Source organism: Colias philodice, chromosome 8, assembly GCF_061535455.1.
Source record: "Colias philodice isolate Cphi_HAF_F1 chromosome 8, ilColPhil1 Martin Lab GWU primary, whole genome shotgun sequence".
In the NCBI taxonomy this organism is placed as follows: domain Eukaryota; kingdom Metazoa; phylum Arthropoda; class Insecta; order Lepidoptera; family Pieridae; genus Colias; species Colias philodice.
The window spans coordinates 6,918,941-7,063,119 of NC_143093.1; the positions used below are offsets into that span (position 1 = coordinate 6,918,941).

General features: G+C 32.4%; 2 protein-coding genes across 2 annotated transcripts; one reads left to right on the top strand and one right to left on the bottom strand.

Annotated features, from left to right (window-relative positions):
- The first annotated feature begins 42,797 nt into the window (after positions 1-42,797).
- LOC149486614 (uncharacterized) lies at positions 42,798-89,617 on the top strand. The gene is made up of 6 exons (XM_089698316.1): positions 42,798-43,075; positions 78,913-79,079; positions 80,519-80,702; positions 81,765-81,904; positions 85,321-85,540; positions 87,873-89,617. The coding sequence occupies exons 1-6, from the start codon at positions 43,045-43,047 to the stop codon at positions 87,953-87,955; spliced, it is 825 nt and encodes a 274-aa protein (XP_089554442.1). The 5' UTR covers positions 42,798-43,044; the 3' UTR covers positions 87,956-89,617.
- Positions 89,618-122,635: 33,018 nt separating this feature from the next.
- Positions 122,636-125,162, bottom strand: LOC149486615 (protein NYNRIN-like). The gene is made up of 3 exons (XM_089697915.1): positions 124,882-125,162; positions 124,086-124,787; positions 122,636-122,735 (listed from the first exon to the last, which is right to left on the bottom strand). The coding sequence occupies exons 1-3, from the start codon at positions 125,160-125,162 to the stop codon at positions 122,636-122,638; spliced, it is 1,083 nt and encodes a 360-aa protein (XP_089554041.1).
- Positions 125,163-144,179: the final 19,017 nt, after the last annotated feature.

Genomic DNA, 144,179 nt, shown 5'->3' on the forward strand with positions numbered 1-144,179 from the left:
TTAAGCAAGGCTAATTATTTTCCATAATAGTGGAAATGGTGCTCCAAGGCTAAGAAAATAGAGGTAAACAGGTTAACACTCAGTTAGTTCCGAAAACTTTTATAGCCGAACGGGTACAGGAATATTCACGGGAAATATCTCAGGAAGATATTTTGCGAGGAACTTTGTGAAATTGTTCGCGAGTTGTTTAATGCAATATAATTTTACAAGTTGCTGGCACTCTGACAGTCGTTCGTCACCGCTGCGCGCTGTTTACTTTGGAAATGTCGGGCGCGACTAATTCCCTTGTTACAATTATTATTAGCGAAGTAAAGGGCAAATTAGCTTAGTATTATATAAATTATTTTATAACTCGTCGTGTTGACTGAATACCTACTTTAGTTGTTAAAGAATTTATTAAGCTGCTATTATTAGATCTAATATTAGGTGAATTATTAATTCCTTGAATTTATTGCTATAAATTTTAATATTATGGTAATCTATTACATTTATTCGTGCGTTTTTAGTTAGGTATTATAGATAATGCGTATTTGAATATACGCATATTATTATAGGAGTATAATCCATACTAATATTATAAATGCGAAAGTAACTCTGTCTGTCTGTCTGTCTGTTACTCAATCACGCCTGAACTACTGAACCAATTTGCATGAAATTTGGTATAGATATATTTTGATACCCGAGAAAGGACATAGGATAGGTTTTATCCCGGAAATCCTACGGGAACGGGATTTTCTCTGAAAACGCGGGCGAAGCCGCGGGCGGAAAGCTAGTACCTAATATAAGAAGGTCAGTGGAATAATTATATGAAGAGAAGAATGAAACAATTATTATCACAAGTTATGGACGAAGTTAACAGAACATCGTAGAGTTTTCAATGTCAATTTCACATTAAACAGCTTCAAATGAAGCACAAACGTTTATTCATACTGTTTTTCACCACAATTGTACAGATTTATTATTCTTGCACAATACAAGATTTAATGCCACCCCCTATAAAGAAAGTGTAGGCGTAAGAGTGAAATTTTTGACAAATTGCTGTCGTGGCTTCCCACGAATGAATATGAAGAAAACCACGCGTTCGCACAAATTACGGCTCCGTGACAAATGCTTGTGATGAGCCGGAATTTATTTGATGGTTGAACAAAACATGCGGTCTGTTAGACTTTTTATATGAGGTATAGACGTGTATGAATATTATTACCTAAAGATACACACAGTATACGTTAAAATGTATGTTGAAGTCGCTTCCAAGAAGATAATCTTAAAGTAAAATAAAAAATTTGCACTTGATGGAAGAATGATTGAAATGGTAGAGCAAGGGAAGGAGCAGAAGGGCCATGTAATGTTAAATTGTCACCACTGTACATAAATTGGTGCAGTGGTGTTGATGCAAATACTTTGTAGGGAACAACACAATTATTCAGAAAGATTAATTATTCTATTATTATTCTTATGGTGACTAATGACTTGTTTACAAAATTTCAAAGAGTATTTCTAGGAGAAGTTACAAAGAAACGTTTATATCTAGATGATGCGGGTGGTATTTATTAATAAAGTGAATGTAGAATTTGTAAGTTATATCATACAATTAGTGATAACTATCCAATTTCACGTTGTTAGTACTAAATCCTGGGTTACGCTTTAAGGAATTTGAAGCAAGATAGGTTTATTACATATGGTAAGGTAAGCTAGGGTTGAGTAGGTATCTCACTAATGAAGCACAGCCTTAAGCGGCTTATAGACTATGGTCAGTACATAATTGCTAATTATCATTAGGTGCTGCGCCAGCGTAGTGGATTTATATACCAATTGACATAATAATTTAATGGCTAATATGGGGTATGAACGAACCCTTCGAAAACAGATTAGTCATTTAATTATTAAAAATAAATGGATTTGAAAAATATGAATGTTTTTAAATAGGCGGTTCCCCACAGAGCGAGCACCTCTACGGCCGAGCCTCATCTACATAGACCAAACAGCTTCATGCAGCCTATTTTATACTTTGACGAATCGTGTGTGTTACAGGATAAATATTATTTGAGATAATTAAACATTTTAATTATTAAATTTCTTAAGGATTCTAATTACCCTTAATTATTTTTAGTGTAGACTTAAGAAATGAGCTTCAAAATATGTAGTTCTGCAATGCATGAAATATAGATAAAGCTTTTGAGATAATCATTCGCTATTATTACCTACTAAAAAATCGACTAAAATGACTATGCACATGGATATTTAATCAGATACACACATACGGAAATATATTACCAGAAACACATCTTCAACATTAACATAACTATTAAATACCTATACCGATACACATTTTAATCAGTTCCTCACGCTACAATAAAGCTTCGAAAGTTTAATAGACCTAAATTTTACTTTAGAATTCGGCTAAGGATTAAATTAATAATAATATCTGCCTTCAAATCGAGTGGTTTAATTAGCGAATTGAACGTTAGTTCTAACACCAATCCAGATGATCCCTTGATGAAAACTTTTAGCTTAATCTCCTTGTTTTCTCTCTGCCAAACTAAAATGTTTTGAGGTATCAGACCGTTAACTGAGCGTATTTTGCTCGAAAATTAATGCTTTTTAAGTAAGATTATTAATTATTCTGGTTTATAAATCATTATTTCACTACCGTCGTCACCTTTGTTAATGATTTCAACTTCCAGTTGTAATCCCCATTTCATTATTTTGCATATTTTAAACGTAATACGAATTTGAAACCAAAGGCGTATTCTCGCTTTAAATAGGAATTCATAACGCAATATTATTATATCCCATGTATTAACTACAATCTACATATTTTGATGTATTTCTATACTTCTATATCTATAAAATCTATAAATATTATAAAGAGGAAAGGTTTCGTAATTATGTATGTATGTATGGTTTTCACTCATAAACTACTAGACCGATTTCAAAAATTCTTTCACCATTAGAAAGCTGCAACTTCACTGAGCAACATAGGCTATATTGCATTTTCAAAAAAAAAATTAGAGATCCTTACCAAAAATGCAAGGTGAAAAAAATTCCTTAATAAAAATTCTGTCATCGCGTGCGCTGCGGAATCTATTCCTTGAAGTACGAGGATGGTTCTTATGAAAAAAAACCTAAACATGTAGGTACTACGGGCGAAGCCGTTGCGGACCGCTTGTATACAATAATATTGAAATAAAGTTATTATTTATAACACAACAACAGCTAAAAAGACTTAAATAAGTCTAATATTATGAAATGCCTATTAGCATAATTTATATCACACACCAAACAAGCATAGTCGGATTCTACGTTTACTACTTACATACACAGTAATATTCAGATAGCTAGCGGTAAATATCAGTTTATTCTGGCATAATATAGAAATCCCCCGCAAATTCTCAATTTACTTTGTCGTCTAATAAAAAAGCGATTTACTGTATTATCATCTAAAAAGGAGCAGACGCGTTACATATCCCCAGAAGCAGATAAATATTTTATGTCATAATTCACCGGGGTTATAAAAAGGGCGTGTACACACGCGATCGTCTCTAGATGATTTTCCCCGCGAAGGATCAGAACAGAAAAATAAACAGCGCACTGTTTCTGATCCGGCCTTTTATCTGTGAAACAAGGAAAATACGCAGGCTTATTGTTAACCTGACGCGTGTCATGGAGGCACAATGTAAATAATCTTCGAACGACTTTGATGTTATGGGATTTAATCAACTGAGAATCTTATGAATATTTTAAGGTAATACGACCGATTAAACACACTGCTTTTTTGATAATGTTGATATTAATTTAGTAGGAGCTACTAAGGAGTGATTTCTACTACTAAGGAAAGGTTTCTTCGAAAAGGAAATTGTTAGAAAACAGACAAGATTTATGTGCCCATTATGTAAAGAGGTAAGTAAGAATTTATAAACCTTTTTAATGAAGCCGATAAATGAGAATAAAATAAAATTCTAAACACTAGGAAGTAAACGGTCTGACGAACATTTCAATGATTAAATATTCAAGAGAGAAAAGACGTCCATGAGACCGGAATATCGATACGCCTATCACTGCTCCTTTTGTTCAATAAATCTTATTTTACTTTTCTAAAAAGGTAAGTGGTAAGTGCTTTAAGGTTCTTTCATTACGTTCATTAAGTGAAGTGACGTTCCCGAAATTTATGGATTGGAAAAGTTTGAATACAATTTTTGGTTTGGTTTCGTAGTGAATTAGGGTAAGGAAGATTTATCTGCTTCTGTGAAAGACGCTTTCGTATTTACATAATAGTATTTTTGTCTTATTAACAATTTAGTTTGTATACTAATTCTTCGTCATCTAGTCATATTCAATAAACAGTAATATAAGTTGACATTAATCCGATGAAATCTCAAATTAACAAATGTGTGAGATTGTAGGTACAAGAGTACCAAAGAGCAATAAATTTCTGTGATAATATTTAATAAATTAAATTTTTATATTTTTTTATATTCGACCTCTATAATGGTAGAGTTATATGACATTAAAAATAACTAAATCCTCTTTTCACAATTCTGTAAGTTCCAAAACAATGGTTAAATTTTTATTACATGTAAATGCAAGTCATTCAATTGCAGGCCCCAGGTGGGATCCAAACAATGATTTTCTACGTTCGTATTGTAGTGGAACAAAACATTTTTGGATCTGAAGCGACGTGTAATCGAATCTCTCTCTGTAGCCACTGACCGCTGGTCCTTTGTCACTCGCCCACAAAATGTCTCTCTTAACCACACCTTGTATTTACATTGTCGATTTTGTAATCTGAATCAATTTATTCATTTTAGAAGTACGTACATGTTTCTGACTTTACTTAGTATTTCAAACAAGTAAATATAGGTAATGAAAAACAACACAACTATAAAATAATAAAAAAGAGCGTGTGTGCCGAGTACACGTGTCAGAAGTGATTTTTTTTTGGCAAGATTAAAGATACCAAAATTGTCGCTTTACTCCATGACGTGACGGTACTGCCATGACGTGAACTTGAAAATTTACTCTCAAAGTTTCTAAATAAATTTCGCTTCATAAAATATCTTATGAATCCATATTTGTTTATTTTATAATGAAGGTATACAAATAAAGGCTAAGAATTAAATCACATACTTCTACATTACCTCCGAAACCATGAGACAAAATATATCGTCAATAAATATGAAACCTGTACACAACCAAATTGTGGAACTTGGTAACAACACTCGTCAATACCAATTAAATCTGTACAGGAATAGTGAATACAATGCATTGTAACAATCAAAAATATTTTGCATAAGCACTGGAATTGTTTATTTTTCGTCGATATAAACAAGGCGAGTTATTTGATGAAAGCACAGAGTATTTTGGGCATTGACATCGCACGATCAGCGCTATTTACCGGTACAAAAGAAAATCGAGTCGATTGGTGCAGTGTCCAGGCTAGATGCAGCTCTGTGTCTACGCCTGGAGCACGGCACGTCAATCACAAGGTGAAATCTCAAAATCCCGTATTCACGAGTTTGCTATTCCAACAGCTTTTTGCCTATTCGTAAGCGAGGTACGAGGACTTCTGTTACCTTGTTGAATGTTTGTTAAATGTGTTATTATTGCGACGTAATGATAGATACGTTTTTAATAAAAATAAAATAAAACATTTTCTTGTTTCGTGAAAATTTTTATTTCTTGTGATTAAGTTTTTGAGTTACGAATATAAAATTTGTCTTTACGAAATATTTTGATTAATATTACGAACTGACATGAAAATAAGTTTCTCTAAAAACTGCGTCCCATTTACGTCGTACGTGTGAATATAATACGATGGGAAAACAGATTCTGAAATACCTTTACCCGTATTTCACAACATTTTTGATCGGTTCGCTTATATCTAAGCTCAATATACAACAAACTCGTTTCCATAAATTTAATAGCAAGATAACATCGACCTGTATAGCTTGTGATATAAAATATATGTAACGCGTTTGTAATTTATTGTCTAAACGTAGCGAAATAATTCACAGTCTGCGGCATGGCCTGCCATACTATGGAACACATTTGCTCTCCCGATGTCAAAAACACGAGTGCTAACGACCGCAAACTATTTCAGTTGAAACTTGTTATGAGTACATTTAGAGAAAGTTTCATTCGTTTATTATGCTTTTGTTGTTATATTTTCATTATAACGTTCCGCTACATAACAGAAAACTACGGGAATATTAACTGTCTTATACTGCAGCTTTTATTGAGTGTAAGCGAGATACTTTATGTTCCATCTCGAACCGCGTTGCTTATTTTATGACTTATTAACTTTTCTTTATTAAAACAAATTATACGGACAATAAACTGAATTGAAGGTTTTCCTGTTTAATATATAATATCTAAGTATCCGTTGTATATTTTATTGACGCTATATTTTACAAATTCTACAGGGTTGAGATAGCTCTTTCAACAATTTTGTTAGTACTATGATGGCTAATAATTTGGTAACGAGAAAAAGCATTTGACAAAGAACCCTTTTACATTATTCCTAATAAAATTTCACGTCTCCTCTCGCTAAAGGGAAAAAGGAAACAACATATTCGAAAACTATCAGAGAAATAAACAGCAACATTTCTGTGGCCACTTTCAATACATTATCGGAAAAATACGATCATAAAACAAAAGAACAGTAAAGCAGTATCTAATGGGCGAATGGGACTAATCCTATTGAGGCTATTCGAGATATGGCGGCGACGAATAATGGATTGAACGATCTTATCCAAGGGTGAAACTGCGAAACTTCAATATTATTGCTACGGATTTAACATAAGACAAATATATTTCGATATAAACTTGCGGCTTAAATTGGAATGTCATTGAATTTTATGGATAGAGGTTATATAAATTGTGGGTTGGTAAATTGAAAATAAGGATGAAATATTTGAGTATTGGATTAACTTTTATGAAAAAAATAAAAAAGCACTATATTTCAGAATGTGGCAAAAAGTCACTTTATTTTGTAATTATTACTAAAAAAATAATACCGATAGATCTTGACTTAAATTAATGCATGGCACATTGATAAAAATCCCAGTGTTTCATTGGTTTATGGATGATGCCTTTGGGAATTGAGAGTTTAAATATAAATTCAACGTTATCAATATTAACAATAATAACACTGCACAATTCCATCTATATTTTCTGAAATTTCTCTATAAAATAAGGCTATTGTTCTATTTCTGATTTGTTATTAAATGTTCAATTTAATAAAACAGGCGCAGTTTCGCTACAAACTCGTTTGCTTTCTCACCATCATAATATTTCACAACATTAAATGCGAGGAGGTACCACAGAAATATCAAATGTTCAAAACTTTCGGTCACATGAAAGTTTCACAAATTGTATGTAATTTGCGCTTGCTTGGAGTGGAATCTACTAATGGCCGGACGGAATTCATCTATATAATTACAATCTCGTAAAATACAGCGTTTGTTAATGACATAAACAAAATAATGGTACTTAACAGCGATTAAGGGCAGTATTAGTGCTGTTCCGTCTTATATTAGGGTTCCGTCTATATATGTATCACATAAGGACATAGTAATTATAATAATGTTTTGACTTTTTGCCAAGCAGCGTCTTTTTGTTTTGCCAATATTATGGTTTTGTTTTGTCATAAAATTATTGATAAAAAAGTTTGTATGGTCTCTTTGACTGATATTATGTCCTGAAGAAATACGGATGTAACTAATAATTTGATTATGATAAGAAAATTGCACAATGTTTTCATAAAAAGTTTCGAACCCACAAAGAATAGATATTCAACAAAGCTAATAACAATTTCGTATAAAAGATAATAATGTTTACCAAATTTAATAGTTAGACCAACAACGATAAACTGAATAGTGATCAAACGATTTAACAATATTGGAAGCGTTGTCATAGTTCAAACAGGCGGCCAATGTCAATAGGAAATGTTTGATTTAGTGAGTGAGAGTACGCAAAATTCTGCCAATATTTATGATGACCATTGTGGCTTAGTAAATCACTATAATGCCACTTTGCTGCGTCACGATAGTGAGCTAATCAGATTATGAACTTGACTGAATTATATTGGAAACTTCTTTAAATATTTAACAGTATAAATTTGTATTTAGTGTGCATTTATTTCAGGTACGGTATTATAATTTTAGACTAAAGCAAGTTTCCTTTTCTTGGTGCTGTATTTTGATTACTATTAAGGGTGGAAATTGAGACGATACAGAACGTACCATACTACCTGCATTCGATTCAGAAGTTTCAATTCAATTTCAGTTAATCTGTCTTCTCATATGACCAAACGAATTTTGCTGCCTACTCACCAACTTATGCAACGTACATCATAGAATGGTTTGTCTATGTGGTCGAACTCTACAAGTCAGTCAATATTATAATATTCTGAATGTTATTACGAGATATTTTATACGTTTATAGTATGCTAAAATTACCAGAAATTTTTGTCGTATTTTGAAACAAATTGAAATGTAATTCAATCTCGATTATTAGCGGTGTGCGATAAGTACTATAAATCGTTGAAACCTAAATCTGTATAATACTAGCTAGTGGTAAATAAGCTCACAATATATCTCGCAATATGATAGCAGTAATCAATCTGAAGTTGTTTTGCAACCGCCATTCATAAGGAGTAAAATGCTTGAAGTTTAATTACAAAGCTTAGACGTAGCTCGCTGCATAATCATCTTGTTATCGTATAAAGTTTTTAAATTGTGTTTTACTTGCATCTAGTTACACATGATAATAGAATAGCTCTTTGCTTAAACGTTAACAAGAGTAAGTTGAAATTAATTATTTATGGAAATACATCTAGTTGGAAATACGTCTACCTACCTATTATTGTGTTTATACTGTTGCATTACTACTTTCCGAACCATTGGTAAATGGTAACTAAAACTACGTCAGAATGATTGAAAAGTGCTTTTAGAAGAAGACCGTGATATTACACACTCGCTTTTAAAAACAGCATTTTATTTATAAAACCGTGTCGATTTCAGACGGAATACGTGAATTCCAACGAATAATAATATTAAATCTGGTTATACGAGTATTTAAACATTTAGGATGAACCATTATTTGATGTGTATAAATTAAATTCTGTTGCACAAAATATTATAACGTAGCCTTTTTATTTCCGAATGTATTTTACAATAATTTTTAACAGTAAAATAAGAATTTTGTGACGAAATTAAAGTAAACAAAATGTAGTCAGAGGTGAACAGGTACTGAAAATGTAAAAATAAGCAAACAATTTTTACATTTACTTAGGGTAAAAGTGGGATAGATGCCGCACTAGGATAGATGCCCCATTTTCAAAAAACCTCACTTCCCAGAGTCCTGACTACGAATTAATGATTTAAATAGGAGCTCCTATCACCCCGTACCTCGTGTACGCATGAGCTGTTGTTTGGTGAAGACGTGTTTCGCTAGTGCGTGTTATAATATCGGCGGCGAACTTCACGAACACGTTAAAATTTAAAAAGGTTGATATTAATTGCCTTTGCATAACTTTATAAGTATTAATAAATTTCACTATATTTCTTATTATGTCTATACACTGGTTCATTAAGTACAAATCTAAGTGAAAATAGTGGCTCTTTTGTTTTTATTTAATAAAAAAACTACTGGGGCAGCTATCCTTATCAAAAAGGATAGTTGCCCCTTTTTTTTCGAGGGATAGATGCCCTTAGGGGCCTCTAAGGGCATCTATCCCTCAATACATATGTACATGTTAGTATCGATAATCACAGGTACTGTTTATATTTTTACCTGATTGCGTCAGAGGTTTTCTCTATGTTAACCGATTTTACTCGTTTAATTTGCTTTTTTTTTTGTTATGTTTACTTACTTATTAATGATCTGCCCTTATACTGATTGTAGGAGAACCACGCCACGAAAATACAAAAGAAAAGAAGGAGTGCGAGCGCAAGTATATTCTTGGACAACAGAACAACTATGTGAACTTGACATTTGCTGGTTTATCATATTAATTTTATTAGATTTCGCGTTTATAGAGTATGTCAGGCATCTATCCCACTCTGCAGGCATCTATCCTCCTTAGTATTTTCATGGTGGGGCAACTATCCAACTAGGTAGGCATCTATCCTCAAAAAAGGTGTTCTACAAAAATATTTATTACACATTATCTATAAACGATAGGATTAAATATATATATAGTAATTCAAAACAGATAATTAACCTAGCTATATTCATACAAAGTGTTCGTATAAGATTCATGTTTTTTAAATTATGAGGCTATTTCAAAAAGTGGGGCATCTATCCCACTTTTACCCTAAAATGAATTAAGTATTTTTTTTACAAAAACATAACGTTCATGGAATTCATTTATTTCACTGGGTACTATCAGCTTATTTTTTCAACAAAACGATATAAACCTAAAACATAGGAAGTAATTCACCTCTTTAACTAAATCCCTGCAAACGGGAATCAGCGTAAACCTCACTAACACATTTAACGAGCATATCAATGACGGGGCATCGTGACAAAAATTTAAAGAGCTCATTAGTCCTAAAACAACATTAACTTGCGGATTATTCAAACAGGGCGAGTGAAATCAGTGCGGAGTTCCATCATATCAAACATTCGTAAAGTTCAGACGTGGGTCCCGACTACGCCTCTGATAAGGAAAAAGGGGACATTAAATAGATTCTGAACGTGAACCTTAATCACTTCTCTTACATTTAAGTGTAAAAAGTATTGGTTCCCTTTGTGACAACTTTTTTGTATTACCCGTCGACGCTTTGCAAATTGATATCATTTCCTTTAAGGAAACTTTTATTATTTCCATGGAAAATTTTACTAGACTTTATAGGGAAATTGTGTCTATGCTATTTACGTAACATCGAAAGAACAACTTTGTGTACTTTTAAATTATCTTCGTTGCATATTTTGTAACATGAGTTACAAAAAATGCCAAGCATTGTTTCTGAAAGTAGGTAGAGTTCTGAGTTTTAAGCTAAGTTTTAATCCAACCTTCAATATACATTTCAAAATAAACCTCTAGAGACATGTCTGACGTCTCTTCTAACCGAAAGTTTTAGAATTTAGATACTTGTAGTCCTTTTTGAATAATTCATTAGTATTAAGACATAATCCATTATATTATCTTATATTTTAAATTGGTGAAATAAGATAGATGTTTAGATAATGTTTCTCTTGTATTTGTTCATTGTTATGAGCCAATATTCTTAGAATTGACTTCATTGTAACGTTAAATTTGTAGCAAAAGGTCTAGGAAAATTGGCATAGGACAATAACATCTTCTCAATATTATACAATCGAATTAAAGATATTGTTAATAAATCTGGTGCGTCTCAGAGAAAATGTAGTGAGTAAATTAGATAAAACGCCAACCAACTTTAAATTAGTTTTGTGGAACTTTCGTAAGCATACGTCTAACGTACGAAAACAGTTTTATTCCTTTTTCGTCTCATAAAGAATTCTGTTAAAGGATCACGCGCCTCTATTTGCTCAAGTAAGAATAAAAGGTAATTTTCACTATTTTCTAGCGAGTTTATTTAAAAGTAATAAGCCCATGTGTTAAAAGCTGTCTCTACTTTTTATATTCTGATGCTTTTATTGCAATTTACGTATTATGAAGTGGTTATAATAATAGATATAATTATTTAATATTTTAATTTATCAATGAAATTTACCTATAAAAAGACTACTGACGTATGCAATATGCATGTGAAACACAACTTAAAATCTTTTAGCAGTTGGGAAAAAGCTAACAAGTTTGCGTAAGCGAGTAAGGAACTAGTAACTTTGAAATTTAATACTTTAAAATGTTGGCGTTTTTTCAAATATTTCATTCATATTAATGTTCAAAGAAGAAAAGTTGTTAAATGTAAACTTGGTCCGTGTTAATGAAGTTTCGAAAGAATTTTTCTCTCCATTACTTCATTTACTATGCGAATATTTAGAATTTTTGCTTCAAACCCAATAAAATGCTAATTTAAAAACATTGAAATGTTATTAAAATTCAACACAAAGATTAAAAAGTGTATTGTTTTACATACAACTTACTTTATAAATTTACTAGCTTTCCGCCCGCGACTTCACCCGCTTTGTCTTAAACCTAATAAATTATATACCTTCTTTTTGTCACCAATCACTCTATCTATTAAAAAAACCGCATCAAAATCCGTTTTTTAGTTTTAAAGATAAAAGCATACAAAGGGACATAGGGACCACATGAGTAGAAAGACGGAAAGCGACTTTGCCTTATACTATGTAGTGATATTCACATTTCATTATAATGTCGGAAAAATATGATTTTCGGGATGATAAAATATTTGATGTTATTATATGTTATATCCAACAGCGCCAATAAACATGTAAACGAAGTTATTCATAGGTTTTCCGGGATAATATTATTCGCTGTATTACATAATATTATGGAAAAAAATTACCTTTAATGTTTTAATTTTTAAGCCAATTATAATATTAGACCTAGGTGTATTTTTTTACGTAAAATTAGATTCTATATTATAATAATTAAGTAAGTACCTAATTACAACTAAAAATTAGTCTGATGTTACTTTGAATAATAAACCAGAATGCAATGCCATTCATAAAGTAAAATTCTTATAATTGCATTATTATGCATCAATATACTCTCAAACCATTAAACACACGGATTGGGATTATTTATATTTTAATACACTTTAAATATCCGATAGGTGTTTAATTTATTTATCAAAATGCTTATTTACCAGAAAAGCGTATTCAAAATAAATTGCGGTGCTCATTTGCAATTATGAAATCTCATAACGTTTTATCGTAAAATTGTATGGCTGAAGTGGAATTTAATTAAATAATACTCTTAACAGTATTACAATACGAATCAATTCAATGATTGACATTGAATTATACTCTCTCAATGATCGGGAAATCGGGAACGAATTGCCTCTCAGTTCCCGGTGTGATGGAATGGATGCGCAATATTTTTATAAGCCTACGACGAGGAATTGGATGTGAATCGAATCGATATCGATGTTTTCGGTGAAGTGAAAGATGCTTCACACGAAAATGTTTTTTGGAAATTGTCTCTTCTGATCTGTTTAATTAACTTTATCTATATGCGATCACTACCAAAATTATATAAAAAAAAACAAATTCTTTATCATACTTATTAGTTTTTTTAAAGAATGACTCACGTGACCTTACGTTACATTATTACACTGAAAAAACTAAAAAAAAGTAAACATTCGATACGATATATATATATACGATAGTACGCTTGGCAATTCGAAAGTCAGGCGTAAATTAATTAATATAAAATTCAAAAGACACGGATGTGGAGCAATTATTAAGTTCCAGATAAAAGCTTTATGTTTCTGGGTGATAAGAGGATTTTGATTCCAGCTTTCATTTTTGCGATGTATTCGCATCTGCTCACAGAGGCGTATAAGCGTATGCGTTACGTACTCGGATTACGATGTCAATGTAAACAAGATCAGTAGAAATATTTTTCATGCGAGCAACTCAAATGGCAGCCGCTCCATCATTCCGTCCCATCTTCGTTTTTCATGCTAACGTTTATTTCATTTCATTGTTTTGTTATTGAACGCGAGAGTTCGTGTTTGTATTGTATGGAATTTTTGACGACTTCGCGAGGGAAGAGCCTTTGTAATGAGGCCCCGATTTATAATGGAAACAAGGGGAAGGGTCAATTTTAATAATCGTATTATTTTTTATGCATGGTTTTGTTTTAACTTGAGAAATGAAAAACCGTCTTTTAAGGCTCTTAACTCTTAACTTTGGATATTTTTTCAATGCCAACTGTCTTTATTCTAGAAACTGATAGATGACATAATAAAAATACTGAAAACATGACTTTTAATTTTATGGAACTGTAATAAAAATTACGAATCATCGCAAAATGTTTAATTAATAATGTAACAAAAGCCTTGTTTGTAAATTATTTACAAACACCGTGACCAGTAAACTCGATAAAAGAAAGCGAGGCCTTATTAATTACCTTTCCAATTATAAAGTTAATTTCGCTTGCGGTGATGAGCTTCTAATTGGAACTTAATTGATTACAGTACTTAATTAACATGTCGTCTCCATCTTCGCCTTTGTTTTAATTATGGAATCGTATGGACCAATTATGTTTTTGCGGGCGCGTTCGATCGATAGTGATTCCGTGTTTTCATTCGTAAGGGAGTAGGCACATCGGCAAATTAGATCAGCACCCGAGGCTTCCCCCGGGGCTCCAGCGGCGCCCACGTTCCATCAAGCTTATTACGCTTATTTTCCTTTTTATTGAGTGTGAACCGCGTCGCGTTCAACAATTTACCGACGTCCCTATGAATATTCGTTGCAGATACGGAAAAATTGGTAAACAGAAATAATAAGAGGCATGTTTGAGTAGGCAATTATTGAATATCTCCGATCAGAGCACGTTCGGTTTTTGGTGCGGAATAATGATTTTTAAACGTAATTTTACAGTACTCGCGGGAGTTACAGTAAGTGGATTTCTGTGTTATTTTTGTAGGGCAAGTTTTCTCGATTATATTTTGAGTGATTGGTTCTTTATTGACTTTACGACAAACATCGCTTTTCTATTGCTATTACTTTATTTTTCCACTATTAAAAAAGTCATTATTTTCATAGAATATTCTCAATTAAAACAACCTACAAATATTACATTTATAACAAGCTTGAAATTATAAAAGGACTAATAAACATATTTATGGCGGTCGTTTATTTATTGAAATTTTACTGCTACGAATACCCAAGTGCCGCAAATAAGTTAGTTTGTGTAATAATGTCTCATTTTTTACAAAAATAAGCTTATTTGATATCAAATTGCGGAGTTCTGAGCAACTTAGTGTCGAGGTAAGTCTCTAAAAAATCGCCACATTACCATTTATATTAGAAAATGTACTTAGTACGTTAGTAAGAGACGGGCCAGCTCGAATAAATTGTGCGACGTTCACGAGGGTATTTGTCACCCGCGGACCCTCGGCGTTGTGAAATTGTGCTCATATTGTAAGGGCTAATCCTCTATGAGAATTCATCAGGTTCAACCGTAGCTGTTATCGGGGACACCTTTGCGCCTCGCATCTATCACCATTATCTTTTTCTGTGAACTGTTCTACGCCTATGTGCTCTATTTGTTGGTAAGTTATTGGTTTGAATAACATTGAGTTTTGGTTCATTATAGCTGAAATTATAGGCTTTCAGAATGTTATTGTAATGAAGATTTGTAAAGGGTTAAAATTATTTAAATTGCTACTTTGTTATGCTACTAATTTTACAATAATTGGGTATAAATTAACTCTACATAATTATATGTATGAGATTAATTCTCTCAATAGAAAATAGTACGTTATGTCATTGAAAAGAAAAATTGAAAAAAAATCGTCATTAATAGTAAGTACCTATATCATATCATATACATTGAAATGATAAAGTATAAAACACACACATATTAATAAATAGTGGCCTTACATTCCATACGTATTATGTTGAATACATCCTCCGCCTGAATCCATACGCATCGGAAGCAGCGACGCATGAAAAAAGCAATTATGCGACTCCACAAATTACTTACTGTATAATCTCCAGTCCTAGCATATCTATCCAAAAGGCGAATTTATCAAAAGAACGGTTACTTGCGAGTTAATGAGCCGACATTGTGGTGATAATGCTCCTGCTACTTAATACCCAGTACGATGCTAGAGGAAAAAATATGTTGGGCTGGTATTTAAGGATTTTGTTGAAAAATCTTTTGAAATTACTGCAGTAACAGCTGAAGAGGTAGTTTTTACATTTATTCTCTCCATCTAGCTGAGAGCTCAGAGCTAATGGCGACATTGTTTGAGCGTATTTTTTACTTCATACCGGATTTGGGATTCAAATATTTTAAGTGAAAATTTTAAAATATTAACGGACACTAATGCTTTCAAGTTTTTTTATTACATCGGGATATTATATCATACCTTATAATAAAAGAATATTAATACTAATATTCATAATATATTCATAATATATTCACCACATACATATGAATGAATGAATGAAAAATACTTTATTGTACACCTTATAGAATACATTTTACAAACTTAAAAATATATATAGCAATGTACAGTAGGCGACCTTATCGCTGGCAGCGATCTCTACCAGGCAACCCAGAAAAGACGAGGAATATAGATGAGTCAATAACATGGTGGTGCAAAATAAATAAAAGTGCCAGAATAATATTTTATTATATATATACTATACTATACCTACATATATGCATCTTACATTATCATATACATACACAAATAATAATATTATATATATATACACATATTAGATAATATATAAGAATACATACTTAAATATATACAAGCATACACACATACATACATATTATATACATACATACATATTTTATAAGCACATATTACATATTTCGGTTTAAAGATAAACGTAAGTCATATAATTGTTTTGTCAGATATGGTAATAAGCAAACAAACTTGGCAGAAATATTGATAAACCTAACCTAATGTATGTAGGTAAATAGAGCTTTTTTATAAGAATATATCTACATTTTCAATTATATTACATTGGGTCGGTATTGTCTGAATACTTTTCAAACTAATATAAACAGAAGATAGGATAGGTCTCAATATAATTTCAGTTATCAGATCAATGAGTTCTTGTAAATTCTTAGAACCAGCATTAAGCATGGAGTATCAATACAGGTTCCTCACGACATAAAGATAAGTATTTTTACGCTTTTATTTTGGGCCGCGACAATCTTATCCAGCGGTGTTGAGACTTATAACATCAAAGAGCCACTGATAGTAAAGACCCGCCTATTAAACCTCATTTTATCCCTAGTAAAGTTCGCTTTGCCGCGATTACTGGATGCAGAGACACTGCTATCGTAAATGCCACCTGATAAGACTGCGGTCGTAAAAAAACCGCTAAATCGACGCCACTGGAGTTAAGGGAATTTTTATAAAACGCTAAACTCGGTCTCGGGTCTACTTCACTTAATTATTTTTCATAAAATACTTAAAGGTTTTGGACATTTCCGAAATGGTTTTTTAGTTTTTTTTTCACAGCGTATTACGGAGTATGGCTGTCCAGTAATTACTGTCGTAGTCCAAGTCGGCTCCTTACATGATGTAAATATTTATTTCAAGCTGCGCCGTTTGTTTTTTCAAGTATTTCTTATTTAAATATTCTTATTTAATGTTCTGACTTTTGTCAAGGACCATAATATTTTGTGTAATAGTTAAATTATTCTATATTTCATTATTTTGGAAACGTTTTTATTGCCGACGTATAAAAATAAACCAACAATTGTGTTAGCAAGCAATATACAATAAGTATCTATTAGATATCAATGTTTTGCGAAAATGGATTTGGGACACAGATGTAACTGAAGGATGCTCATCTTTTTCTCGTACTAATATAATATAAGATATCCTAGCTAGTATTATAAATGCAAAAGTAACACGGCCTGTATATCTGTTTGTTCGTCTGTTTCTTCTTCACGCTTGAATCACTGAACCGATTAGGATGAAATTTCGTAAAGTTTTACAGCTTTAGACCTGAGAAAGGAGACATTTTTCAGCCCGGAAATCCCACGGGAACGGGAACTATGCGAGTTTTCCTTTGACGCGGGCAAAGCTGCGGGTGAAAAGCTTGTATTTTTTAAACAAAACAACATTTAAATATTAAAGAATAGATTATTTTCCAAAGTGTGATAACCACGTATGTATCAGGGAATTTGTAATCGAATTTCGCTATTATATAAAACCGCTAAGAAGGAGGCAAAGGAATTGGATCTCATGAAATAAAAGTCTAAAGAAGTTTATGTAAGCCGTCGTCGTTACGTCTCATTGCTACTTCTATGGAAGATTTAAAGCTTTTTTCGTACAAATCTTCTTTAAATAGGTAGGTACCTGATAAAAAAAAACCCACATACATAGGTATGGAGTAAGACACGTTTTAATAACATGTTGATACAAATTAACTGAGTTATAATGAAAATAAAATTAAAACTGAAATGCGAGCGAGTAAAATTTTAATTAACTAAAAACTTTTATTAAAAATGTGTGTATTTTCGTAGATTTACGAGTAAAGATTATATCCTCATTTTATTTATTTTTACTAAGACGAAGGCGTATAAATATAGACGCCGTTATTAATCAACCTCCTTAGTTAATATTGTATAAGAAACTAAATAAACATTTCTATTTAAGTAACCTCTACCTATCATCATCAATTATAGCAAAATAAATTTCATTACTTCAGAAGGAGAGATTTTATCTAAAAGTCCCATTTCGTATTGTCAGTGTTATCTAAGTCCAATATAATCGAAGTGAATAGACATTTAAGATAAGAAAGAAAATTTTAGGTAGTCTCAATAAAAGTCCATTTGCGGGGCTGTAATCTTTGCCCAATACAATACGAAACATTATATAGCCAGTTAGACGATATTGTTTCGTGAAAACTCCAATACAATGGAATTCGTAAGACAATTGTAATAAATCAAAACTCTTCTGGAAGCTTTGGGAGCACTTGTTACATATTTTGTAAAGTTAACAACTGGAAGTGAAGTTAAATAAAGTAACGCCGTTGATTCGCGGTTTGATTTATTGATCATTGTTTTAACAATGAACGGGTTGTACTTAAATAATTAACAGACGCGAATTGCTATTACAGAAGTTTCAATACGCTTTTTTGTGAGGGATTTTAACGTTTTTTAATAGCACAATACAATATACAGTTTATAATTAAAACTATGGCGCAGTCTAAATATATTTTTTGTAGGTACCTATACGCCGTTGTCCTCGTACTTTACTGTACAGCTTAAAGGAAGGACAAACTGTCAAATATTCATTTATTAAATTAAGTGCATCGCATTATTATTGCATAAGCATAATTGTAAGTACACATTATCCTTACTCTGAATTAGTCTTTTCCTAGCCACTACACTGTGCCAAAATCAATACACAAAGTACTAAGAAACAGGCAATGAAAGCAAACAAAAGAAAGTTTGCAAAACGATTCACTTTACGACAATAGAGATATTGGCGTGCAACTCTTACGTTGTCAGGCTTCGCGTATTGTGCCGCCCCAAACTGTGAATGCTCAGTAAATAAATTGATATAAATACATCCTCGTAAACACTCCGGTGAGTCTGGAATACACTCTGTAGAAGTATTTCTGTGTTCTTTAGACGGCTCAAAGTATGTTCAGCGCATTTTGCTTCCCTTTTACTTGGAGATAAAAGTTTCCGGTGGGGTTATGGCTGAGGTATAGATAACTATTCGTGTCTGAACATGTGTGAATTAGTGCTCTGTTTAAGAATACTTTGAGCTCTTACTAAGGTTATAATATAATTTTGATAAGATTTATAATATCATGAGAATATCTGAACGTAAAATCACAAACCACTGCGTCATTTATTTGTCAGACGAAAAGTATTCTTTATTCGTCATATCGACGTTAAAATTATTCAAAGTAGCGAACGTTTAATATTGAATAAATCGTGGTGCAATCCACTTAAGTACCCATTATTTAAAATACGTCTCATTACATATTATTTAACGATAGTACAGAATATTTTTCTAGGAAATCAAATTATTCCTGAAATATTTACAGTAAAATTGTAAATATTAATTTAGTTCTTTGTATTTGATGTGGATTCGATTCTTTGTATTTATTTGTATTCCTAAAAATGTGTGTATTTATCACAAATGAAATACAAATAGACACTGATTGCATGATAAACACGTTTTGAATATATGTAAATAATATAATATACTAGTTGTGCCTCGCGGTTTCACCCGCATTGCTCCGCTCTTGTTGGCCTTAGTGTGATGATATACTATGCCTTCCTCGATAAATGGGCTATCTAACACCAAATTTTTCAAATCGGAACAGTAGTTCCTGAGATAAGCGCGTTCAAACAAACATACAAACTAACAAAGTTTGTATGTTTGTTTGAACGAGCTTTATAATATTAGTATAGATTTTAAAGCTCTATTTAAATACATAATTATAAACCCACCGTTGTGGGTAATAAATAAGTTTATATTAATTGTATGTTGTAAATGTTCCCGGGTCAAAGCGGGCTAAGTAAATTAGTATATGATTAACCAATAAATACAAGTTCAATTATCCAATTAAACTCTTTTCAGAGAAATTACTGTTAAAATATATTTGATGTTAAATATCGCCAATTTATATTGTAATCAGTGGAAAACGATACAGTCACTATTTAATTACACTAATAAACAATAGAATTATTATTTATTGAATTAATAAATTGAATATTTATATATTTTATTAATTCATCAAGCCAATGTTTATATTTAAAGCAAATTTAAATGACCACGACATGTTAAAAGACTGTCATATAATGAGTGAAAATGAACCGGCCTGGTATCTCGTCTGAGGACTAATTATAAATTATAATTAACTGACCTAACGAACTACGTACGTCTCGTGAAGTTTTTACTTATATTTTCTTGTAATTTTAATATTCGAGAACCTCTTTGGTTCATTCAACACATTCAACACATGAAGGATCGATAACGTTGGCCTAACTCTTCTTGAGTTGCAATGGCAAAGTTCGCTAAATATTAAAATGCTAAATAAATATTTTTAATTGGAAGGAAGAACTAAAACTAAAGTAGGCAGCGAAATTTATAAATTTATCGTACCTAATACATACATACTCCCTTAATATTTTCATCTGAAGCTTTACAAATTGGTATTGAAGAAAAAGCAGTACATAGTAAGAAACTCGATACGTTTTGTTGTTTTCCGCCAGCATCGTCAGCATAAATTTCAGTCCGAATAAACGTCAGCAGCAATACGTATATTCAAAATAATACCCCCAAAAGAATCAAAACATTTTCGTGTGTTCAAAACAAAGATCGTACGAGTGTCATGGCTACACAATGGTCAAGTGCCTTGTGACAAGGAAAGGGTCGACCCGCTCTGAGAAATATTATCCCAATTATATGAGAAGCTATCCTGCTAAGCTTTCATTGTGGCCTTTCAAAAATGCGCTTATTGAAAATCTTTTGGAAAGTTTAAATCACTGAAAACCTTGTATTTATTATTATGAATCTCATTCAACCTATGTATTTATTATTAATTGTAATCGTATTAATTAATAATCTACAAATCTGTGTGTGTGTGTGAAATTTGTATTTGTGTTATATGCAATAAAGATTAAAAAATAAATAAATAAATCTCCTATCTACACTTATAATATTATGTGTGTTTAATATGATATTATACTTTCCTTTTTTTACACGCTTTATATTAGCTTCACCTGTATGTTTGTATGTTTGTAACCGACTTCTTTGGGCGCGATTTTGACCCACTTTAAACGGCCAGATTTCGTTCAAACTTTGCAGATTTATTGAGGACCGATGACAATACACTAATTTGATAAAATTATTCCATTTTTTAGTTCGGTTTCTATAAAAAGCGTGTTTTTTAGTTTTTTTAAACTATTATTATTATTTTTATTGAGCTTAGAATACGTAATCTATGTAGCACGTTGCATGTGCACCTTTGTTAGTTTATTTAGAACATGAAACTTAATAATTAATGAACATTTGACATTGAGTTAAACATACTGATGACCTCATTGAATAAACACAAAGAACTAAAACTATTTACTATGTACAAAAAGGTGGAGTTTGCAAAATTTAAACGAAACCTCATTTCGTTTGTCATGTCACCGTATAATTGCTATCATATATTTAAAGTACACTTCAGGCGCTTAATTAAAATTTCATGCGTAATTATTCACAGTATGATAAACATCGCTGTAACAGAAGCCGCAATCCTTGAAAATAATCACTCAAGAATGAAGATTATGATACTCTGTTCTATATACTACACATGTATAAATTGTGTTCGAGAACCTACTTTGATTTATAATTTACGAGACGGCCCGAATTTATTTAAGGACTTTGTTAAAAAATACGATAAGAAATATAACGAAGAAGAATACTACGAAAGGTACAATAATTTCATGCAAACGTTGCGGAAAATAAATCAAATCAACTCTCAAGATTCGCAAAAGGTACAGCCAAATCGGTATGCCGACCTCTCCGATAACGAGAGACAAGACATAATCGAACACACAACTAAAATCGACGTGGATCTTCAATTGCAATTGAAAGACGCTAGAAAACTAACGGTTGATTCAATGTTTAAATATATAAGCTTGTAACTATATTAAAGACGTGAGTAATGAGTATGTTATTGTTTTCTCATTCAGAACTATCTTATAAGATAAGCGGTTGGAAAATAAACCGCTACTTAAACTTTATATATTAACTTACTCTAGGCATTAAAATTAAAACAGATCCATTCAATTCCGCCAAATTGTAGGGATTTCCGTTTCGATGCGAGTTTTCCCAAAGGGTTTAGCTAGTTTAGAACTTTATGTTTGTATTCAACAGACGAAGTTGTCATAAATATGAGGAGCCTTCGCTTGTCTAACTTGAACGAACTACATCAAACTGTTTTGTTGACGCTAAACTTGCTACACTCAATATCCTGCTAGTCATGAAATGAGCGATTATGAACTCTTCTCTAATAGTTTGCTTGTAAAACAAACTTATTGATTTTATATATAAAACAAAATTTTAAGCCACTACACAATCAGTGTTTAAAGTTCTAAGCGGATTTAGATTAAGGCTAGTAACATAGTTTATGGGTTATAATATTTTATTACTGGAATAAAACAACTCATTTTCGGTTATACAGCTTTATTTAAAATGTGAATTGTAACGATATGGCATTAAATACCGGCTATTGTATATAAAATAACTATGTCATAACGTTGGGGGGATTACGACGATGAAATAATACTGATAGATATATATAATTTTTTACTTCAGTATCTATTCATATCGTTATTAATATTGTATGTACCCTTTCGTGAAACATGATTGAGAAGCTTACTGCCAGTGTAACTTAACTAAGGCACCAGCAATTAGTAGTCCTGTACACCGTTCACAGTAAATATAACATAGATATAAAATATTTGAGTATTATAATTATTTTATGTAAGTATTTTATTGCTGTCAATTAACATTGAAGTCCTTTGCTTGTACCAGATCCAGGCACTCAACTGAACTCTTTGCTATCTAGAATCAGTTAAACCATTGAAATTCAATTAACATACAGCGATTTAAACTTCAGATACTGCGATAAAGAGTGCTTAAAATGGATTTAACAGTTGAAAGTAATTTTTCAATCGCCCCAAGCGCTTAGAAGTGTTTTTCTAGCAAGCAAGAAATCCAATAAGTTTCGTGATTAGTGTCTGTCCTACGCCGACACGTTCACTCCGTTTTCAACTTTCTGTGGCAATTACGCCACTTGATTTCTTGATTATTGACTTCTACGAATCGACGTTCGATTCTATATAGTATATAATACGATATCACTTTGATAGTTTGAATTTGTTCGTAGAATTTTGCGTTCCACAAATGTTTGCGTGATAGATATGAGCTATGGAATTGTAATAAAATGAAATGTATTAGGATAAATGTTTATTTTTGGAAATATTTGTAAAAGTTTAAATGTTGTAACATCTAGTGAGAATTAAATTTTGATGTTTAAATAAATATGAAATATTGATGTTTATATAATTTATTTATTTATATTTTAGGAGAATCTACAGCTGTATTCTTAAAAATAGTCACATAATTAAAAAGTTATAACGTAGCATAATTATTACGGGATACATCGACAATTGGATTTTAAAGAGACTGTTAAATAATTCTCATCGTAAGATTAATTTGCATTGACAGTTTCCGAAGGTCTTTTTCTAATGTAACATAGATTGATATTACCGGCTGCAAATGTCAGTGATGGATCCCAGAGGCAATCTGTAATACATACTATAGGTACTATGTGACGTGGCCATTAAAGATAGTTTACACCAATGCTATATTGTAACATAAATTTCAATTACCTATTAAACCATCCTTTGTTTACTTATAGATCTTATTAGATTTTGTTTACGTTTAACAGAAGTATTATAAATTAATTTTTAAAACAAATCGAATAAAAATGAGTCAAGGCAAAATAATTATGCTAGTGCACTTTATAATGCATACATTAAAATAGTTAGTAGTACCTACCTATATTTTTATTTAATTTCATCAATTTAGTATTTTGAAGTGTTTTCAAGATTCAAATAAAGTATATTTTTGAAATGTTTTCAAGATTCATCGACCTCCAATAATTTCCCTTTTCCATGATTTACCTATCTGCAAAGAAACGTCAACATTATTTCAACGGTGACGTTTATTTTTTGGTTAATAATATTGTTAACAAACCATTATCACCTTATATTTTTAAAGTACTTCCTTGAAAGCCATGTAGGCTTTAAAACGAATGTACGATAAAATACAATCGAAATAAAGCATACTTCACAAGAGTACCGAGTGAACTCCTAACTGGTGATATTTGGAAAGAAGAAAGGAAACTACGGCGATATTTCCAGATTAAATTCTAGTTTTAAATAGCAGTTAAAATATTATTTCCGTGTAGCTCGCACTCGACAACCGTTCAGTTACCGGTTACCGCCATCTTCATGGAACGTGACTTTCGGCGAGAAAGACAGAAGCGGTCTGTCGAAATTTTACTAGAATAAATTTTGCACGAGGAAAAATTGCAAATTTCTGCAGCGGTGTCGATGTGAGTTATTATAGCGTGAAGCGACGTAAAGATAAATTCGATAGTCGATAGGATTTTTCATTACCCGCTAGGGTTGTGATCGCCAATTTATTGGAACCCCTCTTGGGTACTTTTCGGAGGGAAACATTCTGTCGACTGTTCGCTCGCATGTTTATTACCATTGTTGTTCTGGTCAATTGAGGTCGTGTCCTTTCATTTGCAAAGGGTTTCTTTATAGGCTACGCGATGGGTATTGCTGCAGGAGCACGTAATGGAAATGCTCCGTAAAGATTAGCGAAATGAATAATTCATTTCTTCAGCAAAGATTGCATTAAAATGAGGAATGAATCACGAGCTAGCTACATTTGCGGAATAAAGTAGCATTCGCTAGGCGATGGAAAGTTTTTCGATCATTTTCCGCACGGTTTGCGCTTATATCATCGTATCTAAGATATATTTATACTTCACTTCGTATTTTTAATGAACAACAACATATTATGATAGCTATTTAAATATATTCTATCCTGTGACACGATTATTCTGTTTTAAACAAACCACATAATAACATGATACTACCTCAAAGTTATTTAGCATTTGTGACAAAATTAAAATGTCCATATAAATTACAGGTACTACAAATTATAGATGCGGCTTTGTGTGTTTATTGTTGTGAGTAACAAACAATTAATTATATACCAATTTAATTGAATTTTCAATTGCAGAATCATGCATAGGAACAACTAATATTGAGCGAATTAAATAATTCAGCAGAAACATTTTCCAATAATCACGCGTTGAACCATAAAGCGCTTTTAAAGTGCAATTTCGACTCAATTCATTTGCAACGTGTAAGTTCGGTGTTGTATGAATGAATGTGGCTATATTAAGAGCAGCTATATAAAGCGCTGTAAGAGAAATTCCTCCCAGACCACATTAGCGACGGTTTTCTGCGGAGTCGAATAAATGTGGCCAATTTGCGAGAGCGTTTATCACCTAAAGAAAAGTTTCAGTGTTTGAAACTGCGGCAATTCCGCACCGAAATTCATGGGTTAATCACGTAAGCCATATATCAGATAGATTTAGCGTTATATCACATCAGATACGCTTTAAATACATTTCGAGAAGACAATAACGTCGTTTCTAGATGGAAAATATGGCATTCATGTATCTTGTTATGTATATTATATGGATGTGATCACCGTAGCACGTAGCACGTGGCACCGTGAAATAATAAAAAACTTTAATCATGTTATAATTTATATTATACGGAATCTATGTGTTATCCCTGTAATTGAATTTTATAGTACATAATATTATACGTTACCGCAAATATTATCCCTTGACTACTCGTGTAGATACGAAACACACCAATTTATTTATAGAAAAGCTCATCTAGCACAGTAATGTTTTATGAATGAAATATAAAATAGGGTCAAATGTATTTTATGTGGTGAGGTGAAAGAAGAAGTAATATCAGTAAATTTCGATCTAGTTTAATAAAATGTTGACGTGTTTTCGATATTATATAGAAAGCTCACACGATCATCGGTCGGTAGATTATGATTTTCCTTATAGACCCTGATAATAGAATCGTAGGATGTAGTAACATTTTATCGAGTTAGGTTCGGACGTCCATTGCGTTTCGACCGCATTTATAATGTATAAACATCCGTTTTATTTCTTTTTATGTTGAGGTTTTACTTGGGTTTTACCTATGTTTTACCGTATAATTTACGTTTCTGACGCTTCCTTTTGATTTGTTGCTATTTTTTCTATATCTATAGAAAGCTTGGAGTCTTCCAAGGTTTCCAGGTTTAAACTTAGACAAGGAAATTGGACAAAACTGCGTCGTATATAACAAGCCTTATTATACCCTACCGACGCTGACACTGCTCATCCAATGAGCTAGCGAATTTATAATATTTCTCGTTCAAAATCAATTTACTTAGTGTTTGTAAGACGCTCGTGCCTTTGCTGAGAAAAAGTCACGTATTATGGGCTGAACACATTGTTCGCTCCCGTAAATGCAAGTGATCAAAGATTACATAATATGTTTATAATAATATTATGGTAAGTGAATTCCTTTTTAACGATGTAGTTGTTAAAAGACAGATAAGTTTTATTAAAATTGCATAACATACTCCAAATAATTGAAATCCGTCAACCAGCCATAATGTATTGCAATCGAAGAAGATAATATGTAGGAATCTATTTATTAATTTTTACCAATTTAAATTCTTGTGTTGAGCAATCTTGAGCTTTCTGTTATGTTTAAATTGTACTAAGATCTTTGTAATAGGTAATATATTTAAAAGATTACCAGCCACAGATAAAAGGGAATGCAGACAATTATATTCAACCATAAAATGTATGATGCATGCGATTTTGCCACGGATATTAAATCTAATGATTCATGTCGTATTATTGTGTGACACCAATATGTGTTGTTGAATCGTTAGCACCGCGAGTCATGGCTGCCGATATTTTCGCAATAAATCATTCCACAGATTTGATGAGACCCCTTTGATAACGGAAAACTCATATCACATCCATAATTCATGGATTTGAAATTATTGAGTCATCTCAAGGCTGCATGGAACAAAATTTTACGGATTATCGTCATCGTCAGGGGCATGCAAAAAAATTGCGTACCTTTTATTAAAAACTTCTAATTTTTATGTTTATTTTACGAGGATGTGCACATTCATTTTAAAATTCGATTGAATCATCGATTTGTAAGGAATGAATTTTGTTTGTCAAAAAAAATCAGCAAGAGACGCGATATTCTTTTAAAAGTTATTTTGTAATACAAATTATTAATATTTTAAATCATTGAATATTTAACTTATGTTTACATAATGATGTTTATTTTATTTCTTAACGGCACTAATTCCACCGATATATTTTTTTTCAATTTTCGACTGAATAAAATATTTCCATGAAAATGAAATCTTATAGAATTTCTAGAAGTTACCTATAATCACCCTGATATCTACCTTTTATGTGAGGACATGACTTTTCTATTTGTATTCATAACCATAATATTTAACTTTACGAAAAAACGTAGCGAAGCGTAGCTGCGGTACCTATGCTACGTGTTTTAACATAGGTACTTAACTGAACTTACAATTTTCCAATATTATTTTATTAAACACATTTTATAAACCTAAATTAGCGTGAACGATTATTTTCTGTCTAAAAACGAAAACACTACTCTTGTAAAAATGAATGCCATATTACAATGATAATTCATTATTCCCAGTACGTTATTAAGTTTAACATTAATGCTTGCAAGTTCAATGAATGTGGGTTTAATTACTGGTATTTTGCGAACGCACAGAACTAACATATTACATTTAAACAGATTGTAATTTGCTGTTTATGAGGGTAATGAAACTATGATTATGACAATTCGAAACGCATGATATATTGTCATGTTATTACTAGCTACGATACTTTTTTGTACAAAGTGGTAAGTATTTGCATAATTTATTATTATAACGCTTATTTTTACAATAAACTAACAACAAAATAATATTTTACGTCATATTAATAATATGAATGAATTAATATGAGAATTTGAAGTTTTTCCGTATCTAATTCAATGTATTAATATGCTCACAAATTATCAACAACTATAACTATGACTCACACAACTTTATATTTTTTTCAAGCAACGAATAAAAGTGTTAAATATCCCAAACGCCCGCATAGTCATAAATTAAGGACCTCTTCGTAACATTCGATGGAAGGAGGCTACGCCTCTAAAGCAAGGCTCGATCCCAACGGTTGTAATTTCATGTCTGGAAACTTCCTTTTCTTATTTTGTAATGTAAATTTTCCTCGTTCGACCAAGAATTTTGTCGAAATCTCTCCTTTTGTCCCGATTCAATGTTGGATAACAGCAGATTTAATATAGATGCTCGGAAAGCCCTCGACACTTATACAGTGGGAATAGAGTTTGGCCATTTCGGAGATATGATTAGGTTGCCTTTGTGAAAACAACATCGCATTACTGCATCGTCAAAATATGCAAATACTTTTGTCAGGATAAAGGAGGAAAGGGCCAGGAATTGGGTACCTACTCAATTTAGACAAGGCATTTTACTAAGTTGTATTAAATTACTATGGAATATCGTAATAAACAGATTCTTTACATAATTATACAATAAGCTTTTCGCAGATGGTCACGCAATAAACTGGCCTATTTTTCCTTTTAAATTGACCTTTCTACCCAGTATCAAAATAAATCTATCCCGTATCTCAATTGCTCTATATAATAGGAGATATGTATGCTTCAAATGGAAACAAATCAATTTTGCATACCGCTTACTATGTACTGTGTAGTGCTGATTGGATGATCTAAACAAACATTGTAGCCCGGTGCCTTTCATTACTCTAGTTTACATTTGCATGTTTTAGCTTTGGGCACTATTATTTGCTAGGTTTAAATGTTTGCTTATACTGTAATTATTTGGTAATTATTATTAATACTTAAATAATTATTAAATTACTTTATGAAATTTTAAATCATACTAGAAATATTATTACATATTAAAGGTTTTAATTTTAAATGAATATGCTTTGAATATAATATTTAGCTACGTAGAATGATCTATGATCAATGTAACAAGAGAAACTTACACGTATTAAAAATCATGTAGGTACTGTTAATAGCTGAGCTTTACTCTGGGATTTTTTTTTATCAATAATTGAGCGAGTCTCTATTAGTAAAATTGGTTTCCATTTTAAATACATATGATATTTGTCTAGTTAAACACCCACATTGAAAACCAAATACATACATAAACTTATAGACATGTTCTGATTAAATAGATCACAAAGTAAATAGATAGTTAATATACTTACATTAGAATAAATACCTTCATAAGATAAGGCTTGAAATATTAATATCAGAAAGTTAGCATAATGGTAATAAAAATGGTAAAAAACTCATTCACAAGGCATGATTTCAAATAGCACGACGTTTATACATCTCAAACGCTACAAAACGTTACCACGCCACATTTCTAGGGCATGTTTTCTTGGAAATAGTAACAAGCAGGACGCCTCGCAATGTCTTTTCCCATTTTCTTCCGCGGCAGGATTTAAAGTGAATGTGAGTGAACATGCCCGGCTTTTGTGGAGTTTTTTAAAGAAAACATCGCGTAAACGAAGACTAACTAGCGCTCCTATACATTCATTATTCAGGCCGTTAGGTCGTAAGTGCTGCACGGAGACAGTATGTCGAGGTCCGGTCAGTTATTGTGAGACGAATGTTTTAATAATTAAAGGACGGATTGTTTGCGTTTGTCTTTTGTTCATTTTTGGGAATATTGCTTTATAGTTGCGTTTTATTTGAGTGTGTGCTATATTTTTCGTGAATAGTGAAAGAAAGTGTTTGTTTTGTATTTTTATTGTCACGTGAGCCATGCACGTGTATTGAAATTGTATAAATGGATTCTGTTAAATGCATTTTTAGGCGTATTTTAGCCATTTTAATGTTAGAGTTATGAAATTTAATGCTCTTTATGATAACTCCAATTAAGTTTAAATGTTCATAGTGCACAATAAAGGCATTTAAAATACACAGTTACACACAAGTTATGGTAGAAAATAGCTCCTACATTTATATCGCGAATATTTAAGTATAAAAATATTGAGATATCGCCTCCCCGCTTGCACTAATATTTGACATAATTCAAAGTGTCGGATTGAAAAGCTTTGCACAGATACGGAACGGCAGAAATTCTCAGTCGGTACCTATCAGTACTGTCGGAGATATCTTGAATAGCGTACAAACGTGATAGTTGTCCTTTATATAATACTATGTGAATGCAAACGCTTATATCACGAACGAATTGACATTTCGCTGGTTACCTGTTATTACGTTTTGTTCGCTTCAAGTAGCTCTTTTATAACTCGCCTTTGTTTAGTGTTTGCTTTATAAGTCAGTTGTTTGGTTTATAAGGTCGGCATTAAATATTTGAAAAGTTTAATTAACGTTTCCGTGAACGAGCTATAAATAAGAGTGTTAGTATTAAAACTTAATTGGCAACCTAGTTTTTGAGTACATATTTTTATGAGTGGGAATTGGGATACAGCCTTGCTTTTGTATTGCAAGTGAGAATATGAAGTTCATTTGGATTATTTTTTTTTATTTTGTGTACTTTTATAACAAAAAATACTCTAATTTTTGGTGGTTTGATTCGCTTGTCATGAACATTTGCAGCGAGAACGATAGTTCTATCAATTTAACAGCTTTGCAACGTACAGTAACCCGGTACGATTTGTAACGATATCGAATTGTATAAAATGTGTTATTTATACGGATAAGTAGTTTGTATTATATTTTAGAATACGGCTTATTATAATTATATTTGTTACATCTCTGATCTTCCATCACTAATATTAGTCAATATTTGTACATTGACATTCCACACACACACACCACAAAATCTATCATAAAATATTACCAGGTAACCATGGACGTATAAAAAAAGACGGACGCCGTTTTACGAACAAACAACGTGAAGCCACCGTAGTAAGCTAGCGATCGTGTAAAGACAATGAACACGCACACACTCTCACCATAGTAAGCTAGTCGGCCGCCATTACGTCGTGAACTACCGACTGATTAACTGCGTCACTGTTTCACAAAAAATATTTAAAGTGCCGTCTTGCGTGGTTAAATGGTGTCGCAACAGTACAATTTTAAATAACAAAACACAAGGGATTACATTCCACAGGTAAGAAAGTTATTTCTTTTATGTTTTAATGACAAAATTATTACGGCAAAATTTATAGAAAAAAATACAGCCGCCATTGTCATCAACACAGCTGTTGCCATGGCAACATGGCACACACACATGGATGTGTCGCCGCCATTACTAGGCTTCACTCAATGTTTAGGCGATACTCCGTCCGTCTTTTTTTATACGTCCATGCAGGTAACTATTAAGCCTTTGCTACAAAGAATTATAACTGTTCATATATTAAACACTGCAAGATAAATCATAGGGCGACAATGACTGATCGTGCGGACACTGCGTCGTACGTTGTTAATAAGATTTGTTTTAGATAAGTTGTTGTAAATCCCTTGTATTGTTGTATGTTTGATAGATCTTGTTTATAGACTACCTATCTACTGAAAAGTATTGAAACCTGTTTAAATGTTACATAATTCTTCAGAACCATCACCGGAAGGAAGTTAGCGCGGAAAGTTTATTTTTTTTAATTATTAATATCTCAAAAAATTGCTCCTTAAATGCTCCATCAGAATCTGTAATTGCTCCACTTCTACAATTATTAGTTTATTTATAATTAATTTAAAAAAAAATCCAAATACTGAAAACTTGATTTCCCTATAGAATGAAAAATATTCACTTTTCATAGAAAATTTTTTTGCAAAAAAATTGCTCCCGATTTGCTCTATCAATTACAAAAAAAAATATTTAATTTTGATAATTTTTACAATAATTAACTGAAAAACAATGTTTGCATAGTAAACTACTGCGCTGTGACGTCATCAATTATTGTCGTTGCGACGCATAAGGGTCATAGTTATTTACACGTATCAGCACTGCAGCGATATCTATTAAGACCTTAATGTTTATGTTTTCTTATTTATATTATTTACTAGATTTCCGCCCGCGGCTTCGCCCGCGCAGTCAAAGAAAAGCCCTCATAGTTCCCGTTCCCGTGGGATTTCCGGGATTGCGTCATTTTCTCGAGATAGCCTATGTCCTTTCTCGGGTATCAAAATATCTCCATACCAAATTTCATGAAAATTGGTTCAGTAGTTTAGGCGTGATTGAGTAACAGACAGACAGACAGAGTTACTTTCGCATTTATAATATTAGTATCCAGGATAGTGATTGAGTCAACAATTGAATAACAAGTGTAAGTACTATTTTATTCAATAATAATGAACAATTAATAAATATTTCTACTGTCAATCATCATCAAAGTATTGAATTGGTATTAATAATTGAATTTGAATTTCTGTTTACTATAAGAAAAATTAATATGCACTTTTTATTTCAGGGTGTGAAGGGATTCAGTCAAGGAGTTTTAAATTATTGAAGAGTGGTAATTATTTAGAAGTAGGGTTCGCGAAAAAAATTGAGCCCTACTTTTATATAATCACCTGAAAATTTTTCACTAGAGTATAATTAATAATTCTTTATAATTATATAAAGAATTATTTTTCACAATAGGTTTAACATAAAAATTTTACTTATTATATAAATTAATTTTTGAGTTTCATCTAGCAAAAGTTGAAAGAAACAGATATTATTATGTATTTAAAATCATTCTTATCATAGGTATGTTTATAAACATTTCCCTACCCATCCCTAAACTCGCATATTACGTTTATTCGTATTATTAAAACTTCAAGTAATTTTTAATTAATTTGTGTTTCAGTCGCTTGTTTCATCTTTCGGTGTCAAGTTGCTATCGTTTGCGGGAACTATGCGGGTTTTCCTTTGAAAACGCGGGCGAAGCGGCGGGCAGAAATCTAGTAAATAATATAAATAATAAGAAAACATAAACATTAAGGTCTACAGATATCGCTGCAGTGCTGATACATGTAAATATGGCCCTTATGCGTCGCAACAGCAATAATTGATGACGTCACAGCGCAGTAGTTTACTATGTAAACATAGTTTTTCAGTCAACTATTGTAAAAATTATCAAAATTAAATAATTTTTTTTTATAATTGATAGAGCAAATCGGGAGCAATTTTTTTGCAAAAAAATTTTTTATGAAAAGTGAATATTTTTCATTCTATAGGGAAATCAAGTTTTCAGTATTTGGATTTTTTTTTAAATTAATTATAAATAAACTAATAATTGTAGAAGTGGAGCAATTACAGATTCTGATGGAGCATTTAAGGAGCAATTTTTTGAGATATTAATAATTAAAAAAAATAAACTTTCCGCGCTAACTTCCTTCCGGTAGAACCATTTGCACCATTGCTACACATTAACGATCTGCTGAAACCCGGTATCTATGGGTACGCAGACGATAGCACCGTTGTGGAGAGATACGCATCCAGCGCGCGAGCCAGTACGGCACAAATCCAGTCTCTACGGGAGGCGATGGTCGAACGCATGAACTTGTCCTTACAGGCAGTCTCCGAATGGGGCGAGGCCAATCTGGTCAAGTTCAATGCGACCAAGACCCAGACGTGTCTATTCACCGCTAAACGGAGTCCATTCAACCTAACTCCGTCCTTCCAAAGTGTATCCGTACCGATAACTGACCACCTCGAGCTTCTTGGTATCACCTTAACGCCTACTCTCAACTTTGGTTCATACATTGAATCAAAAGCCCAAGTAGCCTCAAAAAAGCTTGGTATACTGGCAAAGGTGAGGCAGTATTTCAGCCCGGGACAGTTGCTCAACCTCTATCAAGCACAGGTCCGTTCGTGCATGGAATACTGCTCTCACCTCTGGGATGGATCTGCCAAATACCAGCTGGAGACACTTGAGGCGATAGAGAGGCGTGCCAAGAGGCTAATAAACGACGATGAGCTAGTAGGCAAAAAACTCCAGAGCCTCGCCCACCGTCGCAGAGTGGCAAGTTTATCGGTTTTTTACCGGATACACTTTGGAGAGTGCGCTGCGGAATTGCACGACCTAATTCCGCCATCCCCATTTTTCCATCGTTCGTCGAGGCGCACAGATTCTAGGCATCGCCACATGGTTGACGTTCCATGTACCCGGACAAAGCGGTTCGGATCGTCATTCTTTATTCGAACCGCTAGGGACTGGAACATGCTTCCTGAATCTGTGTTCCCCGACGAGTACAATTTGGAGGTCTTCAAGAGGAGAGTGAACAGGTACATTTTAGGGAAGCGCGCTCCATCTTAGGCCACATCTCAGCTTACCATCAGGCGAGATTGTGGCCAAGCGCTCCCCTATTGTACAATAAAAAAAAAAAAAAAAAAAAAAAAAAACATCCATAAATTAATTAAGAAAATGTTCTTTGTTTTTCGTTGCGTAACTTCCTACCTACTTAAAGTGATTATCTATTAATTTAATTGTCAACATACAATTGTAATGGATTGGAAATAGAAATGTAAAAATGATCCGTTTTGTATAATTGTTAATATTTTACTTGGTATATTAAATTGATAAATAAATAAATAAAAATGGGACAATGAATAATCGTTTAAAACAATCTCTATCAGTCAAACCGTAATGCCCGGCAAGTACCTGCACTAAAAAACAACAAAGTTTAACACAGAAACCAATAATTAAATTATCTTCAATTGGATGGGGATCAGATTGCATGATAGGAATACACAGGGTAGGAGATATCGAAGTCCCCTCGCTTCGCGTATCACGCAATTTCATAATTTCATTAATATGTTACCCCAACAACACTGATCTCTAACTATTAGCGCGGGTTCCATAGAGCAAGCAGCATAGCGAAGCAATTAAGGCATGATGAAATGTCGGTGATCATCATCATTGGGAAACAAATGACCGTCAATAATCACGGCACAGCCCGACCCCTATACCCGCATACCTAGTGTGTTTAGCAGTGGTTATTTACAAACACATTCCTCACTACACATCCTCGCACATTACTGGTGGAAAAGCACCCTTAATGCGTAACTCGGTCAGTATAGACGTGGATGTCCGAGGAAAATAGCAGCCATTGCTCGCTTCTTTTCAATTCGCGATTCGCGAGGCTGTTCGCTCTGTGGGGACCCTGGACGTACCTATAAGCGAACACTAAATACGTCGAACATGCACAGTGGCTTCAGCCCGTGGATCTTCACGTGTAAAAAGCCTCTATCTATACCTTAGAGTATTTATACTTACTACTGTATACTCTAAGATCTATACCAATCTATACTTTAATGTATTTATTTAATTTCCGGTCAGCCGTTTTATTGTCATGTTGTCATAAGAAAAATACATTAGTCTATTGATCCTGATAAACTTTAGCATTATGATGATATTGTGTATCAGTATTTATCTCCTAGCATCGCCATAACAATGGCAAAATAAATCACTACATAGTATAAAACAAAGTCGCTTTCCCTGTCCCTATGTCCCTATGTCCCTATATCCCTATGTCCCTTTGTACGCTTAAATCTTTGAAACTACGCAACGGATTTTGATGCGGTTTTTTTTAATAGATAGAGTGATTCAAGAGGAAGGTTTATATGTATAATAACATCCATTAAATAGTGGAGAAGTACTGTTATTTTTGAGTTTTCTAATGTGATGTCGTAAATAATTACATTTTTTCCGCTTATATTGCAAACGCAGGCTGAACCCTACGAGTTTTATCAAAATAATGTACTAAGTATTGTACACATTGAAAAGGTCTACAGAAAAGTCCGCGATGGTATATGTCTATCTCTTATGGATAACCCACAATAACTTTTTTTTGTCATTTACTTTTTACGACAAATAATGGATAATTTTCGAAGCGATTTTAATAAATACAGCATTAATCCTTAACCAATTAAATACCTTGAATACATTGTTCATTTAATATAGATCTATATGGCCCTTTATACCGTATGATTTAAGTGAATATTTTCGAAGATATTACAGATTTAAAAATTGCGGGACGTAGCGTTTGAGGCGGTACCGGCCGGCCGCCATTGCACCCGTGCGAAGCCGGGGCGGGTCGCTAGTAAAAAATATAATTTGTAGCGTTTTTTCCAAAACAATATAACTTCTATATCATGAATACGATAGGACCCTTATATTTCGCAGAATCATATACCTCTTTCATATTCATGTCATGAAATATATTACGAATGAAATAAATTTTAAATAACAGTATTCATATTAAATCGTTAACATATTTGTAATAAATAAAAGTAATTTAAATCTTAATTTTGGAATTTAACCTACAGACGTTCGACATGAATTAAGGATTTTATTTCTAGTACGCAATATCGAAAAGATGGGATTGTTTTAGTCATATTTCAAATGAAAAGTTTCAATTATATTACAAAAATAAACAACAACATTGTTCATTTAAATTTTAATCAAAACAATTAAAATTAACAAGCGCCTTGCAAAATTTGGAGTTATCCAAGCATTACGTAACGAAACTATTTTGGGATAATAAACGAAATTTTATCACAGAATAAACTATCAAAATTATATCGTATCAGAAAGCGTGAACGAGTTTTTGTCTGGAGTGTTCGTATAATTGGATTGTGTCTGTGCGAACACTTTGATGGCCAATAAAATAACACTGTGGGAATGTTTTTAATACGTCTAGTTACATTTCCAATAGCTTTGTATTTTGATACTCTGTAATTATAGGAGCATAAAATGAATAGTATTTCGCAGTATCACGAACACGTTAATTTTTATCGGGACTCTAAGGATTGGTGGGTACAGGATATTTTTTTATTATTTTGCTCTATTGTAAAGATTGAGTGTCATAGATTGGTACATTGCATATTTTGTGACAACACTAACTCAGAATCGCCACTTATACTCGACATGACTCTACTTTTACGTCTTAAGGGCTTGGTCTAGTAGTGCAAACAAATGCATCCTGTCATCCTATATGTAAATAATACAAATGTACTAAGGGAAAGTTGCTCCACTTAATTTTTAAAAATTAAATCATTCGTATGCATAATTTAATATTCGTAATAAGTACCAAAAATGACAATTTGAAACAATTTTCGTGAAAATTACACCGGGTGATTTTTTTTTATCAGTACACAAAATTTGCGAATACTTTCTATTGATATCTTCAACTTCATGTTTATATAACTGATCAACTTTTACAAAGAAATTTGGACGAAATATAAAAAAAAATAAGCTTTCCATACAAAATGCATAACTCTATACATTTTTTTCGACCTAAGTTTCTTAGTGAAAGTTGTTCAGTTTAACTAATAAAACGGATAAACAAATTTTGTTGTATCAAAATGTAATGTTTGTGTTAAAAAATTATAAAATAGAAAAATACGCAAATGAAAACAATTAAAGATATTTATTTCTGACTAGCTTCCGCCCACGACTCCGTCCGCGCGGATGTCAGTCTTCGCGTCTTCTACATATTTATTATATTATGTGTAATATATAGATTTATATTGATAAACCTAATAAATCTTTTGCTAGCATTCTGATGCTTTATCGGTTGCACTGGATTTATCTCTTTTTTTTTCAATCGCTTGAATGATATAGGATGGGTCCTTGATGGGCATCGAATGCTGAAGTCTCGAATCAATCAATTCTGACAGTAGGCAATTTATGTAAAATCTTGATAATGGTCCATCATTTTATTTTGCCTAAACGTTACATACTTTTTTATATATTCTATTTTTAACGAATTATTCACTCCAGTCCAAACAGCAAATAAGCAGACTTCTGCTTCTGCAACGTTTAGTTGTCCCTGAATTTAGAAAAAATAGTCATGATTCTTATCTATGACAAAAGTGTTATTTTTTGCATTGTATTTCAAATATTATTTTTTTTAACCGCATCTTCCGCATTCGTGTCTTTTGCCGGAATTAGACATTTAACTTCTACTAGTCCCATTTTCCCTTTTTGATATGGGAGTGTATAAAGTAAATTTTTTAGATATTTCTCGTTACACTTTCAAAAAGTTATTTGTTTGTGTTTTAACACAACATATATAACACAATAAAATATGTTTTATTATTGTCATTTTGCTCATTAGGTAAAGTAATTTCGATATCAGTTTTAAGTTTTTTGATACCTGCAATAATAACGTCATAATCGCCTGCACATACTTATCGATTACACCCTGTATACAATCCACCATCCACATTCATAATGTTTTCCTGTCCTCCTCTCCTTTACGCTGTTCACCGATACATTTGAAATGAGTAAATCTGCTACCACTGAAGGATGTTTCATTGTGATCAGCAAATTTTCACCACTGTTGTCGATTATTTGTTTTTCATTTTTAATCAGCAATTGGGAATCATCAGTTTTGTTTTTTGCAGATTGGTGATGTACCCTAACAATACGTCGAAAAGGGAAAGCATCAACGAATTATCGTTTTCGTCCTCTTTTTTTATTCTTCGCGTCTCTGTTACTTCTGTTTGTTTAGTTCTCAACACCCACTGAATTTTCTATGTTATTGTGATCTTCCATTACATCTGAGTTTTGATGATGTGATGATAATCCATTCGTTTTAATATTGGTACTTAGAGTTGGTAGACTAAACTAGAAATGGCGGACTAAATTTGTCAGCGCGTCTGTAAGATCAGAATATAAAACCAACATCCTGTATTTAAGTTACAAAATTAATAATCAAACAACATGCCGCTACGTTGAAAATGACTAGAAGAAAAAATTCAAACACCTCGGATCAATTTTGGAGTAAACAAATCATTTTCCCCGTATGGGGATTTCCCCGGATGAACTTGGGAAGTTCAAGTTCTCAATACAAGTTTATATTATATTTCGTATTTCTCAAACGAAAAATAAACATTTTTGGAACTTCAAAAAAATTATATTATAAGAAAATTTATGAGCTTACTTTAGTTTTAAAGAAATATACATCCCTTTACTGACACCCCGTAAAATAAAGATATTGTTGCCAATCAATCATCAAATCAAAACCTTTGCAATCTATTTGGTTTCATTAACTTTATGTTCGAAGATAATTTTTTTTTCTAGTAGTTACACGCGTATTTTTTTTTTCGTTTATTTTCCATATCGAAATCAAATTTTTAAAAATACGAATATTTGCACAAAACTAAGATAAAAATAATCAATTAACAAAAATATTAAATTTAATGAAGTAGAGCAACTTTCACTTCGGTATGAAGGAAAATCGAGCGTAGAGCACACGTCAGAACGCTCCGGCCCAAGGAGCGCGACTAAATAAATTCGCTAGGATTTTTCCTAATTATTTTAAATATTTTTTTAATATTTAAAGAATTATCAAAATTCAAAAAAAAATTTTTTTAAAGGATTAATACTCATTGGTCTTCAACCAACTCGAATAAATTAATGGAAAAAATAACTTTTAGCAGTATTTATCAATAGATTTTGTAAGGCAAAAAATGGGAAATTTAATGAATTTATAACGTTCTAATTAAGAAAATCATAAGTTTTTCGGCAATTGTATTCAGCAGTTTTTAATAACGACTATATAAGGATAATAATGCGCTGATCAGATTGTGTAAATTGTAATCGGTTGCAACGTAGTGAGTGCACAAACTTAGCTCGAAATGTCTTTGGGGGAAAGAGACTTATCTTGAAGGCCTGATTAAGGTAACATAAAGTAACTTTATAAATGTGAAAAAATTCACGCGCATTGCGTATATAACACTAATTGATAAACAAGAAAAAAAAATTCAGTTTATCATTTCATTAGCCGGGAAAAAATTGTCAAATAACTTGTTGAAAACGCAATTTTGCTAGACTGCAGCCTTAAATGCAAGTAATTCAATATTACCTTTGAATACTTAAAGTTTGGCTGGTGTGGCACATGAATGATGAAGCAGAAATTGAAAATCTGCTCAAAACAAAATGAAGGCCCACTTTTAAGTAAAATATCTATATTATGTCTTACGTATTTAAATATCTGTCATTTTGGATACAATTTATGTGGATAAAGATGTCATAAAAAATCACAAAAAGACACCATATTCAACATGCATGATTCTGAGATAAAATTCAAATCCCATATACATTTTCCGTCACTTATGTTCAACTCAGAGTGACAAAGAAATGCCGAAATCAGATTTCAGTTACCTCGCAGTGGAGTTACAAGAAACTAAAGTAAAATAGGGTTTTCTTAGAATCCTCCTTTGTACCCATAAACTTAATTCTTACTAGCTGCAATGCAGGTTTTATTCGTAAGAAGAGTTTTAATGTATTGAATGATGTAATTGTTCAATTGTATCTTAGGAGTGTTAATAAAACTACATATTTAGAACTTAATTATTTTATCATTTTGTATTTGTTTTCCTATTATATAACTTGGCACGCTTATTGGAGTATAAATAACACTGTAATATTTAAAATTGTATATGGCTTTTAAAATATGTAATTAATTCAAATTCATAAACACGCTGCATTGAATATTCAACAAAAAGCATAATGTAAGAGGTATTCTTAATTCTTATATGCTACGATCAAAATATTCATTATAATATAATCGATATTCAATATGATAGTGATCGATTTTACATAACACGAATATAAATTATAATTTCATCAACTTCAGTGTAGTTTTGAGAGCTAATAAATATTTAGTCCCTTTTCATGACCAGCAACTTTGTACAGAAGTTGTAAAGCTTTCGCGTTTATAAGCTATAGTGATAGCCTCGTAAACGTTATGTATGTTAATAATTTTCATCTAAATTGGATTTTTATAGAAGTTCCATTTGAAAATGTACTATTTAATGGTATATGAAAATGTTAAGCGTGTTTAATGAATGAGATCTCTTTGAGCTTGAAGGTTTCAAATATTATGCATAAAATTTGGTCAATAACTTTTTATAGCGATTTGATATCGATGTTTGAAAAAGTTTCTGTATTAGTCAAAACCGTTTAAACAGAATACTTACATATTTTAAAAAGACGAGCTTTTGCACAATTTTTGCCTGTATTCCAACTCTCTAAGTACCTATTGCTTTAAAAATAGCCTTTATTAAACGTATAATTATTGCATACAATTGCATCGAAATCGATGCTATTTTGCCATGAAAGAATAACAAACAAACACACAGACATTACAATGTTAGTATAGATTAATGTTTCGCTTCTAAGCGTTTAGTTTATGTGACGTAAGCACATACAATGACGTAGATGGTTTTCAATATCCAGGGTAGTATATTAGTAAAGTGATGTAAACTTTAGGGAACCCTCCGTCTCTGCCATGACGCATGAGGAATAAATTATATACCGCTTGTTGACTGTTTGTTGCTTGTCAAAGTTCAATAACCTCCATTGTGGAAGGGTAAGGAATACATTGTTACTATTTTATTGTGTTTAATTTTACGCGAGTTGTGAGTGTTGTATATTTAGACAGAGACAGTTTAACGAGTTGTAAGTTATTTGTAAAGTAGATTCAATTATATTTTTATCCTGAGTTCGAAACATTGAGATGAATTAATGAAATAAATTAATTAATGAAAAAAAAATCTCTTTAAGAATCTTTTATTTAATTGTTCGTGCCCATCAAATATTTTTCCTATTCAATAATGTTTACGTTTTATGTATCAGTGTGAAAATTATGATCACAAATTATGAAATAGATAATATTTCATAACAGAATAATTAGGTTTCAACAGATACAGATATCAAATACAAAATATAATGCTCTAATTGGAGTATCTATTTCCTTGACCAATTAGGTGGGTAGTTAGTTGATATTTATCAATCATTTATTTAAATATATCGTAAAAAATATTGTTTCTGATAGCTACCAAATTACATGTACAAAATTTAAATAAGTGAATGGTATTTAAATTTTGTACATGTAATTTCTACCTAAGATTTCTACATACTGTAATAATTGAACTATCAGGTTTCACATTTTAAATCGGAATTATATATTTAACAACAAAATATTAGGATGATCAAATAATTAAAATAAAGAATCAACCTAAACTTGCTTGAATTTTTTTTGTATTTTAGATACACACGTATTCTACGTTAAGCAATTTTCCATACCCATATTTATATTAAGAGATTAATGAAAAAGTTCAAACAATGTGAAACTCGACGTCGTATACAACTTCTTTAAACATGTCACGAACAGGCCTCCAAGACTTTCCTTATAAACTCAATCTTGCTCCGGATATAAGCAATACGCTCCAATCAAGAGACAATAAACAAGGATTCTAATTACTTATACAATACACATTGTTGAGCGAAATCGATCACTCAAATCTTCGAGCGCGAAAGCTCTTTATTTACAACTTTTCACTTAACGATTTCATTTTAACAAACTCATTTTATCAATTGTCAAAGTTTAAAAACTTAATCCACTTAAGGACCCTTTTGGGGTGGTCGCAGTGCGCATGACTTTACCCTAGCGGGAAAACGAAGGACATTCAGTGTTAGAGCTTCGCGCGCGTAGCACAGTCCGACCCGACGAGCATTCTATGATGGAATACGAGCGTGAGCAGTGACTTGTAAACAAACTGTAAACAATTTTATTCACAATACGAATTCTATTCCCCTATTTCCAAAGATGCTTAAAAATTATGTTTCCCTTTTAAATAATGGTTGATAAAAACTTCATAGTGAAAGTGTGACTGTTGAGCTTAAACTAAGTTGTGGGTGAACGGAACGATTATTATGTAAAAACGGCGATTTGATACAGCGAAAATGAAGATACTAACTCTGTTTATGTTGTGTGGTAAGTGCAGAGGAAGTTTTGTTAGTTTATTATACATTTGAAATAATAAAAGTCAAAATGTACATTAGAAATAAGTAGGCTGTAAATTTTTAAGGGCATACAGTTTACAGAAAGGCAAAGTTTTTTATTTTTCGAGAAATTCTACATTAATAAAAAGCTGTCAATTAATATTTCATCGTATATGAGATATAATAATTATAATTTTAAGATCATACGAGCATATACCTAACAATAATATTTGATAACCCCATTCCAACCAATCCAACTAAGGTGATCTTATCACTTGTTATCTACATAAAGTCATGACTTATCTGGTCACTTTAATTTGTATTTAATTTTAATATAATATAATTACAATATGGCGGATTCCTTCTAAATTATTATTATTAGCTTATCACGAGATCCTTAAGGACCTCATCTATCATATCCTTATATATGAGTAGGATAAGCTATAAATTTTCTTATGGAATATGTTTTAAAGACAATTCTAAATTCGTCTACACTCTACACTGTCAAAAAAACTAGGTATTTATTTTATTACTGTTGCTATTTTATTTTGACCGTACGACGTCTACATTGGCCTTTTTTTCTTACTCTTACTACTCTAACTCATAAGAATATAAATTAATGTTAAGGTACGTTTTGATTATAATCAAAACGTACCTTAACATTAATTTGCGTTAATTCATATTTAATAATATTTTAATAAGGCAATAAACATACTTAACTTTAGCAGTTGAAAAAAAAAATCATCACCAACGAAGCAAATTTTCAACAAAAAGCTCCTAAGTCCCAACTTCGTTCCCAATAAAAATTATACCATCATGTGAAAATAAAAAGCAATTTGAGAAATTAAATTTAAATTCGTTTTATTATTCGCGCCACATGCGAATGAAAGTTTAACACGCTATTTACCGGTCCGAAACGCCATCGGATATAAAATTGAAACGTATCGTCATGAATCTTTTACATGGTAGAATGTAGATTGATACAAATTCCAATGATATTTTTAATTATTTATTCATATTTTTACTTCTATGGATGTTCGTCATTTTTTACTTTTTTATTTAAATGTTACATTGGTTTTAGTATATTATCACAAACTATATTTAGTGTTTTTAGAATTTATAAGTAATTGATGACTTACTAACGAAATGAAAACTCAATCTACTCAAAATAAACTCAGATTAAAATTAAAATATATTATGATAAAAATATGTATGATTGATAACTTTTACAGTTATCAATCATACATATTTTTATCATAATATGTATGATTGATAACTGTAAAAGTAGTGTAATGTAATTGTTTACCTATATCTTTCGGTGAGAGTTAGGTTTGCATAGTTAATACCACCATAACCATTCCTTAATCGTTCAAGGCGTTTAGAGAGATTCCATCCTTTTATAGTGGCCTCACTTTGGGTCCCTGCGCCACTCCAGTAAGTAAGTAAGTAAGTATAGTGGATATTCTTCATGTAAGAACTCGTTGCTTCGAATCATCTTTCCTGATAAAAACAGTGACATAATGGAGTTTCTATTTTTCTTGTAGACATAACATGGATCTCTTCGAAGCTAGGGTGAATTTGTTCTTTCGAAGCATTTGTGCCCATATAATATCTTAAGACAACATAGCCACTTTCGGTAGGATTGTGGTCAAGCGTCTACCTATCTATACCTACATATCTATACTAATATTATAAAGCTGAAGATTTTGATTTGTTTTTTGTTTGTTTGAACGCGCTAATCTCAAGAACTACTGGTCCGATTTGAAAAATTCTTTCGGTATTGGATAGCCAATTTATCGAGGAATATCATGAGCCAACAGAAGCGGAGCCACGCTGGTGAAACCGCGGAGCGCAGCTAGTTGAGGATAAAAAAAATTAACCCGGGAAAACCGGCTAATCGGCTAGTCTTAATAAAAGCGGCTTGAAAACAATTCTCAGTGCAGTTTATTTAGATTTATTTTATAAACGTGAAATAGTACAATATAAAGGTAGAAGAGCAATGTCATAATTAAGTTATTAATTGCCACTTTTGTTTGTGCTGGAGTGTAATTAAACAATAGGTAGACAAAGCAAATAAATAACATAACTTGCATTTCTCTGTTAACTCCAAGGTTCAATTTATATTATATATAAACAAATTAAAATAAATGTTTTATTTCTAAGTTTATTTAATCTAGCAGATAATTAAATGAGTATTTTGCGTACGATCATGTCTTTTCAGTTTCCATATCTGTATAAATATCACGAATTTCGTCACTACATACAGACAATATATTATAGTATATTGCGATATATTCGCTCTCCTATACATATATATGTATTTGGTTAAATGCAATCAATCCGTGTAGGCTTTGCTAAGGCTGTACAAATATCGGTTCCGTACCCTCACAGGACAAGATAAATAACTTTCGAGACAGGCAACTGTTGTTATACACAATTATAATATATAGGCACTAAACCTACTGTATAATGTATATTATACGTTTTGTCGTAGCGATATTATAATTATTAATAGTCGTTTGTTGATTAATGAATAACATACAAAACAGTAGAATGAATGAAATTTTAAACAAAATTTTTAATCTGGATTATACATTGCATATAATATTTAGACTCGTTCTACCCGGACAAGCCGTAATGGCTAGCCCAGTTTCGGATTATAGTATATATAATTTTTCTTCATCTTTGTTTTAATAAAGAATAGAATATAATATGCATTGTTAACAAGAAAATAGGTAAGGAATATAGTAGTCTCGCGTTTACATTTTTAATACAACGAGGAATGCAATTAAGTGCGCCCTAGTTTTATGGTGATAAAATTTATTGCAGTCACAGCGCATACATATTTTTCATTTCTCAAATAAAATGAATCTCGAATAATTGAAACGAAACTTTAATAATTTTATAACGTTTATTAAAAAAGGAGTATAAAAGTCAAATGCTATATAAATACAGCGGCCCAGGAGATTTCATTAAAATTTTTGAACTCTTTGAAGCGGCTCACTATTATTACCGCGTTGAGACTACCTCAAATAGGCTTTTAGGTTTCAGACAAGCTCCATTAACAGTGCATTTATATTTGCGTACTAAAGTCGGTCGTCTAGTAACCTAAATCTCTAACCCGACTGTGTATCGGGACCCAGTGCCAAAGGTTAAGTTTACTCCGCTCATAAAATATTTCACCATGAAAATATTAGATTAAGTGAAGGGAAATTTACTGCAGTGCAGTAAATATTTATCATGTCCTGTATGGAAGAAGTTTTACAATGAAATGTGCTTTTCGTAACAAATATGCACATAAAATACACATTTATGTTCATGTTCTGTTTTAATGGAAGTGTTATATAGCTTGTTCTCACGATTTATACGTTTGTAATGAATAATGAATAAGAGCTTTCACAGATATGACCTTTTAGTTATGAGTAATGAATAGTCATAAAATATTATGTCATAATATGATCAACAATTTAATACAAAAATAATAATCGGCTTAATACATTTCGACGACGCGGTTGGCGCAGTGGTAAAGTAACTGCCTACTGAGCCGACGGTCCCGGGTTCGATCCCCGGTCAGGGCAAATATTTGTGTGATGAACTCAATTATTTGTTCTTGGGTCTGGGTGTTATTATCTATATATGTATTTATTAAATATTATATTTATCGTCGCCTAGTACCCACAACACAAGCCTTAATTGCGCTTACTGTGGGACTAGGTCGATTTGTGTAATAATGTCCTATAATATTTATTTATTTATTTATTTATTTATACATTTAATAGGTAGTAATAAAATAGGAATAATTACAATTATCGAGTTCTTGGTTTTATGTCAGGATACCGATAGAAATGTCGAATTGGCTTCTCAGTGTTTCCTCACCTTCCCTTTTGATCAAATGAAAATACTTTATCACAGGTTAACACATATAAATATTAGATCTGAAAATGATCTAAATTATTGATGTTATAAATTGCATACGATTGTTAGAAGTTGGACAACTTAAATAACCTAATACGTAACTTGGCCTTATAACTTGTCTAACTTTATAATAGAGAAAGTGATAACACCCTAACTTTAGCGTAAGCCACGGATATTTGACGTTGCAGGTTTTGACCTAAATTGATATTGCAATATAAACTTATATTTTAAAGCCACAAGAGAAAGTTTTATGAATTGCTGCAAAAACGTAATTGAATTTTAGCTAACACATTTTATAATGCTAAGTCAATCGCTTTTATGAAATTACAAAATACGTTTTGATTACTAGCCACTAGCTATCTATATAAATACGGCTCTACAGGGTGTCCCATTGTTGGTATACTAAGCTCAAAGGAGGTTATAGTTTTGTATACGCTGAGTACGTAAAAAATACTTATAAAATTCCAGACGCATTTTTTTTCAAATAGATGAATTCTTAAAACTCTATGTGAACACCTATAACAAGCAACCCGCCCAACTTTGCCACCAGCACGTGGGCTATCGTTTAATATTATATGTTTTCATAGACAAAATGCTCACATTAGAGAAGCGGTATATGCCGGGTGCGCGAAGCTACAGAAGAAAACATGGATTTTTCAGGAAGAATTTAGCAAAAAATATTTGACGTAATTTTGTTGTTTAAGTATTTTTTTACGTGATCAGTGTATGCAAAACTACAAGTCCCTTCGCGCTTAGTATACCAATAGTGGGACACCCTGTATATGTACTAAGCTCGTAACAAAAAACAATGTCACTCAGAAATAAATTAAAAATAACATCAAAACTAGTCAATACGAAAAGTGTATGTAATCAAATTATTTTTTTATTATTATTTGTATTGTAGTACAATCACGTATAATCAATTATATATTTAATGTCATACTCACATTTATCACAACAATAAAACAAATAACCCACCTATTTAGTTTTTAATTCTATTGATATTAATAAAAATAAAATATTTAAATATATGAATAGCTTATGCTTAAGCTTGTCTTTCGATAATCATACAAATAATATTGCTTGGTAATGGACCTTTTTACTGATATCCCTCTGAAAGTCTGCGTCTCAGTTGTAAGATGAGCAATTCTTTTCTAGAAGCGTGATACGATTGCAAAATGATCGGCTGTGAATATGTTGAGTATTCGTTTATCGAACTCTTACGTTAAAATAAAAGTCATGTTAAAATTTATGTATAATGTTTCATTTTTTTAAAATACCACTACATTTTGGTATTCATCACATTCACTCCAGAATTGCACAGTGCACACTTCAGTTAGAAAGTCAACCTATATAAACAAAAAATTGTCTCAATTCTCTTTGTGGAATAAAGTCCAATACGGTGTCTGATAAAAAAAGAAGGAAAAATAAAAACAATAGCTATAAGCTCGGAGCATGCATATTATAACAGTTTATCATTCTTAATATCCCATTGAATTTACTTCGTTAGTATTTCAATGTTCATACATAATTCGTCAATTGTAGGTGAAATTGTACAGTGCTTTTCTGTCTTCGCGACGCAAGTTGCCTGGCAGTCGGCCAGCGTTCGTATTTTTCATTTATTCTTTATGTATTCACAAACAATGTGCTTTGGGAAAAGTAACGGTTAAGAGAATCGGATTTACGTGCTCTAAACTCGGTTGAAACTATTTTTCTTTCATGTAACTTCCATTCTACCTTCACTATTTTATCCTAACAATGAAATCTAATTCGGTATATAATAAAGGTGATGGATGACTTTCGAATGGCTATATTTTATTAATTTTATGTATAAATATTCTCGTATTGTTAGATAGTTCTACTTTGATTTAATATAATTTGAAATCGTGTCCAAAAAACGAATGAATAAACTTGTTCATTTGGTAACAGACTATATTCATTACAAGCAAATTACGTTTTTAATTTGGGGAAAATCAAACAAGATTATTGTCATTCTAACTTTAATTTTGGCTGTAGAGATTTATTCACAATTCCATTTAAATGTAATTTACTGGTGTATAAGTATTTTCCTCCAAATTTTATTGTGAAGGAAAATGTTCTATCTTACCTGCGACAAGGGGAAGTTCGAAGTTATTATTTACTTTTCTCTTTTAAAAAGTAATCAAGTCTTACATTTGAAAATATTTTCCTGCTGAAATTATTCATGGAACTGAAATCACGAATATAATTGGCCTTATTATTTGTGTAACGAGTCTAAAATTAAACAAATGAACCGAACTAAATTAAATTTAGTTTGGAGCTGAATAAATAAGAGAAACTAATAAAAGCCACTATTTATTCGTTTTGGTAATGCTGACTCAACGTTGCACTGCAAAAACAAGGGGACGTTGATTGTATTAATTAGTATTTCCGTGACTGATAGATCGCTAATGATAAGGAAAAGTAATCGACTAGAGAGTGGCTATACAACTTGACATTTCAGTGTAGGAAAAATGAAGGAACACTTTTTTTTCGATTTACCTAACAATTGAGACAAATAATAAGATGAAAACAAACATTGTAATATTATAACCTAATAACATAATATTGAATTATGATACTTATCGAGTGTCTGATAAATCAAAACGCTTTTCTCATCATTATATAGGCTTATAAACTACAACGACGATAAACAGTTTATGATTTTGGCGATTAAGGCGTAAATGTATATAGGGCCTTTATTCTTTAAAGGGCTCTTCACACAGACACTTCGATAGCTCTTCTTGCCTGCTATCCCTCGAAGTGAAACATCCTTAACGAGACTTCGTCAGCAGTTTGCTGCTAAACCTTATTTGGGATGCTGATATATAGGTATTAAAACGTGCCTTAAACGGTTCTTATGAGGTACTCTTTGCACTAAATAAGCATATTTTATTTTTAACAATGACACGGCAATTTATTCCTCATTACATGTAACATAGGTGTTCGAATCTGTATGAATTATTAAATTGAATAATGTAAAGGTAAGAGGGAACTGCTTAATATTTGCTCATTGCTATTTTCAATGTATCGGTAAATTTGATATCTAATTTACTTATGAATGGAAAATAAATGTTTTTGTGTCGGTAAATTTTCCAAGTATAAAACCATAAAAGTAACTTACCAGCGTAAATTCGTCGAGCAAATTTTAAGCTAAATATATTTCAGTATGCTTTCGCGAGAGACAATAGGAGACGGCGAGACAATCGATTTTGTTACAACAAAGGCGTCAAACGTTTTAAAATCCAAATACCGAAACGGTTGTCTACATTGTTACAAAACAAATGCAGTTTTATTTGTTACTGTCATTGACAAACCCGTCGATTGGCTTCGATTATAGGTTAAATTGTTAATTCCATTGAACCGTAAGAAATAGGAAACCGCCACGAGTTGGCAAGCGGCCAGTCGACGATTGTGTTTTACTGTGGCGATTATTTTCTCGGGTGCTCTGTTCTCAGAACCGACTTGCTAGAGAATTTTCACATGTAGCCGGCTGTAATGACGAACCTTCATTTTTAAGATGTGCTCGTGAAAAACAAATGAGAGTCTGGAAATTCTAATTTTAGTACTGATGAACTAGGTTTTAAGCATTAGGTTGTATCATTGTATGTCAGGTAATTATAGTATTCAAAGACTATTTTAGGTTCTGTGAAAAATATAACAAAAAATATTTTAGACACAAATTTCAAAGTATGATACAAAACAGAAGTGCGTACATCTCTATAGGTATGTCTATATGTTTTGTCCCCAACTTGTTTGTTAAAAAGGGTTCTTCTCGCAATAGATATAAGAGGCTTACAGCTATCGGTGTTCTTACAGATTGTTTACATTTAAAAGAAAACGTTTGTTCCCTTTTAACAATGCAAACACCAATTTTACAAACAATTCGAAGTTGGTCCCTTTTCCTACTTTACATCAGAAGCTTACATATTTTCCGTCCTTAATCCCATGTTTTGAAATGGACAACATTATTTACAAAGTGTCATATTAATGTTCCCATTCAAAGTTGTTATCATTGTTACAATTAAATTTAAAATAAAGAAAATAATGGGGTTCTAAATCTTATCTAAAGGTTTGTTTTAAAAATTGCAAAAAGGTATTGTTTTTACTAAGTTATGACTATGGATACGCTTTTGGACGCTTATGGATGCGCTTTTTTTTTTGTTGAGTAAAGTGGTTCTACCTTTTATTAACCTAATTGTCTTTCGATATTTAAATAAATAAACTGAGCAACATTTATATTTTTAGGCAGAGACAATTAATCAAGTACAAGTATTTATTTAAATAAACTACGCGAGTAGGTACATACAAAGACACATACTTCATCGTTATATTTACTAAGAGCTTGTTTATGAGTATTTATTATATTATTTCCACATGATATAGAAGCATCCAGAACAACAAGCATTACGACAAATTCGTCCCCCCGTACATTATGACATATCCCACGGGAGGCGCAAATGTGAGTCCCATGTATAATTAATTTTAATCTATCCTTTAAGATAAGTCACATTACCACCTGACAGAATTACGACGTGGTTTTGGACTGAGTAATCCTCGCTATAAAGCTGTGACGACACTAACTCATACAATTTTCAACAAAACACGACAGTGGCATTAATTTTACAGTTTCATGTCCTAATTAACCCGTTCTACAATGTTAGGGGTCATAACCCTTTGTAGTATAGACTAAGGTAAACTTCAATCTGTGTGAGGTGTAGACCTTGTAATATACGAGTTTATTGTTTGAAGAATTGACTGACTGATAGGGATTGGCTTTATTGGATCTATTGGCCTTTGTGTACATTTGGAATACAAGATAGACATCTATACTAATATTATAAAGAGGAAAGGTTTGATTTTTTGTTTGTTTGTTTGTTTGTATGAATTGAATAGGCTCCGAAACTACTTGGCAGATTTGAAAAATTCTTTCACTGTTGGAAAGCTACATCATTTCTGAGTGACATAGGCTAGGTTTTATCCCGGAAATCCCACGGGAACGGGATGCGGGTTTTTTTTGAAAACGCGGGCGAAGCCGCAGGCGGAAAGCTAGTTTATCATAAATTAAACATCACGTAGCTAATTTATGGGTGAAGGTGGATGTAAAAAGAAAAGGAAAATCTAAATATTTTATGTACGTATAATAACTATATTATACGTACATAAAATATTTAGTTTACATAAAATATTAAATTGATATTCGATATAATACTTTTAGAAATGGATCCATTTATTTATGTCAATGAACTTTTAATACATATATTATGTAATGGAAACAAAAAGTTCAAATGTCATATGAACTTTTTGTTTCCATTACATAATATATGTAATTGCTAGAATTTCTGAAATAAAATTTATATTTATAGAAACCTATCGGATTACCGTGGATTCGTAACACTTTTATAAGATAAGAATAACGTACTATACTTGGAAATAAATGTTATGTTTTCCAGGAAGGTATTATTCAATGTAGGTTTAGTACTATTATCTCCTTAAATTATCAAATGTCAATGAATGCATTCGAATTATAATCGAATAAAAATTTTAAAAGAAATTGTTTCAATATATTGTCTTCACCATAAAACAATTACTTACTTATATCAAATCAAAATAGTTAAGAATAAGCTTGATATATAAAGTTTTAACTTATACCAGTATTGCCAGGTTTTTAAAATAAAACTTTTATAATGATTTCATGGCAATAAATCTTACAGCATAATGTATTTTATTACAATATGTATTTTATATCGTTGTCAAGGGAAATATGCGGGATTCAAATCGATACGATATCAGGTTAAGCGAGTGATAAAATACTTATTCTTTTTATGTTACAAAATATTGATTATCGTTCATAATATGAAAATAATTTCCACTGAAAGGATTCCAATATAATCACGGACTCATGATTAATTTCGTACGTATCGTGGAAAATGAGGATTTTGGGTAACATTCTTACAGAAAATCTGTTACTAACCAAAGATAATTAGATTCGGAAAATTGTATTTATTTGTAATTATTTCTAAGACATATTTGATTTATTACATATCTAAAATGTTTAGTAAAAAAGGCTTGTAAGAAAAAATCTTGTAAAGTTATTGTTTTGTATTTTTTTTTATAATATGATGTTATGAAACTTTAATTAATCATTTTTTAATTCAAACTCGAAACATTTATTTACACGTGAAATTCAATTACTTTATTTTATTTCATTCTTAGATATTTTATGATACACCTATCTTCAAATAGATAAATTACTCGAACTTTCTAAAGAAGTTTAATCAGCCTTGAGATGAAATGACACTTTCAGAGAGATAGCGTTAAGGCTTTTAAATGGTGTAAATATGCACCATCTTCTTGGCAATTAATTTAAACTTATAATTTTAATTAATTAAAACTTATACTTTTATTTAATTAAAACTTATACTTTTAATTACTTAAACTTAGACGAACTTTACTGTATAATTTTCAACCTTTAAAAAAAAAGAAAGGTTTAAAAAGAATACTCAAATTCTAGTTTTAATGAACACATATTCAAAATCAAGAATATTTTTATTTTGGAGTAAATCTAAAATAAGACCAGTCCATGAACAGAGCAGAGGAAGTACCTATAATTCTCTATTAAATCGCTAAATGTAATAAATTTAAAAACTTATCGTTAATCCACAAAGTTATTCATTGAAGTAATCCATAGGCTTTATAAAATATCCCATTTCAAATATTAACTAGTCTTAGTAGATCGACCGTTAAAGCATTCTTGCGGCACATTCCGAGCTAGGAATTCAATTAGATAACACCTCTCATGCTATGAATTATTCGACCCTTCATTTGATCTAGATGCCTAAAACAAAAGGTCTAAAATGATCATTCCAGACTTATTTTTTCGATTGGAATTATTCCAATTTGTTAACATATTATATGTTCGTTCGGTTCTTGTGGGCTATTCTCTTCTATAGAATAGTGTTTCCAATTGTTTATTAAATTCTTAAGGATATCTAAGGATAGACATGTATTAGTAGTTAAATGATTTTGGGCAAAATGGGAAGTCAGAAAAGCTTTTAAAATGCCACTTTGTGTCTGAATTTTTAAAAGCCGTGAATATCTTGTGGATGGCGTGACCTGAATTATGCAGTATGATCATTATTAATTCCCATACGTAATAGTAAACTATTAAAATGGTACAAGCATGAAGCCGATGTCAATGAGTGTCGATTGTATAATTTTTGTTATAATTCCGTACATAGGTACTTATGGTTACAAAACACGCTAGTTATAATAATACTAATAGAGTAATATAGTAACTACAATGTTGATCATGGCATATACCTACTCTCAAAGGAGTACCCGTGCCGTGTCCCAGCAATGGGAACATAATGGGCTGATGATGATGAACTAAATTGTATTTAAAATCAATTATAAAATACTTTGAGTACAACATAGTCAATAGTCATTGGGCTTTGTTTATTTCCACGGAATATAAACGAGATGACAGTTGTTCGCAGAAGTAATACAAAACAAATTTACTATGTAGATTGTAGATAGATCCAATAAAGTATTTAACATAAACAAACGAGTTACGAGAAAAATAGCACACTATATTATGCAAATGTTTTTGCACGAGGCTCTATGTAAACAAAATCGTAATTATGCGTCCGAAGCAATATGTTTCGGCATATCCTTGAGACAGGCTTAATAGGGCGAGTGAAACAGTGACGTGTAGCTCTGAAGCCAGTGCTGGGAAAATTGGCCCGAAGCCAGCCATAGCGACAATTACACTTTTTGCCTCAGATAACATTTTATAGACGGTCATATTATTATTAATGAGACGTCTTTAAATAATGAGGAGTCTATTTATAGCGGCGTTAAATTATTGTCACAAAGAATGGCACAAAGATACAATGCGAGACAATACGAGATTAATTTATTATACTGGCGTGCTTTCACAACTATTTCTCATTTGACGCAAGTAAACACTGCTAAAATTGTTTGTTAATTATTCTTTTATGTCGGAATGGGTGTTGAAATTTTATATGATATATTTTGTGTGAAATTGAGAGTTGAAAGCTTATTTCGACCGAGTTCTCTATTATTATCCATTATAATTTAAATGGATGATTATTATTATATGTATTATCAAAAAAAGTTTCATACTTACACAAAGAAATAAAGTTAAGTTAATTAACACAAAATTGAACACAAAATAATTAATTTATATTTAATAACTATCCTGCAGTCTCTAAAACTAGAGTTGTAAATTAATACGTAAACAATAACAGCTATAAATATTAATTATTCGCATTGTATTTACGCATTATGCTAATATCGGATATTGTTAATGGCTAATTAATTAGTTTCTATATTCATAGCAAAAATACACGAAAGCGTGTGAAACCATAAACGTAGTAAGTTATATAGTATGATATCGTAATTGGGTCACCACAAAAACGAATTAAGGTCGATTACACACTGCGCTATGTTAATCCCGATGGTATTACGATACACGTGACTGCAATGTCACAGTTTCGTTCTACAATATTAGCCACTTTACATTTCTACTAGTTAAGCAGTTTAAATTCGTTTTATTCAGAACTACAGCGCTCCGTAAGTTGTTTTTGTGAGATATTACTGTTTCGGGAGCGCGGTTTATTTTTTAACGTTTCAAATTTTCTTAAACAATTTAAAAAATGATGCTCAATTTAGATTTTTTTATAGGAAAAGTATAATAGCACTAACATTAACATTTTTTTGTATATTTCTGGTATACCTACTAGTAGATTAAGACTCAACTATTTAAGTTCGATAAACTTTACCACAGAAACAGCATAGTTAAATAACGTGAAAACACGTTAAGGAAACAAGTAGATTTAGCCAATTAATTGAAACTTCATTTTTGGACGTAGGTTTCGATTGTAAAAACAAATCTGCACGCCGTTTGTTGATTACTTCAATTTGTGTTGTACGAAATTTTCCAGTTTCGTCTTCGATCAACAGTTTAACAGAGTTGAATATTTCTACTAGGTTCATAGCAATAGGTCGGTGTAAAAGATGATTTTCTCTTGAATAAAAGTTCTCTGTCGAACTGAGCTGACTGACGGGTAAGAAGTGAAAATATAGCAAAGATAAAAAGTCTGTAAAGGCGGAAAGCTTTGTCACAGACAGAGTCTTTGCGCAACGACTAAACACTTCTGTAGGCGAGTAAAATGTATTTGTCTTATCATAAATGTGTATGGATGAATCCTCGTTATATTTATTTGATTTTTTATAAATAAAAATAATCCATGATTGTAGCATACTCAGAGGTATTATAGATTATTTTGTGACCAAAAAAATAAATTTTATTTTGTGTTTAATAGACACATTTTTTGTTGTTAATAACATATTGTAAGTAGTGATTTTGTAACAACAAAACTACTACTCTACTGATATAGATGTAAAAAAAGATAATATAAAATATTATTATGGATTATCTACCTACTCATTGCTTAAACCGTAGCTTCTTAATTGCCGCTATTGTAGCTGTAAGAGCTATTTTATCTCACTTAATCCTAGAATAAAAATAACCTAATGACCTCTGTTTCACTAGAATCGACTCGTGGCATTGTAGAAAATGTATAGCCACAGATTTAGGTCACGCTCACACCAGGCAGGTTGTCACTTTCATAGAAGATTAACAATATTATATTACTCTGAACAGGGAATAAAATAAATAGCAAATTACAACAAAACTACGTATAGTCACAGATTAGATACTAGTGTATAGTTTCGTTTAATCCCGCCTCATGATAGAATTTGTTCTATTCTAAATGTATAGTTTCGTTTTAGTTACGTAAGTATCTCTATCACGCTTTCATGATTAATATATCAATTGAAACACATTTGGTGAAGTATAGCAATAAAATATAGATCATGAAGTATTTGTAACATTATGATGAAGATAAATTAAGCGATTTTTTCGTTTACTTGCTCTAATGTCTGTCTGCAAATAATCTTGGGGTTAGAGAGTATACTTTTGCTAAAAGCGTAAACCCTCATCGGAGATCTGATTCCTAAAAGAGTATTCGTAGTCTTATAAATGTTATATTTCCTAATGGATAAATGTTTTTATATTTATAAGTCTTTGTTGTAAACGTGTCGTGTTTATTGTGTTAAGTTTTGTGGCTATTAATACTCTTAGAAATATTTTTTGTATTATTTTGATGTGCCACAATCGTAAAGTTCTTTTTAATCGCCCTAATAAAGTCTACATGCTCTGCTCATTGCTTAATATCGTAACTAGTAGTGAAAATATGATATCGTGGTTGATATTCCAACTACTTTACCTCCTAATCCAGGACAAAGAATTCATTCTTACCTAGTATATACATCGAAATACTTCGATAAACTTCCAAATTACCATTCCTTAGTTGTTCGATTTCAATGTTATTGCAAGACGATAAAATTCTGAATATCTGGTAATGCATGTAAATGATCTCCTTAGCAAAGGAGGAGGTGAATCTGATGAAACTTCGACTAAATTATAATTATGCAGTCTGTTCCTTTATCTGAGGTAAATCCCAATCATTATTGTTAATTCTATTTTTCCTTAATAGTTTTTAGGTTCTTTACTCGCTTACCGCCCGCGGCTTCGCCCGCTTTGTCTAAAACCTAATAAATTATATACTATAATCTTTTTGAATCTCTCTATCTAATAAGAAAAACCACATCAAAATCCGTTGCTTAGTTTTAAAGATTTAAGCATACAAAGGGACATCGGGACGGAGATAGCTTTAAAACATTCATCATCATCATGGTCATCAGAATATTTGGTTCCCACTATTATAGTGTGGTTTTCTGAGAGTGAACGTATTTAATCCCTTACAACCAAGGGCGGCGAAGTATAGGTGTCACATACGAGTATTTTTAAGCCTTTCGTTTCTATGGATTCTCGATTTTATCACGATGGTTTTCCTCGTATATTTTGATATTGGAAATGTTTGTACAATTTAATATTTAAATATAATTTTTTAGTTTGTCTATTCCCGAACTCCCGCTTTCTGTTTCCAATCTTAGACCCAAACTGAGCCCGTTCTGCTCATTTAAAACCTAATCTCCTTATTAAAAATAACAATGTAAAAGGCCTGACGTCATACGTCAAGAAAGAGCACTGACTGCGGAACATCAACGCATATCCACCAATCGGATTGCTGGATTATTGAACAACAGGAAAACAGGCAATGCTATTGGTACTCACTGATCCGCTTATTCTTCATAATCTCTTCCTCTGAGAGAATGTAGCATGTCATCACGTATCTGTTTACTTTCCTTGTCATGTTTTTACGACGTACAATAATTGCGAAATTGGTCAGTATGTGAACGTTAATGTCCTTTGGGAGATTAAACAAGCGCTAACCACGTGGAGCGGTAAACACGCAATTCTATTTGCTCGTTTCTAATAAATTATTTTCACCCTTGCTATAACCTAAATTACTTCTAGGAAAGCTAGTTAAGTAATAGCGTAATTTAAATTAAAGTAGTGTTTGAACGCACCCCACTTTAACTTTGTTTTATCCAATAAATTACTCTGTTTGTTACATCAAGTTTATTTATATAAGAGGATAAGATTAAGTAGAAGAAGAAGTAAGTAAGTAAGAAGTCAAAAGTAAAATTTTTCTATATAAATGGAAATGTAAAACTGTTGAGTGTCATTATAAAAGCCGACTAACTAATTTATTAGAACCTATTAAAGTCTATTGAGTGTCAATTAACAATCCAATTTATCAGCTATGACTAAAATCGAATTAATAAAATCATTTATCAGCTATTCAACACTCTGCAAAATACATTGCATTGTAGAGATTAAACTTCCACAGCCGAACGTATTTTGTTAACAACCTTCATTTATTTTATACATAAATTGAACTATAGCTTTAGATAAAATTGTTCCTAATGAGCACAGTACAAATTAGGAAGGTAAAAAGAAAAGTGAAAAAACGGAAGTGTCTATCCGTTCACTAACTTATTTATATAAGCTGCTTAGACGCTACCATAATTATTATTCAACCTTTATCCGGGGCAAATCGAGTAAATTTGTTTCGAAATTACTTTTATTAAAAGCATTTCTTTCCCTCCGTCGAACCGAAGTGCTAAAGTAGACTAAATGGACTGGAATTTCCGTTTGAAGAATAAATTATCTTGAAGTTAAAACGTAAATAAGTTTGAAAATATGGTTAAGCGTTATTTAAAAGATGTACCGACTGTTCACAGATGCACAATTCTGGCAAATGGTGTATGCTAATTGTATTTTGTTTTACTTGGAAGTTTTTCATTAAGTGTCCTTCTGAATTTTGAACACATAAATTATGAAATAATGTTTATGAATTTTGCTAATATTTTCAGATATTTTTGGAGTTATTTTCGGTTATTACCTTTATAAATGTAAATACATGGTTGGTGTTATGACTTTAGAGTAGGTATTCCTTTGTCTCATTTAATGAATGTGTACCTATTCTTTAACACATTAAATATGAGTACGGAAGTGTAATGATTATGAGTTTTATGTTAACAGACTTTTATATATAATAATGCATTTAATATGAATCCTAAATGCGTCATAATATTATCTCCTTTCAAACCAGTGTTCATTGTATAGTTGCTACTTTAGTAACAACAATGACAAGAAATTCTCTTGTTGTATTCATTCCTGCTAAAAACAGACTATTGTTATCTGCTATGAGGATATTATTTTAAATTAATTATTTTATAGGGCTTTTAATTAAATGACATAACAGTTATTCGTCCATCACAATATCAATTAAATTCTAGAATTAGTTTAGGATGATAAGGAGTCATTGCTATTCAATACAATTTAATGAAATTCAGATGAATATTTATACTTTGTTTAAAGTAAGGAAATAAAGCATAATTAGTACCTAGTACCTACCTATCTGTCAAGATATAAGTTTATTTGTTTTTGTTATATTAAGGGCTGATTTTTCAATCCTTGGTTAAATATTATTCGTCGAATAACGTATTAAACAACCATTACAAAAATATATTCTGATCGCCCGTATTTGAGAGTTTTCAAGTGACATTTTAATATTATCGTGTAATACTTTATTAGACGGGTAAGTTTTATCCAAGCATTGAAAAATCGGCCCTTAATAGAGGTAAGTAATTATTATAAACCTTACTAAAATATCTGAGTATCTTTTTCACAATATTTTCCTATTATCAGATAATGTGAGGTTTCCATAAAAGAAAGCGCAGAGCTGGGAATAAACGTTAATTTAATTATATTTAATGTTCCCTTAAGTGAGAAGTAAGGTGATAGTCGCCATTAAGTGAACCTTTTACCGAAATTTGGGATTTTGTTAAGAACACAAAACCTTTGTCTAACTTCCCTATTTTATTATGTACCTGCTTAATGCCTCCGAAAGTTTAACGTGGCTTTAAGTTTGGGTTAACGCTGATTTAATCGTAATTTAAATTGGCTTATTTACTTCGTCACATTATGTAAACACAATCAATATTGCCACAAATTTAAATGTTGTAAAAACGTTAAATTTTTTTTTCTACTGTATCAATATTAATTTTAGAAGGTCAATATTTGGGAAGGTTACGCTACGAAAATTTTAAAAAGATAATACATAATTATTTGTATCGGTAAATCATTTATTCTTCTTTTGATTAATGTTTTTACAATGTGTTTTTTTTATTTTCTTGAAAGTAAACTTTGATTTTTTATAAATGAAAAAATAATTTAAGAAGCGTTTTGAACACAATAATTTTGGTTTTGTGTATAAAAATACTTCCACTGCGTTTTTTTTCAATTACGTTCTATAAGCTGTAATGTAAATAATGTAAAATATTATGTTGGGCGACTTTAAGTCACCAATACATTTTTAATTACAATGCGACCAAACTAGCACCTTTAAAAGACTCTATTAATAATTTATTACAGGGCTTATTCAAACTAAACATATAAGTAGCATCCTTAGTTCAATTTTAAAGGGTACCAGTAAAGCACGATGTTTATCGATGACGCCCCCAATTTTGCGGCGACCCTCTTTGATTATTGTATAGAAGACTCTTCGTGACTCATTTTACAAACTGTATGTGTTTGTAGTTTGTTTATAATTTTATGTTTATGTGGAAGATTGTATACGGTATTGTATTGTTAAAGGTTATGACGGATCAAAAAGAACATAGGTTTTAATTTATGTATTTTTACAATAGATCAAGAGCCCACGACGGCCACACATTCCTTTCTTTAATAAAGTTGAAAGTTTCTCTGTATAATATGTCTCCGATACAGTCTACAGATAAGAACGACTAGCGATTATCAAGTCTGGGTTGTGGTTACTTTGGCAGAAAACAGGTAGTAAGGGTGTATAAAATTGTACCTAACTTTCATTATAGTTTAAAAGCTAAATTTTATATATGTTTAACTTTCAACTTTATTAAAGAAAGGAATGTCTGGCCGTCGTGGGCTCTTGATCTACAATTTTCGAAATATTTTTAAAAACTGACAGTTGTTTTGAAATCAATTTTAATTACAAATTTTACTTTTTGTAGTTTTAAATAACTATTTAATATGTCCCTAAGTCTTTATTTTTTTTATAGAAAATAAAAGGTGGGAACTATTTTGTTGTGGCACTTCCTTTTTAATTTAAAAAAACAATGAAACACCCAGAATGCCAAAAGCTCGCGGGAAATTTGAGAGACTTTTTATATAAAAATAAGGAATTGGAATACCAATAACATTTTTACAAGCAAAACATTTTGAAGCAAATATCTGTAAGTAGTGTATTTCTTTAAAATTTACACTATGAATTGAACAATTAGATTTAAGGGCTTGGTCTAGTAGTGCAAACAAATGCATCCTGTCATCCTATATGTAAATAATACAAATGTACTAAGGGAAAGTTGCTCCACTTAATTTTTAAAAATTAAATCATTCGTATGCATAATTTAATATTCGTTTTAAGTACCAAAAATGACAATTTGAAACAATTTTCGTGAAAATTACACCGGGTGATTTTTTTTTTATCAGTACACAAAATTTGCGAATACTTTCTATTGATATCTTCAACTTCATGTTTATATAACTGATCAACTTTTACAAAGAAATTTGGACGAAATATAAAAAAAAATAAGCTTTCCATACAAAATGCATAACTCTTTACATTTTTTTCGACCTAAGTTTCTTAGTGAAAGTTGTTCAGTTTAACTAATAAAACGGATAAACAAATTTTGTATATAATAAAAAAAATGTAATGTTTGTGTTAAAAAATAAAATAGAAAAAAACGCAAATGAAAACAAAAGATATTTATTTCTGACTAGCTTCCGCCCGCGACTCCGTCCGCGCGGATGTCGGTCTTCGCGTCTTCTACAGATTTATTATATTATGTATAATATATAGATTTATATTGATAAACCTAATAAATCTTTTGCTAGCATTCTGATGCTTTATCGGTTGCACTGGATTTATATCTTTTTCAATCGCTTGAATGATATAGGATGGGTCCTTGATGGGCATCGAATGCTGAAGTCTCGAATCAATCAATTCTGACAGTAGGCAATTTATGTAAAATCTTGATAATGGTCCATCATTTTATTTTGCCTAAACGTTACATAATTTTTTATATATTCTATTTTTGACGAATGATTCACTCCAGTCCAAACAGCAAATAAGCAGACTTCTGCTTCTGCAACGTTTAGTTGTCCCTGAATTTGGAAAAAATAGTCATGATTCTTATCTATGACAAAAGTGTTATTTTTTGCATTGTATTTCAAATATTAATTTTTTTATTTTTAACCGCATCTTCCGCATTCATGTCTTTTGCGGGAATTAGACATTTAACTGCTACTAGTCCCATTTTCCCTTTTTGATATGGGAGTGTATAAAGTAAATTTTTTAGATATTTCTTGTTATACTTTTAAAAAGTTATTATTGTCATTTTGCTCATTAGGTAAAGTAATTTCGATATCAGTTTTAAGTTTTTTGATACCTGCAATAATAACGTCATAATCGCCTGCACATACTTAACGATTACACCCTGTATACAATCCACCTTCCACATTCATAATGTTTTCCTGTCCTCCTCTCCTTTACGCTGTTCACCGATACATTTTAAATGAGTAAATCTGCTACCACTGAAGGATGTTTCATTGTGATCAGCAAATTTTCACCACTGTTGTCGATTATTTGTTTTTCATTTTTAATCAGCAATTCATCATCAGTTTTGTTTTTGGTGATGTACCCTAACAATACGTCGAAAAGGGAAAGCATCAATGAATTATCGTTTTCGTCCTCTTTTTTTATTCTTCGCGTCTCTGTTACTTGTGTTTATTTAGTTCTCAACACCCACTGAATTATTTTCTATGTTATTGTGATCTTCCATTACATCTGAGTTTTGATGATGTGATGATAATCCATTCGTTTTAATATTGGTACTAAGAGTTGGTGGACTAAACTAGAAATAGCGGACTAAATTTGTCAGCGCGTCTGTAAGATCAGAATATAAAACCAACATCCTGTATTTAAGTTACAAAATAAATAATCAAACAACATGCCGCTACGTTGAAAATGACTAGAAGAAAAAATTAAAACACCTCGGCATATAATTTTGGAGTAAACAAATCATTTTCCCCGTATGGGGATTTCCCCGGATGAACTTGGGAAGTTCAAGTTCTCAATACAAGTTTATATTATATTTCGTATTTCTCAAACGAAAAATAAACATTTTTGGAACTTCAAAAAAAATTATATTATAAGAAAATTTATGAGCTTACTTTAGTTTTAAAGAAATATACATCCCTTTACTGACACCCCGTAAAATAAAGAAATTGTTGCCAATCACCTTTGCATTTGGTTTCATTAACTTTATGTTCGAAGATAATTTTTTTTCTAGTAGTTACACGCGTATTTTTTTCGTTTATTTTCCATATCGAAATCAAATGTTTAAAAATACGAATATTTGCACAAAACTAAGATAAAAATAATCAATTAACAAAAATATTAAATTTAATGAAGTAGAGCAACTTTCACTTCGGTATGAAGGAAAATCGAGCGTAGAGCACACGTCAGAACGCTCCGGCCCAAGGAGCGCGACTAAAGAAATTCGCTAGGATTTTTCCTAATTATTTTAAATATTTTTTTAATATTTAAAGAATTATCAAAATTCTAAAAAAAAATTTTTTAAAGGATTAATACTCATTGGTCTTCAACCAACTCGAATAAATTAATGGAAAAAATAACTTTTAGCAGTATTTATCAATAGATTTTGTAAGGCAAAAAATGGGAAATTTAATGAATTTATAACGTTCTAATTAGGAAAATCATAAGTTTTTCGGCAATTGTATTCAGCAGTTTTTAATAACGACTATATAAGGATAATAATGCGCTGATCAGATTGTATAAATTGTAATCGGTTGCAACGTAGTGAGTGCACAAACTTAGCTCGAAATGTCTTTGGGGGAAAGAGACTTATCTTGAAGGCCTGATTAAGGTAACATAAAGTAACTTTATAAATGTGAAAAAATTCACGCGCATTGCGTATATAACACTAATTGATACACAAGAAAAAAAAATTCAGTTTATCATTTCATTAGCCGGGAAAAAATTGTCAAATAACTTGTTGAAAACGCAATTTTGCTAGACTGCAGCCTTAAGCGTCAAGGAATATCTTAACCTCATATTAATGTTTCTCTTTGCTAAAAATAATGTAAGAAATATTATTCCATACCGTTATTACTGTTCAGTTCGAATTAGTTGTGTTTCATCCAAGCATAATATATTATGTTTATTGTCCTCAAGCCATTGTATAAGCACTTATTTTCTAGCTAAACAATAATTATTTTTGAGTCTCGTACTGTTATTTATTTCACTGCAATAATATATCTTCAATATCTTCTTCTTAAGTTTTTTTGTTAAGATTTCAAAACATTTTATCCAATTTACATTTGAATAGAATTGACCTACTTATTGGCCTAATAAATTGAATAATAAATGTAAGAATAAAATCAATTATTGATCTTAATAATTTTATTTGTTTCTAAATTTAAGAGTGAACAGTTATAGGTTTGTTTGAGTGAACGAAAATAAAATAAATTTACAAATAGAAAATCACAGAAAATAATTCATTAAAAACCAAATAGGAACAAATTTTATTACAAGCATCCAATTTCCAATAGCATTTTTTCACGTGTAATCCATTAAAAATATTCAAATACACCTTACACCTACATTAAAATATTAACAATATCATATAAAATATTTGACGAATTTTGTTTTTAATTGCCAATCCGCGATTTTTCATAAAACCTGACGCTAGTTCACAAAGGTTAATTAACTCTCGACCCTTTTTGGTGGATCAACCTGGATATTATAATCTCAATGTTATTGTTTAATTCGCTTATTTCGACAACTGAATTGAAATGAATACGCCTTTCATTCCATAGAGCTTTACATTTTATTTGCAAAACTAGAAAAACAAATAACAAATATAACAATAAACAAATATAGCCTTTACGCTATGTGTAATCTATTCCAAAATCTCAAGTAATAACCCTAAAAAACAACTAATTATACAGATATTATTAAATTACAAGTTCAAAAGTATCTCACATTCGAAAGAATACTACCAAATAGGTACAATGAATACTTATGATAATTATAGTTTTCACTTTAAATTGTAAATTTTGGTAAACACTAGTTCAATTGTTAATACCTACTAAATGATATAAAGAATCCTCGTTCTGAATTATAAAACAAATATATATAATTATATACTCATACCGTCTTTTATACATGAATTTTCTTCAATGACAACATGCACGTCTCAATATCATAATATGATATTTATTAATTTACTTATTAGTTTAGCACAAAGTTGAAAATATTTTAATATCGTATAATAAATGATAGTCGCCTTATATTAAAATTGCTAACTAATAGGAATTTTATTTTCAATATCAATTTCTTCGCCATACATTATTGTTGAATAGCTGTACGCCTATAGTTTTCATAAAATACCTCAGATCAAAGAAGATGAAAGTCATTGACTTTAGACTATTTGAAAGGAATATTTTACTAGAGTTTAGGTCAAAGTACTGAAATGTCCATTCATATAAATTAATATTTTCTTTACATTTTAAAGCTTTACGTGTGTTTTGATGCGTCTTATAAGAATGTTTCCAAAATGAGTATATATGAGTAAGTCATTCTTTGTGATTTTAAATTTACATTATGTACGAAAAAAAAAGGATTTAATTATTGATGATTCTACTGAAAGTTCAGGTCTATGAAATTTATAGATAGAGATATATTTTAATGTAGCATACTTTATGGAAAAGTATCCATCCCGCACATTGCTAAAATGTGAGATAATAATTGCCCAAACTTTTTCGATCGTAATTCGCACGAAATTTCAGTAATTAACTAGTTCCTGTATAAAGCGGAAAAATCTCACAACAACCTTTTAAAGTGATTATTATTTTTAATTTATTCCATAAACATGTTTTAAAAGTTCAGAGCTTCCGGTTTCATCTATTCATTTTAAAATTTTATATAGCGTTCGAATTGCGTTTAAAAATACATCTACGCCAACATTTTTAAATTCATTCAACATGTGCGGTCATTGCTTCTCTATGCTTTAGTTTCGGGGCAAATTATGTGTTGTATAAGGCCGGCTACTCACGTACAGGGGCAATATTGAAACAATCTTGGTTGGTCGGTGGTTGGAGCAATTTTTAGAGAACCACTTTCACCAAATTGCCCCTGCTTGCCTATACTCATCACAATTCATGAGCCAATTAAGGGTCTAATTCGCATAATGCAGGTACGTGAGTAGCCGGTTTAAGAGAATAAATGTACTAATATTTACGTATGGTTTCGTAACAAATATCGCAGGTCACTATCCCACATTAGGTTGAGATATAGCGAGTCATTTTCTTACATTACCGTCTCCCATTTCTCGCGACGCTATTATCTTGTCACAGTCCAATATCGCCTACACTCAAATTACATACTTAGTGACGGACAATGTCCTTCGAGGCTACTCCATTTGCTTCTTCAACTAATTCAATCTAGCGCACATCCGAATATGAATAGATAATCCGTAACGCTATGTTCGCTCTTAGTATGTAATATTCTGAACAATAGAGATAGGTTCCTGCTGTTAAGAGCTATCTTATGTAACTGGGAAGGTATTATTTCTTTTAAGTCTATTGTCTGTAGTCTGAAACCAGAATTTAGTATTGAATCAAATCAATTTTATGTTTCGTTTATATTAACGTTACAAATATTAACTCCAACATGAACTCAGTAATAAATCAATCACTTTACATAATAGGTAGGTATTTTATTTCACGATCGAAAATATTTATAAGTTTTTTATTTGCGATAATAGTATGTAGTTATTAGTTAAACGTTTGATCAAATCACTACTTTCTCTATAACGGTATATTTTGTAAACTGATTAATTTTAAAATACATAATTATGTTATTTTAGTGGGTTGTCGCATAAGATATATAATTTATCCGAATAAGCTCCATTTAGTGTTGAATTTTCAGTCTATAACACAAATATACCGTTACAAACCATTATTACCTAATAAGTAAACGTGTCTTGTTATTTAGATTTCTATGGTAATAACGTGAAAGTTTTCACAATACAAGTAATGAATCACAAGTATCTAAGACGGTCACAGTATAATAACGAATGGGTAGTTTAGGCAAATTAGTCATGTTTGCAGAGACCGAGCCCCACCGACCTCTACAAATATTGACTACCTTTATTGTGTGTATTCAGAACATGATTTGTGAGTTTGATGACACTTGATTAAAGATATGACATTATTTAAACTTTTACACAGAAATATTGATTTAAAAATAATTTGCAACTTGTAAATAACTCGCTTCTTATATATTTGATATATTATGTATTTAATACGAGTAATATAGGTTATTTTTATGGCCAATCAATCGGTAACAATACCATCTAGTTTAAATGCATATCATGTCATATAATATTTTATTTGTTCCGGATTGATTCAATAGTTTTTGTGCGGCCTAATTATGCAACAAATTATACAAGTATGAAACAGAGTAACTCTTGTACTTACACTTTTAGTAGCATTGATCAACAACAATCTTTATGAGGTATATTTATATAAATAATTTAAATTTAGTAAGCAAAGTAAACAAAAACAGAAGCAAGAATAAACAAAAATAAGATAATTGAAACGTATTTATTCTAATAACGAAACAAGGAATACAGCCTTCATTGAAATAGTGAAAATTAATTTTGCAAAAGGAATATCAAACTTTACTCCTAAAGTTGATTTGCTTTTTTCGGTCCCGCTGTCTTCGCTTATTGCTTTTCAGAAAATTCATTACGCTCGTACTTTCCTACAAGTGACATAAATGTTTCAGATCCATGTTTAATTACAAGAATCATTGTGACATTGGGAATGTTAGCATTCTTTATTTATTTAGGGCCGATTTTTCAATGCTTGGATAAAACTTATTCATCGAATAATGTATAAAACTACCATTTTAAAAACGTATTCCAATTGCCCGTATTTGACAGTTTACGTGACATTTTAATATTATCGTGTTATACTTTATTAGATAAGTTTTATCCAAGCATTGAAAAATCGGCCCTGAGTGTTATTGAAAAGTCGACTCTGACTATTACCATTCTAAGAATAAAATAAATGTAATGTAAATATTATTATGTTTTCTTTGAAGGATAAGTGTTTGTCTCTTTTATATAATATTTTTCTGTGAAACGTTTTCATTTATTGTACTCCTTCATTAACACTCTTCAAGTATTCGAAGAAAAACATAATTGTTTACTGTCTGACATTTTACAAACGTATAAAAAGAACACTATAAAGAAAAATAATTAATTAAATTACAAATAATTAAAAATTTCAAGTTAAAATGGACAGCAGCTGGAAATAAAATATTTTCTTTGAGTATCTCCATTTTTCTCTTGAGCTCTGCATTACTCGTCCAATTAATTCAAAGTTTATTTACATCAACCTATTTTATGTACAATTTTAAGTAAACTCTACAAACTGTACTACTCTACATACATAAAATATTAGTATTACCCATTTCAATAAAAAAAAATGCCTGAATATTTACTCTTAGAATAATGATAAATACCTTTTAAAATCTATATGTTGTATTATTTTAAACACGCAAATTTGTAAGAAAATAAGTTTGTTATTCTTTCACGCGAAAATGTATTTTGGTGATACTTGGCAGTATATTTGCCAAAATAACACATAATACTTGCTATTGTACTTTTGACTACAAAAATCAGTCTAAAACATTTTTGAACGACGCCCTTAGTCAAAAACATTTTTGGCTGATGTTTGCAGTCGAATATATTTTTAACTAAGGGCGTTCGTGTTGGTCAAAACTCTTTTGAATAAAAACAATAAGTTTGACATTGCTCTACTATTCATTTAAAATTACGAGTTCAACCTAAAATAGTAATTAAAACGACAACACGTGTAAAAAACAGTTGTAAAATTAAATTAACATTGCCTAGATGAGTTTGGTATTTTATTAAATCATTAACCCCGCCACGGGATCACGGCGTGTAATTAGGTGAATTGTGTACACAATTTAAATTATAATTTTACTTCTATATTATTTTAGGACTGTGTGTAATGTACGATATAATTACCTATTGTAGAGAAGGTTGAAGCATAATAGACAAGGTTTATTTATGCATTGATTCCGGCAACTCCTTGATTAGTCTTTTGGTATGTCATTGTTTAAAATGTACATTTGGTTTAAACGAAACATTAATATGGGTAACTATTATGTTTATATTACATGAATAAAGTTCTATTGATTGAAATTAAGTTATAATTATTAATAATAATTATAACTTCATATTGTAATGATGTCCTATAATATTTATTTATTTATAATTTCCGTACATAAACTTCTACATGGTTTTTGTATTACGTTGTCAGTCATAAAAAAACAGCAAGTGGCGCAAACAGATCTCGAGGGAATATGTGTATGACGCGGACGTTAACATTTTTTCAAACTTCACATACAAATGGTAGTATGAAAAAGGTTTAAATAAAGAGAATCGGTTCGATTTTTTAACGAAAGATTTCATCTCAATTCGTTTAGTGGTTTTGCATGTAAGAATAACAAACATATGTAAATGTAACGTCTTTTTGATCTAAAAAACGAAGTGAAACTTAGAAACGTGTTAATATATTGTACTTTACACCTCAATTTATCGAGATCCACGAATCATAATTCATCAATTACGTCCGTTACATACCCTCATACTATCAGAAGCATAATTTACGTGACTATAGTAGTTTATAGTACTGCGTATTCTTACAATAAGCTCTTATCTGGGTCTGCAGTAAACAGTCGGGCATTTTGACTAATCCACTGTATGCAATGTTTCATCTATTATCATTAGCCTATTCACGGCTAAGCGCTCTCCTAGGATGGCCCAATGTAGTGGGTTAGGTTAATCTCCACATTCGAACAATGGAACAAGATGCCAAACGTTAATGTATAGCCGATATTCAGTTACAGATTTGACTTGTGATAAATAGATACACAGAAGGGTTACGCCCTCTTTATATACGATTTTCTGAATTGCTTTTGTTTTATTTTAGTATGAACATAGGTGTAGATTAGAACATACTAGGTATCAATTTTACTTCAATGTTTAATAATAATAATTTATAAACAAGTGTATAATTAAAACACATATCTAACTAGCTATAACAAAGTTAATTTTTAATTAGGTAGCGTATATAACAATCCACATGAGTTAGGATTCGGATTGATGCTAAAATATTATTTACATCTGAATTTTCCATTGAAATCTGTAAAAATTAAATGTTTGACGACTAAATGTAAAATGAAATAATTTTACCTACAATATCAAATTGCAGAAAATAACGAATTTGAAATATCTGTAACGAAATAATGAAGCGCGGGCACAAAAATACTTATTGCTCAGTATTTGCGAGATTTATAACAATGGAATAGAATAAATGTTCCAGTTATGAAGTTATTGCGTTTAATAAAATAGTGTTTGTATTTAAGCGTCCTGATATTTATTTATTTATTTATTTTGAAAACTACACAGCTTACAGTTTGACTTACTCTACTTATATCTATGATACAATACGCCAATTACGAGTTTTACAATTATTATCAATTATATGTATATTTAAAACAGTAACTTATTAAAGAGTGGTGAGTTGTGTGTGTGGGTGAGTGCGTGCGTGCGTTTGGGTATGATTGTGTGTATATATGTGTGTGTGTGCATGATTAAAATGTGTTAGGTACGTTAGATAATATTTTAATTACATTGGTTTTAAAACGATTGCGAGGGCAGTTAAATATGTCAAGAGTAGAAAATTTTTGATTGTATATCGAAGGTAGGCGATTAAAGAGTGAGTTCTTCATATATTGATTTTTTGTACGTGGTATAAAGAATAAAGGAGTATTACGTGTTCGAGTTAGAGGGGTGTTAAAATATATATTTTCTGTTAATTGGGGGCAGTCTAGTTTGTTGTTTAGGAGATCATAAAGAAACATAATATCTGAAAGAGTACGTCTGTCTTCGAGAGTATTCATTTTAAAGAAAATGCAGGATTCTTTGTAGTCCTTAAAGTTATGTTTTGCTTTAAAACTAAGATGCTTCATAAATATCTTTTGTATTTTTTCAATTTTGTCTTTATATTTTTTAAAAAATGGTCGCCATATTATACTTCCATATTCTAATATGCTTCTGACGTAACTATGATAAAGCATTTTTAAACACTGAGGGTTTTTAAAAGGTTGACTTGTTCTTAGGATGAAACCAAGGGATTTGTAAGCTTTACTGGACATGTACTCAATATGGGCGTCGAAGAAACATTTATCGTCCAGAAGGATGCCGAGATCCTTTACTGAAGTTGCTCTATTAATTAACTGATTATTGATACTATATTCGAACAAAATAATGTTACGTTTACGAGAAAAGCTTATGGTTTGGCATTTTTGAATGTTTACACCGATGTTATTAATTTTAAAATATTCTCCGAGATTATCTAGATCAGATTGGAGTAGATTACAATCGGCGGTACAAGATACTTTACGGAAAATTTTGTTATCATCGGCATACAGTAAGCAATTTGAGTTCTTAATACAATGTGTTATATCGAAAAGGAAAATGTTAAAGAGTAAAGGTGATATATGGGATCCTTGTGGGACTCCAGAGGTGACGTTTATGAAGTTAGATTTATGACTTCCTATGACTACTGCCTGACGACGGTTTCTAATATAAGATATTACCCATCTATGAAGATTACCCTTAATACCTACAGCATTTAGTTTCCCGGCGAGAACATTATGGTCTACTCTATCGAAAGCCTTTTCGAGATCGGTATAAATAACGTCAATCTGAGCGCCGTCACTTATGTTAGTTAGTAAATAGTTAGTCAATTCTGAAAGGTTTGTGTTAACACTCCGAGACTTAAAAAATCCATGCTGAGATGAAGGAAGACATTGCTTACAATAGCTATACATAAAATCATTAACTATACTGTCCATAACTTTACCGAAAATATTTAAAATTGATATACCCCTGTAGTTAGTAATTTCATTTTTTGAACCTTTTTTAAAAATGGGGATTACACGTGCATCTTTCCATTGTTTGGGGTAGACACCTTCATCCAAAGATCGTTGAAAAATCAATTTTAAGGGAACAGCAAGCCCGTTTACGCATTTTTTAACAAATATAGCTGGAATCCCGTCTAAGCCTGCGCCCTTTTTACTATCTAGTTTTTTAACCGCATTTGTTATCAGTTTATCTGAAATTTTAATTGAATTAATTACGTTAGAATGGGGCTCCTCTGCGTATGGTTTGGGATCGTAGGAAGAAGATCGTATGAATACGCTTTGGAAAAAGCTATTAAAAGCGTTACATATATCTGCACCACAAGAATAAGTCACTCCATTATATACCATACGACATGGCAAGCTGTTGTTTTTGCGTTTGTTATTTACAAAATTCCAAAACTCTTTAGGATTATGAATTATATCTTTTTCGCACCTATTAATATAATTTTTAAAACATTCTTCTTGTAAAACTTTAATCCTATTTCTTAGTAAAGCAAATGCTGCGTAATCATTCGGGTTTTTAAATTTTTTCCAATTTTTATGAAGTTTAGACTTTTCTTTAATGATATTAATTAATGATGGGGTGTACCATTGAGGGTACTTAAAACGTCCTGAAACCCGCGCAGAGGGTACGTATTTTTCTATGATTGAGTTAAGCTCTTTGTAAAAACCATTAACTGCATCATCAACGGTCCCGTTAGTAAGAATTCGGTGCCATTCAATCTTCCCGAGTGCCGAGTTAATTGACATATAATTAGCTTTAAAAAATTTTTTTATGATCCGTGGATTATTACGAAGGGGTTTTATTTTATAGTTTTTGATGTTTATAAGTAACGGGGGATGAAATTTATCGATATTCACTAACGCTGGGTCGCATTGTTCGCAAATTAATGAAAGATTTGAAAAAACAAGGTCAAGAATATTTCCGCAACAATTATTAGTGAAGTTATACTGTGAGAGTCCGGATAAATACATAGAATTCATAAAATCGTCGGCGGTTCGCATCAAGAGTGTATTAGAACTATTTTTATTCAAGTGCCCGTCAGGCGTCCACGCGAGAAAAGGTAAATTAAAATCTCCGATTAATAAAAATGAGTCATTCGGCCTCCTCGAATGGAAGTTAACGAAGGATTCGTTGAAGTCGACCAATATACTGGCCGCATTGGAATTCGGTGGAATATATATTGCTCCCACGTGAATATCCGCGTTTTTTGAATATTGATTTAATAGCGTACTACTTAGAACATGACCAGGAATCGTAATCCAAATACATTCAACGTTACCAACGTGGGTCTCGTTTGTTAGAAATGCGGAATAACATCTTTTTATACAAATCATAACTCCGCCTCCCTTCATATTATTACGTCTACGATCATGCCTAAATACGTCGTAACGGCTATCACATATTTCTGAGTCTAACACTCCCTCACACAACCAAGTTTCAGTTATAATTATGATATCATAATTGTTCGCTTCGATATTTTTGTAAAAGTTTGATAATTTAGTTCTGAGTCCACGAGTGTTCTGATAGTAAATGTTTAGAAATTTCATTTTTTAAGAATGTATAAAAGTGAAATCACAAGTAGAAAAAAAAAAAAAAATAAAGTTGTTATGAGGGTGAATTGAAATTAAAACGCTGAGGACTCGAAGCAAGTTAAGCGAAACGGGTATGTGTGATTGGAGTGCAGCTGCTCGCAACCTTTTATTGAAAATTATCTGCAATATAATTAAATGTAATATTATAATATATATGTGTTTATAAATGATGTATGTGTATGTGTGATGTGTCGGTATGTTATACAAGAATATTATTAATATTATACAAATTTGAGATTTTACATTGATATAGTAATAATATAAAATAACAAAATGAACACTACAAATACGCAAAATTAAGTACATCAATAGTTTTTTGATAAATATTTTTCTAATTCTTCTTCGGTGCTTATAGCTATTGGGGGCGATTTTTCGTTCATGCGCATATAAATGGTACAGTTTTTTATCCATATATATTTGATGTTATTATCTTTCGCACGAAGTCGACATTTGTTAAATAGAATTTTATTCGCAATTGTTAAGTGTTCATTTATAAATATCTTTGATGAATTACCTTCAAATCCGAGGTCGCTAGATGTTAAACCCTTATTTTTATTTGCTTTGCGAAAGTTGGCTATTATATTATTTTTAATATTCCTTGATTTTAGTTTGGCTATGATTCTTCTTGGCTTATTGGGGTTTGAGTGAAGCGGCTGGACCCTGGTGATAAATTCGATGTCGTCTTTTTGTATGTTGACATTTATTGAAGTTGCAATTTGTAGTAGAAGTTGTGGAAGATCTTCTTTCGATTTTTCCGGCACACCAACAACTTCAATATTTAGGAAACGACATTGCTGCTGTGAATATCTGTGTTCTTTTTCAATAGTATTTGATTTTTTTTGCAGGTCTTTTATTAAGTCGTCACGCAATGCTAAATTTTTTTCTAGGTTAATAATACGATTTTCACATACTCCAATTTTTAATTTGAATGTATCTACTTCCTTTGTCAAATTGTCTATTATTATTAATTTAGAGTCTATATTATCTAGTTTTGTACTCAGCTCTTCGATTCTTTGAAAATCAATGCTTGTTTTTAGGTCACCTAGCTCCGAGCGTAACTGATTCACTTGTTGCGGTAGATGTGCCAAAGTTTGTAAAAGCGTTTCAATCCTTTCAAGGGCGGGCTGGTCAACCGACGATTCCGTGACTTTCTCTGTGTCGAGATCTTCAGATGGAGTAGGTCTTGGGGAGGCTATGTGTAATTTAGGTTTACATTCCGAGCATGTCCACGACGCTTGCCTGTCGGCTCCAAGTCTTCGCCAACCGATTTCCGTTAATGAGACACAGTTATAATGGAAATGTGTACGGCAAATGGAGCAATGTGCACCTTCTATGACTTTATTGTCGCAGCGTTTGCATGTTATGTTATTCATCGTGAAAAAGGTTGACAATCTATGGTTGATGTTATAGGCATGAGATAACGACTCACCGGTGACACGCAGAAACGGCCGTTGTAGCAGAGAGCGAGTCAAAAAATATCGGACTTCTTCTTTACTCGAAGTGGAGCGGGAGGCTGTCGCCGTGATGCGTTCATATATTTAATGTATTACGGCGATAGAAAAATGATCAAAATGGTTATTACTATATGGGTCAGAATACTTTGTATATTGAGTTGTGATTTTATTTGCAACAATTAACACGTCCACTCTCAATAGTTACAGAATTACGAATCGTAATAAATATTAAAATATGCTTAAGATTTCCCGCGATCCCCTTTTATTCCATTCATTAAATATTTGTGTTCGTATTTTACGTATTTTCTTCGGTATTACGCTTCTTTAAAACTTTTGTCTTCGAGACATTTACGGTTATTGTTTTTGGTACTAATTTAGATATTTCATTGTTTTGTTTGCAGATGGCACAAGTTTTTCTCGGGAAATAATATAAAGACGTTTTTCATCGTCTCTTCCGATTCACACTGTGTCCTTTAATTAAAAATCCTATTAGCCTCTACAGATTCTGATTTATTATGCAATATAATAGCAGATGCTCCTATTAAAAACGACTGCATACTGCTTTGAATTGATCTTGTATAATTCTCGATGTATAATTTATTTCCATATAGAGTCGGAGTTTATAATCAAGAACCTTTATACATTGGCTTATTAATTAAATAAACCGTGTTGTTTTTTTGTGCTAAGCTAGGTGTAGGTAGGTAGGTAACTATTTTTTTATTAATTTGTACTGAATACGATTGTTTAAGTAGGAATACAAAAACTGAAATACGGATATTAACAAGTGCTGATACTTTTTACATTGTATTGCTTTATCATAGGTTTCTCATTTCATAAATATTTTGGTGTATCAATAGACATAAAAAACTTTTTATTAAAACACAAAAGCTCCTATATGCATGTATGCAGGGCTGACGACATTTTATTTGACAATAAATCATTAAAAATGTAAAATAACATGTTAGAAACACATACATAATATTGAAAACTTAAATATTTACATCTATATCACCTCCGGGAAAAGGATTACTGACTCAGTATAAATATTTCATAGAGAATGTAATGCCACTATTCTGTTCGTATAAAGATGGAAAATAGGTTATCTTTTTTCAACCGACTTTCACGAGAGAAGGAAAATTTGACGTGTATTTTTAGGTATTGTGTTGGATATTGTGTTCGTGTGTTTTTATTTAATTGTACATGTATATTTTTACCATATGTCTTCTTAGAATTATGCGTATACATCCAAATATGGTTTGGAGTTATTATTGTTTCTGCCAATGATTTTACAAATTCATAAAATAGAGAAAGAAAAAGACGTATGTATAGCTATCAGAAATACTAACTGAATTGAGTATTTGAATTAATTTTTTTTTTGTGATAAATGGAAAGATTATATATTAGTTTTATAACAAAACTGTTTTTATTTTTATTTTTTTTGCAATAATTCAAAAGTTATTTCAAAATAAAAATTAGTCTTTGAATCCAGTACCGAAGACACGCCGACAACTCCCGAAGCGTCACCCGATCGCGTGTGACGTCACAATGTTAGTTTTCACTCATTGCAGTTGATAGAAAATTAAATATAGTTTGAAAAACTAAACAGGATAAAAAGATAAATTCATGAAATTATTGTATTGTTACTGGGTTTTTATAAGTATACAAAATTTAAATTAAATCCGTCGGTTTATAGTGGGTCTAAATCGAATCGAAAGGAGAATTGGTTACATACAAACATATGTTTTAAGCTGATCCTGGCGATCCTTATCAGGATAAATTTATGATATTATTGTATTGTCATCGGATCTTGATAAGTGTTCAAAATTTGAACAAAATCCGTCGGTTTTAAGTGGGTCAAAATCGAGTCGAAACTTCGAAAGGAGTCGGTTACATACAAACATACAGGTGAAGCTAATAAAAGCGTGTTAATAATAAATACAGTGTTTTGATCTATTTAATTTTGTTGTCATTATTAAATTACATATTAATTATATTAATTGTTAATTATATTATTTAAATTTATATTAAAAATGGCGAACCTCAAAAGTTATCGTTTTGTATCATTATGTACGAATACTACAAAGGCAACTCCTGACAAAAATCGGTGATCATAAATATATCAACATCAAGAATATTATTCGTAACTAACTAATTCGGAACCAACTAACAAATCGTATGTAAACGCTATGTACTGCAGTTAATAATAGCTATAACATTATGACGTCACCACTGTGGTGACCAGTCATGGCGCGTTTTTAGTCACGTGATTCTAACTTAAATTTCATCAATTTTTAATTGCTTATAATGAACGGAAAAAAATTTTTTTGAAGTTATTTGCATTAAATATCAATATTATTAATAATAAAGTTTCGAAATACATAAAAAAAATCAATAATTTTTTTTTATTCAAATACTCAATTTGGTTGTATTCGTTGCCAAATAACATTAGATAGTCTCATCCATAATTTGATACCGATTCTTATCGTTAACTTATACTACAATTCACTAGCACATCTACTTTATTTATAGTGGTTGATACTCATGCGGATAACTATGTGTGTGTGTGTGTGCAATGTGCATGTGTGTGCGTGTGCGTGTGTGTATATGTGAATGTGTGCGTCGCTACATTAATGCAGTGTGCATGGAGACGATGCATAAACACAAGTTAGGTTGGCACTCGTGAATTGGAAGGACTACTAACTTTAGTGAAGTTAAGGTTTGTTTAAAGTATGTCCTTAGGTGGAAGTATGACCCTAACTTCTCCCGTGTCACTCAGGGAGATATAACTATTTCCTAATGTTTAACACAATAATTTATGTTTGTTTATTACCTTAGACCTTGTTACAATGAACAAATGTAAATAGTTAACAGGGTTTTATGCTCGTATGACTAACAATGGCGTCGTAATGTTGAAGTCCAAATTTAGTCGCTGTATTACGATTTGCTATATTATAATTTTGCGACTAGAATGTTAAACTTCATAATTTAAAAGTTTCTGCAGTTTGCGATGACAAAAATAAGTATCTCCATTACATAGGAGGTAGATTGGAGAGGTAAATCATATTCCTAATATTGTATTTTCCGATTATATCTTATCGGTACCTACTCCTAAAAGATTACATTTTAGAGATACAACGACTCATTTACTCAATAATACAATTATGAGCAGATTTCGAATAATATACGCTTGTTTTCAGCAATAGCATCAGCACACAAGATTACACAGCTGAAGGTCCCTCTGTACGCAGACCCGCGGCGAGCCGCAGAGCTCAGCTGCCACTTCCAGATGGACGACCAGAAGCTGCACTCTGTCAAATGGTACCGAGACATGCACGAGATATTCAGATATAACCCTTCGCAAAAGGCACGTATCTATTATACTTATAACTACATGTAGAGAGAGGTCTACAGCATTTTGCAGGATAAATCAACTTTCAATGGGATATTTTGCTTATTATTACATATAGAGAGTGGTCTATTGCATTTAGCAGGTTAGCTCGACTTTCGATTGGATATTTTGCTTATTATTAAATGGAGATATAAGTCGTTGCATTAAGGAGGATAGCTGAACTTCAATGGTATATTTTGCTTATTATTAGACGTAGAGAGACTATTGCATTTAGCAGGATAGCTCGACATTCGATTGGATATTTTACCTATTATTACTTGGAGTTAGAGGTTCATTGCATTTATCAGGATAGCCCAAACGCATTCAAATGGAAAGTTATTTTGTTATTAAATTCCTACAGAAGCAATTAGATAATAACAATTCCAATTGTAACATCACACAATAACTATCAAAAGCTTTTGTAATTTGAAATATTGTTGGTATCGGAAAGTTTTTAGCTATAAAGTCGCATGTGTAAAAGGTTGGTCAGAGATTGAATACGGTCAAAAGAAAAGGTTAATTTATTTAAAACAACTTTGAAAAGGAGTAATTAAAAAAGTTTCGACTTGCTTGGTACATGTTGAAATGTTTTGATCTTGTTTTTCTATATTATTGAAGAGATTTAAATCTATTTTCAAACGTATTACAATTATTATTAATTAAAAACCGATATCCTTATAAATTGAATCAATTTAGAGCGAACACTACAAAACTATTGTATCTACGTATTTGAACCTTTCTATTAAAAATTTAAACTCTATGTGTGCAAAATTTAAAATACTGCAAAATAATAGAGTGCTATCAGAACTGTAATATGCGCGTTCTATAGCACTGGTTCGAAGAACGTTCATATTTTATGAAATATATGAAGTAGTATGGTTGAATTTAATTATTTTATACAAGTATACGTTAGTTAGCTCTTGTTTAGGTGATCAACACGTATGTATGTTATTAAGCGAAGGTGAAGTGGTATAATATATGCAAAATAATGCATCGAGAAACTGACGCTTGCTATAATAAAGCTTGTTTCATAAAGCTTTTATTATGTAAATGTGTGTAAATTACTGTGAAGTAAATGGTGAATGTTTTACGAAAATTGTATGTACTTGTGTTTATAATGGAAACGTATTAATGCTACTTGTTTAAATAAATATAACGCCTAAGATATCATAGCTTATTCTGAACGCTCACAAAATAAATATTAAAATCAATCATACATAGATGAATAATGTATTTCCAAGGCGTTATTTTCATAAGACAGATGTATATCTAAATATCAATTTTAATGCCCTTCATAAATTTAGATGAACTTAGCACAGTTACATATTATTGGCCTACATTTTAATGGAACACAGAACCTGTCTTTGAAGTCGCTTAATACAGATAATAAACTAATCAAGTATTTTTGTGAACAGCCGCCGATCCGACTTTTCAACGTCACGGGCATCATGGTGCAAGGCGGCGAGTGTCAAGTGGACTCCTGCATGGTGCGAGTGATGCCGCCGCCCGTAGCCACCAGAGCTGCCTACAGCTGCGAAATATCGACCGAAGGCCCCAAGTTCCAGATCGCTCGACAAACTAAGCACATGACAGTTGTTGGTTAGTTTGCTTTGTCTTAGTTTGTTGTCACGATATGCGGGCGAAACTTGGGCACTACGCATCTATACGTGTTTAGCTACAACGCCATTTGGCGTAATTGGTTAACGATATACATCCACTAGCATAAAGCATATACCGTTATGCGAATATCGCCGTTGTAAGCAAAGCAAAAAGTATAAAATTGCACGATTGGGATGTAGAGAATGCCTTCAGGCCCCCAATGTACCGATTCACAAGCAAAATTCAGTGGCATTTACGATAATAGTGATTCTTTCCAATCTTCTGAAGAGAGAAATTCGTTCCCGTTTGCAAATCGGCTCAAAATATGATATACAGATATAGTGCGATTTGCAAATTGGTTTTCGGGTTTTTTGTAATCGGTTGAATACTATTTGCTATACTTTATTAATATATTCTCATCTGTAATTGACTGAACCAACTCTGTGGAATACGTATTTTAATTTCCAATTGAAACTAAAAAGCCATCCATTTCCAAATAAACTAAAAAGCCATCAATAAGGTCTTTTACAGTCAGTTTATCCTTTCCTTGAATTACACGTTCTATTGAGTAACCAACCTTAGAGAAATATAAAACTTTTTTCTGAAAATTTCAACCTCAGTTTCGAGCTGCAGAAAAACTATAATTAATATTGTATTTTACAAAATAGGTAAGAATATTAAAACGCACCTGTGTGTAAGAAATACTATCTCAATATAAATTATTAAGTTTTACTAAAGTTCATATTTGCACCTGAACAAAGCAAAGTTTAATTAGATAAGAGCAACTAATAACATTACATCGTTGTAATATCCATATCTTAACTCGGCTCGAATATCTGCTAAAGTAAATTTAGCGTGATCAGGCTTGGTGGTTGTTGAAACTTTAATTACTTACATATTCTCGTAATACAATTTCAAGGCACTTTATGTTAACGTCCCTGTCGAGAATTATCTCCACCATTCAGCAATTTCCTCTTAATTTAGCTCATACAGTTTATAAACTTACGTCAAAGTAGGAAGATCTTACGGTGCTTTACATATTCAAAGCTATTTTCCTTCCAGCGATGCCGGACAAGGACCCAATTATAATCGGAGCTCCCAAATTAGTGAAACCGGGAGAACAAATTCTCCTCAATTGTACGTCAGACTACTCATTGCCGCCGTCGGATATAAATTGGTATATCGACAACGACATACAAAAGGTTTGTTAAACAAAAGTTCTATTAATTAAAAGTAATTTTCAGCTGTGAAAACTCCAATTTGTTTTACTGAATGGAAAATATTGCGATGTACACTTAAATGTGAACCGATTTATAACATCTAGTATCTGTCGATGCATTAAATTACTTTCTGAAACCTCATATGATCTCGATATTGCGCGTTTATTTTAAAAGCAGTTAAAACGAAGCAATATTAATTTAACGTGTCATGTAGAGGGCGTGTAATTACAGTGTATATTTATTTTGTAAATATAAAATAAACACATGTACAATGTCGAATGGAACGTGATATTATAGCTGATATATGCTTGCAAATATGACGTAATCAAAGAGGATGTATGTAGACAGTTATGGCTTTGATGGGAAACTAGTACAAAGTTCTCGTAGTATCTACATGTCTATCTGCAAATCTCGTATCACAGAATGGCATGCACTCAAGAGATGGCCTAACTCGATTTAACTGTTTACTCTCATACTCCCTAATGGAATCAGGAATCTAATCTATTTGGATTAGGCACTATCAATTATAGCGATTGCGTTTCCCAGATTTATTGGGCAAATTGAAACAAATGAGCATTTAATAAGTTGCCCTTTTTGTTCGACATGGTAGAAGTGAGAGGATGTTTTTTTTGTATTATTGGCATTGATATTTAGAAGAACGAAAAAATAAAAAGTGTATTTCATATGAGGTTATATTAATTTGCTCGAATGATTCCAAATTATTTTTTGATAGATTAAGTACGTTCTTATTGATTAACTTTTTGCTTCACATACTCGTTGGGGTTTCGATATAAACTTTATAACATCTTCGACATAAATATTGAAGCGACCGTTCCTTTGAACACATAATTTCAAAATTCTTAGCTTTTGCTTCATGTTAAAGCGAGAGCTAGGTTCAATTTCTTAAATCCCGTAAGTGAATGGGGATAAAACGAGGGTCTGGCTTTTAACACTGACATACTCCCGCTGGATCATATACAATGGAAAGCTAAGAAATTGGAATACCTTGCAACCTTAGAAATAAGACGCTGGCCCTTCAATATTATATTATATAGTATTATTAAAATATTATATTATATGTGGTATCATTAAAGCTTTTCGGTGTATAGATTGGTAGATGGTTTTATTGTATGGGATTTTTTTTAAAGCTTAATAGAGGGACAAATAAATATACTGGTACTGTACATTTGCACACACACATTGTGCGTTTACTTGCATATTATACTAATAACCTGTGAATAACGTGTAATTTCTTAATAATAAAATAATAATAGTTTTTTATAATTAATAAATCAACTAACAATAATAAACAGAACAAAATAGAAAAATTTATTATAGCATACCTAATGTTAAAGGTTCTTTTATAATACTAGTTTATAATATTAAAGAACCTTCATATTATGAAGAGAAATAAAACGAAGACAACCACTTCATAATATTATAACTTGTTTCAACAATGCTAAGATACAATAATACTATTTGTCAATGAATTACATCTAAGGAACATATATAACAGAGAATACCCACTCTGAATGGAGTTTCCAATGTTTTGTTTGCCGGTAGAGCTCATTGTTAAGAGACTTAGCATCCAAGCCACTCTAAATCTTCTCTAACGGCCTTAAAATACCTTATATATTACAACGGAATGCTCTTTCTTCCGCATTGGTACGAAAGTATTTAGTTTGCCTCTTACGTTCATATTGGATGCAGTAAAATAGTATTTAAGAGTTTGATTAATGGATAAGTGTGTTTTGAATGTCATGGTTGTATATTTCGTGCAATATAATGTACCGACGTATTAGTTCTCTATTATAAAAAAAATTGCTAGCTTCATGTGGCATAAATGTCTTGATGGAATAGAACCTATATTTAACTCCGGGTTTTTTATGTTTCTATAGCTAATTAAACCAAATAAGTTCAGTCGTTTTGTGCGTAGAACAGTAACAGACATCCGTAGCATAGTTGAACACGATAGGCGTCGCCAACTTTGTGACGCGCGCCGTACAATTTAATTAATTTTCCATTTCTGCATTTTTAAATCTAGTTAAATACTAGTTCACCCTAATTACATAATATAGAGTGCAAAAGTTTATTCACAATGGGCCATTGAGCAGTGTCGAAGTTTTACTCCGCCACACGAGCAAATACAGTGTAAAATACACAATATTTTTATAAGTAGGTAAATGATATTTATGATTTTTAGGTCCGGCGTTTTTGAAAAGCTTAATTCTAAGGCGAATTAGATAAACCGCCACTTAAAACAACTATTTAGATATCAGTTACAAGTACAGGACGTTTGGAGAGATCTTGATAGCGGAGCCTTTGTTGAAATAAATTGAATGCTATTATGCGACTTGAGAGCGCGCCATTGGCTTGAATCTTTGAGCTCTGCTTCGATATTGCGTGAAATGAAAAGGAAGTAACGTGATGAAACTCCCGTCCGTTGATGCACGTATGGTTCTATTGCAATCTGTGCGAGTGCTGTTTGGAATCGTGAAGTTTGCCTGATGAAAGCTCGACTTAACGTGCCTATGGAGGGATTTTTGCACGGAGATTTTTAAACGTGTTTGTGTGGATTGTAAGCCCGTTGAATGCTGAATATTATGTACAAGATTAATACGAATCTTCGCATGGTAAATGTAATAGGAACTATATAATTAAACAATTGTAATTGCAAATTAAGTAATGCCATAAAATCCTTGATTAGATAACTACATGAACATTTGTAATTTTATCACACGAAGTAAAGATTTAAACCATATAAACATTGAGAAATGTGCAAAAACTAACAAAGTTAATTTAAACATATTATGCATAAAAATGTCAATATTACATGCTCTCTACTAGCATATTTACCGCTTACAAGATAAAATTAAAATTCAAAAAGTTGGTACATATTTCATGTAATAGTCCTTAGCCGGCACATACTCAGCGTTATCGATGACTGATAGCCACTTGATGTATGCATAACTCGACGGTTATGACATGTTTTTGAATGAGGTAACGTTGAAAATCGTGTGAAGATGAGTTAGGAGATTAGTCACTTGTCTTGTACGAACACTGGTTAGAAGTGGAGCTATATATTCTGGATTTAAGTCTGACGTTTTTAATATAATCCAGCTATATGAAAGCGGATTCGTTATATGAAGCTATATAAACCTTTGCTACATATTGTATTCAGATCCTTTGTCGTATTATTTTATGAGTATAATTGAATATTATACATGAATATGTTACTCCACGAATATACGAAATAAAAAATTCTATCAAAATTAGTGTATTTTCAATATTTTATTTCTTAATATATGACTCTATCTAATAAAATAGCACTTTTTAATAGCCATATATACTATTTATTTATCTATATTTCATTTAACTATATCACCTTTTTTATACAGCCAGAGCCATGGCACCGTACGGAGCTGAGCGCGCCGCAGCCGGGGGGTCTACGCGCATCATGGCGGGTGCTACGCGTGTCCGTCCCGCCGGCGGAGAGCGGAGCGTTACGCGTGCGATGCGAAGCGATCCTCATGGTCGAGCCACCGGTCGTGCGCGACACTTCGGCGATTATAACGCTGTATTCGCGTACCCAATTGTCGAAATATGTGTCGAATAGAGGTATGTACATGTAGATTATGTTGATAGAATAGCTAGCTAGAAAAAAAGCAAAAGCGAGTACGTATTTTTAGAGCTTTAATGTGTTATTCTGATACACAAACTGCATATAATATGCAGCAGTATTATCATAATCCGTTCAGTGGTATACGCGTGAAAGAGTAAGTAACAAACATCAATACTTTCTCATTTCATAATTTCTAGTTTGTTATTTTTATTAGTAGGCAGAACCCTCTTAGTGATGAAGCTAGATGAAATGAAGTAAATTGATGTATTTGAACCCCCGAGTGTCATTGAAGCCTGTTGAAAACATATTCTACAGAATATCAAAGGAAACCTAACTATTACGAAGTAAATTTCTTCGCGTAATAAACTCTTTTACATGTCTACGTTCCATTCAAATATAAATATGACCAAATTGGAAATACAAAAATAGAGAAGTTATTTAGATTTGAATTACATAAAAAGTAACATTGGTGAATATAAAAAGGAAATTTATGCTGGAAATTTTCAAACTTACATTTTTTCTCGAAGTTTGGAAAAAGGGCTCTGATTTTATAACTTCATTTCCACAAGTGAATTTTTATTCGGAACGTTTCAACGAAGTGAACTATTTTACGTTTGTCACATTACGTAAGATTTAGAGCTAACGAAATATATTTAAAAAAATAAACTTTAAAGCGGACGAATAAATCGTCATAAACTTTATAATAATTCATATATTATTAATTCCATAGTTTTAAGAACTTAACCACTGTTTTTAATTTTTAATTTCGCATCAACCAAACACACGACAACGTCAAAGAAATAGTCGTACCGCTATCAAGCGGATGTCTTAATTTATTATGAATGGAGCGTCTATTCACTTGTAATGCAAGTAGCATTGAACGCTAGATGGCCACTTAATAGCTCTTAATTAAAGGACGGAAACATACGGTTGCGCTTGTGCACGTCCGCCGGCTAAGTTTTTTGCGATAAGCGCCGTGAAGTAGCATCTAGAATGTTCCTATGAATATTGTATATGTTGTATTACATCCTTTTTAGAAAAAACTAATTAAGCTTTTAATTAAGGATGTAAGGTTAGATTCGACTGGAAATTGTCCTGAAATATAAAGGCTCATAGGTACTAACAGTAGAAAAGGTTGTTGTATTTCTTTTCTTGTGTTGAAATTACTTTTAGTTTACGATTAGAAAATTCTAGAGAACAATATTAATATTGTTAGATATATAGTAACGTTTAATTACTTTCTGAGTTACTATAAATACTAATTAAATAATCTACAGCACTTGAGAGAATAGAAGTTCTTTTATAGTCCACACAGAGTTAAAGTGTACACATTAGATACATTGCATAATGCATTAAAACTATACTCTTTGTCCATTCAAAAGCAATTAAAACCCTTAATTATTACCATATGTTATATAAAACTATGCATATGCTGCCAGTTGCCACCAAATAGTACAACCATTTAATTTGGCCCCACACGAAAATAACTTAATAGTGACGTGGAGTTAATGCAATTTCATTGCATTTATAAAAGCTACTGCTGGGTAATTATGTTCAGTTATGTTAGAGTGCAGTGGTTTAGTTAATTTAAGTGCTTAATCCGACTAAATTTTTAAACGTTCGTGAATGCAGCGTATACGAGAATATGTAGGTTGCATGATTAAAGCTAGTAAAACGTATGGGTCAATGACTGCTTTATACTTTTTGTTTTAAACAGGTCATTATAATAATAATTTAAATGTATAGGTAGTAGAAGGTATCGAACGTTCTAAAAGTTCTAAACCATTATGGATTAAATATAGATACCTATATAAGAGATAAATTCGTCTAAAATGTAATATTCTAATTGTAATTGCGATTGCACGTGGGATTTGAACAAAGTAACTATAAGCTTGCTTTTGTTTGCTTAGTAAAGCGTGCTAAAACACGTTTTAGTCTTGTATCTATTTTGTCTTGGAAATAATATAGTCACTTAATATGCAAACCCTATTATTATTCTACGTTTTCTGGTAACATGTTATTCTGTTTATAATCTCGAATACAATCTCGAGAATAACTTAATAACTACTAGCTTTCCGCCCGCGGCTTCGCCCGCGTTTTCAAAGAAAAACATGTTCCCGTAGGATTTCCGGGATAAAACCTATCCTATGTCCTTCCTCGGGTATCAAAATATCTCTATACCAAATTTCATGCAAATTGGTTCAGTAGTTAAGGCGTGATTGAGTAACAGACAGACAGACAGAGTTACTTTCGCATTTATAATATTAGTATGGATTTTTATCATGATTATAATATTTATAGATTAATAATATGCCTTTTTTGTTTCAGGTATCAATATGGAAAATCCAATAAATGTATTAGTGTGTGTAGTTCTGTGGACTTTAAAAGAATTATCAAAGGTGAGCTTATGAGGCTAAGTTTGACTGTGGTGGTGATATTAGTATAAGGATGTAGATAATGGGTCGGCCTCAACGTCATTCCTAGTTTAAGAGCTGTTTATTGAAAAAAAAAAAATCATTTTATTCTTTTGGAACATAACATTGGCTTTATATCTATGTCTCAATAATTTTATAGATAAGAATACAACGTTTATTCTTGTGCCAAATTATTAGAATTTAATCAGTAGTTCTATTTTATTTCAGCTCTTAGGCTATAAGTGACTATAAAGTAAGTTATATTTGGGTGTATGTATTATAATGAATTTAATTCACAAGTTTACCGCTAAGTTGGTAACCATACATGACTTATTTTTTGTACATACCAAAACTTATTTATATGTCGATGTATGTCAAGATATAAATTATTTATTAGATATTTAATATAAACGAAATAAAATCTAACTAGTCGAGTTATAACTGTCTTAGCTAATTCCTTAGACGTGTCTATAATAAGTTTTTAGACTATACTGTCACTATATGCACTATAAAATTGCTGCGTATGACTTATAAAGTATGAAATATATGTGTATCTTCCTATCCGTCGTATGAAAATAAAAATTTGTTTGTACTTTTAATATTCTTTTGTAAAAATTCACAGCGCACTAAAATTATAAACGTACCAGTGTGAGAGTCTTAATACGATTTAATACGTACCACACTGAATTATTGTACGGGTTAAATGTATAATAAAACTTGAATTTATATCATGTATTATTTTAAGTGCACAGTGCATTATTTTTATGACCAGAACGTATTCGAAACAAATCCAATTAGGAATTCTTTGACCATCTAAAAGTACATTACGAAGCGGACGGGAAATTATATGACTGCATTCAAAAATTAATGTCCCCAGGCATTGGTATAGGAGTCTGGATTTATTTTGGTCCATATTTCGCAATAATAGTTCTGTCCACGTTCTGTCAGTGACCGCTATAACCGTCTATCATGGATTGTGCACTGCCGCAATGGGAAAACCATTTTCTAGTACATGTAAAAAATATTTTTCTTCCGTTGCTACAATGAAATATTTGTTGGCACATCTTTTTGGGGTTTGTGTATTATTTTATGTTTAAATTCTATTTGTCAACAAAGAAAGATTTTGAATGTTTAAAATTTATTGTTAAATAGGCAATTAAGTTTTTTAACACATAATTATATATGAATGAACTTATTCACATTTTAAAAATACATATAGTGTACCCTGAATAGAAAAATAATTAATTAAACTTTTAAATAACACAATTAAAACTACTGTTTGCCAATTTAGTTTCCATTTAAATTAGCAAACAATTTCGCCTCATGTTTGACGTCATATTAGAAAAAAATATGTAGTTCCTTGAAATGAATATACCTATAAAAAAATGGCTTTCTCTATGTATAATTTGAACAAAAAGCATTCAACCCGTACAATTAACGTTTCAAAAACACTCATGTCGCCGTTTTGTGATTTAATTAGCTTATAGGTAAATACGTTTTATACTATGAATAGGCATTAATCTATGGCTGTGTTTCACTTAAGATACGTCAATTCTTTGCACGAAATCATCTCTTTATCTTAATGTACAGTAAATGGATATTGTTTTGTTTAATTTATTGTAAAATTTAAATGGATACGTAAATAAATATGATATGAAATCGATGTATTTTATTACTGACCACCTTTTATCCTTATTAAAAATTGTTACGCATCTATGTAATAATAACAAGAGGGTAAATGCATAATAAAAAAACAAAAAGAGAGAATACCTACGGATGTTTATTTTTTATTATAAGTTATATGCTATTTTAGAATACAGGATATTGAACAAACCAATGATGTTCAATAAACCAATGATGTTTTAGAGATCGTTCTATATATCAAAAAGCAGCTCGTAGAAGATTCAATATCATTCATTGGAATTCTGAATAGAAACAGAATGGTGTACGCGAAAAAAAATCAGCAAATTAGTTACAAATTCATCGTTACTGAGAAATGCTATTTCTACGCAGTTTTTCTTTTACAATACAGTTATCTGATTAGAACTTTAGCTAAATAGATACTTAATAATTTATACATTCCTATAGGTATTAAGATTAGAAGGAAATATAACACAACACTAACATAGAGCTATAAACTAATTTTCACTATTGTTATGCGTAATTATTAAGGTCCAGTACCTATAGTATATTATATGCTCTTCTCAATACATTTAATACATATATCAAGTGGTATTGTATAATGTTCATTGAACTGAAATGTGTCCATGCTTTGTCAATTAATAGAAAGATAAAAGTATACACCCTCTATTTAAGCAGTAAACATACGATCATTAAGCAGTATACGAATTATTTGCAGGTACTACGTGACAATAGACCATATTCCTAAGTATTCGTAAAACAACATCACATTTAACATTTCACATTTCAGAGGAATTTATAGTAAGATATCTTAACAATAGGAAAATGCTCCCGTGGTTCCACAATTAGATGTATGAACATTAAATGTCATGTTCTACAAGTGTTCTAAATCTAACAGGTGCAACACATTCCGTGCCAAAAGCATATTTCAAACTAACTCTTCATTAAAAATAACTATTTTATACGAATACAATGAATGGTAAAATTGTCGGCTTGAAAAATGCAGGATTAGTAAAACCTTGCTGGTTTATTGTTTTTTTGCTTTCTGAGCAATTGGTGTATAATACTTTTATAGCGCGTCTGTAGTATTATAATTATTAATCGTAAAACTGGATATTAGTTACAGTTACCTTCTAGGAAATAAATTATTTAGTCAACGATATTTCTTACGTATTGAATAACATTTTGTACGATCTTCTGTAATATTCGATTCAAAATTAAACGCTCTATAAGAGGCACTGGAGAATGTTTAGCATATCAAGACGATATGTTAACGAAATATAACAATATTTAATCCCTTGTCTAATGAGCCTCTCTGTTGAATAATCTGTCGAGATCGATTTTTCATTCATAGCTCATACATATTCAGGCGGTCCTGTCGCCTTTAGCGACGTTCGGTAATAGATTGCTTTAGAAGTCTTCACAGTGACGTCAGTAAAACTACGCTGATGTAATGCAAGTCAAATGAAATGTTTGCGTTAACCTTAAATCATATTTCGTTGATTGTGGCCAAAATTCAATGAAATTACTCTCTTTACGGCCACATGATTTATTCACCGAATAATGTACACAGCGGGGACGATTAAATTCCATCGTAAAATTATAGGGATTACAATTATTATTTAATGAAGTCAATTTTACTGTTCAGCGTAATGTAACAAAGGCGCAGTGTACCAATTGTGTGGATATTTTACTGCTTATAACTTAGCGTCCGAAATGATCAGCTAAAAGCATTTCAGGAGGTCCATTAAAACAAAACAAGTCTCCAGAGAGCGCAAGTAATTTCGTCGTCGCGTCTCGGATCATATTATCTGTATTACTGATACAAATGATCCGCAGTTCCGTCGGGACGTGCCAAAATGGCTAAATTAAAACGAAGTACACTTTGGGTAGTAAAATTTGGTGCGTATATAAAAAGCCGCAGAGCTGCTAGCGTTCGCCTGGCGGCCCTCCAGCCTGCGGCCTGTCAACGGAATAATTTTCACCCGTTTTTGTTAAGATATTATAAAAGGGATAAGTGTTCGTTTGAAATTGACTCGCTCGCCTTTGAAAGCGGCATTTTTTACATACATTTGAATAAAATTACTGTGCAGGGGAATTTTGAAGAAGTCCAACGTTTAAACCTCAATATATATATACAGATTGGTAGGTATCTAAAAATTAAATTTTACAATGAATTTCATTTCTAATGTGTTACTTCTGAAGAGGAAAGAAAATTACATACTTACTTATAAACGAAGTGCATGCAGGTAAGTCCCAACAACACTTCAGAAACGTAGTCAAAACAATTCGCGTAGATGTGGAAATACCGTAAATAATACGTGGTATGAAATATAGTAGTGTTATGAAATTATACAATTTAATATAATGCCTTTTATAATATTATCGTTTCATCTCGAAACAAACACAATACACATTTAATATATGTTTGTTTTACCTGGAAGGGGTCTGTTTATCATTCATATTTACGGTCGTGTTTATTTTGAATTTGTATAATATTATATGAAGAACATCATTATCCTAGCTTTATTTGAGTAAAAGTGTGATATTATTAAATAAATATGCTTAATTATTACCTTAAACGATGAATAATAACTAAATCTAAGGAAATAAAATGAAATCAGTTACGTATTATGTAACATTCATAAATAGCACACATACACTTGTAAAACATTACAATTTTTCACACACATTATAAACTTTCATAATAACCGTTACAGAAAATGTAACAAGCGAAGTAAAACAAAAAGCACATGATGAATTAGGAATGTTACGTCAAAAACTACATTTTCTTTGTTAGAAAATAGCAGAAGCGATACATCTTAGCTTGAAGTAATGCTATGCTTCCTAGACATGCAATAAAGGTTAGTCTTAGCGCTTACAAGTTATGAGATGCTCAAACCGACCTCAAGAACACTTGTTTCGTTCACCGGTATTGATTTATAGTATTTCTGGATAAAATATTCCTATATAATACTGAATATTACAGTCAAAAACTTTTGAATGAGCGGTTGTAAATTAGAGGCCGGATCTATCATAAAAAAACTAATAGAGCACTTTGCCTCTAGGTTAATGACTTTAAATCGCAAAGATTTATTGATTCACTTAGACATTTAGCAGTACTTTTGAATAATCATAACATAATTTTTACTATTTATCTACCACCGATTCAAAGCAGTTTCTACAGAGTAGAGCCGGCAAAAAACTATTCCTATACAGATAAAAATGATGCTAAAGAACGTAAGTAGATTATTGTATTAATTTGTTAATTTTATCTTTGATAAAATCTTCAATATCTACGAAATTTAAATATTAATAGTATAATATAGGGTACGTTTACATGACCCGTCAAGTACTAGGCCACTTTTTATTCTCATTAGCGTTGAGCACAATAATTACTTCAACTTTGGCTTACTTTGATATACCAACAGTATGAAAACTTTAAACAGCAGCGTGTTTTTATGAGCGTCGTAGAAGTACAGTCGCAAACGGGTACGCCGATAGCTGCAATGCGTATTGCTCCATAGCTGAAAAGACGAAATTACTATTTATTTATTTATTTATTTATAGAAGGTACAGTAACAGAATATAATCCAAAATTATTTACATCAACTATTTTCAACTTAGTATTAAAATTATATCCCAATTACAACTAAACACGACATTTAATTGAATACAATAAAATAAAATGTGAATACCGAATGCAATATTCAATCATTAATTAAGTCAGTTAAGTTACTTGAAATTTATTCGACACTAGTTGTGCTCCGTGGTTTCACCCGCATTGCTCCGCTCCTGTTGGTCTTAGTGTGATGATATTATATAGCCTATAGCCTTCCTCGATACATGGGCTATCTAACACCGAAAGAATTTCCAAATCGGACCAGTAGTTCCTGAGATTAGCGCGTTCAAACAAACAAACAAACTCTTCAGCCTTATAATATTAGCTGGATAAATCAAAGGTTTGCTACAAATTATGTGACGCCTGGACAAGGGTTGACCTTTTGTCTCAGATAAGCGTTAGTGGTTACATATATAGTGTGATAATTGTTATTATGCATGTGACTAAGAAATGAGGATGTCTTAGAACCATTTTCCCTCTTTAGGATAATTAGGAAAATGTGTACATCAAGGGTTTAAGGTACTGAATATCTTGCTATAATATCGGTGTTAATAATAAATATACAATTTCATCATTTTATTTATAAAATTTAATACAATATGTTTCTTTAAATATGTATATTGTAGAGGAATATATTGTTTGCGGATTGTTTGTGGACTGCAGGTTTGCGCTGTGAATACTACTAAGTACCTATTTTAAGACTTCAACGTTTATGTTTTCGGAAATGTCAAATTTCACGAGCAACAAAAGATTGCTGTTTAAGCAATATGTAAAAATATATAAACAACAGGATCAGAAGAAAAACAACAAACATTGTAAAGTTTTAAACGCCGCTCTATATTATAACAATTACGAAACCATCTCATATTCTGATACATACAACAATTAATGTTTTTTTTGTGAAATCTGGTTTATAACGTCGCGTGTTAGCCGAGTTCAACTTCCAAAGCATTAGAGTTTTATTATAAGTTTGACCAAAGCCTCGATTCAAGGCAATAAATCTTCTTAAATTTACACCTTTTCAACGAGTAACAATTTCCTTCAGACCGTGCAAGGACCGTGCTAATTACACTCACATACCTACTTATCACTAAATTTTCTTCCGTCTAAATTTTTCTTAGTACATTATTTATCTGAAAAGAAAACTGCCATTTTACATTAATTTTAATTACAATTATCTACAACTAAATATGGGAATCAATTAATATAACTCTTCAAGGCAAAATGTTTTAAAAAATACATTTGTCACGCATTCCGCTGGTTAACCAATTAACCATGTTCACCATAAACCCCTAACAATAATAATTAGTGGCGCGAACAACCTGAATAGAATAATCTGGAAACAAACCATCTCGAAAGCAAATTACAAGTGAAAGAAACTAGCGGGCTGGGCGCTTGAACTATAAAATATTTGCATCCAAACGAGGGAGGGGCAACAATAAGATGGAAATGCAAAATCTCGCTCCCAGTAATGCATACTGTCGGCCCCCGCTAATAGCTAACGAACAACTCGTATATTTTAAAATGAAAATCGGAATTAGCTTTCACGAGGATTTTGGCGAAGTAATTTATTATCTATTCTTCTGGAACATGTGGTTAGTCCGGATTTTTATAAAATTTTAGTTTTCTGTGTTAGTTAATTTTAATATGCTAGTTATGTTCCGGAATAAGAAATATTATTTATTTTTATGGTATTATATAGATGGTATTTTTCTAGTCTACATATTATTATTATTAATATAACATAAAGATGTGATAAAGATACATGTGATTTTAAAAAAATCAATCAGTCAAATCAGTCTATAAACTTAAACGAAATAAAACATGTTCAAATGTTTAACCATATTTTGTAGGACGAATACAATATTGAATAGATGCAATCACGTCACAATTGTGAAAAAACATCGTTCCCAAATATGAAATCTCAATAGTGTTTGTTGCAGTTGTTTGTTGCTAAATATGGTATATTTAGCCTTGGATATGTATAAAAAAAGATTCCTCCCTAAGGATTAACATTCAAAATGAAGTTGTTTTAAATGAACCTACAAAATCGTGAACAAAAAATAACTGATTTCAAGATCGCGGTAAATATAACTTTTTGTCTGATTTCATTTTATATGCAAATAATATTAACAGCTCAAAAGGCTCTCATTTACCAGCGGGTCACCACGAACCCTTAGCTCATTTTTTATGTAGATTGCGTGGAAGAAAAGTTTCAAAATATCAGCCGTTGACATTTGAGGACCCTGCAACAAACACTATTGAGATTTCATATTTGGGAACGATGTTTTTTCACAATTGTGACGTGATTGCATCTATTCAATATTGTATTCGTCCTACAAAATATGGTTAAACATTTGAACATGTTTTATTTCGTTTAAGTTTATAGACTGATTTGACTGATTGATTTTTTTAAAATCACATGTATCTTTATCACATCTTTATGTTATATTAATAATAATAATATGTAGACTAGAAAAATACCATCTATATAATACCATAAAAATAAATAATATTTCTTATTCCGGAACATAACTAGCATATTAAAATTAACTAACACAGAAAACTAAAATTTTATAAAAATCCGGACTAACCACATGTTCCAGAAGAATAGATAATAAATTACTTCGCCAAAATCCTCGTGAAAGCTAATTCCGATTTTCATTTTAAAATATACGAGTTGTTCGTTAGCTATTAGCGGGGGCCGACAGTATGCATTACTGGGAGCGAGATTTTGCATTTCCATCTTATTGTTGCCCCTCCCTCGTTTGGATGCAAATATTTTATAGTTCAAGCGCCCAGCCCGCTAGTTTCTTTCACTTGTAATTTGCTTTCGAGATGGGTTGTTTCCAGATTATTCTATTCAGGTTGTTCGCGCCACTAATTATTATTGTTAGGGGTTTATGGTGAACATGGTTAATTGGTTAACCAGCGGAATGCGTGACAAATGTATTTTTTAAAACATTTTGCCTTGAAGAGTTATATTAATTGATTCCCATATTTAGTTGTAGATAATTGTAATTAAAATTAATGTAAAATGGCAGTTTTCTTTTCAGATAAATAATGTACTAAGAAAAATTTAGACGGAAGAAAATTTAGTGATAAGTAGGTATGTGAGTGTAATTAGCACGGTCCTTGCACGGTCTGAAGGAAATTGTTACTCGTTGAAAAGGTGTAAATTTAAGAAGATTTATTGCCTTGAATCGAGGCTTTGGTCAAACTTATAATAAAACTCTAATGCTTTGGAAGTTGAACTCGGCTAACACGCGACGTTATAAACCAGATTTCACAAAAAAAACATTAATTGTTGTATGTATCAGAATATGAGATGGTTTCGTAATTGTTATAATATAGAGCGGCGTTTAAAACTTTACAATGTTTGTTGTTTTTCTTCTGATCCTGTTGTTTATATATTTTTACATATTGCTTAAACAGCAATCTTTTGTTGCTCGTGAAATTTGACATTTCCGAAAACATAAACGTTGAAGTCTTAAAATAGGTACTTAGTAGTATTCACAGCGCAAACCTGCAGTCCACAAACAATCCGCAAACAATATATTCCTCTACAATATACATATTTAAAGAAACATATTGTATTAAATTTTATAAATAAAATGATGAAATTGTATATTTATTATTAACACCGATATTATAGCAAGATATTCAGTACCTTAAACCCTTGATGTACACATTTTCCTAATTATCCTAAAGAGGGAAAATGGTTCTAAGACATCCTCATTTCTTAGTCACATGCATAATAACAATTATCACACTATATATGTAACCACTAACGCTTATCTGAGACAAAAGGTCAACCCTTGTCCAGGCGTCACATAATTTGTAGCAAACCTTTGATTTATCCAGCTAATATTATAAGGCTGAAGAGTTTGTTTGTTTGTTTGAACGCGCTAATCTCAGGAACTACTGGTCCGATTTGGAAATTCTTTCGGTGTTAGATAGCCCATGTATCGAGGAAGGCTATAGGCTATATAATATCATCACACTAAGACCAACAGGAGCGGAGCAATGCGGGTGAAACCACGGAGCACAACTAGTGTCGAATAAATTTCAAGTAACTTAACTGACTTAATTAATGATTGAATATTGCATTCGGTATTCACATTTTATTTTATTGTATTCAATTAAATGTCGTGTTTAGTTGTAATTGGGATATAATTTTAATACTAAGTTGAAAATAGTTGATGTAAATAATTTTGGATTATATTCTGTTACTGTACCTTCTATAAATAAATAAATAAATAAATAGTAAAAGAGAAGTTAATCCTTAGGGAGGAATCTTTTTTTATACATATCCAAGGCTAAATATACCATATTTTATTTTGTCCAAAGATAAGTAAATACTTGTGTCTGGTATATTATTTGGTTTTACTAATCAATTACAAAAAAAAAACAACATTCGTCCATTGATATTAAAACTGCTGGATAAAATTCACACACAAGCACTTTTCATTTCCACACTCAATTATAAAGGCAAACATTTTGTTGAATGACATTTTTAATCCAAAACGATTCTCTGGGCACTGTTTGTTTATTATGCTCGTAATGAAATGCGAAAATTTAATTATGTTCCATGATTTTTTAATAATGGCCTCATTTAGTATTTAATTTCTTAATCAATTCTTCATTGGCTGTAATTTGCTTGACATTAATTATAACTGTGCATTTATGTTTATTTGATATATGAGAGATTACGTAATTTTGAGACAGGAAGTTAGTTAGCGGCTAATTATGTTACACTGATGTATACTTTCTAATTAGAAATATCCATTTACGTCAGAGTATTCGACCGTCGTACATAATTAATGTTCCTGTACGATTCCTAACAACTATGTGTGGATGTATCCTGTAAGCCAAAGGACAGTTTTTACGAAGATGTTTAAAAAAGACATGATTTGTGCATGTAAAATGTTGTTAAAGGTACTATGATAAACTTTAACATCGAAATATTATTTTACATCGATATAAAACCATATAGTATATTGTGTCGATTTTTAAATTTCTCATTAAAAGACCATAGTATTATTTGTATCTGTATACAAATAATGTAATAGGTAAGTATAAAGTTTATCAATAAATTACTAGGTACAAGAAGTTTTAAGTTCGTGGAAAAGTTATTTTTAGCAAGACAACCCCAATTAATAGCTTTTATAGAAGTTTCTTTATTATTTTTCTATTTGCGTGTTATATTATGTAAACCTATCTAATTGTTAAGAAAATCACAATAATAAATATGATTAAATAAAGGGAAAAAACTTGGTTTAATTAGATAACAGATTAACTCATGAAATTATTGTATTGTCACCGATCTGTTTAATGTACCTACAAGTTAAACAACAAACACCTTAAAAAACAATCAATTCATACAATTTGACGAACTGCAAATCAATTATTTTTCAAGAAATTTTCTTAGTTTCAGTTTTTTTTAAGGACTTCCACGGATCATATGTAATGGAGTATGTATTTTACGGGCTCATCATAAGGCGGATTCACATAGAGCCTCGCGAATGTATTGCTGCACGAAGCAGCTCAGTCAGTGTTGACGTGGCCTAGTGGAGGCACATCAATACCGAGCCAGCCGCTCATATTATGTATCATTCACATTACCATCGATAGAAATAATATAAAAAAACACTATTATTTTGATACGAAATTTTAGTCATCATCCTTCAACTTTTAAGACTCATTTGTAAAAAGCGATTTCTGATAACGAACCTTCAAGAAAAAAGGTTGGGTGTTTTCTTGAAAGATATTATCCACCTACAAGAAATATAGAGAAAATATAGTGATGTACAAATAATATTTTTTCCTTCGGTATACGAGACAAGACGTAATATTATAAGTTATTTGCTGTAATTTATTTTATTAAAGGTATAATATCATTTTTCTCAAATATTGTTAAGGATAAACTCATAACATAATATACTTTTTTACCTATCTATGATGGATAATTACGATGAAAATTAGTACAGCAACTTGAGGTGGTTTCACTAATAAGTAGCTGATGTTATGTGAAATAAAATAGGCTTCTTTTGGATCAGAGTTTGCTAAACAATAATTATTATTATCGCGTACAAATAGTGGGCTCATTGGAAAGGGAGTAAGACAAAAATGTATTTACTACTTTGTAAACAAATGTTATTCTGAATTTTATGATTTATATAGCTAAATGTAAAATTACCATTCCTAGCACAATAATGAATAATTTCGTGAATCATACTTATTACTAAAACAAATGCAGTAACTACGCGAAAACAAGAACGGTACGTGTGCAAACAACATTGATATTAATTTTTGCATTCTAAATGCATATTCTCCGGTTGAAGTAGTTTTTGTAAGTAATTACTTTGCTTTCAGCTATAATATATGGAACACAGAATTTCTTGAATGAATAAAAATATTCGTTTAATATTCGCGAATAAAATACGTGAATACGACGCACTATTATACGGTGAAATGAACAAGTCAGAAGGCAATTAAAAATATATCGAATGGGCAGCGTTCCTCATTGTTTCGCTAAACAATATTAATTAGTTCCAGGAACTGATATCAGTTAATAAGACCTTTTGCAACTAATTAGGGGTCGTCAAATTACATACACGTATTTATAATAATTTTTTTACTTGTGTTTACGAGTATAATAAATGAAGGAAACTTGAACATGCTTACAATAGATGATAATAACTCATCAATTTGCCTTTTAGAAAGGGTTTGAATAAGAAAGTTAATTTAGCCCTATATAATATTTACCTTAATACTTAGGTGACACAAACATAGCATTATGGTACATCAATAGACATATCGATTAAACTAAGTACCATTAAAAATCTTAAACCGAACCTACATTAGCCTAGATTGAGTTGGCTGTTAGATTCTAGATAGATCGGTTTTCAAGTCACAATAAATAGACGTTGAATAACGTATGAGGCATTCCCTTGTTCGAGACATTTCCAATTCCCCGGTTAGGGATGTCAAATCAAACGGCCTTGTGTGAATTTAGGCGAACTTTTCCCGTCATTATTTGGTAAGCGGTTCATCCAGGTTATGTAAACACGCCTTCATTTCGGGATAAACCGAAGAAATATACGAGCCGTATGAAAGAATAATGGGATAAAAAAGCTTTAATGTGTGTTACGGAATACAGAGTTTTGACGGGAAGTTGCGTAAGTGGTATTATATCTTGTCAGAGTAGAAACTGGAATATTCGTTTATTAATATTTCATACTGAATTATTTCATACACTCGCTGTTGAATATTTGGGTAACCGAAGTCTGATTAAACTGAAAATACTGTTTGATATTTTGAATAGCATTATATTTACTTTTATTAATAATGTCAAGGTTAATTGTCTGACATACCGTACAATATTTATATAACACAATTATACGTATAAGAATACATTTATGTATATTACTTACATTTCACAGTTGTGATCAGAACATCACAATCTATATCAACCTAAAATACGAAATTGTCACGACAAATTAATTAAAAACACTCCAAATAGTTATTAAAATTTAAATCCGCATAGAATTCGCGAAGAAAAACTCGTCAGAGCTGAAATAACAGAAAAAGAACGTTAAATAACACAATTAATTACTCGCGGTAGCTGCAAGTTTAAAATCAGTTACGATTCACAGCCACCGCTATGAAAACTTTCTGAAGTCAATCTGCATAAAAAATGAGGTGACAACCTCCAAGTCTCCGTCCGTTTTGAGTGGTTAATCCGCTTTACATGATAAAATATGCTAGAAATAGCTGTTAGCATTGTAAAGCTAACCAGCACGAGCAACGGTTTCATTTGCTTCCATTACGTGGAATAATATTTTCATGTTCCATGAAATTATTAGCCTTTAATTAACTTGGAGCGTATACATGCAAAACTAAAAAAGAAGACCAGCAGAACGCAAGTCAAAACATACGACATATTATAACATATTAAAGGAATATGAATAAATAGGCAATAACATGCCATGGTGTTTATACAGAGTATTATTGTACTCATCAAAAATATTTAGAAAAAGCATAGTTTATTGCTGTGATAATAAATTTTTATCGAGCACGTGTATACCTAATAAAACGTAACGAAGAAGAAAAACACCATCATAAAGGAACGAAATAAGCAGTAGCAAGATAGTAAGCTTTTTGCGTAGCAATTGCGTAGTAGTTTCGTAGCATAATAATAAAAATGCCACTTCATTCAATATTTATCTAACTAAGTATATTAAATTGTATTCATTTCATATTTTAAATTACAAAAGTACCAATGAGACAATACAATTCTAGCAAGATTTGTCACTTTAAAAAGAGCACAATATTATGTATTTAACGAATGCATAAACAGCAAACTAAACATGTAAAAAATGTATTCGATATTTTTACTTTATTCTACTATAGTTTACTTCAAGAATTTATAAATAGAGTTTGAGTTAAAATTATATATTATAATATGAACATTAATTTGAATGCTTTTAAAAACGATACCAAGAATAGCAGACCCTAAAAGAGGTCGCTTTAAATGATGTAAAATATCGGTCAAGTGAATGTGCGTTATACCTGTGTACGGAGAGCTTCTACAGGTAAGTGTATGACGAATATTTTGTTAGGAATTTCATATAGATAACGTACGACTTCAAGTTTATAAAAATTCTAACGCTACGTAAAGGTGAACTTTGAATCTTAGTGAGCCAGAGAAGGATATAAAATAAGGTAGTAATACAAAAATTGAGGTGGAATTACAATGACGAAAAAAAAATAGAAACAAATTGCATTCGTCAAAAATTTCAAATGTGATAATGTGAACACTTACTTATGTGTTATTGACATTTGTCTATGTTATTACGTCCAAATTGCTTAAAGATTAAAAGCATTTTGTACACAAATAGGCTATGAACTGTGTTATAAAAATGGGATAGTCTATAAAATGAATTTTGACAAGAGTGACGTCACGGGTAGCAAGGTATAATATGATACGTGGAATAATAATTGTAAGATGATAGTTACAAGATACGTCAATTAATAAATGAGACCACGAACGAGATTAAATATCAGATTTTAATTAAATCTTGGCTCGACTATTCAGTGGTTTAACTTTCAATAAACTTTAATTGGACTATATTGCCTCGCCTTTCTAAACTGAATTCCTTCCGTTACGCTATTTAACTTCTCTTTGCATAATAATAATACGAAACTCGTGTTTTTCTTAATACAGTAGCACCTCTATAAGTCGAATATCAAGGGAGACGCCAAAAAATTCGAGTTATAGAGTTTTCAACTTAAGGAGGATTTCGACTTAGGCGGATTTTAAAGAGAGAGAATAAAGAGTTTGAGGTTTATTCTTATAAATTTTGAGTTAGAGAGGTAAAGTACATTAAAATTCAACTTGCAGAGGTGACAAACATGTTTTTATTTATTATAAATCAACATTATTTCAAATCATTTAAAAAAATAAAAAATATGGCATTAAAAAAGTCAGTATTTTTTTTGCTTTATATAATTTGGTTGTTCTCTAGCATTGTCTAATCTACTTATAAAGAACAGAAAATTCTTATTCTTCAGAGATACTGGTTTGCTCTATAAAATTTCGTAAGGTATTCAATGCGGTTCTTGCCTCTTTGATGGAAACGCATGGAGCGCATGTACTATTCACGTCTTCTATGTCATCTTTATCATTAGTATCGGTTTTCTGAGTTACTGAATCGATAATTTCGTCATCAGATACCTACTTAATGCAAACACGTGTTTACGTGAGTCATAAATTTATTATCGCATACTCCTAAAATGTTTTCTAAGAAACAATTATAGTGTACTGCACTGTCGGCAAGTTGTTAAAGTCCAAATGATCAAGTTATAAAGATTGTAAAATAAAATGTTGCCATGTTCGAGATACAGAGGTCAAATTTAATTTTTCGAGTTATAGAGTGAAAATATGTACCAAAATGGCTTGGAGGGACTCGGTGATCATTTCGACTAACAGAGGGCCAAAATTTCAAGTTACGGAGGTTTTCGGGTTTGAAGGGAAGGGAACAAGACATTTTTTCGAGATTTGGAGGTTTTTGACTTATCGAGGTTCGACTTAACGAGGTGCTACTGTATTATATTTAGAACAAAATTAATTGTTTTGAATGTTTACGTTTAATCTGTTGTACCTTCGTCAAAATTGATTAGGGGTTTTGATAAATTTTATCTTATTTTCAAATTGTTTAAGCGGCCTAAATATTTTGTAAGCCTTGGCTAGTAGCCTGTTTAGTGAAGAAATACTTCTTCTAGGCTAGAACTAGGTATCATATCGCACGCTGAGAACGAAAGTGACCTAATACGAAATTCGTGTTTTTTGGGAATCATCAAAAAAGTGTTCGTAATTTACAGAACTATTTACAAATCATGTCATAATTTGTTCGCATGCAAAGTTATATAAGGTATTAAAGTCTGATATCATTTTAGAGGATATTGTCCACCCATACAATCCATAAAAAATAAATTAAATTAAATTTAAATATTTTTTGTCTTTTTTTAAAAATTACCATTAGATATTGCGTCACTTTAGTACTGAAAACTTGTAAATCATCTTTGACTAGTTTGGGAATGAGTCACTTTAGTATTTTTGTTCTATGCATGCATTTGGACGTAACCTGAATTATGTCAACTTAGTATTAAAATATTAATGGGAAGTAGTCTAATGAAACCAAATGTTAACTAAGAAATTATATTTATTGTTTGTTTCAAACTCATTTTTACTATTTACTTAATACCTATGGGCAATCAACTCTAATATTGGTATTATTAATCAACAAAAAATTATACTTCAGTATAATTAATTAAAAAAAGTAATACAAAAGTGCAGTTTTAGTTAGGAACTAGCGGTCCGCCCCGGCTCCGCCCGTGGTACATATTTCGCAATAAAAGGTACTCTATGTTCTTTCTCAATGTCTAAAGATTATCTGTGCCAAATTTCATCAAAATCGGTTCAGTAGTTTATGCTTGAAAACCATACATACATACAAACCTTTCCTTTTTATAATATTACTAGCTTACCACCCGCGGCTTCGCCTACTTTGTTTCAAACCTAATAAATTATACACTAAAACCTTCTTATTTAATCACTCTATGTATTAAAAAAAACCGCATCAAAATCCGTTCAGTAGTTTTAAAGATTTAAGCATACAAAGGGACATAGGAACAGAAAAAGCGACTTTGTTTTATACTATGTAGTATAGATTTATTTCGCACCTCTTAAAGTGAAAGTTTATCTAAAAATTTTGGCTCAGAGCAGATAGATAAATAGCAAATAAAACGCAAGTAAGATCCTGGGAAGTACTAAGTAAAATTCTACTAACAGCTGCGAGTGAAAATCTAGGTAATGAGATACGATGCAGCAACAAGTGGCCGAATGAAAAAAAGGTTACTAACGAAAAGAATGAAGCATACCTATCGTTACAGCAGACCTACACTTACAGACGAGAGAGAGCATGAAGCGCGACGAAGGAAAAAAAATAACTACACAAGAGACAGAAGAAGAAATGTGTTGATGTCAACTAACTTGAAGAGATTGCTAAAAGTTTCTCAACGAAGGACTGGAGAAACTTTTACAGCCAAACTAATAGAGTAGAGGTAGGAAAGATTTCAAACCTAGAACCTCAGCTTGTAAAAGTAAAGATAGTGAGCTACTAAATAGTAAGAACGATATTATTAAAAGATGGAATAAGTACTTCCAAGAACTGCTAAATAGCACAGAAACTGCTGAAACACCTTCTGCCATACAAAATTATACTAACATCCCAGATATCTCGCTGCCTACAAATAGACGAAGTTAGATTGGCCATTAGGAAACTCAAAAATCATAAGCCACCAGGAACTGATTACATCTCTGTGGAATTGCTTAAATATGTTGAAACTAGCTTTAAGGAGAAATTTTATGAGCTGATAGTCCAGGTGTGGTAGTCTGAAACGACGCCCTGTTAACTTTTCTTTATTCTTTCTAAAAGCATATTGCCTTACACATTGCATAGGTACATGAACCACAGACTAAGTACAGGGTTGCCACAACAATGACATAAGAAAAATTATAGTTAAGTTTTTCTAATGTAATCTAATACGCCCGATGAGTGGAACATCGCAGTAACATAGGGTATATATTAAAGCGGTGTGTACAGCACAAGAAAGGTGACATATTTGATTGCCAGAATTATCACGGTATATCTCTTTTAAACACGGAATATAAAATCTTCACCTATGTCCTTTTCAATAGAATATCTCCATACACAGAAGACAAACTAGGCGACTACCAGTACGCTTGGGGCCCTAACCGTTCGACTACTGATCAGATTTTGAAACACTTGAGTTCAATGTCATAACACACCATATTATTTTCGTGAATTTTAAGGCTGCATACGACAATGTTCACCGAAATTTCCTGTACCAAGCGTTGACTGAGATCGGCATTCCACCACAATTGGTGTCACTTACAGCAATGACGTTAAAAAAATAAAAAAGCGTCGTTCGGATCCATTCAGTATCTTGCAACCTTTTAGGGCAATGGAAGGCCTTAGGCAGGGTGATGCGCTCTCCAGCCTTCTGATTAACACAGCCTTAGAAAAATGCATCCGAGATTCCAGAAATTGAGACATCGGGCACTTTATTTTTCGAATAGATACAAATACTGAGATACGCGGATGATATAGACCTGGATCGGGAGGACGCTACCAGCAGTGATCCTCTACTGCTGTTAACGCATATCTTGCTATAGACCAAACTGCCCAAAAGCTCGGTCTACAAGTCAAGTTCGTGGCTGTACGTGACTTTGTGTACCTGGCATAATTAATAACAAACCAGAACGAAATATCTGCAGAAATATGTAAACGAATTATGGCTGATTCGGCCTTCTAAGATATTTTTGATCGAAACTGCTATCCCGAAACATAAAGGTACTGCTATAAAAGACCCTACTAAGACCAGTACTAACATACGGGTCCGAAAGTTGGGTCCTGAGCAAAAAAATGAGGATTGCCTGCTGGTGTTCGAGCGAAAAATCCTTAGACGGATTTTCGGTGTTGTGCTGGAAAATAGACATTGGAGAACGCGGTATAACCATGAGCTTTATGAAATGTACGAGGAGCCGAATGTCTTATAGACCATAAAACTAGGCCGTTTACGCTGGGCCGGATACGAGGCACATATGGACGACTAGAAGGCACCTCTGCGTCTTCTCTATGGAAAACCAGATGGGCCGAAGCTCCGATGGTTGGATGGCATCTAATGATTGCTGTGAAAATCTGGAGAACTCAGACAAAGGACCGAGAGATCTGGAAGAAAATACTGGACCAGGCCAAGGCCCACTAGCAGCTGTAGAGCCTCAGATGATGATGATCACTCAGCGAGGAAACTCTTGTATTTCATGATAACTTTTTGGGTATGAATTTTTCGTTTTCTTTTTCATTTTCTTGAACCATTTGTAATATAAAATCATCTTTAATCTCTTCATATAATGACCTAAACATAAATATTTAAACAAATTATTATTGAAACAACGACATAAACTTTAATACGCCATAAAATTAACTTATCAAAATATTATTAAAACGGCCTATTTATACATAATACACTTAAACAAAGAAAGCATTTAATAAAGTACAGGCATAACGAGAAATATGTCGTTACCTTTAGAATAGTTGATAATACAAAAACCGGCCAAGTGCGAGTCGGGCTCGCGCAAAAAGGGTTCCGTAGCAGCAAATATAATAAATTACAGTTAAATCAACCTATCTCAAAAACTATAAGAGATACTTTGATCAAACCAAAAATCGTTGAAAGAGTTAATTAGCATGCATCACCTCTATTTTTTTTAGAATTTTATACCCCGTAGTTATAAAAATAGAGGGGGGGGGACATACTTTTTACGACTTTGAGAGCTGATATCTCAAAAACCGTTCACTTTAAGAAAAATGTTTTTTAGAAAACTTTATATCATTTTAAAAGACCTTTCCATTGATACCCCACACGGGTATGTACATCGAAAAAAAAAATTTCATCCCTCAGTTACATGTATGGGGGGCCCCACCCCCAATTCTTTTTTTTACTATTTAGTGTCATATTTTTGTAGCGGTTCATACAACACATATTCCCATCAAATTTCATCACTGTAGTACTTATAGTTTCCGAGTAAATCGGCTGTGACAGACGGACAGACGGACAGACGGACAGACGGACATGACGAAACTATAAGGGTTCCGTTTTTGCCATTTTGGCTACGGAACCCTAAAAATGACTTAATATGATTTAAGTCACAATTCAAAAACTGCATTTTAGTATAAAAGTGACCTAATACGAATAACGGTCTTTTTAGGATTAGAACATTGACAAAATATTTACTTACCTTTCGGTAAATAAACGCCACAATCAGGGTTAAATTACTTTAAAACTAAGAAATGTAATCACCGTGCCGACATAATACTAAAACGGTCACTATTTTAGCGGAGGGACGTTTAAAATACGCAAATTATAAAGAGACGCAACATACGTGTTTTTCGGTTTCTAGGTGACATAGGATAGTTTTTGATTTATTAAATGATAGAATACCTTATTCTGAGTCATTTTATGAGTATAACTCATTTTTGCAAAATTTTGAGTTAGGTCACTTTCGTTCTCAGCGTGCGATATCGTCGTAATATTAACCAACCGATTTACTGATTACCAAAAATAATATCGGGAATGACTACTATGATTATTTTCTTTCGTTTCCTTATTGGCAAACAGTGCAACACTCAACATTTTATTTCCTTATAAATTAATATTTTAACTTTTTATATTTAGGTATTATTAGTTCTAAATTTTAATCCAGCCCTGAAGATAAGAAGAGAATTGTATATACCTTAAGAAATAATACTTCAATCATAACTATGACTACAATCTAAAACTTCGTCTAAGGCGAAGGAATTCAATGGTGTATCTAAGCGTCCACAATCCACCCTGGATCAAGCTCTATAGAATACATTTCTTCATTTATAAGAGGACGAGTTCGTTGGTTAACACTTAATAAAATTTTGGGTTTAGATCAAAAGGAGAATTTTAATGAATGCTATAAAGTTTTGTTAATTATCCCTGATAATTTGAATACAATGCAAAATCCAAGATCCTTTGAGAAATATAAAATGAGATTCTTTTATCTTAGAATTTATTAAGCCATTGAAATAGTAGATACCTTTTTTGTAATTTAATGTTAAAGCGATAACTTTTTGTTTGTTTGATTGAAAAAGATAAGGTTTCATGAAATTCCTTTAGCGAAATGCGTAGATATTTGGCAAAATTCATTTAGGAACTGTGTACTTTAACAAAAACTATTATGGAATAAATTTGTTTGTCGCATTTTGCTCGTTCACGCGTTGAAAAGAATTGTAATCTAATTCCCAGCCCTCATTTGTCGGGTTCAGAGTAGTTGATTCGCAGAGCGCTCAAAGTAAAAAATAAATAAAAAGTCGATGTAATAAATATTTCTGTATATCCGGATTTTAAATATTTATATCAATTTTTAATAATGTTTAATTTGAATTTGGTTTTAATGACGGCATAGCATAAAATTCGACTCGAATTAGATTCAACTCCATAGTGATATGTCATAGCAACTGAGATTTTTTGATTATTGAATATTTATCAGCTTTATTGATATAAATGAAATATTACGCTAAACTGTGTTGCAGTGATACAGCAATCAAAGAAACCGACAGCGATCAGCTCAAATGCTAATGATCCAAGTTCTTACGTTTGGTTAGCCGCATTACGTACCAAAGCGGATTTGCATTGGGAACAAACTATAAATACTTCGTTTGTCAAATTGAACATCGATTTCCGTTACAAACGTCCCGCCGATTAAACGGCGCGTCGAAGCAGAGCGCAATTTTAAATGCCTGCGGTCACCGCGCCGGCTCCTAGTATTACACTAGTGCGATTTCAACCCGAATTTCGCAAAGCGTTAGTGTCGACCGACGTTACCCATTCATTTGGCCTTTCCATTAAAAGGGTGCTTTTAACTACAGCTAATTTATGCAGCACACGGTTCTAGGGGACAGATTACAGAGTAGCGTGTCCGTTGTTCACGGTTCGGACACGAATCACGCCTATCGAATGCTACGTTGTGGGGAATTTCACTAACTCGCTTTGTCGCTCGTTAAATTAGGCTGCTTTATTATTCGAAAGCTTAGGTAGGTACTATTTTGAGCGGGACGTTCTCTTGTTTTTTCTGTGTGGAATGTGGAATGTGTCTATTGTTCTTTCGTTGTCGCGTGATTATGATATTTAGACGAAATAGGATTGTTTTAGATATCAAATTTAAAATAAACATTAGAACAAATATATTTAAATAGCTTATAATACATAACATATCAAGTTTTTAGACACCAAAATCACACAAACAAATTAAAAAAATACTGCTACACACTACCATAGCACCTGTAGCATCTTTGTCCATCAAAATATAGAATATGGAAATTTAAACGTCGCGTCATAACAAATACGCAGTCTTACAATATGAGTCTACGGGATACGCCACTTTTTTATGCTATAAAGTTTGTACTAGACAACTTTCGAAAAGTTTATTTGCAATTTAGGATTGGTATTAAAGCTGGATATGAATAGAGCAATAGGGACAAAATATTAATTCGATTACATTCACATGAAAAAAAAATTAACTAGGTATTTATTTACTAATCGACATCTTGTCAAAGGCCAAGCAGATAACCAAAGCACATACAAAGCTCTCAATGCCCATCATGATGCCTTGCAACCAGCCAGGCGGTATGTGCCAACCTCTAGGCGCTTTACAAGCCGCCTGTCAGTGCGGACACAGCCTTAGTAGTGTTATCCCCATGAGGAAATGATTATGGACGGGACTGAAACCTGAAAACAAGCTAAACACCCTTTAAAAACTACTAATATTTAGGGTTTTTTAATAAAAATATTGCTTATTAGTACAAGAATATCTTCTTTAGGGAAATGAAGCATCAATTTATTTCTACCCTTAAAATTAATTAAAGAATACAATATAAAGCTAAGAGTAAAAATAAATACAAATTTCACTAAAATTTCGTCACTTACCTCTCAATATTGCTGTCACTTGTAATTTGTTCCGGAGACGACAGTATTCTAATAATATTTTGAAGATCTGAATATAATTATAACTTTCTCAATTTTACGTCACTAAGTAACGGTTTCGAAGGGCAATTAACAAGAAATTGGCCTAATTCGGAAAATGTTTCACTAATGTATCTGTAAACATAAATTGTGAAATAAGTATCTCGTCAACACAAAAAATCACGATGTCTGAATATATAATTTAATTAATATAATCTTCTTGTGTATGAACACTGCGTGCGTTTCAAAATTCACCCAGGGAGTTACCACAATTTCTACGAGCAGTATTATTTCCAGTGTGAGAAAACGACAGAGCTAGTATAGATCGTCTAGCACCATCACATTCCCATACTGGAAATAATACTGCTTTAAACCATCATGCTATCCCCTGAGGTCTCAGACAGATAACCTAATTATAAGGCAATAAGCTAATAACAACATTTATTCTTTAGCTCCAGCCGTCAATACCAGCCAGTATTTTGATTAAATATAAAATTAAACAGATATAAGGAAACGGAGGAATTGAAATCGGGTTCGCAGCCGTCAAAAGCGATCCAGTTCTCTTATATTGGAACAGCTCTCCCGCGACTGCTGGAGAATTCCCTGGATTCAATCTATGTAAAGTATTTACGAATGACGGGAATTTATTTGACGTGCCAATTTAAAGTTTTATCTACGTCCCGCCTCTATTGTATTAATGCTAAGCAAGTTATCGTTCCTCGGAAATAATATAACTTCGAAACTTTGTTTTTGTTGAAGAAGCCAATATTTATTAACTTAACTGGTAGCAATAAATACTTGTACTTATTATGTCTATACTGCTGTAAACGTAAATAAAATTATGTATTTATCTGAACAGATATTTCTCAGATAGAGAGATTTCACAGTTCATAGAACAGATTTATCTGTTCTGTGAAGAACTAAGTTTCAGTTACAGTACAGTAAACATACGATACGCTATTATATAATAATAATAAAAAATACTATATATAATAATAATAAAAAATATTATTTATGTTAAACTATGTATCCAATTCTAACTCTAACACTGCACAATAACATACATATTTATTATACACTTCATTCTTTGATAAAACATTTCTAACGTTTTGTTATAATTATTATTATTGAAGCAATGAAGCGAAAACGAAAGTGTTTACGTAGCAAGCTAAGAATAACTTTAAGCCGCATGAGAAAACAAATTATAATATTTTCATAATATTTGCAACTACATAATAACTCAATAGAGACATTGACTCCCAAAATTTCCTTTCAAAGAACCTTTCAAACACGTAAATCATTCGTGCTTGAAGTAATATTTAGGGATAATATCCTAATTAGTGAAATAAATGGAATCGTACCTTTTACAATCAAAACATGTTATGATATAATTCATATAGCAAAACAAATCCATGTTTCATACTCAGAAGTTGGAACATAATTGCGTTAATGTCAACAGATAATAATATTAATAATCATTAGGGACACGTACGTGCACAATTATATTACATAAAAATTATGACTTTATTAATAAGATAAACAATTGTGACGGAGGAACAAATAAGGTTGAACTAATTACCTTTACAAAAGTTTGTAAGTTTACAAAGCAAATATTCATTGTTAGATACATTTTTGGGAAACAAACAAATTTTCATCCGCTTTTCCAATAACCATTAAACATCAAGGTATGTGAATATTTACAATCCAATAAAAAAGTAATAAAACATTGGCAGCATCGCCTATATATTCATCTCAATTTCCTCAAACGTTAAGTATCTTTCATATTTTGAACGCAAATGAAATAACGCGAACGCGCGCGTAATTGTGCGTACATTATCCGCGCTTCGATCTGACATTCGCGAATAATTACAGTCGCTTCCTCTCGCTCGCACAATAGGTGGTCTCCGTCTTCCTGATTGATGGCACCGGAGATTGCATGTCAGGATTACATCTGCGAAGGATGTACGGATTATATAGTTTCTGCCAGAGATATTCTTGAAAAAACTTATAGCCACCCGTCGCCGTGCGCCGGGACAAGTAATCTGGTTTGTATATTAAATGGTGATTTCCTTCCTTTGAAGGGAAAGCGAGACCGGTGGATTTTTCTGGATTGGCGAATTGTGGTGCTTTATATAAACTTGTTTGCATTTTTAAGATTTTTATTATAGCCTAAAGCTCACAACAATTTGTAACTCTGTGTTTACGACTGCAACAATAATCCACTATTATTTATCCGCTTAGTATTTGGGAAAAATTATAATTTATGCACATTAGGTTCTACTGTATAATATTATTATAGTTAATTAATAACAAAATACAATTAGGTACTAGATATGAATAATTGAAATTAATGATCTTACACTGTGTATCCAAGAGAAAAGTCTGATTCATTGATTGCGTCTTCATAATAAGAGCAGATAATATATGGTGATATCATAAAAATAGCTCATCATTTTTCAAATAAAACCACTTAAAAGGAAATAGCAAAAGGAGCGCAGTTGTGACACAATTAAATTACTTCACAGCTTACTTTCACGTCACAGAAGATAAATAAAACTTCGCTTTCCTACGAAGGCTCTTACACCAAAGAAAATGCTTGATAACTGAAAAATATGGCAGCCTTTATAAAAATGAATTTTATAAAGCAGGATTTGCATTTACCCTGTTGCATTCGTGTAATAAAAAGGAGCACAGAAAAACGCAAGAGCAATTATTTTTCTAGTGCAGAAGGATCACGAATCACCTTGCTACACAATTTATGGCGGCCACGCGATCTTAGCTTTTTGTTTCTTTATAAAGAAAATTAAAACAATTCTTCAGAATAAATACACTGTTTCAAAATCATTAGTTATTAGAAAAAAACATTACACATTTTTTTAACCGATCTGATTGATTTATTGTTAGTATTAGTTATCAAATTTTCGTGGCAGAGCATAGTAAAGTACGTGACTGGTTTACATCATTTTTTCCTGAACAGGGGTGGATGAAGGCCACCAATATTTTTACCTTCATCTTTGTTTAACAAGGAAACGTTACGCGCTCGCTGTATCATAAATGCACGCTCCAAAAACTGTGGGACGGACGTGTCTCTACGCTTACACTTACGTCATAGTGAATTCTTTTAAGTTTCAACTGCAAGTATCTCGACTGCAGTAACGTGATGTTGGAACCAAACGGTGTATGTGACGAGAATCTGCAATGTATTAGTGTCAGTCGTAGTCAAAAGACGCTTTTAAATTGGAACCAATCTTATTTCCTTGCATCTTTATTAAACTTTATTTAACGCAGTCTATATAAGAAGAGAAAGGCTTATATTATACAGAGGTATAGTTATTGCACAATAATGGGGATAATATTAAAAAAATAAGTGTACAGTTAAAAATAAACATACTTTTATTTTCCAGATATCCCAATACATCAATAAATACCTTTCTTTGTATCTTTACTATAACAAGAATATTATAAGTTTGTTAGGCCTGCCTAATTCTATCTATAAATTTATCCCAAAACTATTGTTGTTTGAAAGTGTAATAGGTCCCAAACGTCCGGCCATGTAACCATTTTCACAAATATCCTAATTTGTTTCAAAAAGAACTTAGATATTCACGCAATGATTTTGTTAACAAATGACGATTGACTTGTACATACAAATCGCATTCAATCGGAATTGACGTGCAAATTTATATTAGTCGATTTATGTTCCGAATTTTCCAATTGCGCACTAAATTTGTCAAGAAATGATTACCAGTAATGGATCTGCCATCCTTTGTCTCATTTGTATGAGAATTTTATTCATACACCTAATATTGTTTCCGTCTGAATTGAAATATTTCCAATAACTCCAAGTCCATTTTTCGATTTCGTTTCGTGTCGTAGCGATATTCATTTGAATAACTCATGTGATTTTTCGTCCTACTAAATTTCCATCTACGAAACGGCTTCAGTGAAATTATCAACGAATTTGTCACCCGCGAAATAATAATGTAACGATGCTTCCTTTATTCAAATTGCTGAGATAGAAGTGCTAATTGTCCATTATAAATTAAAATTAATATTTAGGTTAATAATGAATTAATTAATTTTGCGTAGTATGAATATACATTTATTTACTTTTGGAAATAATTAATTTTATTACAATGTATTAATTAATCATAGGTAGAACATTAGCACCTAAATAAACAAAGAATAACACCGGTGATATTTGCCCAATCTATTGAAGTATTTTGGCAAAGCTCTTCCGCCTTATTCAAGAGCTTAAAGGACACTTAGTGGAATTACAAATTTAACACCACCGTGAAATGTTATCCTTAGAAGTTACAGTGTTGAACTTCTGCTTACGTCAGTTAAACCGTGTTATGAAAACCTGTCTTAAACGCTTTTGACGAAGGAAACTATAATGATTGAATACGCAGAACAAATTAAGGTGAATGTGGTTTACTGCTAATGGAACTTGTAAAAACATATTATAAAAAACATCTTTATAAAAATACTCAAGGAGGGATGATAATCTGTGTAGCGTTAAGTTTACATTATGCATTATACTCAAGTGACTGCATATTAAATGTTCCCAGTGTTAATCCCATAGCGTTAATTGTTCTGCACTAACAACTTAGCTTAATAGTTTAATTATTAAAGACATAATATGCAAGAAAACTTGAATAATAATTGAGAATTTTAACCATTTCAATAAAACAAGTGATTCCAATTTAGGAACTTTTTATTATGTCACGATTCGAATAAACTGCGTATAAAAACGGATTGTGAACCTTTTCATCGACTCAAGTGGCACGTCTTGTTTTAAAATAAAACCATGTAATGCTCATTAACTTTTATACTAGAGCATAAAGTACCCTCGTATGGCAAATGGAGCATAATCATCCGTGCATTTGATCGTTTCTTCATATTATGAATGCTAGCAACTATGTTAAAAGGAAAGTTTTTATACCTACGCTATGTGTGGGATAAAGGACTGTGCTAGAGTTAAGGGTCATTAGTTTTGAGCCTTTGCATTTGCGTAGGCTGTTGTTGCGAAAGATGAGTTGCAGCAAATACGTGTACATGCGATGAATAAATAAAATAGAAGCTCCGAGATCCTATTTAATTTATCAATAGTCGCTCCTTTTCATGTATCAATTCATATAGAAATATCTTCGCTATAATGAAAATCTATTTCGGGTCTGCGTTAATAAATGGTTTCATTACATTTCAGATATCTATATAAAAATAAAATTAACTTACTCTCTTATTAGTCGGTGCCTTTCGAGCCGGATTGTATTCAGAATAATCCAATCAGTGTTAAATAATCTTTATTATATTATCTAATCAAATACGAAGCAAATTAACGATAAAAGGTTAACAAAGGATCTGAGGTTCGAAGGCGCTTACTAAGGGCTCTTTTCCATTTAATAAATATACAGTTATCCGGGTTCGCCCTTGCTGAGTAAATAGAGAAATTGCCGATCATTCGCTGAGAGACGGACGCATCTGGCGTTTGCTGGATTATGTTGGTGAAATTCAATAATCTTTACAGTACCATCTGAGGAGATAGCTATACTTTTTTGATAGTAAAACTTGGAGTTCAGCAGTTACCGTATGATCACTAAGTTATTGAGTTAACTTTCACCATCGTGGTCCATATTTGTTTTGAAGTTAAGTATAGGAATATTGGTTGGTTGGTTAGGAGATTAAGAAATATTGATTTACCGTTACTAGGCTTTTTTTAAACACATTCACAACAACATTTTTATTAAAATTTTAAATACATAGCTTCCCGAAAAGTAACAAAGTTTCATATAATTATCATTTTCACGAAAAAGACATTAAATTACTCGACCATTTTTCATAATAAATCACCATCACGTTAATTGTAATTGTGTACAAGGTTCGTCCGTGTCAATTCTTTCCAGTGACTCGGCATATTCCTGCAATATGACGTACCTACAATGTTCCACAAAATCTCCTTTCATGTAGGCGAGGTGAACGTTTACATCGCAAATAGCAGTTTGATCGACACAAGAATTGAACCCGAGAACAGTATGGTAATTGTCAATCAAATATCAATCCCGTAAGGTTTGAAATCTACAACTCGGTTATGGGAAATCTGGAACCAATCGAATGAAACACTGTTCATTTGTAACGTGTGAAATTTGACACAAAACGTGGTTAGAGAAGATGCATTTGTAATGTAGGTAATACACACGTATACATATATTATAGTGTTTAGTCTTTATATAGGTAGACTGACTGCAATGCGTTGGCCCGTGATAAAGTTATAAAATATACATGTACCTTCTTACCATGTACCTTACTAAGTTGTATCTTCAAAAAACTGAGCAATTTTTAAGTTTAAGATAACAAAAGAAATGTAGGTACTCGTAACCGCTTCTCTTTACTATATTTGCGTCTATATGATGGATAGTCTTGTTATAATCATAAAAAATACACAAAACTTCGCCCTCATTTAAATATAATTACTATATTATATACCTGTTAAAAAAGTGTAAAAATAACTGAATTATGTTCTGCGAATAGATTGAATTCGGGAAAGTAAACTACAAGTTATAATATCTACACGAGTGGAAAACGTATACAGCGGTAGATGTTATCTATGAATTTAGTCTGAGAAATTAAACAAAAACCTCATTTCACCGCTCCTACTCAGAACTAAACAGTAAATATAACTATCATTATAAATTATTTTGTTTTGACAAAAATAAATCTAAAGTAATAGTCTAAATCTCTACATTATTCATAGAAAGATTGTTAGAGGCATAAGGGTGCTTATGCACCAATAATGTGTTAAGATGTGTAGCGAGAAATGTGTTTGTAGAAACCAATCATATCGCTTCATTTACTTTGAAGTTTGAAGCGTTTAGCTTTTGAAGTGATACAAACGCATTTCTAGCTACACATCCTCGCACATTATTAGCGGAAAAGCACTCTTATGATACAAAAACGTATATTTTGTCTGATAACGTAAACTACAAACAAAAACCTAGCGTACTATAACAATTATAATAATACAAAACTCAAAATACATAAATTGTGTTATTTTCCTTTAATAATAGCATTACTTTAAAACTCTCAAAGAGCTTATTAATATTTTCGATAACAAAACTCTTATACCATCAATGTACTTATAATGCTAAAGGAAAATTGTTTCATCTCGTAACAGATTATTGCAATTAATGTTATCCGGTAGTAAGTTTGTAAGCCGGGATTAGCTCCGCTATCCAGTTTAAAATATATTGCGACATGATAACAGGACCCATTCCGCTTTCATGTTAAAACATGGCTCTAAACTTCCAAAAACTGAAAGCCACTCTGTATCGGAAATATTATGCGCATATTGCTTTAATTGAAAGGCATCGATGTTTAGTATAAGATGTTTCAACAATATATTAGTATGGAATGGAAATGGCTTATCTATAAGTTGTAATGAAATATGTACTTGCTGATCTGTACATTTGGTAAACGTTTCGTAAGTATCGCAATAAGAAATACATTTTGCATTGCGAATCATAATTATAAATACGACCTAGACGACGAATACCTAGAGTACGAAATAACGTTTATCTGGTAATAAAATCAATACACGTAATGCCTAGTAAACTCAAATACAGACCTTATTAGTTTTTACCGCAGCCGTCGGTTCGACGTCAAAACGTGGAAACGAACAGGCCGGCTCGAGATTGCTAAGTACCAATTTCCTTCAACCAAATTGGCAAATCGTAGAGTAGCATTTTCAATCCTCTGTTTCATCCGATTAGTGACTGTTCCGGTGACCCCACCAGCCTATCTTATAATCACATTTATACGAGAGTTCTCTAAAACAAGCCACCCGACGGAATACGGCCCTCGTCTGGATTAAAGTCTTATTTACTGTACCTATCTTATTAATCCATTTGAACCAAATAATAATATCACATTGCAAATTTTGTGTATAAGTAATAAGCAGAGTGAATAATTATGGATACTGTAAAACATTAATGATATGACTGCTCCCTATATACGATGTCCTAGGACCGCGCTTAAAAATAATTATAATAGTCTTCTTTTAGTAAGTAGCTCAAGGCGTAATCTTTGTATAAAATTATGGAGAGCTATGAAAATCAATGTATTTCGAAGCTGAAATATTTTTGCGTCACCTTGCATTTGGATATCCAAACCTTTCGTAACCATTCTAAGAGGGAAATATTCCTATTCATTAAAAGTTTCTAGTGCCATCTACCTGTCCCCTAAAAAACAATACCCTTACCACGCCATTACAAAATCGATCTTATCTTATTGCACTTCGATCTAAACTACCTCAATAATATCTCGCAGACGATCTACATGCGGCCATTCCGTAAAATAACTAGTTCAGCAATTGACTAACAAAGTGTGGCGACTTCTAAAGTGCTATCGTTCGAGTGCCATTTCCCCCAACTGCTATTATAAACTACTTATCTATTGCATTTCCTATCTCGTTCGAATTGGAACCCTCGTGGAAAGTTCACGTGCGAATATTCGGAACTTTCTAGTTAAGATAGGAAAACATTGAACAAGTTATTTGAAATCTTATACAGAATAAGAATAAATCTTATTGCAACAAAAAGTTTCATGTTCCCGCAGGACCGGAATAACTTTGCGGTTCGTGGTGTCAGAAATATACATATTGGGTAATGATAGTTTATTTAATTTATCTCTATTATTGTACTGTTTATACTATTAGCTAATTATAATATAGGTAAAGGAATAAATATGTTTAGCTTTAAACTTGCGTACCTATTTCAATATATATATTTTGTATAAAAACTTTGTATACCGCTAAGAGCTAACAACGGTAAAGTGTTGAAATCCTGCGATATATATAGTCACTATCTACACTTTATAATATAGTGATGTGGTCAGCTTTCCACACTTTGTGCAAAGACTTCTGAAATGAATTCTGACCTCGTGCAACGAAAAATGTAAGGCTGAGATCACATTAGGTGATATATTTTAAGAATGTACTACTTTCCAGCTAGTTTTTTAATCTATTTTTATTGCAGTATGTTTTTGTAATGAGTACAGGGAAAAGGGGAAAAAAATATTTGTTCCGGTCATTTGAATCCCATGTAGTATTTAAGTGTTTAAGTGCAATAAATATTATATTGTGAATGGCTTCTGTAATATACTGTATATCAGGGCGAACAAAACGAACTATCGTTTCATTTTTCCTCTATAATGTAATCTAACTTGGTCTAATTAATTCCGTATTCAATATACATAGTATACATATATATCCGTTCAGAAGTGCAATTTATCAATGTTAAAAAATAACTTTAAATCGAAAAATATCAACATAAATAAAATGAAATGTACTCTGTAGTATCAATGAAACCTCACCCGAACGCTAATGTTTGCTTTCAAGGCACGTTTTATTTTATACCCGTATATCACCTTCGTAAAATTCGACAAGTTAAGCACATCACTGTGAAATCATCTGCTACTTTTCTTAATTTCCATTTACATTTACTTTGTGAAGTTTCTAAAAAAAAAGTGTATAAACTCTGAGTACTTATTTTATATAAAAAATTGCATGATTTCAGTTTTTGCTATATTACCCGTTTATAATTTAAAAGTTGATATAAGGTTATCACGTTTTCGTAAACTGTAACATTATTTTAAACTATTATATCCAACTATAGGTAAACACAGAAGTTAGTGTGAGAGGTAAATTAAATAAGAGGGAAGTTTGTTGTTCTCTACCTCTAAAAACGGATGATCGCCCCTGGATTAAATTTGACAGATTATACCGACAGGCACGAAGAATAGTTTTTCCAGATTTCTTGGAATATTGTTGATAACATGTTAATTTTATTTTTAATTCTATATGTTCATGTAAGGCATTTACACCACATTGAAATAGAATCCATTAAAATGTAACTTTAGTTAAAAAAGCCTAATAACAATATAGTACCTAATCAAATAGGTATCTAGGTACAAAGTAAAAGTTCAATTAACGCCGTGAACATTGTTAAATAGCTTCACTAACATGTTTCTCAAACTATGCACTATTCGATTACAACTTGTCTAAACTAGCAAATTTAGTGGTATGTATACTTAAAGAAAACAATTATCATACTATACTAACGCTTTTATAATGTGCGAGTAGAGCACGCTCCAGCACGAATTGGGCCATCGCGCACCGGGGAAGTTACCACACTTCAGAGATCACGGTGAAAATATAGTTATATGTGAACTTATGTGTTTCAGCGACTATAGGACTATAGGAGTTGAGTTGGAGGCATATACTCTTTTCCGCATCCTTCCAAGTCTATTCCATTACTCATATCAAACTAAGAAAAAAGAACGAAAGCTAAGCCTAATTAGTAATCTGTACATTGTATTATGTTATTCCTAAAATAAAATATATTAGGTGTAAATCCCAAGAAGCAGGTTAAAGAAATTGGATTTTACATATTCCAAAAGCAAACTGGAACCAGGAAGTGGAAAGTCAAATGCTCTTACTTTGAGTGCCAGTTAAGGACTGTCGGTCCACCTGATCTCCTAGTCGTCATAACAAATGCGAGTCGTGAAAACTACCAAACTTACTTGTATATATCACTGCATGTAATATATTATCTCTTTTGAACTTGACTAATAGAAGAAGTTAATTATGATTTTATTACCTAAGTTCAATTTTTCATTATTGGGATAAGACTTGATTATTTTATATGTATAGTTTATATACTATTTGAACCTCAAACAGTAAATTAATGTTTTAACGAAGTCATAATGACTATTCCGAATTGACTTATATTATATCTCAACAAATAAAACATACACAATGTATAGGTAATTGAACAAACAAGAAGTACAGTGTGATATCGTAACTCAGTTTCAATATATCATCGATTTTCTTTGTTGCATTCTGTATAAAGTTGTGAAACTCGCGAGTTGAATATTTAAGACTTGGGAAACTTATGCTACGAATACGTCTAGTTTTCATTCAGCAGTAATGCTTTGGCGCAAATGTTATGAGTATGAAATTAATTATTCTAATAGTTACATAGAGTCTAAGTGTAATAACTATAAGTACCTATAGTACAGATTGAATTGAATTATTCGTAAGTCGAGAATATTATTTTGTTTTGTATAATATAATATACAAAATGTTAAATATCGAATTTAGAAAAACCTTAAATACCACCATAGTATAATATGGTAGAGTTCATACAACTATTTCATTTAACCGCATTGTAAAATTTAAAAATAATATAATAAAGTAAAAGTATTTGTTGCAAAATGAGGAAAATATTCCCTTTTTCGGCTTGTTTCCTTGAGCTTTCCTTGCGTGCTAAAACACTTATAAACTCTTGATTTTTTTCCTCAAATTAATATGGGACAGGTTGCCAGCGCAGTTAAGCGTTGTTAAATAATTTATTAATTTATGTGACCAGAACCTAATTATAATTAATCAATAAACAAGTAGGTATGATATAAATAAATATACCTTCAACATTAATGGATCATTAATTATCATCCCATCATAATCCAAAACAAACGTTACTAAACGAAACCTACTTTACTTACCTTTTACATTCAAGTTCCGTCTTAAAACCAACAAAGCCTGTTAGCCTTTACGTAAAAATCTTGGTATAAACGGAAAATCTTCCCATCCTAATCCTAAACGTTACTAAACCATACATAGTACATACATTACCGACCGTTTACATTCGGGCTCCATCTTATAACCAACAGAGCCTCATTAGAACACGTGCACAATTAATGGCAAGCCATCTATTATGTAACTAAAATCAGTTACTCTATGCACATATGCTCATCCACTATCAGGCTCAGGAATACCGACGAAAATCGATGTTTCAAAGCGGCCATTGCAGAGTTTGGGCTTGATTGACATTTTAATTAATGTTCTGTTAGGTACACCTTTCGTATCGTAATAGTTTCTGTTTGCTCCCGATGGCTCCTGCCCACATTCCAATCACATGATTGGCTTTTGTTGTGGGCTGAGTGGAAAAGTAACTGTTACAGAATTCATTATTTAAGGCTTCAGAGAAATTCAATTTCGTCTAACCTAATAGAGACACATGATAAAATAGGCGACTTCTTTGACAAAGTTACAATTTACTTAATTAACTTTCGCTAACGAAAAATGAGTGAAGGTACTTATTTGGCTTGTCTGTGTAAATATTATTTATATGGCACCATGATGCCATAGCTCTCAAATGAATTTAGTTGTAGCTTTATAGCGAATATCTCGTATAAATCGAGTTTAGTTATATTATGCATTATAGTAGAAAAAGTCGTCGGAGTTGCCGGAGCTGTTGTATGTCATAGCTGGGACATGGGTAGTCTTTTAGATCCTGCGAACCCGCATGCAGCGGCTCCCTGCAACAAACAGAAATGACCTTAAATATAATTTCCTAAATATTCAGCTTTTTGCCAATTTTTTATGCCGACATTGGTGGAGTAGGTCTTGATGTGGATAGGTTTATTACTAGTTTAAGTCAAGAATATAATATTAATAAGAAATAAATAAAAAATAAATTAATAAAGTATAATTAATATGTGTTCATAATAATAATTTGTAATAACACTATATACCAATGGTTGATGTCTGCTATGATTAATAATAACATGCCAAATTCCCTTCGTATTAGACATGATAATTGATTAGCCATCATCGGCCATTATAATATAACTGTTGTGCATCGGACTATCCACAGGCTTTGTAATTACTGAAATACGTTAATATTAGTACAAATAAATATCATAAATCTGGAGCGTTTTTGTCCCAAAGACCACTTATTAAAATTAGTTTATGTTCTAGAAAGAAATCTAAATAAGTTTTTAAATTGAAATTCCTAAGCTAGAAAATAAAAAAATATTTTTAGCAGAATTTGTTCTTCGTTTGTTTGTTAAGACGAATAATTAAGGTAAATTAAGGTGTAAAGTTTGTCATATCTTTATCGGTACCGCATATCAAATAAATTGAGGTCTATACAAAATTTACGAGTTTTCCAACGACCACCTCTGCAATAGTAGGGATAAAACCCGCATAATTGCTTACGGAACATTATTATCGTTTCCCTTTTCACTATTGAATACAAGAATCTTTATATTTATTTCTATTGAAGCAATCATTGTCAGAGCGTTAACTAACTCTTGCCCGCGGCTTTGCCTGGATATAAATTTTCCCACTAGCGAGTAGCCAATATCACTTTCTACCCCTCAAAATAATCTCTGCCATTTCATCTCTAAACAAAAAATAAAACTTATAGACATAGGTCGTCTCAGGTATGGGGTACGCCACTGCCAGCAGGCAGAAATGATAACTCAGGGGTGGATATCAGTTCTTTACTAATAAAATACTTATACAAAGGTTGTGGATCAGTGGTCGCCTTTCCACACAAGGTCACAATACACTATATTATGAGAATGCACACAAGATCAAGTTAGGGTTTGCGCGGGAAACGTTAAAGTTAGGCGTAGTATCGCCTTCGCGGTTTATCCTCGACTGCCCTAACGGCTGCACGTGCGGGAGACGCGCCGGCCGTTACAGAGGGGCGCGGGAGGTGAGGTGAACCTTATTGGCAAGCGTCCCTGCTGCACGTGCGTGAGACGCGCCGACCGTTACAGAGGGGCGCGGGAGGTGAGGCGAACCTTATTGGCAGGCGTCCGCGAGAGGCCCTTGTGGGTAAGACACGGGTACCTACAAGACTACGGTTTACTATATACTCCCCCTCTAGTTCAGGTGTACGCCCTCGTTCCTGGACTAGCTGCTCTTTTACCTTCTTCGGTCGTCCGCGTTTCTTGACGGGGTTAACAGGTTCCGGCGGAGTATCATCGTTACTAATGAACGGGGTCAAATCTTGAACATGGTATTTCCCTATAATCTCGTGAGGCAGCTCCATACGCGCAATGTTGTACGTCGTAGGGCTTATCTTCTTGGTGATGACGTAAGGACCATCGCGTCTCGGCATAAATTTTGCAGTGAGAGCCTTTGAACCTTTGCTCAAGAGGTGCGATTTTAGTAGCACCTTATCACCCACCTTGTATTCTACCCGCCGACGCGACTGGTCGGCGTATTCTTTCGCCTTGTCCTGTTGCTTCTCGACTCGTTCTCTGATCGCCGACAACGAGCTGAGGAATCGTCGTAAGTAGGGTGTTATTTGTGGAACAAAGTTATCTTTGTCCAGTATGGCACGTTGGTCATGTGTTGCTTCCGAAGGTGACCGCAGCTCTCTTCCGAATGTCAGGTACGCCGGTGTTGTTCCTGTTGTACGGCACACGGCACTATTTAGAGCAAATCTGATCACCGGCAAGTTCTTGGGCCAGGTACTATGGTCTCCTTCAACCAATCGTGCTAACTGTGCCTTAAGGTCGCGGTTTTTTTCTTTCTGCTGGGTTGGCTTCTGGGTGGTACAGTGGCACCAAGTTCTGTGTCACACCCAAAACTGACATACATTGACGCATGACTGCCGAAATGAACTGAACTCCGTTGTCGGATATGATCCGACGAGGCAACCCAAACCGCATGAAGAATTCTTCGATGAGGACACGTGCGCAGGCTTCAGCTGTAGCATCCTTAAGTGCGTATAGTTCTACCCATCTTGTGGCCGTGTCTTCAACGAGCAATATCCACCGTTCCCCTTCCTCTCCTTCCGGTAATGGGCCGAATAGATCTATGGCCAACACCTCGTTACGTTGATTCATGACGGGCGTCTGGAGGAGGCCTGGAGGCTTGTTATTGGTGGCCTTGTATCGTTGGCATTGAACGCAGGCTTTCACGTAGTCGGCTATTATCCTGCGCATTCCTGTGAAGAAGTATAGCTGTGATACTTTCTTGTAAGTATTGTCAATACCAGGATGCCCTGCTACTGCAGAGTCATGACATGATGTCTTGCTGTTGACCAGCTGGAACTACGAGTTGTGGTGATTCACTGTCCGAGTCGGGGTTATACCGGTACAAGACTCCTTGATCCATCATATATCCCCGCTCTGTCCATCGCTTGGCTGCGACTTCATCGGTGGCTTCGAGCTCCTTGACAATCTTCTCCAGTTCTGGATCTGCCAGCTGTTCCTGTCTCAACAGATCCGGTTTCTTCACAGGTACGTCTATTATTACAGAGCAAATGCCGCATTGATCGCGGGTTTCTCCTGAGCAGATCGGCCTACTTAGTGTGTCGGCCACAACATTTGCTTTACCTGGAGTATACTGGAATTGTATATCAAACGACTGGAGTTTGAGAGCCCACCGCACTAACCGACCGGTTGGTGATTTTAAGGTCAGCAGCCAGCGGAGTGGTTGGTGATCACTTCCTATAATAACGGGTTGCCCATCGAGGTATGCTCTGAAACGTTCGACTGCCCATACCACCGCCAGAGCTTCACGCTCGGTGGTAGAGTAGTTTCGTTCCGCTGAGGTAAGGAGTCGACTCGCGTACTCAATTGGTCTTTCCTCTTTTAACTCCCCCTGAAGTAACACAGCTCCTAAAGCGTAATTACTGGCATCCGTTCGTAATATAAAAGGCCGACTAAAATCAGCTTGGATCAAAATTGGGGCTGAAGTCAGCAACCGCTTGAGCTCATTGAAAGCTTGTAATTGAGCTGCACCCCAAGTCCATGGTTGGTTCTTTCGTGTCAAACGCGTTAATGGTTCAGCCACTTGGGAAAAGTTAGGAATGAATTTCCTAAACCACGAGCACGTTTGAAGGAAAGTTCTCATATGCTTGAGATTTGCCGGTTCCTTCATTTCGAGTACGGCGATAACCTTATCATTGTCGATGGAGACGCCTTCTTGTGTGATTATGTGTCCAAGGTACTTTACTCTCTCCCTTGCAAAAACACATTTCTCTCTATTTACATGGAGGTTATATTCAGTCAAGCGCTCGAAAACTGCCTCGAGGTCTTTGAGGTGCTGTTGGAACCCACCTGAGATTATCAGAAGGTCATCTAAGTAGGCTAACAGGACTACGTCCTTTAATGATGCGCAGGAGCGGAGGCGGTCGATCAGCCGCTGGAATGTGGCCGGCGCGTTCTTGAGGCCGAAAGGCATGCGCTTAAAGCGATATATGCCGAGCGGAGATATGAAGGCTGTTTTATCCCTGTCTTCTATCTGGACGCTCACTTGCCAGTACCCAGATCTGAGGTCCAGCGTGCTCATGAAGCAGTTCCTTTTTGTTGATTGCAGGAGCTCATCAATTAGTGGCATAGGGTACGTGTCCGATTTGGTAACAGCGTTCAGGCGCCTGTAATCTACACAGAACCTGACGCCACCACGAGCCTTAGGTATCATCAACGCTGGAGCGCACCATGCGGACTCGCACTCTTCAATTATATCTGCCTGCAGCATTTTCTCAATTTCTTTTTTCATCACCTCTTTCTTCGCGGGATTCAAACGGTATGGGGGCACTGCTATCGGTGGGTGTTCACCTGTATCTATACGGTGCTCCGCGAAAGGCGTGGGAGCTCCCCCTAGACGGAAAATGTGCGCGTGCTTAACGAGGATCTGAGCGAGTTCTGAGTACCCTCGTCATCCCGGAGAACATCTGTAGAGGCACAAGTAGTGCCACGCGAAGTTGGTTCAAAAAATAGCGTATGTTTAACGCGATGATCGTTGTCAAAATACCATAATTCCTTGGAGAAATTAATAACGACACCCATAGCCCTAAGGAAATCTATACCGAGTAATGTCTCGTTGTCGCCGGACTCGGGGAAAATAAGAAATGGTATTGTGATGATAACGTGTTCCAACCGCACCTGCAACGCGGTAGTGAGAACGTTCATTTCGCGTGCGTGGCCATCGGCGAGTTTAATATTCCTCGTCGAGGGCGTGAGCGGGTGGCCTTTGCGTAGAAGGAGAGCATATAGTGTGTGACCGGCAATACAGTGTTTCGCGGCAGTATCAATTAAAGCTGTACCATTTACTCCCAAAATCTCGATTTTGAAAATGGGACGTAAGTCGCGACGTTTGACGGGCCTATCGCCGACGCTACATGCCAACAAGTCGTCATCGTCCTTAACACGCACATAATTATCATCATAACAATATATTAAATTCACATCATCAGTAACGTTACTGTTTCTTTCATCCGTTGATTTTTGCGAAAAATCTGACTTATTACAGGTTTTATATTTTGAAAATTTATTACATATAAAATCCGACTTAATACACTTTTGGTTAATATGTGAACCAATCGGATGAGCATCGTGATCATGATTGTTGTATGTATCGTTCGCGAATAAAATGTCCGATTGACAGAACTCATTTTCATAAGGAATACCGGTCAGCATTTCACTATTAAAATAGTCATTGTTCACTGTATTTAACGAACGATTTTGAAAGTCACGATCGCGCACGGGTAATTCGAGACTATAGAACTTTTCCGATTTATTTACGTAATTTACGGCACTTTCACTCGCGTTATTGTCATGACTGTAAGACTCACCTCTGTCCTCTAACTTACGACACTGTTCACGTCGGTGACCGTAGCGCTTGCAGTAGGTACAGTAGGGACGTGCATGACCCGAGCCGGAGGCCGAGGTCGTCGGAGGAGCCTGAGGTGTCGCGTTCACGCCAGGCGCTCCGCGCGCTTGCGGCTGCGGGGGCGCGGGCGCGTGCAGGGCTGCGGCGGCGCGGTGCGGCGGCGGCGAAACAGAGGCCGCAGGCCGCGCGCGCATCGCGGGCGTGCCTCGTTCCCGCGCTTCGCCGCCAGCGGAGGGGGCCGGAGCGGCGCGGAAAGTACTCGCGCCGGCGGACGGCGATGGCCTCGCTGTTGATGCTCGTCGTACCTCTTCTCCCATGGAGTCTTCAATATTTCTCGCGTGTTTAAGTAATTCGGCGAATGTCGTAAACTCCTCTCTGCGGAGTCGTTTTCTTATACGAATGTTTAACAGGCCGTATATCATATCTAGTTTCACTTTTTCAGTTAAGTCACTCGGTGGCAACCTTGCCAACAAGGCGCGAGCTTTCGCCACGAACACGTCTGTATTTTCTTTCCCTTGTTCGTTTTCGAACAAGTCGCGGTATATTCTGTGGGGCGGCCGTCGGTCGCCGTAAGCGCTTCTTAAGTTAAATACGACCTCGTCCCACGTAGATATTTGACTCTTAATGCCCTGCCACCAGGTGGCCGCATCATACGTCAACAACATTGACATTCCTTTAATTGCGTTGGTATCAGCCACGTTGGCGCACTCTTTGTAGCTTTCCACTGCGTCTATGAATCCTTCTATCGATTCGTTCGGTGCGCCGCTAAATACCGCCTTACACCGCGCAAAATTACCGTTTTCGGCCGTCGGCGCGGGAGTCGAGGTCATTGCGCGGTTTCCCATAATACTATCCAGGATTTCTTTTATCGCATTTGTTTGTGTTCTCTGAAGACCTTCCAGGAGCATGGAAACACTCTCTTGCGAGTATGTTGCGTCAGCGAAGTGAGGGGCGGGGGGGGGTTGGGGAAAGCGTGTTGCATCATCCCCCTCGCCGTCATGCTGGTACTCCTGTTGTTGTTGTCTGGTACGCGTCATTATTATTAACTGAAATAACGGATAGTTCGTACGAATTCAACCACACAACACGAATCGTTTAACCACTAATCCACCCACTGTTGGGACGCCAGATATAGACATAGGTCGTCTCAGGTATGGGGTACGCCACTGCCAGCAGGCAGAAATGATAACTCAGGGGTGGATATCAGTTCTTTACTAATAAAATACTTATACAAAGGTTGTGGATCAGTGGTCGCCTTTCCACACAAGGTCACAATACACTATATTATGAGAATGCACACAAGATCAAGTTAGGGTTTGCGCGGGAAACGTTAAAGTTAGGCGTAGTATCGCCTTCGCGGTTTATCCTCGACTGCCCTAACGGCTGCACGTGCGGGAGACGCGCCGGCCGTTACAGAGGGGCGCGGGAGGTGAGGTGAACCTTATTGGCAAGCGTCCCTGCTGCACGTGCGTGAGACGCGCCGACCGTTACAGAGGGGCGCGGGAGGTGAGGCGAACCTTATTGGCAGGCGTCCGCGAAAGGCCCTTGTGGGTAAGACACGGGTACCTACAAGACTACGGTTTACTATATACTATCAAATCCATCCGTTGCTATATTTCCTTGATACTGACATATCATACAATGTTTCATTTTATTAGACAAAGAAGCAAAGACCTGTACTATGTACATTTTACCCAAAAATCTCTATATCGGTTGATAAAAAAATGAATAATAAAACCTCACATATTAATGTACAAAAATAAAAGACAAGCGTAAACAAAATCTACAAAAGAAACAAAAGCATTTAGAATTCCCTTACAAGTAACATTGTCATGTCAACCAAATATTTCATATTTCTTACAACAAAAAACGTTATATTTCGCGACATTAAAATGACGTGAGATCAAGTAGTAAGAAAATGTAAAGGTGGGATGCAAATAACCTCTGGCGCTGGAAACGTGATGCGGGAAGTTTGTAAGCATGATGTGAATACCTAAGTTGTGGCACCTCTGCAACCGGATAACTGCGAGTGACTACAATATACTGAAGTCACTGTAAGCCAGGCAGAGGCGGTGGCCCTTATCGCAAACGTGATTTGAATACCGCGTAGACTTTTATTCGACCAATATGACAAAAATGTTTGCGACAACTGCGCTTTGAATACACAAATTCTGGAAATTATAAACTCCGAGTTATTGTTGCTGTAAACTTGACAAAGTATTGGACCTTGTTAGCGCGTTGTGTTGCAAGGAAATCGTTGTTCTGTTTCAAATGAAACTGTAATGCAATTTTATTGGCGAGCGGGAGTTTCCTTTACATTTTGTGACAAATAGTTTGCGAATGGGGAAATGGGGTATTGATTAAAGTTTTGCGTTTAAAATATTAGCTTTGTAAAATTTTATCAAATTTCAAACGGAATCACATATGAATTTTGATCCATCATGAATAAAATCCGATGGCCACACGACTGCGCGAAATGCCAGCGCTTTTCTCGATGCCTCCGCATGCGGATTACAAAGATTAAAGATACGTGGTTTATTTATGAATATGCGCAGAATTCTTCTAACACCTACTATGAAATGTGTAAAAATTATATAATTTAGTTAAAACATTACAAAGACTTATTTCCATAACATGCGACAGATATTAAAATAGCGAAGTTATTTATGAAACTATTCTATTACTGTTTAAATGTAATAGGGTATTATGTTCATATTGAAAATAGATTATACATATCATGTATAAAATAAATGTACCTATAGATATACGCCTAACAATAGACAAGGAATAATTTCGAATTACTTACACACAATCATTCGTAGTCTCCGTAGTATCGATTTTCATTAGACTGCTGCATCGAAAACTACGCTTTCTAGACTGGGGTAGAAGCCTTTAAAAATAATGAAAAGATAAAAAAAATCGCAGTCGGATGAAACCCATTAGAAAAGGAGGGGAATATGATGAAAATAAAAGGAAAAATAAATTACGGTCAATCCGAGTTCGGGAAGCGGGAGGGGGGAGCTTTTAAGAGAAAAAAATGGTTTCTCTCGATTTCCGACAAAACTACAAGTCCTACAGAAAAAAGTTCAATGGCAAAGTTGTAGGTAATTAAAAGTTCTACAACTTTTGTATTCACAATTTTTTCACATAACCTCAAAATTTAGGTGAAAAATTCAAAAAACCAAGTTTTTGGTCTTTTATTTTTATCTACTTCAAAATTTATTGTTTTTCAACGAAATTTGGTGGAAACCTACTTTATTATGTCCCAAATACACTGTAATTTATTTGATGGAAAATGTTTATTTTTTCGCCTTATTTTGAATTAATACCAAAAAAACAACCTAATTTTCAATCGAAAAGTCACCCGTCAAAATATCAGCTTTTTTCAAAAACTGGGGGTGCCTTTTATTCATTGAAATCTCTACTTTCATATGGTGTAAAAAAAATAAACACCACCATAGTAAATGTTCTCAGGAAATGCATACAAACAGTGTGAAAATTAGCTTTTACTAAATCAGGCACACTTCTCGAACTACCTGAAATGTTTTTATCGACATCATTTTGCTTTTGAATATGCTGTAAAATATTAAACTTAGAACAGATAATTATTTTTCTTTTGAAATATTACCGAAAAGCCGATACAAGAGAAGATATAGAGTTCGAGAAGTGTGCCTGATTTAGTAAAAGCTAATTTTCACACTGTTTGTATGCATTTCCTGAGAACATTTACTATGGTGGTGTTTATTTTTTTTACACCATATGAAAGTAGAGATTTCAATGAATAAAAGGCATCCCAAGTTTTTTAAAAAAGCTGATATTTTGACGGGTGACTTTTCGATTGAAAATTAGGTTGTTTTTTTGGTATTAATTCAAAATAAGGCGAAAAAATAAATATTTTCAATCAAATAAATTACAGTGTATTTGGGACATAATAAACTAAGTTGTCATCAAATTTCGTAGAAAAACAATTAATTTTGAAGTAGATAAAAATAAAAAACCAAAAAGTTGGTTTTTTGAAATTTTCACCTAAATTTTGAGGTTATGTGAAAAAATTGTGAATACAAAAGATGTAGATCCTTTTATTACCTACAACTTTGCCATTGAACTTTTTTCCGTAGGACTTGTAGTTTTGTCGGAAATCGAGAGAGACCATTTTTTTCTCTTAAAACCTCCCCCCTCCCACTTCCCGAACTCGGATTGACCGTAATTTATTTTTCCTTACATTTTTATCATATTCCCTTAATTTTATAATGGGTTTCATCCGACTGCGATTTTTTTTTGTTTCAAAAATTATCTACTCTAGTCTATTCAGTATTACAAGAAACAAAAACGGTTTGAAAATGTAAAACTAGGCCGATATCCAGTGACGTTTTACTATAAAAAGACTTTTTAAAATTCACACACTACATATTCCTATTTCAAAAGGCAATAACAGGAGTCCGTCATTCGTTTTGAATATCCTATCCAGAAATATGCAGCCATGAAGCGGAATATGGAATGAACGATTTCTAAAACTATGCCGCGTCTCCCAAAAGTATCGATAGCGTCAATTCTAAAGAATAGTTCGCTATTTTGAAAAGTGGAGAAACCGTGATTGAATATTCGGTGCGTTAAGTAAGAAGTTGTGTGCGTTCATTATACTTTCAGTATCCCATGAGCATCTGCAATACCGCTTTTTAGAATCTGTTTTTTTGTGTCTTTCTCTTCTCAAACATTATAGAAAAAATATACTTGTTGTTTATAAATAACTTACAACTGTTAGCAATATTAAGTTCCCAAACTTAATAACTTATAACAGTACTAAAAGATTATTACATTAAGATACAAACAAATCAAAACAAAAGGAGTTTGTTAAGACATAAATAGGAGTATGGCAAAACGTCGTATAAGTTGTCCCAACTTTCGATCCTACAGAGACTAATGAAATATTTACTGCGTATTTTGAATTTTTTACGCTCGTTTGCACTCGTGTTCCCTTGGCAAAAATATCAGTCGCGGGGCACACGTAAAGTTGCGAACTTTTATAAGATTTTCATATAAATATAGAATATATGTTTACCCTTAGGAGACTTAGACGAGCGTAAAACCATTCCATTGTCCGACCCTTTTTAAGGGCGCGTGAATTCTCCGAGGAGTGTGTGAAGTCGACTTCACTCCAGGCTTTAAGCGACGTATGCTTTACATTATAAAATACACTTTATTTCCTTAACTTTCGACTTAAATTTGTAGAACGTAATATGCAGATTTACTCGATGTCTTAATTTTTCGTCATTTAATATTTACAAGAAACAACTCTCAAAGATTTCATTACATTATTGTCTTGGGAGTTTTTAACATACAAACGTGCTTTGATTTCAACAATGTAATGTTTATTGATTGTGAATTTACTTTAAATTGCCTCCATTCGAAAATTCTATGACGCAATAGTTAAAAAATTCATTCCAAATAAGTTTTACATGATTGTGCCAATTCATACCACTCAAGTTCAATGAATATTGATTTCGAGAACGTGGAAAGAATTTATGAACACAAAAAGATGTCCCTTACTAAAAAATATCGTGACATATCACAGCTATTTCTCTAAGCACCGAGTGTATCCGTCACGCGGAGAGTAAAAGATAAAGCTCCTTCAGGAAATGGCCTATTCACCGCCCTTTTTAGAGCTATTGGGTATTAGCAATTTGCTTTGTGTGACTCCTTCACAAAAGTAGGATTGCATTGTGGAAGATAAGGAAAAAGGCGCAGATAATTAACTTTCAAGTGGAAGTTAAAGGGAATGGAACCGTTTTAGACTTTAAAATGTCTCGTGTTTTTACGAGTGTCAATAAGCGCAATTGGTACTTATTTAGTGTGACTTCAGGAGAGTTCTGATATTCGAATTAAACTTTCGAAGTATATTATGTTTCAAATCAACCAACATTTTTCAACCAATTTTTTAAATAGATACGTTTTAAGTATCAAGTTTAATCAATTCGATACACGTTTAAAAGCTAAAAAATATGTTATGTATATGAATAATAAGCATACACAAATAATAAACAAGCTAGAACTCTATACTTAACATTTTCATTCCACTTTACCTACAAAATAATAGATTTGAAATTACGCACAAGAATAAACACAACTCCCCACATTGTATGTAAATGTAGCCACATTGATAGATGGAAACACTTACATTTAGCTCTTTTTGATTGCTATCCTTTCCACAGAACTACAACGATACAATCTCAAAGAACTTTTCTTCCTGGCCAAACTTCCTGCGCTGTCAGACCCGTATCAAATAATAGAGGATTCTCCTCTGACCTCATCTTATCTTGTCGAATTTACACTGAATTAAATATCTGAGTGATTTGTTCAGACAAATTGAGCGTCCATTTCCAATACGCTTCGAAATTATTAAACTTCCCACCAATTAGTGACCACGCTGTTAGCAAAATTGGGACTGAACTTTTATGAATTTTATGGATAGTATTTTATGTGATGAAACTATTTACAGAATATATCTAGATAGATAAATAATTCATTTAAAATGATTAATGTACTTCCATGCATTTATATTGTACTGTATTATATTTTGTGCATTTAAACAAATTCAATCAGTTTATGGGGTTATAATATTTTTAGGAAAATAATTTTATGCATACGATATGATTTTTAATAATATTAATTAATAATGCATTATATTTTATATTAGTTATTTAAAACAAATGTAAATAAATATATAGTAAAAACAAAAACGGGAAAACTTGTAACCCTAGTCTAAGACAACACTCGGCGGAAACTGCTAATTAACCGCATGCATATTCTGTATTAATTAAAAAAGCGCGAACTCCATCAATATCCTTTCCCGCAGATAATAAAGATGTTCCTGCAACTGACGCTTTGATTTATTTGAGGGCATGTTATCTGTCAGGGCGCTTCTACAGCCTACACAATCAATCTACCGCGGACTGTAGGCTTGTCCTAGTTTATACGCTCATTTCAATTGTCCCGATGTTCGTAAATTCTATTTTTCCGTTATTCATTTCATATAGCTTCGAATAAGCCGTAATCCTTTGTCATATCCGATTGTAGGTCGAGCGATCGGTTAAGTGAGTAATCAGTGAAGAATGGAGCTTTATCATCTATATTTTGTATTATCTGTATTAGTGTCACCTGAATTAGTCCGTAATTGAAGCTAACTGTAACTGTAGCTGAAGTTACCTACTATTGATATGATATGCATATTGATCACTGTTTTGAATTTAATTGGATTGGCAACAATTTATTATATCGGTTTAATAGTGCGTTTGCCACTAAGGAAAATTAAAAAAACAACATCAAGGGACAGGTACAGAAAATATTGCTAATCAAATTAGCATTTTAATCGACATTTCTGCATGAAATTAAATATAGAAGCTGTAGGTCTGTGGATCATTTTTACACGAACACCAAAACATCTCGAGAGATATTATATAATATATTGAATATACTAGATTTCCGCCCGCGGCTTCGCCCGCGTTTGCAAAGGAAAACCCGCATAGTTCCCGTTCCCGTGGGATTTCCGGGATAAAAAGTATCCTATGTGTTAATCCAAGTTACCCTCTATATGTGTGCTAAATTTAATTGTAATCGGTTTAGTAGTTTTTACGTGAAAGAGTAACAAACATCCATACATCCTTACAAACTTTCGCCTTTATAATATACTAGACTAGATTTCCGCCCGCGGCTTCGCCCGCGTTTTCAAAGGAAAACCCGCATAGTTTCTGTTCCCGTGGGATTTCCGGGATAAAACCTATCCTATGTGTTAATCCAAGTTACCCTCTATATGTGTGCTAAATTTCATTGTAATCGGTTCAGTAGTTTTTACGTGAAAGAGTAACAAACATCCATACATCCATACATCCATACATCCATACATCCATACAAACTTTCTCCTTTATAATAGTATTAAGATTATATAAAGTATATCTCTCTTAATAAGTAGACTAAAATTATTTTATTATACTTTCGTTCAATTTCCAAAAGTACACGTAAAAATGCACGGCAAATAAACTGTTATCACTTCTAATTTCACTATCATTTTCTGTACAAAACATATTATTTGTGACAAAACGTACAAATACAGCATAAATTATTTGAATTTAAACGGCCCAGTAGAGATAATTATTACGAAATAGTAATAGGATTTGTTTCTAAATTTAAGCTATGAATAGCTCATGCATTTGTATGAATATTATTAATTTATTTGTTTGTTTGGTCGTCATATTTGTGTTATATCTGTGCCTATTTAAACTACAATTATAATACAAACTTATATTAATTTTTATTTTATAGTGCATACTTGCTATTGCAAGTATGCACTATAAAATAAAAAAAGTCTTACATTCATTTGATTGGATGATACAGTATTATCTTTACTAATACAAACATTGATATATACATAATATTGTATACAATTAAATAATTTAGTTCTTGATTGACTGTGTGAATATCAAGATGGGATAAATCAAGTCTGTCTATCTCAACAAGCTCACTGCGAAGGATTAATATGTCTTTGTTAGATTTACGATCATGCGAATTAGGCTTTAAAGTTGCTAGTTCTCACTTGTCATCAACGTTGGTAACACCAGTTAGCAGTTAAAACCACGAGTTTGCAACTGTATTACTACACTCGTGTACACACTTTTTAATTTCCAAATTGAATCTATTAGAGTTTGTTATACAATTATAAACTATTTTTATAGGGAAAGAATGAATAGAGTTCAGATATTTATTTTACAAAAATAATAATTCGACACCCTCTATCGGTTGCTAATTGATATTATAATACTTAGGTAGGTAATAGTATTCTTTAGAGATGTAATTATTATTTGTATAGATAACATAGATAGAGATATATTTATATAAAGAAACACGGGAAAATTTGTACACCTGAAATATGTTTGACATTTTTAACCTAATCCCTCCATCTACCATTTTCATACCTTAATTCACTTACGTTCAAACTGACAACTGACAACCTTTGTGCTCGGAAAGGAAACGCAAAATATTAAAAAGAATTTATTAATCGTACAAAATATTTTCAGCACTAATAAGCGTCTCGAAAAAATATGAGAAACACGACTCTGACACAATACTGGAACATCAGTCAAGTCACAAACAAGATTACAATGTAATCAATCAGAAGGGGGCGAAACGTCGACGGCAATTAATCAAGTAATGTCGTAGCAAACACTGACAGAGCATTCTGTGAGCTCGAGGAGATGCTAAAATGTTGAGCCTTCAAGATGCAGCGTTCAGCGTTCAGCTGCATAAACATTTTATCGTAATCAGTTCATTACTGGATCGACTTTCATTCGAAAATGTTAGTGGAGTTACTTTTACGCAACTAGCTTCTATGCTCTTAGCCACCGTATCATGAATTTAAAGCTTTATTTAATGCCTACTCGAAGATTTTATTGTGGAGTGTGAATCTTAGACGTAGGGTTAATCTGTATGATATTTTAGTTATTGTATCATGAAGCAGTTGAATATGATCTTCTTCATCATTTTCATCCGTATAATTTTTTATATTTTTTATACGGATGAAAATGATACTTGTTAAATGTTTTTAATTTAAACGTTTAACGTTTAACATTCAAAGCTCGGTCCACATCCTACTTATATTATAAATACGAACGTTTAAAAGGATGGGTGTTTGTTAATCTTTCACGGGAAACCACAACACGAATATTGATAATATAAAACTTGGCAGTGATGTAATTTAAGTCTTAATAAGGGATGCTAAATGAAGTGATATGATTATTTCTTTAAAAATACATTTCTCGCTACACATCCTCGCAAACATTATTGGTGGAAACCCATTACATATTTTCACAGCACTGCTAGGCATCCTCGCACGACACCTCCCCTCGCACAATGGATAAGCACCCTAACACATTAGCTATAAAAATATTCAATTTTTCCCGCGGCTTCGTCCGCGGCTAAAACCGCGCGACACAGCTAGTTTATATAAAAATTTGTAAGGTGGGAAAAGAAAATTCGAACATTTCTGTGGTAGTGAATACTGGGAACGTATTTCTGTAGCTGTTTCGCTGATCAATTTTCGTAACGTGCAAATATTAAGCTTTCTACCTTTGTACACTGAATTTTTTTAGTTTCCATCGACGTCGGATGAAAGTGTTCTTGTTTTAGCAATAACGATAACAGCAAAAAAGGATTTTCATAAAACAATCTATGGAGATTTTAATATATTAAAACTATAATCTTGTAAAATGGTGGATGATCTGGAGGATAAACACGAAACATATTCATTAGTGATATTAATTAAAATAGCAGCATTTTAACAAAATAAATTCTATAATTCTTACATTTTTTATTAATTAATAACATAATTGAATGGACAATAGACATGCCAAGCTATCCATTTACAACGAATACGTAGAAGTAACAAATGCGTACTAATTACAAAAAGTTGACAATCATTTCCAAGATAATAACATTAATAATCGTATTAATCATTTGCCGGGCGAATTTACTCCGCATTAATGGTGCGACGTAATTCACAAAGAGCTTTCACGTGTATTGTACTCTATCCCGTATCTTTTTCAAGTCATGGATATGGTGATAAATGAGATCGACGTTGAAAAAACCGCCACCACCCGTGAAGGACAAAGCGAATTTGTTGAACTCAACAAATGAAACGAAACTACGTAATTGGCTTTGTTTCCGTCAAATGACTCGTTCCAGACTGGCGTCCTTACTCCATCGTCCATGAATGACCGGTGGTAATTAGCGATAGTCCTTATGATTATGTTATATGCTACGATTACTTGCTTAATTAATTTGTTGGTCAACCTTTTCCAAATTATTCGCGATGTGATGATTAATTTTATTTAGATTAATGAAATTCTGAAACTAAATGTTAAATGTTAAAATGAAATTAAATGTTAAAATATCATGTCAGTGTATTGAATACACGTGGCGTAATGATCAACCTGAATAAGCAAGTTTAACAAAAACCCTAAAATAGAGGGTAAAGAACTCGGTTATCATAATTATAGCTATCTAATATCTCTTTTATCTTCAAACCTTCCCGTGCCTCATAAAGCTTTTATCAAAGATTTCTGAAAAGTCCTTGATATACAAACCTCTACCCACTTTAAGTTTATTGATTCATCTGATATAATATATATACATTTCGTTTCAAAGAATTGACCGTACTTAAATAAACACTCGGCTTAATTCTTTGACCCAAAGCAGGATTACCTGAGGGCCAAGAGAATAGCAGAAAGAGCTCTAAGATCTCAACCCCGAATAAACATGTTTATCTCGAACAAAATTGCTTTCTTCCCGAAATTTAAAAGAACTAAACTTACTTCAATCTACTTTTGAATGGTTTGGACGAAAACTATGAGAGATAAGGTAAAATTGACTGTTCATTTTAGAGAGTGTATTTTCGGTCCAAATCAAACTAATTCGAACATTGTAAACCACTGGGTTGTTTGGTTCACTTTACTATTTGCGCTGAGTTCATAAACAATTATACGAGTATTACTATTGACGACAAATTAACAAGGTTCGTTTGACATAACATTTGTTATACGTAAATAAATTCACATTATACTTATTTATTTCTCTTCTCTTGAAATGTCTTACCAAATGTATTAAAAGACATTAATTGTGAAACAAATAAAACAAAGAATATTTTACAGACTTTATTGCTTATAGTACCGTGAATCTAATAAGTTTAATACCATTAAGGGCTCCCCAAGAATTAACATTGCGCTGTTTATCCGTGACGTTTTATGAATATTATTTGTATTGTATCCATTGCCAAGGCAATTCTATCTTACGCATTTGAATGTGAAACAAAATTTCATCCTGTTTATTGCGTCTACGAGATTTTCAACTTTTCTTAATTAAATCAAGGCTTATAAACCCTAATAATATGTATTGTCTTTCGTTTTCCTTTTAACATAATGTCTAAAATCGTAATAGTTTTCTCTGTATCTTTAATATATTATTTTAACAGCATATTTCGATAAAACATCACAGATCATCAACCCTATCTACTGAATATCATAAATTAGAAACGTGGTTCACACCTTTCATTCGTACAAATACGTCTGGGAACAAGATACCTAGCAACGCTTTCTCCAATGAATTTGACGAAACAACACCTTTAAACTTTACATTACCACCCACAGTGCTCATTCTCTACGAGTCTACATTTTCTGTACTCGGGTATCAAGTAAAGTAACGGACTTAAGAGAAGTTAATGACTCAGAAGTTTCCAAACTTCGCACTCCAGATAGAAGCACGATACGAAATTGGCTTGTAAGTTAAATCTTTCGCAATCAAAATGTAGATATGTACCGCTAGCGTCAAGGTGCACAATAGAAATGGATAAATCGATTTTCTTTTGTATTACATATTTTTGTTACTAACATAATATCTGAGCTTTACTTGTTTTACAAAATACCACCTATTTCTCTAAGCCTTTTTAATAATTTTTCCATTTCTTCTAAAACATCATTCTAACGCAAGGTTTTCATGGATAGCAAAGTTTTGGCATACCACAAGTTGCTTTTATTATTTGTCTTTATTACAGGAATAGGAATCTATACACTACCTTTCCATGTGTGAATTTTGAAAACCGTAATTTTGTTATAACTCAAATACTAAACAGTTCACACAAAGAAGCAACATAACAATATTAAGTCGACGTTCATATCCATATGAAGTGAACAAAATGAGATTACAATAAGAAGTAACAACGAAAGATCTACATCGGCTTCCCCGTCAATAGACACTGGAGTCCTTAGTTAATTCACAAACCGGGCTACAATGCAGTCTTGTAGTGGATGCTGCTCGTTAATTAGCACGGAAATAGCGCTTCGGAGCTAACTCGAGCTTCAAAGTTGAAACTTTACTCCTAAGTACTTTCGCGAGAAGAGAAATGCCAAAGAGATATCGTGTGTTAGTGATACGCTTGCCTTTGTTTTGATGTACACGACGCGTAATTAATGATTTGTGTTTATAGAATCATGATACGTTAACCCTTAAATTGTCACCCCTAGATAACTTGTGTTTATAATGTCCAAATTTGGAGGATGTGTTGGAATTAGGATAGAAAAGAGGAAAATGAAAAAAAAAATTAAAAATTTTAATTTTTTCTATTGTTTTCACTATGTCACATAAAACGGACATTGCCAATTATATGTACATGTTCGAACCGTCACATATAACGGACATTGCACATTATTCCTGCAACCGTGGTACATGAATACAATGCACATTTTCAACTCTGTAATTCAAAATTATTATCAAATTATAATTATGAACGATCTAGAATAAGCTTTTCAAACATCTGTCTTAAAATGTTGGTTAAAACTTTAACGATATCGTTAAAAATAATGGATTTTAAAAAACGACACTACCAAAAATCACAGCCTAAGAATAGGCTAAGAATTGGAATAGAAATAGTATTACATAGCCTGAGAACTTATCTAATACACCAAGAAAGTCCTCTTCCCATTCCTTATATTGTACAGATTGAAATGTGTTTGCTTCATCGTATGCAAAGAAGTCGTATACCATGCTTGAGGTACCAAAACAAACAGGAAATTTAAATCGCTTTTTTTTGGATTCTTTGGCATATATTATATCCATTTTCTGCAAGTTTTTTAATTTGTAAGGTATTATTATTTAAATTTTCAAACATTGGGTGGTATTTCTGGTAAGTAACATCATGCTGTGGCTGAAGAACTACTGAGAAGTAGGGAAGATTCATCTCGCACCGCATATAATGGCTGTAATTCTGCAGCAATAATATTTTGTTGATGGTATAAATTCTGACTTTTTGGGTCTTCATTGTGTCTCAAATCAATATGTCGTATAATTCCGAAGGTATGGTGCTGGGGGTAAATGATTGACACTGTTATCATAGTGAAATCAATCCCGTAGGTCTACATTTCCTTCAAAATCGTCATCTCAACTCAACGCCAGACTCTTCAGCTTCCGCCAGAGGTAGGGAGGGAATTTTTTATTGATTGCCAAGTCATGCTCCTCTAAAACATATTAAAAATAGAGAAAAATATATCAAAATGATGACGTTGAAAATGGAGGGCCTTATTGGCAACGTCCGTTACATAGGACATGTGAAGAATACCCTAGTATATACTCCAAGTTGTCAACGTCCGTTTTATGGGACATCGTATATAAACTAAGATTTCTATTCCAAATATTGTAAAATATGTAAAAATTATGTCAAAATACTATACTTACAATCGTATTCTAACTAATAATATAACATTATAAGCAAAATAGCCAAAATACTTACAGTTATTATCAATTTTATCGGGAGAGTCAAGAGATCCGTTTTTTGCAATTTTCAAATGGTCACCATTCGCGACTGTACTTCGCTTTGGTAAAAAAAGCTACATGTACGCGAAGGACATAGCTAGTACCTTCCCAATATACCGATTAGCAAAGCTTAGGTCTGCTATAACAGCGCCAGCATGTGTGTAAATACTATGTCCTTTAAAACTGACGAAATCAATTTAAGGGTTAAGATGTGACACAGTAAGGAATATTTCATAGGATGTTTAGTTTTGAATCAATATATATACGATCACAATAAACTACCACTTTTAATATATTATCATTTATCACATAACCTTTTTTATAGATACATATTAATAAAAACGATTCGTATTCTTTTGTATGAAACGACGAGTATCAAAAGAATATCTAAATCTTTTATAAGCCCGTGCTCAAATTATCTGTACTTAAAATTCATCAGTAAAATTTTAGAACATAAAATCCCATCGCTAAGAAACAGACAAACATTATTTATAACCCCACACTTTTTTCCTCTTACAGTGATTAGAACATCACAATATACTCAATTATAGAGCGAACTGGAACAAAACAATAAAATAAGTTTATGTAGCTAAAGGGCATAAAGTTCTGGCATGTGAAATAAGAAAATAAGAAATTCAAATTGTGAATGCAATAACCATAAAACAGCACTTTCACTACAAGACACGCTATAACACGTGGTGTACACTTCTCACGGAAAATAAATTTCCCCCGAATGTCAAGACGGAACCCAAATGTATTCACGAATGTCGTTTTATCGGCAAATATATCATTTTTTCGACATTAAGGTTGATTTATGTGTTCTTGGAAATAACAATTCAATTCAACACAAGTCGCTCTTGAATTATTGGATTGGTTCCGGAAGAGTATATGAAGCTTTCTAGTTGAAATTACTTGGATATGAATACTAAAGATGGCTAAGATTTACAGTGTTTCCAAGTTTTGTCACTTATATAAATTTATTAAAAATAATTCAAGAAATGTTATTAAATACTTAATCAATAAAAAAGGCTTTTTATTTTTAATCCATAATCCTTATTTTACATTGTTTATACATTTTTAATTATTTATACTACCTTAAAAGTTGAAATTATTAAATTATAAAATAAATATGATATACCTAAATTGATCAAATTAATTATATAATTTCCATACAACTAATTTATAGATGACATCAAAATTGGCACGTGAGCTCCTATAATATTTAATGAGAAAAAGTTAATTACGCAAAAGGCTATTTAATTTCCTTAAAATCCTGTGGGTACGCTTGCTACATCCATAAAAGTAAATTATATTATTCTTTGTTCCTATTGTGAATAATAAATTGACTTGTTTTGACGGATCATAAACAATATGAACATCTTTTATCCCAAGGTGCTTATAAAATACACTGGGTTTAAAATATAACAGTATCTACCTTTTCTTTTTATTAAAAGTTTCTAATGAGGCAAGGAGCCGATACATTTTTTATACAAAAATAATGACCGACATTTATTCAGATACCTATTTATTAAAATCCGTTTATTTTCTTGTTATTTTAGTAATGAAAAATAACTTAATATATGTTCTAATATTTAATATTTCTTAAATATGAGAATACTATGATATCAGATATACGAAGGTTTATAGACAATATTTATTTATGCTCACTACTTCGTTAATTATAGAGATGCTCAAAGCACCATACTTGTAGTTTATTTTTTATAAAACACTAGATTTCCGCCCGCGGCTTCGTCCGCGTTTTCAAAGGAAAACCCGCATAGTTCCCGTTCCCGTGGGATTTCCGGGATAAAACCTATCCTATGTGTTAATCCAAGTTACCCTCTATATGTGTGCTAAATTTCATTGTAATCGGTTCAGTAGTTTTTACGTGAAAGAGTAACAAACATCCATACATCCATACATCCATACTTACAAACTTTCGCCTTTATAATAGTATTAAGATAAGTGTGTCCACTGAAGCAATTACCAGTATG

Excerpts from the sequence above, each read along its gene's own strand:
- LOC149486614 (XM_089698316.1), top strand. The coding sequence starts at position 43,045 with ATGAAGATACTAACTCTGTTTATGTTGTGTG. Across the intron at positions 79,080-80,518 it reads GATATAACCCTTCGCAAAAG|CCGCCGATCCGACTTTTCAA; the intron begins GCACGTATCTAT and ends TTTTGTGAACAG. Across the intron at positions 85,541-87,872 it reads GAAATATGTGTCGAATAGAG|GTATCAATATGGAAAATCCA; the intron begins GTATGTACATGT and ends TTTTTGTTTCAG.
- LOC149486615 (XM_089697915.1), bottom strand. The coding sequence starts at position 125,162 with ATGCGCAGGATAATAGCCGACTACGTGAAAGCCTGCGTTCAATGCCAA. Across the intron at positions 124,788-124,881 it reads ATCGAAGAATTCTTCATGCG|AACTTGGTGCCACTGTACCA; the intron begins GTTTGGGTTGCC and ends GGTGTGACACAG. Across the intron at positions 122,736-124,085 it reads ACACCTGAACTAGAGGGGGA|GGAGCCGCTGCATGCGGGTT; the intron begins GTATATAGTAAA and ends TGTTTGTTGCAG.